The 108790-nt window shown below is 37.8% G+C and overlaps 5 protein-coding genes across 5 annotated transcripts; all 5 read left to right on the top strand.

Moving 5' to 3' along the window:
* The first annotated feature begins 1576 nt into the window (after nucleotides 1-1576).
* Nucleotides 1577-37069, top strand: LOC139138712 (putative gastrointestinal growth factor xP4). The gene is made up of 14 exons (XM_070707218.1): nucleotides 1577-1752; nucleotides 14567-14698; nucleotides 16035-16169; nucleotides 17612-17722; nucleotides 18309-18440; nucleotides 27265-27539; nucleotides 28049-28357; nucleotides 28731-30234; nucleotides 31269-31506; nucleotides 32156-32229; nucleotides 33628-33733; nucleotides 34719-34771; nucleotides 35530-35695; nucleotides 36040-37069. The coding sequence occupies exons 1-6, from the start codon at nucleotides 1674-1676 to the stop codon at nucleotides 27369-27371; spliced, it is 696 nt and encodes a 231-aa protein (XP_070563319.1). The 5' UTR covers nucleotides 1577-1673; the 3' UTR covers nucleotides 27372-27539; nucleotides 28049-28357; nucleotides 28731-30234; nucleotides 31269-31506; nucleotides 32156-32229; nucleotides 33628-33733; nucleotides 34719-34771; nucleotides 35530-35695; nucleotides 36040-37069.
* A 12896-nt stretch (nucleotides 37070-49965) lies between these two features.
* LOC139139547 (uncharacterized) lies at nucleotides 49966-61943 on the top strand. The gene is made up of 6 exons (XM_070708459.1): nucleotides 49966-50045; nucleotides 50522-50653; nucleotides 59208-59482; nucleotides 59956-60264; nucleotides 61489-61559; nucleotides 61839-61943. The coding sequence occupies exons 3-6, from the start codon at nucleotides 59278-59280 to the stop codon at nucleotides 61941-61943; spliced, it is 690 nt and encodes a 229-aa protein (XP_070564560.1). The 5' UTR covers nucleotides 49966-50045; nucleotides 50522-50653; nucleotides 59208-59277.
* A 301-nt stretch (nucleotides 61944-62244) lies between these two features.
* LOC139139545 (receptor-type tyrosine-protein phosphatase epsilon-like) lies at nucleotides 62245-69833 on the top strand. Its single transcript, XM_070708458.1, has 12 exons — nucleotides 62245-62488; nucleotides 63087-63390; nucleotides 65189-65427; nucleotides 66473-66545; nucleotides 66885-66999; nucleotides 67310-67362; nucleotides 67718-68015; nucleotides 68235-68322; nucleotides 68685-68761; nucleotides 69026-69062; nucleotides 69268-69365; nucleotides 69801-69833. Exons 7-12 carry the CDS (start codon nucleotides 67968-67970, stop codon nucleotides 69831-69833), a joined length of 381 nt encoding a protein of 126 aa, XP_070564559.1. The 5' UTR covers nucleotides 62245-62488; nucleotides 63087-63390; nucleotides 65189-65427; nucleotides 66473-66545; nucleotides 66885-66999; nucleotides 67310-67362; nucleotides 67718-67967.
* A 345-nt stretch (nucleotides 69834-70178) lies between these two features.
* On the top strand, nucleotides 70179-72121 carry LOC139138711 (receptor-type tyrosine-protein phosphatase T-like). The gene is made up of 4 exons (XM_070707217.1): nucleotides 70179-70300; nucleotides 70503-70657; nucleotides 71241-71376; nucleotides 71992-72121. The coding sequence occupies exons 1-4, from the start codon at nucleotides 70202-70204 to the stop codon at nucleotides 72067-72069; spliced, it is 468 nt and encodes a 155-aa protein (XP_070563318.1). The 5' UTR covers nucleotides 70179-70201; the 3' UTR covers nucleotides 72070-72121.
* An 8-nt stretch (nucleotides 72122-72129) lies between these two features.
* On the top strand, nucleotides 72130-91626 carry LOC139138710 (receptor-type tyrosine-protein phosphatase epsilon-like). Its single transcript, XM_070707215.1, has 9 exons — nucleotides 72130-72136; nucleotides 72717-72816; nucleotides 75091-75170; nucleotides 75434-75568; nucleotides 75682-75810; nucleotides 76104-76258; nucleotides 77599-77734; nucleotides 78558-86166; nucleotides 87131-91626. The coding sequence occupies exons 2-8, from the start codon at nucleotides 72738-72740 to the stop codon at nucleotides 78633-78635; spliced, it is 792 nt and encodes a 263-aa protein (XP_070563316.1). The 5' UTR covers nucleotides 72130-72136; nucleotides 72717-72737; the 3' UTR covers nucleotides 78636-86166; nucleotides 87131-91626.
* Nucleotides 91627-108790: the final 17164 nt, after the last annotated feature.

Genomic DNA, 108790 nt, shown 5'->3' with positions numbered 1-108790 from the left:
GGAAAGTTTATCCTTTCAACCCGCGGAGGTAAGAGAAGAAAAGTTCTTGCTGACAAGAATATCTTGCCGATATTCTTGATTGCAAAAAATCCTTCAACTTGTTGACAAGCATTCCCCAAAGGGTCTGAGCTTCATAAGATCTTCAATAGAAATACAATTAAAGTGAGTTAGAGTTGTAAGAAGAATATGGCTAGTATAATCAAATCACATAATAAGAGAGTAATCACCGGGGGCCCACGTCAAGATCAGCCAGCTGATTGTAATCGCCGGGACAAGTCTACATGCCCCTTGAAGGGTTACTGTCAAGTCGAAGGTGTGGATTACAAGGCCAAGGTATCGAAGGGGGACAACACGAAGGTCTACATCGGACTCACTAATAACACCTTCACGACGCTCTTCGCTAATGACATGCAATCGTTCCGTGATGAAAAATATCGGCATTTTAACGAGCTCTCCAAGTACGTCTGGTCCCTCATACAAAAGAACCAGGTCTTTGACATTTCGTGGTCAATTATTGACAAAGCATCAAGTTACTCTAACATAAGCAAGCGATGTAATCTTTGTATATCAGAAAAACTACACATTATCAGTGCTGACAAATCTACGCTGTTAAACAAACGCTCGGAGCTGGTTTCAAAATGTCGCCACCAAAACAAATATTATTTATCAAATTTCAACACCACCTACAAATAGAATGGTACGCCCCGATCATACATATATAAGACTGTCGAGCTAAGAATCGTTTAACTACTTCTTCTGTCTGATGATTGCGGGATGCATGAAACTGAAATAATAAGTCGCAGATACCATTACTTTGTACTTGAAGTAATTTTGAGTTATAATTTATAACGCTCTGCTTTAGCATCGAGCACTGTTATTTCCCACGATGACATTTGTATACCTCGATATATATATATATATATATATATATATATATATATATATATATATATATATATATATATATATATATATATATATATAATATGTATATATCGTTCGGTGCTAAAAGAAGAAGGTTATGATATCTGTTACAGAGTCCCTCTCGCTCGATCGCTCTCTCTCTCTCTCTCTCTCTCTCTCTCTCTCTCTCTCTCTCTCTCTCTCTCTCTCTCTCTCTCTCTCTCTCTCTCTCTATATATATAATATATATATATATATATATATATATATATATATATATATATATATATATATATATATATATATTATTTATAACGCTCTGCTTTAGCATTAGACACTTTAATTTCCCGCGAGGACATCTGTATACTTCGATATACAGATCTTTAAAATCGTTCAATTGTAGAGAACTGGCCATGGACGTTAGTACAGCAAGTTTGTTTTATTAGTCAAATGCGTTACGTTACCCTTCAAAACTGCCAGCAAGCTCTTTTTTAAACAGGGAAAGAATGCGAATCCCTCATGCTTGTCGTTACCATTCAGCGCAAAATAATTTAAACTTATAACATAATAACAAACACACTTTACCTGCATCGCCCGTTAAAGCTTGCAAAATTGTCAACAGAACTTCTCGTTTTCAGTTGATAACAAAGCTTGCTGGTACATCTTCATAATTACCAGTGTTCTTCCCGGTCTGCTGATAGCTGGTCACAAATTTGGATTGAATTTTACGATAACTACAAATACTGAATGCCTGCCTCATTTACACTGCAATGATGGTGACTTTTGAAGGCCAGGTACCCAATCTTTTTTCAGTACTGGCTATGAATTTGATTCTTATGACTTGCGGAGGTAAGTGGAGCAGTTTTATCATCTATTATACGATATTGAAAAGGCAAATTTAGCTGAAATAGTATTTTATTTGCGATAGTTATCCCTTGTTGAGCGAAAACGTGATACTTCAAACAAACAAATTTTGCATCATGTGAAAAAGTATTGCCAGGAAATGACCGGTCTGCCTGGCTGTTTATGTATTCACATAAATTGGTGCAAGGGCAAGTAAATTTCAAGGATGGTTTCCCTCAGTTGCTGGCAGGAGCAGTTTATTGAGGTGTCAACTGGTCCTTGTTAATTAGGATTAGCTGATAAACAAAGCCTGTTTTCAGATCGATTACGCTTTTTTGTACACTCGCTTTCCGTGAAGGGAAGACTGGAATACTACTCAGAGATGTGTACATGTAGTGATTTTATCTTGTAGCACGGTTGTTTGGTAGAGTAATCGTGCTTGTAGTAATGCGTATTTCAACAAATAACCCCGATACTCGTTTAAATGTTTTGCCTGTTTTAGATCAATCGGGGTACAAATGCCTCCTACTGATTCTGGCAGTTCTTATGCTGTATTCTCTCAAAGTGGTTTTAGCGTATCGGGCACGATTTCGTTTTATTTTTGCCGATATCTGAACAATCAACCTGATAATCTATCCGATATCCTATAAAAAAGAAACTCGGGTTTCTCAAGTTTTTCATGGTTCGTCCTTATTTTCTTTATCCGTACGTCACTGTCGTTTGTACTGAACAATGTAACAACGCATTGAGTGCAGTCAGTGTTCGCACTTTCAAAGCTTGCTCTATTTGAGTGATTGACACAGTGACCGTCATGCCATTTCCAAAATGTTAATGAGAGATAAATCGGCAGATGCAAAAGAGACGACGTGGAGCAAAGCCACTGTGCAAAGTATTGACAATGCTAGTCCGGCGCGGCACGCTCATTATTAGCTGATCACCAGTATAATTGACTGTTATGGTTACTTATTAAATTTGATAGCAGTTTTTCCGACGTTTTTCACCCTTTGTGAATTGAAATATCTTCCGTAGTGACAATTCCGCCAGGATTAACAAATAATGACGTAAATGAGGTACCACGATCCCTGTCCGATTTCTTCCGCCGTATGATTCGTGTCTATCCGAGCATGAATAATACTAATGACTAATGACCATTGCCGAACATTACCGAAGATCAACCTAGTGACGTTTTCGGTATAATGCAAGGCTTGGTGATCACGGAAAAGAAAATCTGGCGTTGAAAAGGTGTTCGTGCAGCATTGTCGGACTATGCCCCGCTCTTAAGCAAGCGATAGAGTTTCGAGCAAAGGAATTTCATATTCTCTCTTTACTTGAATCATAACGTCGCCATTGTTGCAAATTTTCAATACAATCTTTTCGTCGCTAACCCCACGATCACGTCGTCACACGTGCCCTTCAAATTGAAGCACGGTCCCTCCGTGGAGGGACCGTGATTGAAGAAGCAGGAATTGGCTCATCGAAAGATACAAGTCCCGCAGTCGAAGACTATATCTCGTGCGACTGAATGGTTATGTCGCTTTCAGATAGAGTTATCATGATGGCACCAACCATGCCAAATTACAACTACATCCTACAGGATCTCCAATGACGGTAAATAAAGAATCGGTAGTTCCGATCGCAAATATGTTTGCATGTTTCACTTCCGATGTTTTTTTCGGAAACAGAGTAAACGGTCAAAATCTGACCAAACGGCCCTTTTCAGGGCAATCACCTCCTCCAAAAAGGGAACTACCTCAAACGCACATTTTCATACTTATCACGTTGATTTCCCACCCATAGCGTCAACCAAAACTTTGATGAATAGTCACTAATCTGAAACGGGAGGATTTTTAAATATCCCTAAGTACACTCTTTTTTTTACAAAAGACTGAACATAAATTTTACAAAGCATTGTGAAGTACGAAATAAATTTGAAAATTTTACATTAGCGAATTTAAAAGAATGGATGCATATATGGCTTCGGTTTAGAGGTGTGTTGCTTTTATCTAGCTTAATATATAACCAATTTGTTTTTATATGGATAGAATAAGTAAGGAGAGAAATATTGTGTCAGTGTGGTCCGTCAGATTTGGAACTGCGAATCAGTCGACCAAGCTAATCCATATTGCAGGCGCAATTGTTGAGTACTTGGCATTTTTTCCAGCTTTTTAAATTATATCTGAGGTGTTATAGTCGGAAAGATGTGTGTTTTATGCGTGTCGGCACTTGTGTGCCAGGGCGAATCAGAAATAGACGAGGCGCTGGTAAAAAGATCAGTCAACCTTCCGCCGATCCAGTTGGTGAGGCTGAAGGTGTGAACAACGAACTATTGGGCCATCTTTTGTTTCGATGGACGCTTGTCACTGATACTTGTCTTCTTTCGTCATCGAAGTAAACAGCCACTCACATGAGTGACAGCTTGTTAGTTGCCATATGCATTTAAAGTCAACCACGTTGCGGCAAATCTATGCATAAATGCATATCAAATAAGCTGATTACCCGTGCTTTTCACGGGTTGAAGCATAAACAGTCGAGACTGTCTATGGTTGAAGGGGTCTCTGGCCGGACACTTCCAGGCGGCGTTGCTTGCATGTCGGACTCTTTGTACACGAGAAAAGGAAGATCAGATTGTAATTATCAGACTGATTAGATAACGAAAGTCCAAATATCTATTGACTCAGATATGATGTGTGCTGTTACGCTCACTTCTGCAAATTCCGTGTAAAAATAGCAAAACGACAAGAAAATGCGATAACCAGACTGGAACGGTCACAGCGAAATTACTCACATTTTGAATTAATATTGATATGTTATCTAGGGTCTATTTGAGTTCGTGCAAGGGTATCGAATTTGACATTTCTTCGTTGTTTTCCGCCTTACGGCGGTCACCACTAACCTGCAACGATACTGTATATGAATGGTAGATTCTTTTATGCAGAATACTCGTCAAATTCTCTCTTGCTCCCAATCTCTGTGGATATTACATTTGAAACTGATCATTGTCACGGTTACTTACTTGACTCATGAGCCTTACAGCTCTATGAGTCAGAGAAGGCGTTTTAAGTTAAGGTCGAATTCGTTTGCAATTCTTGGGTTTCGAAGCCTGTGTGCAAAGCATGTCGCACTTTCATTGGTTTTGTTGGCAAAGTAAACTCAAGGTCTAACGACTTATCTTTAGAGAGCATAATATAAAGATGGCAGTGTGTGTCAACCTACAAGATTTTATTTTCCTAACTTCTGTAAGGTACCATATAAAACTTAAATATGTGTGAGGGCAATGACTCGCTCAATAAGTGCAAATGTTTAAATCTTTAGATAAACAGTGTTTTCCGTTGTTTCAATAGGAGCTACCTGTGATAGCTTCCCCCCACACAGATCTAGACCACAGGGTACTGCAGGCATTATTCGTCTGGAAGTTATGAATATGATTAATAATGTCAAGTGTTACACTTTTATCACTAAACAAGTCTTATCTTTGTCGATTGTGTGCCCATTACTTAATCCTCGCTATCTCAGTATAGTATTTAAGTTCAAAGAAAACAGTCCATATCTGTTAATTGCCCTCCCTAATCCCCTTTATTAATTTGTTCTGCCGATCACAAAAACGCAATGCGGCGGCTTATCGCCCTAATCAAATAACCGTAAGCAGCTCATTGCCTTATGAGCTGCTAACGAGTTATTTGGTCAGGGCGATAAGCCCGCATTGGTGATTGGTATAACAAATTAATGAAGGGGATTAGAGAAGGTAATTAGCAGATTGGACTATTTTCTTTGAAATACATGTCCTAGAGACAGAGATAGCGAAGGTCAAGTGATAGGTACATACGAGACACAGGCAGGGCTCATTGTATGAAAAAAGTTCATTTATTGATGGTATTCATAACCTAAAGACGAATAATGACTGCAGTAGTCTAGACATGGCAAGATTGGACTATCAGAGCCCAGAGTCACAACTGACCATGCCTATTAATATTCATAAGTTTACTCTACCTCTCTGCTATCACACTAATGACTCCCGAAAAATCAAAGGTTGGCTCTTACGTTACATTGGTAACCCCACACCTTCAGAGTACAACATTTTCGAAATAAACGAAATGATATTTAATTATCAAAAATACTGACTATCTTTTACGTATAACTAGCAAACTAAATTGCTCTGTGAGCCCGCGTTAAAAGCCAAGAGGTAAACAGCATTTAAACAAAAATTACGACGATCAAGTGAAGCGCTGCTGAAACTGAGAGCAATGGTGCAGAGAGAAATCCAAACTTCGGTCTTTTTAATCAACCTTTCACTAGCACTATGGTTTTCCACCAAACAATGCGACTAGAAAATGACCCTAGAACCCGCTCGAAAAACACAATGCTTCCCAGCAGACACTTGGCTAAGCGACCAAGCCAGCATGGCGATGCCTCCACTGCTCAGACAAACGGAGCCCACGACAGGTAGTCAATAGGTGGTTGTGTAAAATTTGCTCAGCTCATAGGTGTTTATAGCAGCCAGTTTGCCATGGAATCTCAAACGAAATTTTGTCAGTATAACAGCTTTTTTTGAAGTTTAGAAGTCATTTTTGGCAAGAGAGGGCCTAACATTAATACCTGATCACTACACAGGCCCAGTAGTCATTAAAAATTGTTAGAACGGCCACTTTGACCGACCAGGTACAGGTTTCGGAGAAGGTTTCAAAAACAAACAAACAATGGGCTGATCTAAAGTTTGTGGAAAAACATCAAGCATACAAGAATTATTGGATGTGTCCTAACCAGGCCAGTTTCTGTGCCGGGAAAAGTTGTAATGCAAATTTTGGCCTTTGTTGGGAAAGGTAGATCTCCAGCTGTGCAGACATATAATTCGTTGCATCAATGCTGAATGCGTCTGTATATTCGGATCCTTAAGATTTATAAAATTACGTTTTATAAAGTAATTGCAATGCTGGTGAACTAATGTGAAAAAGATGAGATCTGAAAATTACGCAATACAGTGTGATAGAGATTTAGAAAAGCTGTACTCATTTGTCAACCTAATATAGGGCTAAGCCCTTTACGTCATGCCAGAGGTTAAAGGTATACTGTCACCTGTTCCAATTTTGCCACAGCTACCATGGAAAGAGAAAATCTAACCAAAAACAGCGCCCTCGCATGGGCATTTTGAATACCAAGGAACGCCTCTTTCACTATATATGGGCATATTTAGATTACAGTTGACTGTATATCTTTAAGATCGGAAATTGTATTTCTGTCTGAAGATGCACAGTCAACGCTTACATGTTCAAAGACTGCATTGATTCGTGATCAGTAATAAGATTGAATAAAATGAAATTAATTGTTACTTGCTAAGTAGGACCACTATAAGCATCACGTAAACATTAAATTTAAACGCCAAGTTTACCCTTTGATGAAAGCAGTTCACACATGAATTGTCAAACCCCGAGCAGGTATAGCTCTCCAGTTGTAAGCTTACCTGTCAATAATTTGGACCTAAATGGCAATTTTACCATGATGACAACCCATTGTGTTTAAAATGGGACGTATGTTGTGCCAGCATTATCGTTTTAATAGCAACTGCAATGCAAAACGTACACTAGCAAGCTGACAACCATCGTTCAGTATAAAAACTGGCAATTTTTGCATCCGGTATTGACACAGAGGGCGTGCTTCAAATTTACTCCCAACATTCTCGACGTGAGTCCTTGTTCATATGCACGCGACGACGGTTTTCTCCCTTGATCTATTTTTATAGCGTATTGGTAGTGCTATTGTGTATTAATAAGGAGGTTATAGATAATAGCAACTGGCTTTATGGCAACGATATATTTCATTTATGGCGTGTAAAAAGTTATACTTTGCACGTTTCGTATTTGTTTCTTTATTAGCACTCAAAAACACGGTGGTGCCCATGAATTTAACTTGATGAGTCGCAGTGCATATTGAACGCATGCCTGCAGTTAACCGCTGGCGCGATCATTAACGGAACCGATCAACGATTAGAGATAAAAATGTGCAGAGTACTTATTTTACCATTTAGAGAAACTATCAATTTGTTCATGATAATTTGCTGTTTTTGCCAAACGTGAAATTCTCCACTGGTCATTTAAGGGGGGGGGGGGACTTTTCAGATAGTAATCCATTACTTGACATAGTAGGCAAACAGTCTCTAGAAGTCCATGAAGACTGTACAGTTAAATTTCTAATGTATTACGTTTATCTTATGAACCTAATGCAGTAGGGAGTAGCTTAATGTTCTAAATAAGAAAATACTTCTGTCGGTCAGTCTATTGGGGCCCGTAAACACCTTTGTTACTACTTATTTATAAAAAATTGTGCCAACTTCTGTGCAGAGTCACAGTTTACAAGCGCCGCATCTGACTCATTTCGCATCTCTGTCCAGGACACTGATTTTTCATCATGATTATTAGAATGCTTGCCGACTTGTCAACGGATTTTACAGTCTAAGATTGAGCGATAAGGTGATTTTGTTTCCAATCCAGGCCTTAAATTCAAACATTGCTTGGGAATTGGCTGATATTTTCAAGGTTGACGCATTACAAGTACGTAGTAATGCGCACGGCATACGAGTATTAATTTGTTTTGCCAAATAATCAAGTCTGATGGCCTTTACGTCACATCATTCGCCTTGGTGATGCGATCCATTGTGGCTACCAACATTTTCCTTTGATTTACATGGCCATTTTTCTCGCAAATCTCTTTAAATATTTAAATACTGAATACGAATTAGTAGAAGGTTGTATCATAACATGATCCAACATGTTTGCCGCTCGACATTTTCTCACATCTTCGTAAAGTTTTGAACTGCTTCTCACACTTTGAAATCACAGAATTACAAACATGTAACATGTACAAGTATTCACGTCACCTGCTACTGCATTGTATGCCAACATGGACCTAACGTTGAAGTTGTAATTTCAGAGTAGTCCAAATCATCTATATCAACGGCAAATTTACGAAAATTATTAGTGTAATGTCAAAGGTCAACAAATTGAACATTGAACCGATGCGTGTAGGCACCACATCAACAGGTGCGTGTGAATTTACTTTCTGATTTGGTTGCTGGTGATTTTGCGCTTTTGGTTCCTTAAATGTGTGGCGATATTTGATCATGTTAATTGACGATTCCAGTCCATCTGATTCAAGAAGCGAAGTGGTTAGTTGAATTCAAATGACAACAATTGTAGCGAAGTGTAGCCAAGCTAAATGAATGCTTCAATTCAAAGTTTAATAGCGCATTGATATGTTTCGATGTTATTACAGTTCCTCGCCTATTTTTTTATTTTATTTATTTATTCTGCACAAAATTATACATAAAACACCATAAAAAAAACAAAATGTGCATGGCTTACACAGAAAAATCTAAAGACTTATTTCCACTTTGGCCCATAACTAGCCTTCGCTACACTCGCTACATTTTATACGTTACAGAAATGAGTCTATAAAAAGGTTTACACCTTGGACCTTGTAGTGTATAATTCAAGTCTGTTGTTAGTAATTATGAGTATTGTTCGCCGGAGAAGGCGCAAAACACGATCCAGTGCCATAAAGGTTTTATCATACCTTGTAACTTCACTTTGTACATTTATATGAACTTAATATTAAGGTTTGAAAGTTCAAGAAGGAAAATGATATATACGACTAATTCGATCTTTATGGGATATTAAGTAGAGATCTAGAGATACTTTAAACATATTTACGCCTGATATCTACCAAAATACAGTTCAACTGCCACTTAATAAATTTAAGTTCCGGCTTAAATCAAATGTATCAGTATCAATACTGCTATCTATTTATATTAAGGCTGAGTTGATAAGCTCAATCCGACATCATGAAGAAGTATGCCACTGTCGGTGACGGACGTGTTTTCACAACGCTCCGTCCCGTTTCGAGAAAACTGAGCCCGACTGCTAAAGTGATACCTTGAAATCTGTTGAAAATGAAGTGTAACGATTGTGGCACTGAGAAGGATACCCATTTGTGTCAAGGCGACTTAGATTTATGTCTCTGATGTGAAGCAAGACGATTTCCCAGGACAAGTGGAAGACTGTCACAGAACAACAAAGACAAGATGGCAGAAGGCCACGGTGAAATACCAGCATCAAGTGTCGAAGGTAGACTTGCAACTTTATGTCATAAGGTTGATCAGTTATCTTCCGTGACATCCACCCTACGAGAGCTTCAGGAGTCAGTAAATTTCATGAGCACCTGCTTTGAAGATTACCGAAAACAAATGCAAGAAATCACCATGGAAAATACAGCTCTCCGCCAGAAGTTGGAAACAACTGAAAGAAAACTAAAAGTAGCAGAAGACGAGATTGAAAAAATGCAGCAATACATGAGACGTAACAACCTAGAAATACACGGCATACCTGAAACTAACGAAGAAAATACTGACGACATAGTAAAAAGAGTGGCAGAAGCTGCGGGCGTAAAATACATGTACACGGAGAATGACATCGACATTAGCCATCTATTGCCCAAGAGGAGAGATCAACAACCAACTGCAATCATTGTGAGGTTCACAAGACGATCAGTTCGAAACAAAGTTTACAGTGCTACGAAAAAACTACATAAGAAGACAGCATCCGATATTGGTATAACTCATCAAAGGCAGGATAACCATATCATCTACATCAACGAACAATTAACCAGAAATAACAAAAAACTGTTCCACGACGTCAACGTAAAGCGAAAAGCAGTGAACTGGAAATATATCTGGACTCAAAACGGGAAGATATACGTCCGCAAAGATAATGAAACCCCGGCGATAAAGATCACCTCAGAAAGAGCCATTCAGCGCATAAATTAATGTAAATTCTTACTCGTATTTCACGATTTCTCTTGTAATTTTAGATAAATTTTCCATGATGATTGACGACACCACGATCAAATTTGATTGTAGGGCGCACAGCGTCGAACACTTCAGATCGAGCACTGAGATTGTTAAAAACTCATATTCTTTTTTGCACCTGAACGTTCGTTCATTGCCAAAACATTACGATGAGTTTGTATCATTCTTGGATGTCCTACAGTATCATTTTTCATTCTTGGCTCTTTCAGAAACATGGTTGAACTCAAACGACAAAAATATTTCCAATACCCTCATATAATTTGCTTACTTGCAAAAGAGAAGAGCCTCAAGGTGGAGGAGTAGCACTGTACATTCATGACTCGGTTTCTTACACTTGCATTAACACCTCCAAAATTGAGCACTGTCAATCTATCTTCGCTGATAGCCTCATTAATAACAAAAAAGTACTAATAGGTGTTATCTATAGAAAACCAAATACACCCTACAATGAATTTATTGAGAGTTTTGAGGCTAGCCTTCACCAGCTCTCAGCCAAAGGTCAGGATTGTGTTATCCAAGTGATTTGAATATTGATATGTCAGCGGATGCTCCTCCATCTTCTAATTACTTTACACTTGTGAATTCTTATAATTTCTCCCAAATCATCAACACACCAACAAGAGTCACAAACCAAGCCAGTACTATTATCGATCATTTTCTTACCAATATTACAAATTATTTCATTGAATGTGGTCGATTCAGACAGACATTAGCGATCATTATCCAATTTTTGGCGTCCTTAAACTATTTAGTCATGTTTTCAATTCCAACTCACATACTTATAAATATGACTTCAGGAGTTATAACCAGAACGCATTCTTACACGATTTAAATAATGTTTCTTGGCTGCCCGTGTATGATAGCTCCGATCCTAATGAGGCATATGAGATATTTAACAACATTTTTCTCGAAGTCATGAATAAACATGTTCAAATTAGATTAGTTAAGAACAATTCTAAATCTATCTGCAAGCCCTGGCTTTCTTCTGGCCTAATGAAATCAATTAAGACAAAACACAAACTATTCACGAAAGTCAAAAACAACCAACAAAATGTCGAATTAAAGCACAAGTAAAATATATATAGAAACGTTCTTACAAAACTCCTAAAGTCAGCCAAGAAGAAATATTTTGCAATTTCAATGTTCAATGCGGAGGGAACACAAACAAACTTGGGAATGATCAGAGAAATTCTTAACAAAAGTCAGAAAAAAACATTCCCCACTATTTTAAATCCCAACGATCCCGACAAAACGCCCTTTCAAATAGCATTGGCATTGCAGAATAATTTAATGATTATTTTATCAATATCGGTCCAAACCTTGCTGCTAAAATCAAAGCGAATGTTGACTTTCACCACTATTTACATGGACATTATACAAACTCGTATTTCTTTCAGCCTGTCAGTGAACAAGAAATCATCAGCGAAATTGGACGTCTCGACCCAAAAAAATCAATGGGTCATGACAAGATTCACCCCAAAAATTTTCAACATGCTGCACCTGTTATTAGTCATCCACTTGCTCATATTATCAATTGTTCATTTAACCATGGCATTTTTCCTGACCAATTAAAAATAGCGAAAGTGATTCCGGTCTACAAAAACGGTTCTACCTCAGATGCGTGCAACTATCGCCCCATTTCCATTCTACCCACTTCCAGTAAAATCTTTGAGTCAATTGTTAATAAACAGCCCATCAATTACCTTGACAGACATGATATTCTTTCAAAATTTCAATGTGGATTTTGTAAGAAACACAAAACAAAACTTGCTATAGCAGATCTCATCTCTGATATTGCTGAAAAACTAGACAATGGTCTGATAACCTTCGGTATTTTCATTGATCTTCGCAAGGCATTTGACACTTTAAATCACAGCATTCTTCTTCAAAAGCTTGAACACTATGGAATTAGAGGTTTACCACTTCTTTGGTTTAAGAGTTACTTGTCAAATCGTCAGCAAACAGTCTCCATCGGTAACAAGTCATCCTCGTACAAGCCAATCAAATGCGGAGTCCCACAAGGGTCAATTTTAGGGCCTATTCTTTTCTTGTTGTACATAAATGATATTGTGAACTCAACTAGTAACCTTCACTTTAGACTGTTTGCTGATGACACCAACTTATTTAAATATCTCAACAACTCTGTTATAGACATTAATGATATAGATATTGATTTTCAGAAGATTTGCAAGTGGTGCAATACCAATAAGTTAACTATAAACTCAGATAAGACAAATTATATGATAATTAAGTCAGCTAGGAAATCTGTAAATACTGTTGGAAAGTTGAGTGTTGACTGATCCCCAATTCAAGGCGTCTTATCAACCAACTACTTAGGAGTTTCCATAGATCACCACATGACGTGGAAAACACATATTGATAAAGTTAGCAAATCCATCGCGCCCCTTGTAGGTGTTATTTCACAAATTCGTCATTTTGTTCCAAGATCAACTCTCATCCTACTTTGCAACCCAATGATTCTTCGTCGAATTTGCTAATGCGTTGAAATACGGGGAAACACATACTAAACTTTCCCCCAACACATTCTCAATCTACAAAATAAGTTAGTATGGCGTCACACTTTTCCAGATTTCCGTACTCATACTAACCCCCTTTTCCAGAAACTCAACATTCTTGACATCAACAAGCAATGTAAATTAAATACTTGCTTATTAATTTTTGACTTAAAGAAAAATCGCTTTGTTCATGATGAATATCACTACCTCGACAGATTGCCCCACAATTACCCAACACGACTTGCAAGGAACGACAATTTCTACATCCCTAAAGTGAACCTCTCTATAACTCAGCACAGTCTCAAATACGCTGCAACTAAGCATTGGAATTCGCTACCTGACTCATTGAAAAAATTGATAACAGAACCTCATTCAAGTTACAATTGAAGCATATCTTCTTTCTACTTTATCAGTTTTTTCATTCTGTTCTGTCACCTTACTTTCACCATTTTATTATTATTATTATTATTATTATTATTATTAGACTTTATTTAGACTCGATAGACTGTTGAGCCGAAGGCTCTTCTCACACAGTGTCGAGATGCAAGAAATATATTTTGATGTATATTTATTTATTTCGTATTTAAACTTCAATGTCAGCCTGATGCAAATGCAACGCATTTCACGCATAGCTTCGTTTTGGGGCCACAAGCTCGACTAGTTCTAAAGAACTATTTTTATGGCTCCAGCCAGGATCAGGTTCTTTCTTGAGTTGAAAAGCAAACATTGTGAATGTTTTGTTGTTTCTGGCGAATAAAGATTATTATTATTATTATTATTATTATTATTATTATTGTTAAGAAGAATATTCATGGGTAGTGATATACAAGCAACTAATATGAGAGCAATATCCTTGCATGTGCTTATTAGAATCAAATTTACATTTGATCAAACTGTTACTTCTAATCTATGTTTTCATTGTACGCAGTCTTACATCCTATAAAAATACGGTAAGGAAGCCTTTTGCAGTGATGGCTGGAAATAAAAGACATCACAAATCGTCTGAAAGATGTATAAATACTAGTAATGTTATTGTGGTCGGAATGCCCATAATTGAATTCATCAGATTTATTAATTTATCACGTTCCAAAGTTTTGAAATCCACGGTAGAGAAATAAGCCGTGTTCAGGACATCACAATACGATCGAAAACCATGCATTCGAACATAGAATGTCGGAGTGTGATGGCTCGTGACGGATAAATCAGATGGTCCTCCTTTTCGTTACGCTATAAATATCGAATTTTGTGTTTTTATTTACCTCGTTTGACAGACATTACAGATACGTCCAATGACACGACGTTGTGTTGAATATTTGTACTCTGGCATCGCGATGGCATATACAGGACTGAGAAATCCTTGAGATGTCAATTGTAACTATCAATAGAATGAAAAGCAAGTAAAATGGTACTTATTTACTAATATGTTTTTGTTTTTGCTATACACTTACAGATCAAACGTGTGACTTGGTCGATCCACCGAATGATCGGCTTAAATGTAACCACGACGGTGGAGCAGCCGAAGAGTGCGAAAAGATAAAGTGCTGCTTCAAAGAAGAAGGTTCAGTCTGGTGCAGTTTTCCCGGTAAGCGTCCACGTTCAGGCCATAAAACAGTACGTTTTATCCACAGAGTTTTGCCGACTTCAATAGAAATAAGTAGATTAAAAAAAATATAGATGCCAACGGTACATTTTAAACGGGAAGTTGCAGGACTCAGGGCGCACAATAGGGGGATTACTGATGACGCATCCATTTTAATCTTCAAGTTTGAATTCTCATAACATAGCTATGACCGTATGATAAATTTGAATAATCATAATGGGCACTTTCGATATATATGCAAACTTGGGTCGTACAGGGAACACATTTTGAAAGATATGTGTTCTCCGACAAAAAACTAAATCTTTTCACATCAGTTTCGACTCAGGTTTAGTTGCTACTATAGTATATAGTCACAGATAACATATGCAAGATTCAGTGACAATGAACGCCTGAACCATGGCAAAATTATGGGATTGAGGGACCAAACACAGCACGTCCGATTCAAGTAGTAGCGTGGCTTTTTTACATTTGAATAGATTACGACAATCCGGCTCTTATAGGGGAAGTTCCTGTTTTACTACTAGTGTCAGGAATACCTTTGCGAGAAAATTTTAAATTTTGAACAACAAAAATTCCAAATATATAAAAATTACCATTATAACTGCGTCCGAGTGACTAACATATCAATGAAGGAAGAATGTATGTTATAGTCAACGGAATTAATTTGCCATTGCCTCTCCTTGCTTTCTCCTTCCTGTCTGCTTTTCATTGAAATAATTATTTGGCAAGAAATATCAATATCCAATACCTCACAAGGATTCTCCTTTCCTACAGAACCAAATCTTAGGTTTTAATACAGCGGTAATAACTTAAAGTATCATGATAACACGTTCAGGTCATTTTAGAGTATTGATTTGGCGAATGCAATACTCTGCCTGTCGTTTTATCATCGACCAATATGATGCACTTTTGATAAGAGAGATACATATACATTTTAGACTGGTCGTGACAATGTCCTGAAAATCGAATCATGGACAGCAAGTACATGTAATGGTATACAGTAAACACACAATAATACCTATATTAACCCTTAAGAGAATAATTAGGAACGATACCAAGATATTAACTAACGAGAACACCCAATATTAGTTTGGGCGGAAGAAAACATACCTACATCGATGTAAAAAATTGACGTTTAATTATTGTGTGATTCAGAAATCATACACTCTGCCACACAATAATTTCAATTTCTCAATGCGGACAATTTAATTGTCGTTGCAAACGACTGATTCACTTTGCCATAATAAAACAAATTAAGATCGAAGCTTGTATATTAAACAACTTCCCTAACAGTGAACTACTAGTATTTTCCTTACAGAACCATGTTCAATCGCAAAGACAGATCGAATCAGTTGTTATTATTCTGGATCACCGGAAGATTGCCTTGATCGTGGATGTTGTTTTTTCGCCGACAAAGACAACAAGGACGGAGGAGATGAATGCTTTCTATCGAGTAAGACTTTTCTACTCAAACATACTAAACATGCTAAAAAAATTGAGTTTACAAATATTAAGTGATATTATTAATTGCGATAGTATTGATGAAATTGAGCTAGAATCATGGTCATTGATTGGCTAAATAGGCTGTTCCAATATCAATAGTAGCCCTGTATTGTGAATATTCGGTCTTCAACAAAATTACTGAAATACATTTTCACACGTGGGTACAGATGCCCTAGAACTTCTAGAGTAGAAGCATTGTTCCTTTTCTGCCAACAACGATCAAAACGGACTATTACGACCAGAATTCCCTGATCACAGCAAGTTCCATCGGTGACAGCGATCAACACTTGATCTCGTGAAACAGTTAATCAGAGTTTGTCAAAACCAAGACAGCTGCCACAAGTTTTCTAAGATCATAATAAATGCAAAATTGTGTCGACCTTTATTTTGGCATTTTTCTTGATCTCCTTCACCTTGACATATTTTAGATTGACCATAAATCTATCGCAACGAAGACTCGCCCAGTAAAGCTTCATCCAGCGTTGCCCCTGTCGCCGAAGTGATCATAACATGGAGACTCATTCATGAGTGAAACAAGTCTTCTTTTACTGTGATAATTTTAGTACTGAAATTTTAATCTTTTTCTAAATTATTGACTGCTTGGTCACTTTACCCTGTTCATATCTTTGTGCACATAGTGAAGAAGTTATTTTTATCAGTTATTCTTCAAGTCAGCGCGTGCGTATGAATCTCTCCGCACTACCATTACACATAACGCAAGTAGTTAACTTCATACTGTGTGAATTGGTCCAATACGTGATCACCCTCAGATCCCCTACAGAAGATATGTTTTCAACTTTGATTTTTAGTAAAGCATTATTGATATCCTACATGTCCCCTTTCTCCTCGTCCTTTAGTTCATGGGTTACACGAGAGGTGTACAATTACTTGGAACAGAAAATTCCCGATTAGCATCTCAGGATATGCTGCTATTGCAGAGACTGGTGTTGTCCATTGTATCCAATGTCAAGTTGTTTGCACTGGGCAAATCATGCACTATTAATGGACGTGGTGGATTGGCCGAGTTGGCCTAAATGTTGCCGATCCACCACGTCAAAATGAGAATGGGAACATGTTGGAGTGTAGATACCTGTAATTCTTCCGACATTTAGAGATGATTTCCAGATATTATCACTATGCCACAATATCAAAGTATCATCACTAACTGGCCGAAGTGCTTTGAAAGCTCTGGGAAACACCTTAATAGGCTAATAACATTATTTCAATTAGCTTAGGAGGCATTTTCGTCTTTTTCATTTAATTATGTATTTTCAAACATATTCCATTAAGAAAATGAAGAGTGTAGAAGATTTCAGTGATGTATTTTACTTTAATAATTCGATTATAACATCCATTTATTTATTGCCTTTATTCAATCATCGTCGTTCACAGACACGTGTGCTCAAGTTCCCGTCGGTGACCGCATAGATTGTGTTCATACTTCTCCTGCTGACTGTTTGGATGCTGGTTGTTGCTATGATACATCTTGTTTCCTCACAGAAGGTGAGATTTGATTAACTAATCCTGCGGGTTTGTTTTACTTGAAAGGAGCATGATCGCTATTGTATGGTGTTATTTATGTCATTAGCATAAAAAAGAAATTAACATACTGCTGTCCATATTAGATTTTTTGTGCTTTACATATTTTGATGCTGCTTATTATCATACTTATGATGTTTGAGGTAAACACAGGACATCAATGGAGTAATTTTGGAAAAATCAAACATGAATTTCATTAATGTTGACATACGTGATATGATCTAAATGAAACTCTTCTGCTAGTACGGCGAGGTTCGTGTTTTGCAAGGCCGACCGTTCGCACATACACGAACTTTTTTTCACTCTTTACTTTACCTTATGTCTTCTGTGTGCAGGCGGGGACGAAGTCATATTTTGTTGACTCTTCAAGTATGTTCCGCTATGCCAAAACAAGATATGTGATTTCTTATAAACCAAAAGGGGCAAGGATATTGTATACATTGAACTAATGTTGTGAATGTAAGTAAATGATACTTTTCAATTTGTAATTTTGGTAGAAATTTTGAAGCAGTATGGTGTTGTTGCTGTAACACTAAGGTATCTTTCACAGGCTGCGCTGATGATACGTTTTACCGGGATGGTGATTGTCTTCAATGTAACTGCCAATCCGTTTGTGATAAGAACACTGGTAGTTGTGGTACAAGGTGTAACCATGGATTTATCAGTGAAGACTGCCAAGAAGGTATGTCCCCTTGTTATGCAGGCCGTTTTTCTGTGTTCGCCATATGAGGACTGCTGATGTTATTTTCGTTCTATTACTGTTCTCAAAGCCATTTAAATAGACTTATCATGTCTTATTATAAAATTACCTGTATTGGGCATGGCATGCTTCTTTCTATTTCTGGCATTTAATCAGCTATTGCAAGTATCTAAACATTCGATCGATTTTCCATTCCATTTGTGGGTGGGGCCAGTATGCGCACGTGGTAGACACAGGTCGCCAGGTAAAACAGATCAATTTTCCTTTCCATTTGTGGGTAGGAAGAGTATGCGCAATTGATAAACCTAGGTCGATGTACGACAACATAGGACGAATATTGAAAGTTAATTTCTCTGTAACAATGAAACCCTGTATATTGGCCTAAAACCAAACTCTTACCCTTAGAGTTGCCGAGAAAAGTTGAAGTAGGTCAAATGGTATCCGACGTCATCCCACATATCGGAGAAAAATGGGTTCCCCTATAAGTTAATATCATTGAAACAGCAAACCTCTAGTCCCTGCAGTTGATGATATATGCGGATTTAGGTCAAAGGCAATCTGATGCCATCCCAAGCTTTTTAGGAAGGTGTTTTTTTGTCACACAATATACAAAATAAAGCGAACTACTAGTACTTGCAATGAAAGAAAATAAGTCAAATGTAATTTTAGGTCGTCCCAAATTTTAAAAAATGATTTTTGCCTTATTCTGGTTATCAAACAAACAAACATAAACTCAAGGCCTTATAAGACTATGACAGATGAAAGTATCATCCAACAAAATTTTTGGAAAACGTTCTTTTTATTCTAATAAAGAAACGAAAGAAATGAAACTTATGCCCCTTGAAGTTACTGAGATATATGAAAATAGGTCAAATGTTAACTTTTTCTCTTACTGGTCATTATCCAAATAAAAGAAAACCTTAGCTCTTTCTGAGGTACATGAAAGTAGTTAAAAAAATCCGAGATCATCAAAAACGTTTTTGGTTCTTGTTCATTTGAGATGACAAAAAAAATACAAAGACGATTAAAAAGAAAGAGATTTCGTATTTTTTAACAGAACGTTTAATACTAAAATAAAACTCCTGTACAAAAAATACATATAATATCAATTCATTTTGAAAGACAAAAATACAAATATAATATTAGTCTAGCTGTCAAAGAAGATGAGCCAAAAAGACTCTGTTGAAAAAAACTATGAAATAAATGGATAATGAGTAATGAAGGTATTATCTGATGATCAATTATTCATGTGCTGGTAAAGCAAGTGGAAACTTGAGAAAAGTACCTGCAACAACTAAAAAAACTATAAAAGCGTCGGCGCAAAATCAGTGACGATACAGGAAACTGAGGAAAGATGACTGATGGGTAGAGATGACAGCTGGAAATAAAACAGGGTAAATGAGGATGAAGACGAGTGATTTTTGAGTTCTTTTAGCGTTTGTTAACTTAAATACCCTCAATGGTATGCGACAAAAATGGTATTTTTCATACGCCAGAATGGTAAACTCATTATCGCTTTAAACGTACGAGTACTAGGTGCTCTGATTACATGCGTTTTCCCATTTACGTGTTCAATTTAAAAATCTACAAAGCAATGTTTATTCAAAGTTTTTAATGATATAAAGAAGTTGATTGTTCATAATTTGAAATGCTTTGGTCATTTATAAAATGTAAACGCAAATATTCATCTTTTGCCTGAACTCTATGTTATAATAATTTTGAGTGTTCGACAACCGATCATATTGTCTACATAACTCGCAGGTATTTTAGAAGCACATATACGGATATAAATCCTACCAATGATCCATCATATGTCAATTTTCAAATCTGATCGTATAAGTAATTTGTATTTCACTGTTTACGAAGTTTGCAGGGCATTGACGGCGCTTGATTAGTCCCCACGGACGAAGTCGGGGGGACTTATAGATTGGGTCATGTCCTTCCATGCGTCCGTCCGTCTGTGCGTCCGTGCGTCCATACACGCAGATATCTCAGACTAGCCCTAGTCAATTTCTTTCAAACTTTGCACAAGGATAGTACCCTACCCCATACAGATGCACGTCGATTTGTTTCACAATGCGATCAAATTTGGCCGTGTTAGAGGACTTGTTAGTTTACACCTCCATAGACTCCCATGTACGGTATAAGGCAGTTCTCCATAGACTCCCATGTATAAGGCAGTTCTCCATAGACTCCCATGTATAAGTCAGTTCTCCATAGACTCCCATGTATAAGGCCAAGAAAAATAAAAATTTAGTTTCTCATCGTATTCATATTGCAAAAAGGATGCAGTGACAGTTTTTAGTCCCCACGGATGAAGTCCAGGGGGCTAATAGATTGGGTCATGTCCGTCCGTTCGTCCATCCATGAGTCCATCCGTTCACGCAGATATCTCAGATATTTTGACAAAATGTCACGTGACCTTGGTGACCTTTGACCTCAAATATACATATTTGTCCATAGCCCAGTAACCAATAGTGCTACACACTTCATATATGATATGATGGGACACCTTATGACGCCACATATTGTTACTCATTAATTATGCGCATATCTAATTTGAGCGAGCCAATAAAGCTAGAGGTCTAAATTTTGGTATATAGGGATAACTTAGCAATGCAATTTTTTGACAAAATGTCACGTGACCTCAATGACCTTTGACCTCAAATATACATATTTGTCCATAACTCAGTAACCACAAGTGGTACACCCTTCATATTTGGTATGATGGGAGATCTTATGACGCCACATACTGTACCTCATTAATTATGCACATATCTAATTCTGAGCAAGCCAATAGAGCTAGAGGTCTGATTTTTGGTATATAGGGATAACTATAGGATAGAAATCTTTTGACAAATGTCATGTGACCTCGATGACCTTTAACCTAAAATATACGTTTATGTCAATAAATAAGTAACCACAAGTGCTATGTCCTTTATATTTAGAAGGATGAGAAACCTTATGACAACACACGCTTTACCTCATTAATTATGTACATATCTAATTCTGGGCAAGCAAATAGAGCTAGAGACATGATTTTTGGCATATAAGGATAAATATGCAATACAATTTTTTTTTCAAAATGTCACGTGACCTCGATGACCTTTGACCTTGATTATACATATATATGCATAACTCAGTAACCACAAATACCCTCCAATTTTGATAGGATATTAGACCTTAAAGCGCAGTGGTCGTTGGGCTGCGTGTGCGCGATTTTTTTGTTGATAAACATAAATGTTTGTAAACATAAGTTTTCTCAACTTCAATCAGAGTGAGATGGGAGCGGTCCCTCACTTTGTTAACGCCGTTGTATAATTGGACTCAACATCATGCAATAGTAAAATATTAAGATCGGAAACGAACTTCAGTGGTATATTTCTATCTATAAACTCATGTAAGGCTATACGAACATTGAGACACTCAGCACATACGTCGCTGAGTTTACTGCATGCAGTCACAGTGAACAAATGCGTTTGATCGTGCGCGGTCATGCTGTTTGTACACAATGCTATGTACAGCACGGTAAAAATACATCACTAAAATGATCAACATTGTATATATATGTAGACCAGCAAGAAGCACAATGCCTAACACAAAAAATTACACTCAAGACCATGATCGGCAAGCCAGAGCAGGACACGCGAGATGCTGTTGCTTCGATAAAGGACTGGTCAGTTTCTTCGGCCGGGGGGGGGGGGCGGTGGATTATTTTTTGCCGACATCAAAAAGTGGCTGACAGCCTAGACTGAAAGATTCCGTCGCGTGCGGGCGCTCCAGCGCACTGCGACCTACGACCCTTTAAAGGTAAAGGGTAAAGGGTCGTAGGTCGCAGTGCACCAGAGCGCCCGCACGCGACGGAATCTTTCAGTCTACTGACCCCCTATTCCAAATTTTGAAAACAGGGTGACCCCTCCCCCTGCACACGACGACTGTAATATGTAATAATATAATACTGTAATATATATATATATATATATATATATATATATATATATATATATATATATATATATATATTATATATATATATATATATATATATATATATATATATATATGTTATATTTTACGTACGGTTATACTTTAAGTCATTCTGTGTCATTCTAAATTGTTGGCATGTCAGTTTTAAGATAGGAATTTCAAAGTGTCAGTCTTAAAGTTTGAATACAGTACATTTGAATGAGCTATGAATGTATTTCACACTTTCTATGCTTAACCAAATGTCCTGAACTGTTGACAGAAATGGATGTCAATCATTAATATTAAACAGGAAAAAGCAGTAAATCAAAAACTTTGATGTGTGTTAAGACTTGCCATCCATCCAATTAAATCTCCTTAGGAACCATAGAGAGGCATCTTAGCCAAATCTGATGTGTGCAGAGTCTGAGATGACCTTTCCTTGTAACATTGATATTTGTGCATGTTGCTTTCTCATACTGAATTCGCATAGAGAGAACAGAAAAGTATCAGGAATTTGTTATGCTTTTCATATGAAATGCAGATTTCATGATAGTACACTTTCACTTAGCAAACATCAAGATATCTCTGGCATATATCTCTGATTTATTAAAGTATGGCGCCCGAAGGGCGCGGAGAAAAATATGAAACATCCTGATATCTCTGATATTTATGTCTTGTATATTAAAGTAATGCACAGGAAGGGTGTGCTGAAAAATGTCTGATATATATTGAAGTAATGCGCTCGAAGAGCATGCTGAAAAACATTGAACATACATATATCTCTGATATATGTATGCCTGATATGTTAAAGTTGGGCGTGCTGAAAAATATGTCTGATTATTAAAGTTATGCGCCTGAAGGGCGCGCCGAAAATGAAACTGAATGAAATTTGTGGCTGACACGATGCATTTTAGGCAACGATGAGCCTGTGTCGAAATTCAAAAACACACTGACCCCCCCTATTGGGCATTTCAAAAACATGGTGACCCCCCCCCCTATCAACAAAGTCAAACACAGGGTGACCTCCCCCCATGAATCCACCGCCCCCCCCCGGCCAAAGAAACTGACCAGTCCCTAAGGGAGAACGTCACCGCATTGACGTACACGGATATATGAGAGAATCCGGTCCCACAACCAGCTGCACAACGTACCGGCCCCGCGACGACTTGGCCCACGACCCACTGTTGATTACCATTTCTTACTTCTTCTAGTAATACCGGTACATGGCAAGAAATAGTCAAATGACAGGACACAATAGACAAAACTAGCCTGTTTTCGCGGCATTTGGCAGGAAAATTGCACGGCGACACATAGGGACGTAGTAGTCCTGTTTCAAAATGACCTACATTTCACGTCCTACACACATGTACTGCATGCTCTGATTGGTTAATCCGCTTCTCTAAGGTCCACTTTCGGAGCAGTCATTGGAGGGACCTCATGTGTTAGGTCTCATTATTATGAATTATTCAATTTACAGCTTCCTGATTGGTTAATGTATAGGTCCGGTCCTCCAGTGTTCACTGCCTCATTATGGTCGCTGTTCGATCCCAGTTTATGAAGAAAGGTACTCATGCCGAGTATTTGTCAAAATATATCGTTAGATTTGACCTTGTTCGAGAGTTCCTCCGCTATTCATGGCACTTTATGTGATACTGTGAATTATACATGAATTTAATATTGTCAGGAGATATTTTGTCCTTTTCCCTGCACGAGTTGATTGAAATGAGCTACCGACGCCTGAAACCGTTATGTAATTTTTGTTACGTAATGCCTTGAAGCTCTATTGTTTCCTCTTGTCATTCACAGGCCTCACTGTTGTCGATGCGGCCAATGCACCCCGTCAAATCAAAACGAAAATCGTAAACTTTGTACGTAACCAACAATTGGAAAACAAAGAGCCAACATGCCTGTAATGCTAGACTTTGTTCAAGTCGGTGAATTTTTAAAAAAATAAAATCATTTACAATATTTTCTCTTGTGTCTCTCCAATTCAGTACAAAACTATTCGGAATTTGGTAGCCCAGGCCATGTTTTTCCCAGCGATTGAACGCGTTTTACCTTTGAGTCTGCGAAGGATAGTAATTTAGTTTCTGCCGGATTAACCTCCGGGTGAAACTCCCCTGTGTAGCGTTCACCCGACTCATCGCGTCCACTACACTCACGCGCGCATTTCACATGAAAGCAAAATACATATCGTTGCGTTCACTCCACTCAAACATTAACAAATCACAGACTTGAAACGAGTCTGCTGTAATGCATAAAGGGACAGGGATAAGTAAAAACAAGGAAATTTAATGCATGAAGGTTTGTCGGGCATTTTTCGTTGTAACTTCCGGCCGATCCATGAACATCACAATAACGTATTACTTCAGCGGTAGCCAGGAAGCACGTTGGACATTGCATAATGAGGCAGTGAACACTGGAGGACCGGACCTACACATTGACCAATCAGGGAGCTGTAAAGTGAATAATACATAGTAATGAGACCTAACGCATGAGGTCCACCAATCAGCTTAACGCAAATGGACCTTAAATTACAAGATGAACCAATCACTGATGTTTGTACATATGTCATGGACCTGGCTTATGAAACAGGACTAGTGAGAGATCCTGTGCACGGTCATGGCAGAGATCCAACGGCTAGCTAGTGTACGCTTGCTGCGGATCCGTAGCCCTACCACTCCCTTTGCTTGTTGTGTTGGGGGAGTGGGCAGCAAAGGGAGTGGTATGGTAGGGCTACGGATCCGCAGCAAGTGTACGCCTACCGGTGCTACGCAAACTTCGTTGTTGTACCTCCTGATTGCCGGGTAGGTCTGAATCCTCTTTCAAATGAGATAACGCCCACATAACAAGAAGACCTATGAAAGGTCCTTCGCTTGACTTGATACCTGTACTCGGAATTCTCGTTTGCACCCCTAATGGGGTAAACTTCGTAGTGGAGTTGGATTCTCCACAGCCGAGTGAAGCACGCCATATACCCGGTTCTCTTGACACCGACGTTCATGCAGACCACAGAATAGCCCTGCGTACAGGTCTGTGTGTTCCCGGCGTTATACGGCCTCCACCACAGCCCTGCAACGGTCTATGGAGATAACCGGGAACTCTGCGGTCCGGATCCGGACCGCAACGAAAAAACGGTCTTTTTGGCCGAAATTCTGCTCTATCGGGGCAAAATCCTTTCCCTGCCTACCTTTACCTCCTAACCGACCCAAGAAAAGATGCGATTAACTTCTCCTAACGTCCAAAACCGCTCGTTTTCTGAAACATAACGTACTCGACAAGTTGTTTACCCATGGAGATCGCCATTTTGAATCTCGCCAGTTATCTCTATGGACCGTTGCAGGGCTGTGGTGGAGGCCGTATAACGCCCGAAACACACAGACCTGTACGCAGGGCTAACCACGGAACAGATGTTTCTTGCTGCAGCAGGCATTGCTCTACTAGCTGTAGATTTCTGTAGCTTGCGTTTTTGTCAATTGTAGTCCTGTTTGGGCTCTTGAAATGAAAGTTCTCGTCCTTGCTAGCGATGTCGTAGACCAGAGCCCGGTCATTGATAGATAGTCTGTTAACTTAGCATATACACGCGTACAGGTAAGTGTTTAGCTCCATGGCTCGAGCAAGCCCCATTCAACTGATTCAAGAAAATCATGATCAAATGTGATCTCAAGCCAGCGTGTAATTACTGTTCAATATTCAGTAGATATTTAACTCAGATTAATTGACCTTTATTGCGTGTTAGATTTGGCAAGTTGGTATGCTTGTGACAAATCAGCCGCCATATCAGCGGCAATATCCCTAACATAATAATCAACCCGTAACCTCATGCGGCACTCTCGGATATCTTGTCAACAAGGGGGGGACCCCCTCAGGAGCATGCGCAGCGACGACCACTGCGCTTAAAATGTCACATCTTGTACCTCATTTATTACGCGCATATGTATTTCTTGGATGGCCAATACAGCTAGAGGTCTGATCTTTTTTCCCGATTTAGAACCATAACTTAGACATGCCTCATGTGTTTCAAATTGGGAACAACGACATAGACCTATGTGCCCATAGATCTCAACATATACACTCCAGTGATACTTCTTAATGACCACATTTCCCTGCCCCATCAAGACTAATACTCCTATTACAAGTGGGAACTATGTCATTGTCAATGACTTGATTGTACCAAGGCCTGTGGCCAGGCAAAGGATGACATGGTTTGCTAAAGAGGATGAACGATGGAGGAAGACGAGAGCATTCTAAAATTACGTGTAAAGGTCGTCTCTATCAATACAGAAACACAATGATAGGGAATTAGCTATACTCAGAAAAGAACATGGAGAGCCAGTAGCCAGAGTAAAAACCTTGAAGATAACTTCCTCTTTGGAATTGAACTTAGATAACAAAAAGGGGAAGGAAAGGAGAATTCGAACGGAACTGAACAGGGCCTACAACTAGTTGTCTTTTTCCCCTATATCTCTAACTTCTTTGGATATGCACATTTAAACAATACATACTTATCACATCTTGCATCACCACTATATCGAGCGTCGAGTTCGATGCTTTCTTAAGATACATTAATCATCTTTAACCTTACTACATAGTTTTTTGTTTCAATTTGCATTGCATTCGTTTTCAGATGATAGAGAAAATTAATTAACTAGAGAATGAATTCATCTGTGCAACACCATCACTTTACGTATCTGATTTAAAATTCAATTGCCGAGCTTTCTTATTACATATTCGAACGTTTGTGTTTTACGTTTCAAATGCTGTAAAAAATTTCGCATTGGCATGATTTCTTTAAATTGTTTCCACGAAAATCATGTTTGTGTTCGACATTTCATTACAGCCCAAACTCCCATTGTCGATGAATTCAGTCAAAGCAACAAGGAAATTCTGGTCAGCCGTCCACTTTTGTATGCTATGTCACAGCTAACGAAGCAGATATGCAAGTAACAGCAACAACTTCATCCGGGTCCTATCAAGGTCGCGTCACAAGCGGGGATCACCCAGACTACGAATTTGCAAATACCTTTGACGACGTAGTTGTTGAAAAAGACGAAATAGTGACATGTAGACTTACTCCTGGTGATGATAAAAAGCAGATAACAGCTGACGCTTATAGTAAGTCTTCTGTTTGTTAAAGTAGTTATGGCTACGTTCGTCTTAACAAACACACAGTCACTGAATCAAGACTATCGCTATATGACCTATACGGCAAAAAAGATCACATATGTTTTAACAACAACAATTTACAATTGTCAATTTAAATTAGATTCAAATGATCTTTCTCTTGACTTGTACAGGATGTAGTAAAAGTTTTGTTGTCAATAAAATCGTCCAATACAACATTGACTAACAATGTTCATTCCAAACCATGGGCTTAAAAATTGTCTAAAAGTTGAACAAAATGTCATGATAAACGTTAAGGTTAAAGCTATTCGTCGAGATCCGTAAAGTTTTGTAAGAACAAAAGGAAAAGAGAGGTAACTGTTGTGGCTTCAATTTATTTTGAAATTAGGCAAATCAAAACGAATGGTTAAGAGAGTTGTAACAGAATATTACATCATGACGAACTATGTGATTGAAAGTCCACTTCGTTTTTATTTTTCTATACGAACATCATTGTCAAGTCCAACCAGTGTTGACAAATAGCCCGTGGTTAACTGATGTAACGAAGACTCAAATGACGGTTCGTTGGGATGCCTGGGATACTTCTATTGATATTGGAGATGGGCCAATAGAGCTGTATGAGGTCTGGTACAAAGTGACTGGCGAAAATGACTTCACTCGATACGACACCACTGAAGACCAAACGTCTTTGCCTGTCACAGGGCTGACACCGTACACTAGTTACACATTCGCAGTGAAGACATACAGACCAGGTGCTGGCGGCGGGGGTGACCTGAGTCCTAAAGTCACAGACCAAACACTGTGTGATGGTGAGAAGTTTTACTATCTTCAAGCCGAACGAGAAAGTTTGCAATCAAAGACTGCAATGTTGATTTGTTGTGAGATCCATAATTCGACAGAAATACCGATGAATGTAACACTTTTCTGAATGAACGCTTTATCTAATTTTTTGGAAGTTTCTGTTAGCACATTTGAACGTTTAATGATATATGTATAAGACGAAAGTACATCTACCTGTCTACTCTCATCTAGTCAAAACATAATATTGTTGTGGTTGTTTTTGTCTTTAATTCGTAACTATATACTACTAAAATATATTCTGAAATCGGTTTTGGTAATTATGTATAAGAATCACTTGAGTAAATATATAGCAACTAATATTCTTTCTTGGAATTCCTCCAGTTCCGTTGGGACAACCAATCATTGAAGAGGCAAATACTCTCAGCGAGACAGAAATTTCAGTTTCATGGAAGGTAACTAGGTACTCCTTTACTATTTTAAGTTTAAACGCGCGATTTATGAGAGCTGTATATACTGCACTGTTTGTGTCTTTGCAATTATTTTTTATATTTCAATCAAGGACTAAAATGGTTTTAAGGAGATGATTTGTGGCAAGGCCGTCATAAAAGGATTAATTTGATGGTTGACAGACCGATTTAACAATTGATTTTGTATTAATCAACAGAATGACTAACTGATTAACTGACTGTCAGTGATTGATTATTGATTGATTTTTTAAACTTTATAAGATTAATCGGTTGCAAATTTACGTAAGCGTTAAGTGAATACATGTACAGTATACAAATATAACTTTCCTGCTCAGCATTCGACTGCTGTTATTTTGCCCTGATTTACAAACTTTTATGCTCGATTCCTGGGTGACTGGAAAACAAGCCGTATATTATTCATTCGTATGACGATTATCAATAGAGAGGTTTGACATATCACTTGGCTTACCGTAACTTGTTGAAAATCACATGATACCAGATAAATGAACCCGACTTAGAACCACATATTCTTCGATGTGACTCTCTGACGTCATACACGGTACATTATCGAGTGAGTGGAACGTCTTCAGCCTATGAGATGGAACGAATAGACCCGGACAAAACAAGCACAATTATTGATGGGCTAAATCCCTGCACTGAATATGAAATTTCTGTATCTATGGATAATGTTGTTGGACACGGACAATTAAGTAACCCGATTTTCAATGAAACAAGTAAGCGTTAAATAAGACGAAACATTCGTTTCGCGCTACCATTCCAATCGTCGTTTAATATGTATACATGCTTGCATACATATATATACATAAATACATACATACATACATACGTACAGACATACATACATACATACATACACACACGTACGTACGTATATGTTACAAATATGTAATTTATGAATAAAGAAGTAACGTTTATCAATATGTGGAAAGTACATTAATATATAGAACTATTATTCACAGCATGTAAGCAGATAAAGTTAGTCGACACACAAATATACAGACACAAGTACGTACACTGCTGACCTATTTTGTACAAACAAACATTTATGTTGGTATGGTGTGCGTGTGTATGTGTGTGCACGTGTTTATGAACAGTCCCACAGAAGGTTGAAGAGCTATCAGCAGTAGCTATGTCGTCATCGGCGATTAATGTCACCTGGGCAGAGCCAAGTACCGTAGACTGTCCTTTAGAAAGATATGAACTTGCCTTTTATCAAGATTCCCATTACGAATGCGGAGAACTTCAGATATTTGATATTATTTACTTCAACGTGACTGAATTTGAACATGTGGTAAGAGATCTCTATGCGTCTAGCGAGTACAGAGCTACTGTTACTGCCTATACAAATGGTGGAGGAGGACCTCCTGACTCTGTGGTTGAAACAACACATGAAAACTGTGAGTACGTCCAAAACATGTTTGATCTTACAGTCAGTTTTACTCACAATTACAACGATATACTTCTAACACGACATCTATTTTAAATCGCCACTACAGTTCTTCAGGAAACTATTCATTTCAGAATTAAATCATTTGTTCTCTAAACAAGACAGTTATAGTTCTAGGTACATGTAAAGCATGCCTTTTGTGTCGTCCTACAATACAGAAACAACTTGTTAAACAATTACTTGCTACTCCCAGCAGTGCCATCTGTATTATATGTTTTGATGAATACAATAGTTCGTTGCTTTTGTTGAAAAACGTGAAAGGACTACTTACTGCATTCTAGCATTAAAATGAGGAAATGCAACAATCCGATAAGACAACGCTTACTGTTTGCGAATGAAGTAAGTAAAAATTTACCAAAGTGTTATTGTAATTGTGATTTGTTTCTGTTTTTGTTTTTCCCTCTCAGGGGATCAGTGTGTTTTGTACTTTCCTTCGTTTAAAATGGTTTTTTTTTCTCTCCGTGTTTGTAAAATTTAACCGAGCGTTAAAGTCAAAACGGACTGATGGGCAATATGTAATAACTCATTTCCCGATACATTTTCCTTCAAGTAAGAAGCAGGGCACATCCTATGCTGAGCAAACGCTCGGCTTGTGAATACAGCATGTTCATTAATTAAATGTAAATTTATTGTTGGCCCGTTGGCTAAAGAATGTTGCCTGACCTTGTTATCAATGGTGACTTTCTATTCAATGGTTGTGTTTCCTACGGATACATACAACGTAATACTTGCAAAGTCTATGAATGGAATGCGGGTGATTTTTTGACGTCATACACTTTAGGGACAGCACTGACAATGTATCTCCTGAATACATGGAGCAATATTCTGAAATAACAAAAAGTCAGACGTTTTCTTTAAAGGATGTTTGACAGTGGAAATACAATGTTCAAGTAGATTTTCTATACATGAGCAACCATGTAAGATGACTTTCAGTCAATATCACATGGCATTGTACTACATGATAGATTTCATCCGTTCTTACAGTTCCAACTATACCGAGAGATGTAATGGCGCAGGGTATTTCTGACACAAAAATAGAAGTAACCTGGAGTGCCCCAATGTGTCCGAATGGTGCTGTGATTTTATATTTCATTTTGTTCTGGCAGTCTTCCAATCAAATCACTAAAATGTTATTGTAGCACCTCGGGATTGCATAGACTACACAGAAGCGTTCAGCTGTTCAATTGGCGAGCTGCAACCAGAAACCAACTATAGTGCACAAGTAAGTAATAAACAAGATTATGGCAGTGGCGGTGATTGTGGTTGTTACGGATGCAATGTTTCAGCAAATATAGGTAGCTGCAACGGATTAGGACGACGTACAACAAAGATTAGATGAGGGTTGCATGAAGGTCATAATGGCAAGATCGAGTGTATACCTGCCTTCCGAGGGACTGCGGTTTTATTACATCAACATATTCGTCTATCTCTTTCTTTTTGAGAGTGGTTTTCTCTGCAATTATGAGAGACCTGCTTGTATATATATATATATATATATATATATATATATATATATATAATATATATATATATATATATATATATTATATATATTTGTATATAGGCCTATATTGTATTTATATATGTATATATTGTTTTTAGCAATTATTTTTTTCTTGCAGATATTAGTTATTACACGTTTTTTCTCATGCATGAAGGAGGAAAATTCAGTCACATGTAGATATAGATTTTAATCCAGGATTTGCGCTATGACGGGCATCATTCCAAATTCTAAAGCTAATTCAGTGACCAACAGTGTTGACGTACCATAACAGTGAATTCATAAACATCATTTAGAATCCAAACAGTCTAAAGTAGTATACCATCGGCCAACAAGGTACACTTCAATTGTACATTTGTTTATTCGGCAGATATCAGCCAGAAATGGTTGTTGTCTCAGTGCATGGAGTGACATAGCCGAGACAGGAACACTAAGTTTTTCAGCGTAAGTATTTTTGACGTTTTATGAATGTTTGTTTGCGCACATTATAATTCAAGATATCAGTCATGTACAGGGATAGGTTTAGGAAAAGCCAGAATGTTAACAATGAACAATTTATGAGGAGGTCTAGCTTAAAACACAACACCTATGCAACATCATGTATTTGCATGGCCATGGTTTTTAAAGGTCCCTCAGAAAACCAAAATAGCCTTGCGGTATAAATCACAGCTAAGTCACCACGTCGCAAAAATATACTCATGTAAATTTATGAATGTAATCTTTATGGACCAGTACCACCATGCAAAATTCAATTTTAACTACTAAAGCATTTAATTTTCATACAAAGTTTTGTATTGCATAGCTAAAGGTAATGAGGTCTAACGAGGTTCGAATAGCGATTTACAGTCTAGACGTAGTACGTTCCAATAATCGGTATCTGTGTCATCAAGTTTGTTGGGTCTGAACTTATTTTTGTTCCTATGGTCGAGTTCGTCGATGAAATCGAACAACATGGTGGTGGTTCATCTTGTATGATCAAAATTCATTTCTGTCGTACAAAGTTAATTTAAAAATCACTGTAAGTATTACAATCCAACAATACTTTTTAGAATACGACGAAACATTAATAATCCGCATAATGAAAACAAAGAGTGTAACGCCTGTGTCATGAAAAAAGAAATACATGAATCATTTTCAAGGACAACTCTGATCTCAGCTGGTGACACCTCTGTATAAGTTCAATTATAGGATTAACTACGGACTATGGGCTGACTTTGGTAATGTACGCGTTCCTGATTGAACGACACGATAGTGTCCGCGCCGTTCAGATAATTCTGATTTGACTTCTTTGAAAGTAGCGTAATTTGTCTGAGGTCTGAGAATCCCCGTTGTTGAAATTGTGTGTAGCTTCACGGGAGGTACGGCAACCGAGTTATTGTCGTGTAAAAACCCATTTTCGCTGTTTTACATACTTGCTGTCGACACCTCAAAAATGATTGACAAATTGCCAATCGCGTATTGACAACATTGCAAAATTAGTTCAAAGTTTAAAGGCTGAAAGGTATAAAGAATAAGCTTTTTCCAAAAAACTGTAAATTCTTGGCTTCGGTATTTGATATGAACAGAATTTCAAAAAAATTGTTTTTTCATTCATCTTGGACAATACTCGTTTGGCAATGACTATATCACACACATCCTCAAACTGTGATAGTACGTTCATTACGTCACTTGTATTTTCCCTTCGGTAAACGAAGGAAAATAATACACGAGTAAGTATTCAAAGAGCATAACACATTGACTGCTTTGTACACTACCAAACGGGGCAAAAGACAACATCTTCACACCTGACAGTTTCATTTTGACATACATGGAGTCACAGACTGATATTTTATTTCCTTGTAGCGTCCTCTGGATTGTCTGTTGGCGGAATTGTATTTACTTCACTTATTTTGACGCTTGTTATCATACTTGTAGCATTGTTACTTCTTGGTTACCTATACTCAAAACGGTAAGATCTAGAAAAGATTATCTTAGTTTTTTCCTACTATTTAGTTTATTTCGTGTGAGTTACTTATAAATTACAATATAAACAAGATCACGTTTCTGCAAAACATCGTTAATCACAGTATTATAGGGTTATTCACAAAATACGGCCCTGTATGGACTCGGGCTCAATGAGTGACGTATTGGACGAGCCGAAGGCGAGTCCAATACGTCACTTACTGAGCCCGAGTCCATACAGGGCCGTATTTTGTGTATAACCCTATTATTATAAATTTTGAGGGATGCGGCACGCGCGATGAGTGGAACGCGCGCGATCTACTGCTCCGTAGTACAAGTCCCTTGTGTTGGCACGAAGCCAATTAATTTTCAGTGCAGTACAACTGCAAGCAAACTTCGCTGAATGTTTTCAATTTAATTAGTTTTTAAAAATAAATATAAATTTTACTATAACCCAAATGGGATTCGAACCCCACACACTCACGGCAACATCGCCTAGCTGCTAGGCCTCACACAAAACAGACTTAGATGTTTCAATTCTGTGCATAACCGAGCAACACGGTAAATCAATTGCATTTAGACTCAGTTTTGTGTTTAGCGTGTTTTAAACCGTTATACTACGAATACATTTTGGTGGAAGTTGTTATGTCTTTAACTCACCGTAAAATAGTTTGTTTACATCCGATAATCGCTAGGTCAAAGGTCAAACAGGCGCGTCGCGCGTCTCCCGTATTCGGGACTCCGCGTACTATACAAAATACGGAAAGTTATTGGAGGGTCAAACTCCCATAAGTTACGGCAGTAGGTGTATAATAAACTATAATATAAAGCGTTAAAATAAACTTTACCGGACATGTGTCTAATATGACAAAGCAGAGAATTACTATTAATTAATAAATTAATTTATTTATTTGTTTATTTATTTATTTACTTATTAAATTTTCCCTTGTCACTTTATTTCGATATTAAAACGTGAACATGTCTGATTTTAGCACTGGAAAGTCATAGAAAGAAATATTTCATAAAAGTAGCAAGGACATATCAGGTAAGCTGTTCTCGTAAAGCATGTAAGTTAGTCCGCACTGTATGGAGTGTAAGTAACAGCAGACTATATATATATATATATATATATATATATATATATATATATATATATATATATATATATATATATTATATATATATATATATATATATATATATATATATATATATATATATATATATATATATATATATATATATAATATACTCCAGCTGATCTTGACAAAACAAGTGTATATTTCGATCCGGCATTCGTTGAGCACTCTTTAGATCAACATGGAACCTGCAAACCTCGGATACTCTACGAAGAACATACCGACTGCAAACCAGAAAGGCTACCTGAAAATCAGCAGCCTAAACGTTTCAGTCGAACACAGCCAACCGTTGAGTGTAGGCGGATCTGCTGTCTATACGAAACAAAATTTACATTATCCTGATCAACTCAGTTGTATATATATATATATATATATATATATATATATATATATATATATATATATATATATATTATATATATATATATATCTTATATGTGTGTATGTGAATTTGTTTGTTTGTATGTATGTGTATATATATGTATATATATATGTGTATATATATTATATATACATGTATATACATACACACAGAGGCAGACAGAGACAGAGAAACAGGCAGACAGAGACAGAGAGTATATGTTTCTCTATACGTGCAATATTTCATATATTCAAGCAACCATGAGACAAATAAAATAAAACATTTCCGTGTAACTCTCTGCAGATGAACACAAGCAAGGCCACAACACGGATTTCCTGATGACAATGCTCAGTATGCCGATGTAGACGACGTAACACAACGATCGACAGAACTTTCATCCTCTTCAAAACCTCTGAGCAAACAAACAAACAATGAAGAATCATTGTACACTGGTCTCGTAAGGGAAACGGTAAGATTTCTGAGTTTACGGTATAATGTTCAGATTTCGTGAAAACGCCGATCAGCAAGTCATATTGCATGCTTCGGGACATCAAATCGTACCTAGGAATTGATAGCAAGCAAGCCGTATATTTTGTAAATATATTTCACATCCTGGCAGGTAGTGAACATCGCATAGGTCACTATCATGAACAAGTCAATAAAAGACATATGGATTTGTATTACATACGCTAATTAATTGTTCAATTGTTGCGTTAATTCATTCTCATCAATGAACTTTGTAAGAAATCTTTCATTGTATTTAATGTACTCTTTGACTGTAACAACAATGAGCAAATTTTTGCTTCATTACAGCGGAGCGAGTCGGAGTACACATCCTTGAACACTTCTGTGAGTAACACCGACACAATGGAGGCAGTCTAATACCAAGAATGTCTTACAGACTTTGCTGTAGTTTTTACCTCATATCTCTGTTTGCCTATTAAATTAAGAAACAGGATTTTTATTGAACACGAAAGTTTTTTATCACATTTGAACCAACATATGGTTTATCGCATTTGAACCAACATATGGTACTAAATTACTGAGCGAAGATGTCGACACATAAGACATTCCTGCTAGATCGCCTGTTCTAAACGTTTCTTTCATCCAAACCTCATTGAGTTTGTGCTTTTCAGAAAGACTCTTTCCCGTGACGAGGAAATTAGATAACATTGTGAAATGTGAGTCGGCAGGCACCCATCTGTATCGTGTATAATTGATTATATTCTTGACATACACAGGATTTATAGTACTCTTGATCTACACAGGATTTATTAGATATTATTGTCACAGTTATATTTTGTAATAATGATGTCTACTTGTCACTTTATCGTTCACATAAACCGGAAAATGTCTATTAATATGGTTATTCCCCGTTTTATCCTATTTGAGAGTTCAACAACCCTACGAGTGGTCCTAACAGATCACAAGGACATCTACTGTTTTTATGAACTAATTGCTATTTCAAACACTAAAGAAGTTATCAATTCATCATATAGATGCAGGGACAGTGTAAAATGAGTAGTATTCCTTAATGCTTACTTGAACATGTAATGATTGCCGGTAACTTTTACCTAGACCATTACTGGCAGGGTTATCGAAAATGTTCTTCACATCGGAGCTCACAGATAGAGCATATCAATCGTTTGTATTTATTTAAGTGTGCCCTTGATTGGAAACATTTATAATCATCACGATTGGATATCAATTATAATTAGGCCTTTTTGTATACACAGGAGCTCCGTATGTAATTGTGTTATATAAATATGCTTTCGAAAGTTAATTAATTGCAAAATACCACGAGCTTCTTTCATAGGACTTAATAAAAAAAGAATTTCACTGGATTACAGTGTCAGTTATTGATTGTGACATTTATAGATTAAGAGCTATATGAATGTTTATGATTGAATGAATTATTTTATTTTTTTAATTCGTACGTATTAAATGATTCAATGACCGTGTACAGTAAAAGCCCATGCTTCGACAAAGCAAGACAGGACGACAATGGACGATAACCTAACTGTGTACCAAGTCACACCTCAACATGGTAGAAGCCGTCTCTAAGGCGATGGCGTCTATTAAGTATGTCTATTAAGAAATAAAGTCTACATCGTTGACCTACTTAGGGAACCAACACAATTTACGGCAGGGAGTAGGAAGAGAAAATGGGGGGGAGGCACAAAAAACTGGGTGTTTAAGTAGGGGGGTTGAAAATTCCAGGCAACCATGAATTTGCCTCCAATTTTTCATTTAATGCAAATCGTACTGTCATGTCACTCAGAGCGAGGCAAACAAGAATTCTAACTCTAACCCTAAACCAGTTTGTTCTGAGGTTATCCAATGAAACAGCTGTGTTTCAAAAACCGATGATCAAAAACAATCTGTGCTTGTGAACACTATGATGCTAATTGTAAATGTGTGAAAATGAGAAATGGCAACAAGAGGTGATTATCAACGGGTGACTAAAGGATACTCGATGGGCGAGGAAAAAGTACGTTAAGGCAAATTAAGAGATATAGCCTGTTTTAAATTATTTGTTCACATTTCAGGGCAATTTGTATGTATATAAAGTGAAATACTTTGATGACATTTCAATATCATATTTGTCGCACTCCAAAGCACTTCTCATTACCTTATTCTAACGGATTAAGTTTACGCCAGTTGTAAAACATATACAGATGCACTCAGGGAATCAAATTGCCCATAGTTTGTGCCATCAATAGCCATGCATGGTGAAATGAAATTTCTTACTCCCGCATGCCTTCCTATTAACCATATTCCAGTGAGGTAAATTCATGTCAATTGTCAAACAGATATAATTCCACAGATAAAGCTAGTTTTGTATTAGAAAATATTTTTCATAGTTTGAACCATAGACAACCATGAATGATGAAGTGACATTTTTAGGTGAAATTCAAAAATGAAATTTCAGGTATACAAATGCCCTCCTAATTACCATATGCTAATGTAGTACTTTCATATCAATTATCATACATGTGTAAATGCACATTTATAGCTGGTGTTGTATCGAAAAAAGTGTGAATTTTGCTTTGCTCCATAGACCGTCGTGAATAGTGAAATGACAGTTTTAGGTGAAATTCAAAAATCAGATTTCTCCTACACAAAAATTCCTTCCAAATCACCATATTCTACTAAGGCAAATCTATATCAATTCAACTGCGCAGATATAGCCAGGTTGTATTTGACAAACATGTTGTTAGTTTGCGCCACAGAAAATGAGATATATCAACTGAATCTCATATGTGTATATAGCCTTTATTACACGAGAAGATACGGGACTGAGGGTGCACAATATGGGATTACTGAGGGCGCACCATTTGTATGTACTGGGGGGAGTGTTTTACACATGTAATTCTATGCAAACGATGGTTTATCAGGATTCAAGGGGTAACGCTATCTGTTACACACTGGGGGTGGTCGGAGCATTCGGTTATACCACCTTCTGTTTGAATATCACGATCACACTTTGCAAGGGTTGTGTCTCCACTGGTAAAATCGCGGTCACCGCTGTATATGATAATTCCGTGACAGGGAGAACCGTGGTCAGCATTGTCGCGTCTGCCTAACAGTTAGTGAGAACATCGAGTGGACATACAGCTTTCTTAAATATTACAGGATTTTGACAGTTATATTTATAAACAATTTATATGCTATAATGAATGCATGAGTCTCAGACATTTTCGCATGTTGTTTGGCAACATAGTCCTGACAGCTTCCAACAACCTGCAGAGAGTTGTCAGACTAAGCCAAGGTGACCGGATGGCCGACCATAGAAGTGACGACGAGAATCTTGGCCGCGGGATGACGTCATTAACCCTTAATATAATTACCGACCAAGTTCATATTTCACCATAAGGCAAGTTGGTTAAAACTAGTGATGCAAAACACGTCCCATATGGTGCATTTTCACAAAAACTTGGACATTTGAAGGTCCCCGAAGACAGTGATACTGTAAACATAATTTTTTACAGACTAAAGCTGCTATACTATACCAAGTTATGTGGGTGAAAATACATATGGTTTTGGCTCAATACCGCTTTTTACTGACTTGGTAGATGGGGAAGTGATACTTTCTGCTAGGTAAAGGGTTAAGGTGACATGATCATGGATGTTATAACCATGGTGATATGTACATTGTACGATAGCGAGGTCAACTCTGACCTCATACGAAACAGGAAAACATTATAATGTAGACTTTATGAGACTAAAATGCAGAAATAAAACTTGTGTTATTAATGTACTGAAACTTTGAATAAACGTCATACGTTACAGAAGAACAAGTTATTAGACCAAATACAGAACCAAAAGTTGTGTCATTCATGAATAGTGAAACTTTGGATATATTGGAGAAATGGATGACAAACCTACTAAGATAATTTGCTTTTACCTCCCTGTTACGCAAGAAGCCGCGGGTAACCCGAAACCTAGCGGTCAAGAATAAATAATCTCGATCAATGTTTGTCTGATTGTCTGGGATGGTTTGGCCTTCTACATTTATGCTGATCTGGTGGCAAAAATTCGAGGCTGCTCGATGGCATTTTGATGCTGTTATAATGGAAAAGTCAGATGCATATTGTACTCCTCTTATCGGCAATCGCTGGTCACGAATCGACTGGCTGTGATCGACGCAAACAAACAAAATGACTAATGTAGCTAGGGATTTCAATGATCTACCGATTGCTTGGAATATGCGAAAACAGATACATATCAACAACTCGCTTTTGGAGAAAGAAATGCAGCACTAAAACAAGACCGAAGACTCAATCGATTCGATCAATTGTGAAACGCCCGACTTTGATCCATCGACGTCGGCACAGGTATATAACTTACACATTCTTCCTCTGAAATGGAGTAGGTCATTTCCATCACATACGACTGAAAACGTGGGCTTACAGAAAGAAGGGTAATTTTGTCTGAACCTTTTATGGCTGATCCCTCCGCCGGCAGTGTTTTCTCTGCATGTTCATTGAAAGGGGAACTCTTTGCTCCATTCAACAAAATTAGGGACAGATTTGAGATTTTAGGGGGCAGTCACTGTTAATGTTGGTTTTGCTTTCTCAGGAAGCACTTCTCCGGTATCATTACGATCTTCACCCAGTTCAGCTGGGTCGTCTTCATGCAGCACCAGTACTAACATCGACATCAGGTTTGTCAACTGATGTGCTCGGCTGCTCTCCATCTTCTGTCGATTTGTCACCAACAGGTATCATCTACTCAGAATTTTACGTATTTGTTCCCTTTGACGCTATTTGGTCCGATTTTGGAGTTTAAACCCGTTAAAATGTGCGCCGTGTGCCGAGGGCACCGATCAAACGATTATTGTGTTCGAGATCGATCGTTACTGAAGCGTGCCAATATAAGTTTAAAGCTTGAATTTTCAAAACTTCCATCACTGATACAAGTTCTGCTTTTAAACGTAAGCGCTATCAAAACATGAAAATAAAATTGCACTAGTATCCATGGAGACAGAATCTTGTTGGCTGTTCACTCCACGTACACTCCGCGTCATGCATATCATCAAAGCTGTATGACTGGCAACGTTTTATCTTTTAAGAGGTAGTATTACGACTAGGAACAACTGTACAGCAAATTCACCGGTCGCTTGGCCGACCCTAATATGTGGACGTTTTTGCTTCCTTGCTGTGTTTTGTGCGTGATTTCTGCGCTATCAGAAACTTTTTCGGGGCAGACAATGGCTCGAAATGCGCAATTTGCGCAATCGCGCAGTCGAGTGAAAACCCTTCTTCGGTGCGATACATTTGCTTCGATCAGCTGGGGTAAACATTGCTTGGACCGTATGATAAATTTGAATGATCATGATTTGCACTTTCGTGACATTTACAAATAGGATTCAAATAATCGTTTAGAAAACACGCTGTCGAAACATATCCGCTCTCTGACAAAAACAACATATTTTCAACGTATTTTCGACTAACATGTCGTCACTTTATATTCACAGTCATGATATGCACGATTCAGTGACTATGAAGGCCTCGAACATGACAAAATTATGGATTTCTGTGACCAAATACGACACGTCCAATCAGTAGCGTGCACGTGACGTTTTTACATTTACGTAGACTTAAGATATTCCGGCTTTTATATGGGAGGTTCATGTTTAACTCCTGTTGTTGTGTTGAGTAAAAATTCCTCAAACAGAAGGGCCTTTAAAAAAAGTTAAAAATTAGGTATCGTTGCGGGGCCGCTGAAAAAAATGGACGAAATACTTCTGTTTTCACCCCGATCATTAATTTTGCTCGTTCCCTTAACACCTTCCAGTCCGTACATTGATATAGATCCCGATTAACTCTCAATCAGTAAAATGACTGAGCAACTCTCGCCTCTTCTTTTTAATTATGATAATGTACATTTTACCAACACTGCTCATTTTTTCTGTTTACCCTTTGTCGGTCATAATCCTACTCATAATGACTGTATTTCCTTTTTCAGCCATTCTCAATTTCATTGCTAGAATTTTTGTACTTCATAAATACTTCTCAGCCGATTCGCTATGTTTCGATATTTAGTGATACCATACATTTTAGTCAGATTTATTTGATTAGCAAGTGTGAACATTTCCCTTTGCTGGCCATCAATGTTCAGTCATCGGGAAACTTTAAAGTTATAGATAATTAATTAATTACAAAAACAATGATCATTTTCAATATGGAAATAATTCAGTTTTTCATCCTCTTCAATGTCTAGGTTTACAATATCTTTCACAATTATTACAATATCTGTGTTTTTAATGTTGTTATCGTAAATATTCATTGAATTCACATAAGGAATTAGAGTGCTATCGATTTGTCTTAAATTCTTATTTCCCTCTCATTGCAAACTGAGTTTACACAAGGTTTTGCACGTGACTCATTTATAACAACTCCTGTCAAGACTGACATAGATGAAATCCAGTCATTGTTCTTGTCTCGTGCAATGCAAAGTCTAAGTGACACTGTATCACAAAGACATTTTAAACGGGGCAGATATCTGCGAAATGAAGACGCGTTATCAGGAACCTAAATTTAAGTGATAGTGACAATGTATGTTGCTCGTAACTGTCCGTCATTAATGGGCATAATATACACGAAAATAATTAGACCATCCTGCATATGGAGACACCCTTTGCATTTCGTGCGACATACTGCTAGGCTACTCACACAAGAAGAAGCATTTTGTTTGGCCAAATAAATTGTTATTTCCCTTAACCGAATTTTCAGCTTTGAATGAAACTTTCAGTATCATGTGACACAGACGGCCATAATAAAAAATAAGTTGTACTGCTTACTGCTTAGTTTCGACTAAAATGTCGTCACTTTATATTCACAGTCATGATATGCATGATTCAATGACTATAAAGGCCTTAAAAATGACAAAATTATTGATTTATGTGACTTAGGCTACTGACACAAGAAGAAGCATTTTGTTTGGCCAAATAAATATTGTTATTTCCCTTAACCGAATTTTCAGCTTTGAATGAAACTTTCAGTATCATGTGACACAGACGGCCATAATAAAAAATAAGTTGTAAGGGAAAGTAACTGGTTGTAAAACCTGCAGGTAAAATCGGATAGTGTCAGATTATAATTCAGTCTCCACTTGTTCTGAGCGCTGTTCTTGCCCATCGAAAGAGAGAGCTGATTTGAGATATGTTTGTGTATGATTAGATTCAATCTGCTGATTGCTAGGAAAGATGAATGCTAGTAGACTCAAATCCTTAAAATCTTTCTCTTGTCGGTAAGTTGCCATCAGCTCTAGTACTAGGAATTATTTTGTTCATCGACGGTAATGAATTACCCTTCAAAATCGCTCAACGACCATCAACAGCGCTGTTTGTTTAAAACGGTTACGGGTACGCCCCCACATACTCGTCAGGTACCAAAAGGTTAAAATACAGTTGTAGTTCTAACGAAATGATGTTATAGCCAACACTGTGCGTACGTTGCCAGGTAGATTTCGAAAGCTAATCGGCAGAAGTTCTTGTTATCAGTTGATAAGAAACTAGGTGCCTTGTACATACATGGGAGTACTACCACTTGTTCCTGGTCATGTGATAACGAAGCTGGTTACAGATTTCAGACAAAACACAGACAAGAACACATACTGCACAGTCAGCTCGTTGACACAGCAATGGTGACTTGTAACGTTCAGGTTTCTACCCTATTAGTACTGGTCGGGAATTTGATCCTCACGACTTGTGGAGGTAAGTGAATCCCTGTGATTGTTCTCCTCTTATTCTCAAGTTATCAGACACTGGGCAGGGAGTCCTTCATGGAGAATAACACAACATGTATGGCAGCATATTCTACCTTTGCAACCTTTGCTTTTGCTCATTGCAAGTCATATCCCAGTAATTCGCATCATCCGATCACACAGTTTAATGTTTATTCTAGTTGGTAAATAACCAACCCGCGTTTATGACAACCATACCTCGTTTCCTTTAAAATTGACGTACATATTTTTTTTCACTTAAGTAGAACGTAAACAACATTGGGGACCTCCTAACAAGAGATAAAGGTTACATATCAGAAGGAAATAAATATCATGGGGCGTCGTTAAGAGCAATGGAATGATTATACCATTTAATCATGGTAATCTAAAAACCTGTGAGCGATAAACTAGACTTAACACTATTAAACTCTTCGAACAAGGAAATTACGTAGGCTGTTCTGACATGGAAACGAGAACATAACAATATTCTTGAACTTTGATCCTATGGTAGGAATTAAGAATTTCTCTTTGAAATAATCTACATCACATCAGTACCATTTAAACATGAGTCAAAATTAACTTCATCCTTCAATAAACGCAATGAGCGCACTGCATAATGACAAATAACATGACAGTGGTCGAATTAATGGACTCTTAATTGTTGGTATCGTGCACACGGCGCATGTCAGGTTTTGCATCAGCACACACCAGCTGCTTAGTGCCTGCGCATCGGCAGGTAATATCGATAGTTTACCAAAAAGATATTATTTTAAGTCATCTATTCCAAGTCCCCTCATGCGAGGCCTTTTCTTGAGTCAGACAGTTTGGCCCATTTCATGATAGAAAATGTTACTTGAGGCTAGGCATGCTAACACAGCACCATTTTTCATGACACTTCTTGTGACACGTGGCTTCATACTTATTCACCCTCTGTCACTGTGTTTTGTAACTTATAATTTTCAGATCTAATATTCAGTTAGTCAGTCAGTCAATCAACTTATTTTGATTTGAAATAGCAATGAAAGGATGTATACTTTGCTAGTTAAAACGACCAAATGCAATACATAATTCAACATTTTCCGGAGAGTAAGGATCAGAATATATGCTGTATTATTGTATACGTGCACAGTGCACTTTCAAAGTATAGGCGGCTAAAAGTGATATTTATGGAATAGTCTACACCATTTGACTCTTTTAAGCGACAATATAATTTCTAATTATATTTAAACCATCGATAAGGAAACGATATATAGTTTTTACTACAAGATATCTATGAACCCTAATTGGATGTTATGACATCAAGTATTTATGAGGAAACAACCTTTCTATCAGCATTACTTTGATAATTGTAGACGTTCACTTCTCCATAATTCCATGTAAGCGCATAAATGAAAATTGATCCCTTGCGGAACGGGAACGGGTCACACATTTTTCACAGCGTTCATGACATGGTATATACATCTCGCGAATTATCTTAACAGCTGAAATACATATCACTAGAGTGGTGCAATTTACCAAAATATGGTCTCGCCAACTATCTATTGTCGGATCCCAAGTGTAATTTTAATAGCTTTGTCGATAATGATTAATACTTACCAACATCTAGTTCTAAGCGTATCAATGCAAAATTACCCTAAGGAGGATATTCAAGTAATCAAAAGGGTAAAATTCTACGCTTTTTGTCACACTCAATGTACATTGATACTATAAGCCGATCGACCTGTCAACTGAGCAGTAACCTCCACCGCAGGCGGGTATAGACGAGATGTTGGTACAATTTGCGACATTTAGCACGAGCCAATAGGCGAGTACAATATGGAGAACTTTTGTCAATGAACGCCTCACTTCAATTTTTTCAATACCATATACATATATATATCGATTTTAAGAGCTTCTTAATATTAAATGAAAAATGGCCTCTAACTGAAAGATTTGCGATAAATTTATACGAAATTAAGATTATTTCACAGTTTCTGTATTCATGACAAATCAAATACGCCTATTATCATGTTTAAAACATAAAATGATTGTTGCTGTGTGATTGTAAACGCTGAAAATAGAAACAAACCACTGGTGCAGGTACACATAATGTAAAAAGCCTTTTTGTATGTGTGTGTACACATATTCTTCACTGGGTTTAGCTAGGTTCATGTCAAATAAAAACTAAACATGGAAAATAGAGGAACTCTAAGAGTCGTGTGTTAGATTAATACTGTTCATGTAAAGTTATTGATAAATGTACTTGAGGTATTTAATACTTTGAAATAGGTAATATTGCTATCAATATCAGATCCACAACAGTGTTTTCAAATTATACGTGCAAAGACATTTTTACTTTTTTGATGCCTTGCACTGTTATGGATGTCTTAATAGCTCAATATTTATGATTATTGGTTTATCTCTGACATTATCTGTAGCTACGTCTTTCAGTATAATTTGACTTAATGTAAGTCCTGACTTAAACTCAAGTTTGTCAGTATCGATACAGCTCATTCATATGCAGGCTTTGTTTGGTAAGCCTAACATTTAGATTCTTGAAGAAGATTATACAGCCTAGGTGATACGTGATCAATATATCTGTGAGTTCACAATATTGCAGTATCTACTCCCCCTGCCTCAGATTGAATATGAATCAATTCTTTCGGATATCATCTCGTATCCAACAGAAACTGTTCAGGAGCATTTTAGGATGATGAATGAAACGAAATAACTGATATTCACATTCGTCCAATTTCCTTTACATAAAGAAAAATCCACAATTACGATGAATAGCCACGTGTTTTTCCAAGCTCAGGGAAGTGTATGTTATAGCTACACGACAGACATACCTAACCGCCCTCACGTCCTCATCATAATAACTGCACAGGTATCTTCAATAACCTCGCACCACTTATAACTATATATTTCCGATGGCACGTCGTTAGTGTCGTGTGTATCTGTTTTGATGGTGATCTAATTATCAGCAATTCTTTCAACGCCATAGCATATACACGACTTGGATATCTATTTGAAATCATTTATAATACCAATTGCAATGAACGAAAAGCCAGCCTGTCTAGATGTTTGAATTTCTTTTCTCTTTAGCCTATACATATATAGAGCAAACATGTGACGTGGTCGACCTACCGGATCGCGTTGACTGTAACAAAGATGGTGGAGGACAGCCAGTGTGCGAAGGTTTAAAGTGCTGCTTCGTACAAGAAAAGCCATACTACTGCAGTTTTCCCGGTAAGCTTCGACTTTACGGCCATAAAATTGTACGTTCTATCCACAGGGTGTTGCCAACTTCAATCGACATAGGCAGACTCATAGATGTTGTCATGAACATCTTTGTACAGAAAGTACAAATTTTTATAATGTAAGTTCCAAAATTCCATTATATACTGTGACCGAGCGACTGACGTAACAAGGAAGGACGAATGCATGTCATAGTCTACAGGATATGTTTGCTATTGTCTCTCAGTGCTTTCGTTTTCCTTTCCGCTTAAATTGAAAGAATTATTGGCAAACAACAGCAGTATTCAGTACCTCATGATGGTTCTCTTTTTCTACAGAACCCAATCTTTGGTTTAACATACCGTTAATAATGCCATTTTATCATCGATCAATGTGATGCATCTTACCTAAGAGAGCTACACATACATTTCCTGTTCGTTGTGGCAGTTTCAATAACAATTTCAATCCCATATAATGCGAACGATGTAATCTGAGTTACAAAAGACGTGTGATGTAAGATTGATTCACTTTGCAATAATATATTGAATTTATATTTAAGCTCGTGTAGTATTAAAGAACTTCCGTGACATTGAACTATTTTCCTTACAGAATCATGTTCAATCGAAAAAACGGATCGACTTAATTGTGATTATTCCGGGACATCGACAGATTGCCTTGATCGTGGATGTTGTTTCTTCGCCGATAAAGACAGAGAAGAAGGAGGGAATGAGTGCTTTTTATCAAGTAAGATTTTGCCCACTCATAAAAATACTCAACATACAATGCTAAAAAATTTCGTTTACGAATGTATAGTGATATTATTGCGAATACTTTATCTTTACCATGTATGCACTGACTTAAATACTTGTAATTCGTTCAACAATTAGTTGTGATTGCCAGATATTATCAGATATTATCAGATATTATGCCACGATATAACGTATCATCACTAACTGGCCGAAATGCCTTGAAGTTATGGGAAACGCCTGAATCGGCTACTAACATTATTTCAATTAGCCTAAGAGGTATTTTCTTCTTCTTTTCATTTAATTATATATTTTCACACATATATATTTAGTCTTCTTAGAAATTGAAGGGCGTAGAAGATCTAAATGACGTACTACACATAAGTAATTTGATTGTGTATGTCTCACTGTAAAACTACCGTTTTGCCCAAAATTACTTGAAGTATCATACTTAGAGTATGATGGTTGACTAACTGTTATCGTAAATACCGGATTTTAAGCTCACGTTTTCATACACGTGGGCTAATGTTATAGCGATGTCTGTCTGTCTGCCCGTGTGTGTGTGTCTGTCTGTCTGTCTGTCTGTCTGTTTCCTACATGATAACGCAAAAAAGACTGAACAAATTCAAGTCAGATTTGGTAGACAGGTACCATATGCTACTTGCAAGAACTGACTGGATTTTGGTTAGTGTGGCTTGCATATTAATGAAGTTATGCTATATTATTTTTTCTCATGTAATGGTTTCCCGATGGGTACAGTAATGACAGTGTCGAGATATATCAAGAAATACTGCAAAAAAATTCATTAAACTTTTCACAGATGGCAATCTCAGAACATTATGATGGTACTGTGAGTGTCATGTCAAGTATCTGCTCACTTGCATATTTAATGAATTTTTTTATAAAGTGACAAGCCTGCATTAAGTGAAATGCCTGCACTAAATTTGATGATACGTGCAACAAATATTGATCTGATATCTATCTAATTGTACTGGAGAAGTATTGGGCAGTGTCAAGTAAAAATATAGCCCATTTACATATTTTATAAAGTTTTGTAATGAGTCGTAACTCTGAGGTAACTGCGCCAAATTTAATGAAATCTGTTGCAGATAGTGATTCGACAGATATCTAACTGTGGTGTAAAGCATTCAGTTGTTTGAAATTAATTAAGGGTCCATTTGCATATTTAATGAACTTTGTAATTAGGTATATAACTCTGAAATTACGGCACACAAGTCAGTGAAACCTGCTACAGATATTGATCTGATAAATATCTAATTGTTCTGAGAAGTATTGGTCAGTGTCAGACAAATAAATGGTACATTTGTATATTTTATTAAGTGTTGTAATTAGTCATATAACTCCGAAATAACTGCACCAAATTTGATGAAATCTGCTGCAGATACTGATCCGACAGATATCTAACTGTGGTGTAAAGCATTTAGTAGTGTGAAGTTAATTATAGGTTCATTTACATATTTAATGAACTTTGTAATTAGGTATATAACTCTAAAATTACGGCACCCAATTCGGTGAAACCTGCTACAGATATTGATCTGATAAATATCTAATTGTGCTATAAAACATTGCGCAGTATCAAGTAAATCAAGGGTTCATTTGCATATTAATTGAACCTTGTGATTAGTGATATTACTCCAAAATTATAGCATTAAATTTGATGAAACGTGCTACAGATTTTGACCTGGTTATATTTCATTGTAATAAGAAGCATTGAGCAGTGTCAAGTTAATCAATAGTTCATTACTATTTTATGAAGTTTTGTAATGAGTCATATAATTTTGGAATAAATACACAAAATGTGATAAAATCTGTTGCAGATACTGACCCAACAGATATCTGACTATGTTGTAAAGCATTTAGTAGTGTGAAGTTAATTAAGGGTTCACTTACATATTTAATACACTTTGTTATTAGGTATATAACTGTGAAATCATTGCCACCAAATTTGGTGATACCTGCTACAGATATTGATCTGATAAATATCTAATTGTGCTATGAAACTTTGCGCAGTATCAAGTTAATTAAGGATTCATTTGCATATTCAATGAACTTTGTAGTCAGTGATATTACTTTTAAATTACATTATTAAATGTAACGAAACGTGCTGCAAGTGTTGATCTGTTAGATATTGTCCCATGAAGCATTGAGCAGTGTCACGTTAATAAACAGCTTATTTGCATATTAGATTTTGTAATTAGTGATTTAACTCTGAGAGCACTGTGCGAAAGTTGATTAAACCTGCTACATATATTGATATAACCGATACCTTATTGTTCTATTAAGCGTACTACTATTAATGAAACTGTTGTAAAACACGTGAGCACATTCAGTTCACATCTGGTTTACTTATACAGAAGATCGGCGTCTTCTGGTATTACTGACATGCATTGTATAAAATTTTCGTACTGCCTTAACTTGGTCTTATAACTTTCGCTTGGTTGTTGAGTACTTTATATATTTAGTTTATTGACTTTATTCAATCATTGTCGTTCACAGAGAAGTGTGCGAATGTTCCCTTCGACGACCGCATAGATTGTGCTCATACTTCTCCTGCTGACTGTTTGAGTGCTGATTGTTGCTTTGATTCATCTTGTTTCCGCACAGAAGGTGAGCTTTGATGAATTAACTCTGCGTTTTTTACTTGAAAACAGCTATCGCATGTACTTTTTTGTAATGGAGTAATTTTGGAAAATCAAACATGAATTTCACTAATGTTGAACATGCATGATGGATGTACATGAAACTGTTCTGCTCAGTACGGCGGGGTTTGCGTTTTGCAAGGGCAACCGTTAGCTCATTCCTGTATATTTCCAGTACATGCTCGAACTTACTTCTCTCTTTGCTATACTTTATAGCTACTGTGTGTAGCGGGGACGAAGTCATATTTTCTTGATCATATTCAAATTATGTTCCACCGTGCCAAAAATAGGATGTGATTTCTTATAAAACCAAAATAGACAAGGATATTGTATACAGTGAGCTACTTTGTCAATGGAAGATATGCTACTTTCAATTTTAAAATTTTGGTAGAAATTCTGAAGCAGTATGGTGTTTTCGCTTTAAAACTAAGGTATCTTTCACAGGCTGCGTTGATAATACGTTTTACCGTGATGGTGGTTGTCGTCCATGTAACTGCAAATCAATTTGTGATAAGAATACCGGTAGTTGTGGTACACGATGTAACCACGGATTTATCAGTGAAGACTGTCAAAAAGGTATGTCCCCTTGTTATGCAGGATGTTTCGCTGTGTTCGCCGTATGAGAACAGACACTGCTGATTTCATTTTTGTTCTATTACTGCTCTCAAATTCATTTTATCTGTGTTATCATAACTTATCATAAAACTATCCGTATAAGAATTCATTTTTTTCAAGGTATTTAATTAACTGTTGCAAGTCTTGAAACCTTCGATCAATTGCCCGTTGAATTTGTGGATATAGCAAGTATATGCCCTAGTTGGTAGACACAGGTTTTTAAACAAAAAAGACGGTATATTAAAACGAAATTTCTCTACAATAATGTTTGCCTAGAACCGAATCGAACAAACATGTGGAAATAGGTCAAAGGTTATCCGATGCTCTTCTATCAGTCAATATCATAAAACACCAAATCTCTAGTCCTTGCAGTTGATGATATATACGGAAGTAGGTCAAAGGTCATATGACGTCATCCAAAGCTTTTAAAGGAAACTGTTGGTCGCAAACGGGGCAATATACAAAATAAACCTATGTCCTAGCACTTGCAGTACAAGAAAACAGATCAAGGTAGTTTTGGGTCGTCCCAATTTTGGAAAATAATATTTGTCTCAAACTGGTTTATCACCAAACAAAAGCCAAAACTTTAGCCCTAATAGCTACCAGGATATATGAAAGTTGGTCAAAAACTATCAGAGGTAATCAAATAATTTGGAAAGTTTTCTTTTCATTCTGGTCAAGGTACAAATGAAATGAAACTCCTACCCCTTGAAGTTTCTGAGATACATCAAATAGGTCAAAGTTCAACGTTTTTCTTTTACGGGGCATTATCCAAAATCAAAACTACAGGCCTTATAATTACCGAGATACGTGACAGTGGGCCAAAGGTAATCTAAGATCATCCAAAACTTTCGGGTCATACTTGTCAGCTTGAGATGACAAAAAATCAGAGAGAAGAATAAAGGAGAAAGACAACCTTTTGATTTTTAACAAATATTTAATGCTAAATTCAAACTCCTGTACACAAAACAAATGTCAAATCAATTCATTTTTGAACACAAAAAGCAAATATGATATCAGACATAAAAGGTGTAAGAAAGAGGTGAACAAGAATGACTGTTGAACTTGAAAAACGATAAAGCAAACTGATAATAAGAAATAGGCAGTATTATTTGATGGTGTACTCTGGAAAAGCAAGTGAAAACAGGAGAAAAGTACCAGCATAAATTTGAAAAAATGTAAAAGCGATGACACAAAATCAGTGACGATACAAATAACTGATGAATAGAGATGACAGTTGGAAATACCGCAGGAAAAATGATAGTGAATACGACCGATTTTTGAGTTCTTGTGGAGTTCTCAACGTAATTACCCTCAATTATATGCGACATATATGATCTTTTACCACGCGAGAAAGGTAAAGCTCATTATCGCTTTAAACGTACGGGTAAGCGCTCAATTACATGGCATTAGATTGTTCTATTTAGGTATCGATATAAAGATCTACAATGCGCTGTTTATGCGAAGTTTTTAAATGCTATCAAAAAATCGATTGTTCATAATATGAAACGCTATTGTTCACATCTTTCCCTGAACCCGATGTTATAATGATTTTAGTGTTCGATAACCGATTACATTGCTTGCATTATTCGCATGTTTTAAGAGCTCATACTATACGAATTTAAATTTTACCAATGATCGATCATGTCAAGTTTCAAATCTCATAGCACAAGTAATTTATATTTCACAATTGACGAAGTATATAATTTGTAAGGCACTGACGACGGTTAATTGTATCAAGGCCTGTGGCCTAGAAAAGAATAACACGGTTTTCTAAAGTGAATGCACGATGGAGGAAGACGAGATCATTCTCAAATTTAGTCCCTAGCATTGCGGAAACACAATTTGGGATGAGCTGTACCAAGACTGAAACATGAAGAGCCAGTAGCCAAACACCATTGAAGATCACCATCTTTTCTGGAATTGACTGATATAACAAAATGTGAGGGGAAGAAGGACGAAACTGAAAAGGGGCCCACTCCCAGTTGCCTTTTGCCCGTAAAAACTCGTACTTTCTTGGATAATGCACACTTAAACAATACATACTGTCACATCTTGTGTGACCATTATATCGAGCTTCAAGAGTTTAATGTTTTTGAAGCTTGTTACGTGCAGAGAAAACGAACAAAAGGGTGAACTCAGCAGTTAACGTTTAAACAAATTTATTACGAAAAAAAAACTAATTGCTAAGTCAGGGATAGAGTACAAGCTTTAAAAGTGTACAGACTACTTATCTCAGCTGGGACGGCAAAGCTCCAGTCTCAGAGTTGTAACAGTCAGTTGAATGAATGAACAGTCCTTGCAGGCTTGCAGCTGCACAAAGTCCACAGTATAAATCCAGCGTTGACAGTGAAGGTCTTGAAAAGTCTTGAGAATGACTACTGCTGGAGTTTATAGTAACACACAAGAGACACGATCCCAAAAGTCTGACTGGAAGCTGTGCACGTCCCTTTTATAAAGGCATATAAGAACAATCTAGAACTTTTATTGACATGCTAATTACTGTTCTAAAATTATCTCCCTTACACAACTAATCAACTTTCCAGAACATTCCAAACATGACTAATTGAATTCAAGGTTGTGAGGTCATCAAGGGCAGTGACCTTGAGAATGTTCTAGACTAATTGAACTCAGGTCATGATGAGTGTGGGGGAAATGACCTACATAACACACCCCCTCTTCAAAAAAGAAAATTTTTCAATGAAAAATCTTTCTTTTACAAATGTAATCTTAAAAGTGTGAACAACAATAAGTTCTAAATACGAGAGAGACAGTCTGCAATTAAATTGTCTCTGCCTTTGATATGTCTAATATCAAGATTAAACTCCTGTAACATTAAACTCCATCTTAGCAATCTCTGATTTTTGCCTTTAAATTTCTGCAGAAAAACAAGAGGGTTGTGATCAATATAAACCACTATTGGCTGATTTGAAGAAGTAACATAAACTTCAAAATGCTGTAAAGCTAATATCAAAGATAAACACTCTTTTTCAATTGTAGAGTAGTTTCTCTGGGATTTGTTAAATTTGCGTGAAAAATAGCAAACAGGATGATCTACACCATGACTATCCTCTTGCAATAAAACAGCACCAGCAGCCGTATCACTAGCATCTACAGCTAATTTGAATGGCAAAGTGAAATCTGGTGCAGACAATACTGGGGCACTTTGCAGTATGGCTTTAAGTGTATCAAATGCCTGTTGGCATTGCTCTGACCAAACAAACTTTACTTTCTTTTTAAGTAAGTTAGTCAAAGGCTCAGTAATTGTGGAGAAATTTGGACAGAATTTTCTGTAGTAACCAGCCATACCGAGAAAGCGCATCAGTTGTCGTTTGCAGTTTGGTATGGGAAAACTTGAAATGGCACTGATTTTGGCATCAACAGGTTTTACCTCACCCTGTCCTACAGTATGTCCGAGGTAAGTTACCCTTGCCCATACAAACTCAGATTTGGCAAGGTTGACAGTCAACATTGCTTTACTCAGTCTCTCAAAGAACTTCCGCATGAGCTTGATGTGTTCCTCCCAGGTGTCACTATACAGAATGACGTCGTCAACGTAAGCTGCACACCCGTCTAGCCCGGATATGACGTCGTTGATCATCCGTTGGAACGTTGCCGGAGAGTTCTTCATTCCAAATGGCATCACCTTGTACTGGAACAATCCGTCTGGCGTAACAAAGGCGGATATTTCACGAGCACGATCTGTCAGAGGGACTTGCCAAAATCCCTTCAGTAGGTCAAATTTCGTCACATACTTGGCTTTTCCCACTCGGTCGATGCAGTCATCAATCCTCGGGATTGGGAAAGTGTCTGTCTTTGTTAAAGTGTTGACCTTCCTAAAGTCCGTGCACATACGATAACTGTGATCTGGTTTGGGAACAAGTATGCACGGCGAACTCCAGTTACTTTTACTGGGTTCAATAAAGTCATTGTCCAGCAGGTATTTGACTTCTTCCTGGAGATATTTTGCTTTTGTTGGATTCAGTCTGTATGGATGTTGTTTTACAGGCTTACTGTCCCCAACATCAACGTCGTGATAGATGACGTTTGTCCTCGTTGGAACATCTTGAAACAGGTGTTTATATTCGTGGAGCAGTTCTTTCACCTGTTGTTGTTGTTCTGGCTGGAGGTGTGCCAACTTTGTAGACTCCAGCTTCTCCAGGATTTCTGAGTTCTGAAGCTTGACCGAGCCCAGCTTTGAGTTTAGAGTATTTTCACTCAAGTCAGTTTCAGTATCACTATCTTCATAATGGCCAGAACTGACGGTACTGACAGGCTGAGTTATAGTAGGATTATCCCTATCCAAATATGGCTTAAGCATATTTATGTGACATAGCTGTTTTTGTTTTCGCCTGTCAGGTGTTATTATGATGTAATTTAAATCACTCAATTTCTTATCAATTAGGTATGGCCCAAAGTAACGAGCATGGAGTGGTTTGCCAGGAATTGGAAGTAGAACAAGAACTTTTTGACCTGGTTCAAACTTCCGTTTTGAGGTGCTTTTATCATATTTGGTTTTCATTGACTGCTGAGATGACTCAAGATTTTCTCTGGCTAATTCACATGCTTTAGAGAGTTTTGTACGAAAATCTGACACATATTGCAAAATATTCAGACAATCATCATCGTCTGATAGGAATTTCTCTTTAACGAGCTTAAGTGGGCCACGGACTGTATGTCCAAATACAAGCTCAAATGGGCTAAAACCAAGAGACTCCTGAATTGACTCTCTAACAGCAAAGAGCAAAAATGAATTCCTTCATCCCACTGCTTCTCTGTGTCAAAACAGTAGGTCCTAATCATGTTTTTCAAAGTTTGATGAAATCGCTCAAGAGCACCCTGACTTTCTGGATGATAGGCGGATGACCTATACTGTTTAATGCCTAGCTGATCCATTACTTGTTGAAAAATACCAGACATAAAGTTGGAGCCTTGATCGGACTGGACACATTTAGGGAGGCCGAATAAAGTGAAAAATTTGACTAAAGCTCTCACTATAGTCTTTGTCTTTATATTTCTCAGTGGTATGGCTTCTGGGAACCGAGTTGATGTACACATAATTGTCAGCATGTACTCATTTCCTGATCTTGTTTTTGGTAGGGGCCCAACACAGTCTATTAGTATCCTACTAAATGGTTCTTGAAATGCAGGAATTGGCTGTAAAGGGGCCTTTGGAATGGTCTGATTTGGCTTTCCTACCATTTGACATGTGTGACAGGTTTTACAGAAATGTGCTACATCCTGCCTGAGATTAGGCCAATAAAAGTGACTGAGAATTTTGTGATAAGTTTCCTTACTCCCAAATGACCAGCCCAGGGGGTTTCATGGGCTAGGCGCAATATTTCAGCACGATAGGGCTTTGGAACAACAATTTGATGTTTTATAGCCCAATCGTCATCAACCAAGACATCTGGAGGTCTCCATTTACGCATGAGAATACCAGATTTTGTATAATAGGAAACAGAGCTATCTGAAGTTTTACCTTCATCATCTACCCTGTCAAACAAAGACAAAATATCTGGGTCTTTGTGTTGTTCTGCAATGAGATTTGATCTAGAAAATGTCTGACTTTGGTCAGCAGAAGTTTTACTGGAAGTTTCAAATCCACGAGGGATAACGGAATGATCCGTGTCAAACACCTGACTGAGAAAGGTGTCATTTAAGTCAACATCTGTGACATTATTTTTGAGAGTATTTGATTCTCGGAAGTTTTCTTTGACATGGCTCGAGTAATGGCACATGAAGGAAATAAATCGGGTATCTCTTGTTCAATTGGCTCTGGATCCTGATCTAAACTAGGATTATCAGTCACAAGTGGATTAGTAATGACCTTGTCCCCAGCAAGGTCGTTTCCAAGAAGAAGGTGAATCCCTTCAAAAGGCAAAAAAGGCCTAATACCTAAAGCCACAGGTCCAGAAACAAAGTCCGAAGACAAATAGACATTATGGAGAGGAACAGGAATGTAGTCATTACAATCTACCCCCTTAATAAGAACTTTAGAACCTGAAAATGACTTTTCAGAAAACGGCAGGGTATCTGCCAACAAAAGAGACTGGGAAGCCCCGGTATCTCTTAAAATTTTGACAGGGGTAGCGGAAGAGAAATCACTAGAAAGTGATATAAAACCATTATGAATAAATGGCTCGAAAATACCCATAATGCTATCTTGAGAAGAATTGACCTTGACCTCATTAATTGGGGATGAGAGGGGTTTAACCTCAGAAAATGTGTTGCACACATTATTAGACTCTAATTGAGTTGATGAAGAAATAAAGCCGGTTGGCTTAGATCCACTTTGACCACTTTGACCTTCACGTTTTCTTTTCTTTCAATTTGAAACACTCTGACATTAAATGGCCGTCTTTCTTACAATAATTACAAGAAAGTGTACCAACTGTTTGTCAGAAGGAGATTGAGACTTGGGATCTGATGATGTGGGAGTGTTACTTGAACTCTGTGAACTGTTGTCATTTGATTTTCTACTCTCCTTTGAAAAATTCTTGGATGAAAAGGAGGAGTTAAATTTACCTGCATTGTTTCTGTATGAAAAGGACTGGGATGGTTTGCTGAGAAATGAAGATTTGTGGGTCAATGAATAATCATCGGCCAAACGTGCAGCAACCTCCAATGTATCTGCCTTTTGTTCATTGATAAACGTCTTGATGTCACTCCGAATGCACCTCTTAAATTCTTCAATCAAAACAAGCTGTCGTAATTTGTCATAATTCTGACTGACCTTTTCAGAAGAACACCAAGCGATCAAACAGTTGTTCTTTTGTTCGAGCAAATTCAACATAAGTTTGATCCTTCACCTTCTCACAATCCCTAAATTTCTGACGGTAAGCTTCAGGCACCAACTCATAGCCCTTGAGAATTAATTCCTTCACAGAATCATAATTTGAAGCCTGCTCTACTGACAACTGAATGTAAATTTCTCTGGCTTTACCCACCAAAGCACTCTGCAAAAGCATAGACCAGGACTCCTTAGGCCAATTCAGACTCTGAGCAATTTTCTCAAAATGAAGGAAATATTTATCAACATCCTTTTCTTGGAAAGGGGGAACTAACCTGAAATGCTTAGTGATGTCAAACTTGTCTGAAGGGAAGAATTTTCCTGATTGTCCAAGCTCTAAACGTCTCATTTCTAACTGTAGTCGATGTTCTTCCAATTCTCTCTCCTTTTCTCTCTGTCTTTCTTCCATTTGTAATTCTTTGTCTTTCATTTGTAATTCTTTGTCTTTCATTTGTAATTTTTCCTGCCTTTCCCTTTCTTCCATTTGCAATTTTTCCTTTTCTAATTCCAATTTCTTAGCTCCAAATCTGCCTGTATTTCTAATTCTAATTTTTTGAGTTCGAAGGAAGACTCAGGCTCATAATCTTTTAAGGCAGACTCCTCAAAATGGCCAGAATTAACTAAATGTTTTGCAATCTTGAACTGAATTTCTCGCTTGCGCATAGATCTTTTGACATCTACTTTAAGGAAATTTGCCAGTGCTATGAGGTTGTCTTTTCTGAGGGAATTAAATGTGTTCCTGATCAAGGTCATCCATAAATTCGTCTGGCTTGAATTCCGCCATGATTGAATTTCGCTGAGTTCACAGTATACAGTAGTTTTGAAAAGGCTGTCAAAATGTTTCAAACGGCTCAAAATATTCGTCTCCCGGACGAGCCCCCAATTTGTTACGTGCAGAGAAAACGAACAAAAGGGTGAACTCAGCAGTTAACGTTTAAACAAAATTTATTACGAAAAAAAACTAATTGCTAAGTCAGGGATAGAGTACAAGCTTTAAAAGTGTACAGACTACTTATCTCAGCTGGGACGGCAAAGCTCCAGTCTCAGAGTTGTAACAGTCAGTTGAATGAATGAACAGTCCTTGCAGGCTTGCAGCTGCACAAAGTCCACAGTATAAATCCAGCGTTGACAGTGAAGGTCTTGAAAAGTCTTGAGAATGACTACTGCTGGAGTTTATAGTAACACACAAGAGACACGATCCCAAAAGTCTGACTGGAAGCTGTGCACGTCCCTTTTATAAAGGCATATAAGAACAATCTAGAACTTTTATTGACATGCTAATTACTGTTCTAAAATTATCTCCCTTACACAACTAATCAACTTTCCAGAACATTCCAAACATGACTAATTGAATTCAAGGTTGTGAGGTCATCAAGGGCAGTGACCTTGAGAATGTTCTAGACTAATTGAACTCAGGTCATGATGAGTGTGGGGGAAATGACCTACATAACAAGCTAGATTGATCATCTTAAACTTTACCACACAGATTTCTTGTTTCAATTTGCCTTACAATCGTTTTCCGTCGATACAGAAAATTCGTTGGCTGAAAATTAATTCATCTGTGCAACACGATCACTTTAGTTTGTAGTTATCGGATTGAAAAAATATTCCAAGCTTGCTTATTACGAATTTGAACGTTTGTGGTTTAAAATGTTTCGCATTGGCATGATTCTATATATTCTTTCCACACAAATCGTGTTTGTGTTCGACATTTCTTTACAGTCCAAACTCCAACTGTCGATAAATTCACTCAGGAAAACAAGGGAAATTCTGGTCAGCCAGCTAGTTTTGTATGCTCTGTCACAGCCAACGAAGCAGATATGCAAATAACAGTAACAACTTTATCCGGGTCATATCAGGTGACGACACAAGCGGGAATCATCCAGACTACGAATTTTCAAATACCTTTGACGACGTAGTTGTTGAAAAGGACGAAATAGTGACATGTAGACTAACTCCTGGTGATGATGAAATCAAGATAACAGCTGAAGCCTGTCGTAAGTTTTCTCTTTGTTTAAAGTGGCGTTGGCCACATTTTTCTGAATAAATACATAGTCACTGAACAAAGAATATCAATATAGTATGACCCATGAATTTTTAACAAACCTCTGTCACTTTGAAATATGTTACTTTACTCCTTAGCTTCAAATGAACGTTCTATCGACTTGTACAGGATGTGCTTGTATAGTTTTGTTGTTGTACATGATGAAACCGTACAATACCACATTGATTAACAATGATAATACATAACCATGGATTATTTATCGAATACGTCGTCAATGAAGTAAATAGTTTAAAGCAATTCGTCAACATCCGCTAAAAGTTGACTTTAGTCATCTCAATTTAATTTGAATTGGTGAAATCAAAGTAAATGTTCCAGCCATAAATGACACAGCATCACATTATGACGACCAAAGTGATTGTAATTCCACTTACTTTTTTAAATTTCTATACAAACATAAATGTCAAGTCCAACCTGTGTTGACAAATAGCCCGTGGTTAACTGATATATCTAAGAGTGAAATGACGGTTCATTGGGATGCTTGGGATAGTTCTGTTGATGTTGGAGATGAGCCAGTAGAAATGTATGAGGTCTGGTACAAAGTGTCTGGCGAAAATGACTTCACTCCATACGACACAACAGAAGACCAAACGTCCTTGCCTGTAACAGCGCTGACACCCTACACAAGTTACACATTCGCTGTGAAGACATACAGACCAGGTGCGGGCGGCGGGGGTGACCTAAGTCCAGAAGTCACAGACCAAACACTTTGCGATGGTGAGAACGTTTAACAGCCTTAAGCCAAACAAACTTTACTATCAAGGACTGCACCGTTTGTTTGTCGAGAGATCCACAATTCGACTGAAGTACTTATAAATGTAACACTTCTATCAATGAACTCTTTATCCGATTCAATCCGTTTCTCCGGGCACATTTGGACATCAACCCATACAGAACATGGGTGTACTTTTCTGCACTAATCTAGTCCAAAATTGGCACTGTCGTGATTTGTGCCTTTAATTGGTACCTGTAGATTAGTAAAATGTATTCTGAAAATGGTTTTGACATGATTAAAAAAGAATAACTTATTAAAGAGGCACTCTCACTTGGTAACATTTTTAAAACACATTTTTTTTAATGCCAACGGTTGATATTTGACGTGGCGACTGCGCGCGGATAGCGAGATATCGATAAAAACATGTCATTTCCGAGCGTATTTTTCACACCCGAAGTTTTACGATCGTTTCTGATTTTGACCCGAAATCCCCTGATGTTCTAGGGAGTTTACAACAAGTTCGAACGACGCAATTAATTTACTTCCCACTGCAAAGACTTTATATACAGCATTATGCCTTTACCTCAGGTAATTTTTTTTAAAATTCCTTAGTTTTTGTTGTTTTCATTATTCTGGAACAGTTGTGTTATATTTTTAACCAATACCACATAACAACACTTTTTACATGTTAAATATTAGCCGCCTCCGATGACTACATTTTGTCGTCTGCCACACAGTACGTGTGGTTCGCCGCGCGCGTGGTATGCGTCTATGCATACCACGCGGCGGCCGCTATGTATCAACCGCACGTAACTGTGCTAGTCACCTATGCGAATTCTGGTGGAATCAGCAAAAATTGTTTTTCGTTTTTTCGCCAAGTCAGTAAGACTCAGCTTTCTCCCACGGGGCATGACCGATCACCGACGCGAGTGGTACTGTGGCGTACAGCAGCGTCAGCGTAGACTCGTACTCCATAGTTTAGTTGACAATGGCCCCAGTGCCGAACGTTCGATGTTCGGGCGGAAGCTGAATTTAAGTGGGCCAAAGAGATTATTCAAACTTTTACTTTTTTGAAGACATGTTTTTATCGATATCTCGCTATCCGCGCGCAGTCGCCACGTCAAATATCGACCGTTGGCATTAAAAAATGTGCTTTAAAAATGTTACCAAGTGGGAGTGCCACTTTAATATATCAAAAGTAACATTCTTTCTTATAATTACTCCAGTTCCGTTGGGACAACCAATCATAGAAGAGGCTAACACTCTCAGCGACACAGAAATTTCAGTTTCATGGAAGGTACCTAGGTACTCCGTTATCTTTTTTAGTTTAAGTACGATTTATGTGAGATTTATGTAATATTAAAAATTTACATAAGCGAGTAATATTTTTTGGGTAGTAAATATATACGACATACAAATATACAGTGGTTGCTTTGAAGCATTGGCATTACGCGAAGTGGACATATTTTCTAAATTGAGGTGTTGCCAATACTGTCAGGTGTAATAGTCAGCTAAGCAGTAATTCCAGTCACCGCAGAGAAATCAACTGTGCCAAAGTTGAAACATTGTCTTGCAGGAGGCCAGACGTAGTCAAAACAACTTCACCAGAAAGCAAGTGATAGACTTGGACAGTTCTTGGACATATGTGGTGTTGTTCAGACTACGTCTTACAGTCTGCTAGACAATGTTTCAATTATTGCAGAGTTGATTTTTTATGATCGACTCATGTTACCGCTTAGCTCGACATTCGGTTGGAAACATCTCGATTTAGACAATATGTCTAGTTCGTCTAATGCCAATGCTTCAAAGCAAACCACTATAACGTTTCTGAAGAGTATTCGGCTGCCGTTATTTTGCCCGGATTCAATGTGTCACATATCTTTATACTCGAAGTAGGCCGCATAGTTTCAACCTTGTGACGAGTATAAATGGACTAGTATACCACTTTGCTAACGTATTACTTGTTAAAATCATAATACCAGATAAACGAAGCCGACTTAGAACCAGAGATTCTTCGATGTGACTCTCTGACGTCATACACAGTACATTATCGAGTTAGTAATACGTCTTCAGCCTATGAGACGGAACGAACAGACCCAGACAAAACAAGCACAATTATTGGTGGGCTAGATCCCTGCACTGAATATGAAATTTATGTATCTATGGATAATGATGTCGGACATGGAAAATTAAGTAGTCCTACTTTCAATACAACTATGTCGACAAGTAAGTGTTAAATTAGACTAAACATACGTTCCGCCTACCATTCTAATCGTTGTTAAACGTTTATTCATCACACATACATACATACATACATAAATACATACATATGCCGAATGAATTATGAATTAATGTAGATCTCAATGTACATAGTATATAAATATCTTGTACTTCATGCAGTAAGCAATCATCCTGATTATTGATTAGCGCATGAAACCGTCTGTAGAGTGACATCTATAAGTTCCTAGATTATCAGTATATATATATATATATATATATATATATATATAATATATATATATATATATAATATATATATATATATATATATATTATATATATATATATATATATATATATATATATATATATATATATATGCTCGATGCGGAGAGCGGAGCGTTATGAATAATCAAACAAAACTTCAAACGCAAAGTAATAATATCTGTTACTTAAGTTGTAAACTATACACACATATATATATAATATATATATATATATATATATATATATATATATATATATATATATATATATATATATATATATATATATATATATATATATATATATATATATATAATGCGCGTGTGTTTGTGAACAGCCCCGCAGATGGTTGAGGAGCTATTAGCAGTAGCAATATCGTCATCAGAGATTAAAGTTTCCTGGGCAAAGCCGTATAACGTATGAATGCCCTTTGGACAGATATGGACTTGACTTTTATCAAGATTCTTATTACGAATGTGGAGAACTTCAGAGCTTTGAAGTCATTTACTTCAATGCGACCGAATGTGATCACGTGGTAACAGATCTATATGCATCTACCGAGTACAGAGCTATCGTTACTGCCTATACAATCAGTGGGGGAGGACCTCCTGACTCTGTGATTGAAAAAACACATGAAAACGGTGAGTGCGCCCAGATGTCTTCGTAGAGTTCGCAAAAAAAACACGTACATCAACATGATGCCATCTAAAACTTTATCATGGATGGCTCATTTTAGTAGAAACTTTATAGGTGTATAGTTAAAAATGGTCGAATATTTAAATCAACGAGTAAAGATGTGCTTGTCGTAAGGTTCACAAAGAGATGCATGTATATTAAAGCAAGTGTTAAATTGTGAATGACAAAACTGAACAATACTAGATTCATACGGAATTTTACATATAAATGTACTGTTAATCGTTTCAATTTTTAGCATCACTAGTAAAACCCCCTTCGATGCTCGATTGTTTCCATTTGAAATGGCGCCAGTGTTCTTTTCAAATGCGCCCTTTCAATTGTTACTTCAAATATCAAAAGACTATATACATTCCGTTTCATTTCAACAATTACTATAGTTTGCTGTTTTCGTTTAAAAATATGAAAAGAAGTACTTAATGCACAAAACACAAGGAACGATGGTAATACATAACAATGTTGTAATGCAAGGTCAGGTTTTTATCTATGAAGTAAACACACTTTAGTTGATAATTCTCTAGCCATTCATTTAGTCTTTGAAGGTTATTGAAATTAAAACTCATATATATAATACAATAATTGTGTCATCCCGAATGAACATTTCTTTGAGTAAAACTTACGTGTCTAGTATAATTTGTTCCGTTATATGGCCTAAATGTATAAGGTAGAGGCTGAGCCATGATATCTCTCATAGGTAAGAGTAAACACTTCTCATATTTTTTTTAATAAAATTTTTTTTTATTGTGTAATAAATGTATTATCGTAGATAGATCTTACTTCCGTACAGATCCACAATAAAGTAAAAATAACGCTAGTTGAATCAAGTACCGTATGCAGATTTTGTGTGTTGATATATGGCCCATGTGTGAAGTATATACAAATTGTCTCATAGCGTACACCCAACTTCAACCGTAGCATGCCAAGAACCTCCCATTGCCTCTCTGCTGGTAAAAGCTGCCGCAAGACAAGCCTATATAGACTTGCCAAGACAAAAAGTGAATAATATAGAAAACACATATACTTATAATCCGACCACACAGTACTGACTTATGAGAATGAAAACACACGGACAACCACCTTCTTTTCTGACATGATGTTTTTGCACCCTGAAACTGTTTTTTGTCAGAATAAAATATTCTTTTTTGAAAAGCAATTGACATGCCTCTGTGCTGTTTGAAAAAAGCATGACTCCCCGTTTCAGTTTTCCAAATTCACACCCCTTCTTGGATTTGTCTATCCATCCCGGCCATAATAATTCCTTGGGTTAATATTTATTGTTGACCGTTGACCAATGAATGCTCATTGTTCATGTCTACAATGGTACGCGCCTATACATTATGATATGTAATTTAAACTACATAGATCATGTCACAGAATGAATAGCTGAATCAATATGCTTAACATAAAATATTTCAAATAAAATTTCACCAATGGTAATTTAAGGTAGCTACATACCTTGACTATGTACTGCGCACGGTTGGATTTCCCAATATCAGGGCTTTTTGAAAATATATACTTCATTGCGGTTTTGGACTTCTATAACTGAGAAAAAATAAAAATCTGAAAGTGTCTATAGGGTATCCAGCTATTTTATACTCCCTCAGATTACACTGCCTCAAAGTGATAGTAAAATGTTAAGATTTCGTTTTTATAACAGTTGCCAACCATGTAGGTACATGACATATAGTCAACATGATTCAATTTTGTGAACACTAACAATAAATTCCTTTTATCTGCCTGTTACAGTTCCCACTGAACCAAGAGACGTTTTGGCCAACGGTATTTCAGACACCGAAATAAATGTAACCTGGAGTGCTCCAATGTGCCCAAATGGTACTGTGATTTCGTATAAGATTCTTTATTGGCAGTCTACATATGGGAACATTACTGACGCTATCGTGGCACCACAAGATTGCATAGATTACACAGAAGATTTTAGCTGTTCGATTGGCGAGTTACAACCAGAAACTAACTATAGTGTACAAGTAAGTGACGCACTTGGTGATGGTTATCATGACGGTGATGGTGCCGCGGTGGCTTGATGGTGGTGGTGGTGGTGATGGTAATGGTTGCGGTGGTTGCAGTCATAATGGTGATTGTGATCATATATGCAATAATCACAATCGCAGTCAGGTATAAACAAGGCTTGGGTACCAAGAGCGACATAAAACTGCACAAGCCACTAGACGAGTTCTTCATCTGACAAAACATATTGACAAAACTTACCTTTTTGGTGGTCAGATTTTTCGATTTTGAATGAAACATCTTACCTCTCAAAGAACGACGCAAGATCATTGTGTTTTCAAATCGACAATATCAATAAGCGTTCTTCAAACGATTTTGAAATTTAAGCAGTAAATGTTGGGGCAAAGGGTTTGAATATAAAATCAACCTCTAATTATATTTGTCACATAGTCACTCAGACCTGTTTCTATTGTCTTTAATTTTGAATTTTAAAGACTCGATCAAGATTACATTAAGTTTTTCATACTGTTATGAACTCATAATTTCAAGCTGTAAATACCAAAGATGTCCGTACTTTATTGAATACCAAATAGCTAGACAATTTTTCATTGTAAGTCCATGAAAGTCACCACGCAGTTGTTATTGTCACTAATGTCACTTGTTTCGGTTATGGTTTCCACATTGTTATCAAGCAATAGGGACATGCTGTCTTGAACGTTTATAGAAACTAAGATTTTTGTCGTACAGCTTGGTTGTGGAAAATTAGACTCGTCGATTCATCTAATATTAACTGATAATGTGTACGTGACAGTGTGAGATAAACTAGTCACAGATATTAAGATGATTCTTGACACTTCTGCTCTAATCCGAAGCCCGAACACCGTTTGAAAAGAGCAGAATTATGTAGTAGATTATTAATACCCAAGGCAGAGTCATTTTATATCAGGTTGCAGGTACATTACAGCATTTAGAGGTATTTACCTACTTATTGCTAATGTTCACGCTTTGTCGAATTTATAAAGGTAGGTGAGAACTTCTGTTCAACTTCCATTATTTTTTCACCAGGTTTCAGCAGAAAACGGTTGTTGTTTCAGTGCATGGAGTGACACAGCTGAGGCAGGTACACTAGGCGTTGAGGGTAAGCAGAGTTACTGGTTTATAAATGTCTGTTAACGCAGACTGAGAATTGCATGATGTCAGTTTAGAGGCAGTACAGTAGAAACACATACACATTGCTTTGATCTACATAGAGCAGCAATGCGAAGCAGAATGTATACCGCTGAGAAACCCGGAGCTTTTCGTCAGAGTGCCTAAGGTTCAAACAAGAAACAGTACACCAGATATCTGGCTACCTAGGATAAAATGAACATTCATTGATTACTATCAAGTACAAACAAATTATCAAACAAAGTGAGTACGACAAGTGGTATTTTTTTGCATGTATGTAGTCACAGCTGAGCATGTTATTTACTTGCAGTGTCTTCTCCAATGTCGGGATCTTCTGCTGGCGCAATTGTATTCACTTCAATTATTTTGACGCTTGTTGTCATACTCGTAATCTTGTTCCTTCTCGGTTACCTATACACAAAACGGTAAGACGCAGAATTGATCATATAGTTGTCTGTCTGTTTTCGCGTTCGAGTTTCACAAAACCATATATTCGTCTTCCTATTTACAAAAAATAAATATCATCTGCAACGTCCATATGTTTATCGAAGTCGCCATCGCATCAGACGAATTTGACATTATAACGCTTACAATAATTTATCAATTTATTTGTTTTTTATTTCTTTATTTATTTATTTATTTATTTATTCATTTATTTATTTATTAATCTTTATTATTATTTGTTTTTTGCTTGTTTTATTTTATTTCATTATTATTATTTTTATGATTTTTTAGCACTGGAAAATCGTGGAAAGACATGTTTTCGAAAAGTAACGAGGACTTATCAGGTAAGCTTGCCTATTAAGGATATAACTATTAATTTGACCATGTAATTGTACATACCTTGTGATTTTATATGTATGGATAAACGAATGGTTTACGATATTTGTATAAGTATAAAAAGCTTGCAATGGTATTGAAATCGACATAAGTCATCGTTAATAAAGTTTCGTGTATGCTTCGCTACATGAAATCCAAAAAGTTTAACGGCTTAAAAAAACTGCAATTTTCTTGATCTTCTTTATGGCCAGATCACTGTGCCGATTGCGTGCCATATGTTATCAAGGACAATAGACTTGACGGACAGAGGTCAAATTATATGACATTTTTGTTTGGTTAACTTTGAGTTTCACATATTGACAGATCTTACAAATACAGAGGTCCAATCAACCAACGATTATCTGTATGCCAACGAAGAAATGCTGAATCCACATGCACGACCCAACCAAGCAGCGAAGCCAGTAGCAAGCGACGAAAGCACTACCAAAGCGATTCCAGTGCTCGCACCTAAGCCGATACCGAAAACTGATGATAAGAAAAAACAGAATATAAAACTGAAAAGAATGATAAGTTTAAGCCAATCAGAGTGGAGGATTTGGCTGATTATATAAGAATGAAGAAATCGACAGGTGGAGGAAACGGATTGAAGGCAGAATACAAGGTGATAGAGAATGAATTAGGATAAAGAGGAAAATGTTGAAATCATTATTTTCTCTTTGTACTCGCTAGTCTAGAGAGAATTGATTAAATGACTTAAGTTTTCCTTATTAAATTATCTGTTACAATAGTTGCATTCATTTTTTATTGTTTTTTTCAAGATCCAATACGACATAATTTCAATTTTCTTTTATTGACGATTTTACACTGTTTATCATTACAGCTTTTACCAGGAGAGCAAGTCGGATCTGGTGAAGTCTCTCTGACAGATATCAATAGGCAAAAGAATAGATTCAAAAATATCGTTGCATGTAAGCTTTTCACGTTTCTCGATGTTCGTAATTTAATCAATAATATGTATTTCTAGAAAATTTCCAATTTTTGAGTATAGCAAGGCATTTTGTAGATCAGTACTAACATCGAGAAGTACACTAACTTAAAAAATGAAGCATGCAGTTGAAATGTTCCATTTCTTGAAAGTCTTGAATACATTTGTATGACAAAATACAGTGATTGAAGAACAGGAGAATGCGTTCAACCCATTAGCATTTTGCCTTGAAAACTCTGTTTACTTACAGTGACATTTTATCGCTCTCGTGTACTGTTTATTGTTGATCACTGAAACCTGAATTCAATGATCAGTTAACCTAACGACTTTCATTCCTTGTTGCAGACAATCATTCTCGAGTGGTTTTGCAGCCGTTAGATGACGATCCCAATTCAGACTACATCAACGCATCTTACATCAATGTAGGTTTTATTCACTTGTTATTCATTTCATTAAAAATCATGGCGTGATAACGCATATGTTCAGCTTGATTTGTTCTTGAGAGGTTTGATGACTTGATAACCGTAAAATGTTATGTGCGATACATATACAAAGCGTTCACAAAAGTCTTGCATATTCAGGTAGATTTTGATTGAATAAAGTTGAAAATTCCATAAACACAGCTCTACTAGCTTTCAACTGTTGTCAACATATTATCAATAATTTTCGTATTTTGTTTCGTACAGGGTTATACGAAGAAAAAGGCATATATTGCAACTCAAGGTAAGTACACTATAAAATCTGTGACGTAAATCTATGGAGAATCTATGCCGTCACTTTAGTCTTCGAATGTTGTTATAGTTGATAGAACGAGATATCCTTTTCCATCAAATGAGCTCCAGGGATTTCGTTTTCCATCACGTGGGCTCCAGGGATGATATAAACAAATGAATTGACTATGCACATTTTAAATTGCTCCATAACTAAGGTCCAAAAACTACAACGGTAAATGACCTCTGGAGAATGATTTGGCAAGAACGGTCTACTTCCATACTGATGGCGACGAACTTGAAAGAAAACAACAAGGTAAGGGAAGTTCACTTTTGTATTTACCGAAGAAATGAGCAAAAATTGCTGTCTTTTAATGTTGTTCTGTCATTTTGCGCATTTCGGTTGCAACTTTCGGCACCCTGAAACTTGATCACGAAAGAGTGGTTTGCACACAGAATAATAAAGAGAACTTCACACAAAAAATCAGTAACCGATATCGTAGCCTATAATACACGTTATTACTCGTGTAAATACGCGAATCTGCACGCAAGGCGAGGCGTACACCATACAGGTACGATTAGGATTAATTGGGTCAAGAATTGGTTCTTGAAATACACTTTTATATCACAGAAACACCTAAATCGTTGCTCGGCGCCCTAAAATAAACATATTAGTAACCATTTATGTTATCTGTATCGTGCTAGTTTCTGTTCCGTTCACACCAAAGAGTTCCGTACTTTGTTTGAACAGGTCGTGTTAGGTTCACCATCCTTCCATTCGTAGCCCGGTAACAAGAATTATTGACAAAGCATTTGTGTCCCATTTATCGCTCATTTTACCGTATCAGGTTCTCTATCAAGCATATAGCAACACCGAATTCTAATTATTTTAGGTGAACTGATGATGATTTCTGGGCAGCACAGACATGTCAACATAAGAACTGATCAAAACCATAGAGAGTAGGCTGTTGCTGTCTGTGTAACAACATACGTAACTTTAAAATCGTCTTGACAAACCGAGTGCTGGGCATTTCTACATAGTGTAACAGTACAGTCAGGGCACTTATGAGCACACTACATGTAAAAATAAATAATGAAATTTAACGCTTTTTATTGTATTATTAGGAAAAGTGTGCTAAGTATTGGCCAGATATGGGCGAGGGGGAAATCTATTATGGCAAAATCTGTGTGAAAAATGTGAATGAAGAACTCTTCGCTGACTCAGTCATCAGGACCTTCTTTGTCAAGAAGGTAACAAATATCTTTTGTTCTTTACTCTGGAAGGTTTTGCATCGAGAGAAGCAACTGACATGCTATGTCATTTTGATTCGCTTTCCCACCAAACATTGTGGAGTCTTAAAATAAGCAGAAAACCGAACAATCATCGACCAAAAACCTGCCTGTAAAGTGCTGCCTGATTTAACCCATGTATTTTACTTCCTTGTCAAATTAGAAAGGCGACGCCAGGGCACGAGAAGTCAAACATTTCCATTTTACAGTTTGGCCAGACATGGGAGTGCCTCAGTATCCATCTAGTGTGTTAGCATTCCTGCAACGATTCAAATATTACACTCTACCGAATGCCGGCCCTATCATCGTGCATTGTAGGTCAGTGGGACGGTTCAACTCTGATATTATAACGTGTGCACACACAGAATGTGTGTGTGTGTGCTCTGACCTTTACAACGGATATTACTTTTATGTTGTTCGAGAACAGCGTAATGTTTATATCGCGCTGATTCAAAAAAAGCTATGGCAAGAAGGCCTGCGCCATTTCCTAATATCCAATGCAACTATCAAGAATGTTATACAGGACATCAGACTCAAACTAACTCGAAGAGGGGTTTTATGTGATCAGTAAGCCATGAGAAGCCAAGAAACTTTTTCATGTCTTATAAATCCCCAAAACACATGCCTTGATGAGCAGTTTGTTCATAATCGTCTCGTCATGACCGAAGGTTGTTAACTGATATGTAGTAAGTATATTAGCACCTTGCACCAACATCGAGAATATGTTACAACTTCACACTTTCATACCAATTTTAATTGTTGTTCACTGAGACTGTACACGTTTCTGTCGAAAATAGAAAGTAAACAGCTTTATTATGATGATCCATTCATCAGAATTTACTGCGCGTGAAAGGGATAAAAGTATTTTGATCTAACCAAGTTTGCTTGGTCCGTATAATAGTGCTGGAGTTGGACGCACTGGGACTTTTATAACGATTGATTCAATGCTGGAGATGGCTGAAGCGGAGGAACAGGTTGATATATTCAATTTTGTGAGAAGAGCAAGGCACGACAGGATGCACTTCGTTCAAGTTCCGGTGAGTTTAGTTCTTTGCTTTCCAATAGCGTTATCAGAAATCGCACCTAAGTGCGTATACTATGCTCAAGTAAGCTGAATCTGTCAATTCGTCATTCAGCCTACACTATCAGGCATTGATAATCCTCACAATTTTGATTGAGCTCACTAAACTTTTCCCCATGGAGGTCAAACAAACTAATTAAAATTTGATTTAAAATTTAATACTTGGCTAATGTTTATATTGATAATTGCCTTCCAACTATGACCATTACTCACAAATTGGATCCTTGAATGTCAGCCGATTTTGACAGATTGCCGATCTTTGCTGTAATGGGAAGTAGTACTGCTGCAAAACAGAGATAAATTGCGATCAAATTGGTTGTGCCTCTTTATGGTAATTTAGTTCTCCCTCACTCGTGCGACACATGAAAGTTTATGGATGCAAATTTTATTCAAATACAATTTTTGATATCGTGTCAAAAGTCAAAGTTAACGTAATTTTATTATCCACACCTATTGAAAGTTTGATGTTATTCTTCACAGTCACATTCCCATAGGACTTTTGCCAAAATGAATTCTGATTTGTCACATGTCTGAGACACAGTTAAAACGGTTTTCGATATTTATTTGACAGGAACAATACGAGTTCATCTACACGGCTATCTTGGAGGCTACCGTGTGCGGAGATACACAAATATCGGCAGCCGATTGAGGATAAGACTTCAGAAACTCAAAGCAGACGACGGAAGCGGAAAATCTGGCATCGAAAAGAATTTGAGGTGAGCGTTGGTACCCTCTATCGATGAAGCTGTAGATTTATGTTGTGATCTACGCCAAACACAATTTTACCTGTATTATAGTAATCTTAACTCGTCAACTTATAAATATATTTAGTAAATGACTGTCACGAACTGTGACTTTGAAAATTTACAAATACGTCCCTTTCTAGTAGTTTTAATGATTGGAATATTATATTATATTATATTATATTATATTATATTATATTATATTATTATTTATATTATATTATATCATATTTTTGTTATTTTATATTATATTATATTATATTATATTATTATATTATATTATATTATATTATATTATATATATTACATTACATTACATTATACTATATTATATATGATATTATATTATATCATATTATAATACTCCTTACCTTTCTTGAGAGGTATCATAGATTTTGGTTAACATGGAAAATTATCTACAGTAAGTGAAAACTCTACACACCTTTAATTTCTACTCCCGAAATCTAACGATGCATCCTTGAGGTGTATACCTTGCATCCGTGATATGAGTGTACAATTTACCCACATTATTTTCCTTTCTCCTGGAAAACAGTCCTTATCCAAGGTATGCTATATGCCTTCTGCTGGCGATTGCGAAGGAGGGCAAAGGGAAGAAAACTTAAACAAGAACAGAAACGGGGACATTATTCCGAGTAAGTTACAAAAGAACAAGAAATATATGTAAATTCACAATATATAATTAAGTGATTTGTTGTTCCGATTCGATCTCGCTAAGGGACTGGACACAAATTACAGGGGGGGTGGGCGGTGTTTTTTGGGGGTGGGTCGCCATTTTTCGCGCAAGCATTTTTGAAGGGTCAAAAATTTTGTGCAAGCCTATGGGGGAGGGTCACCTTTTTTCATGCATCAAAGCTGAAATTGTATGTGCACGTTATGGAATACTGAAAAAAGAAAAAATACCTCCTGGCACTTTCATTTTCTGCCATTACCATTTTCGGCGCGCCCTTCGGGCGCAAATTTCAGGTATAATAAACAATGTGTTGATGGTCCAAGCAGCCACATTGATTTAAGTTGTCATGATTTCTACTTATTCAACACTATTGTGCATAACTGTCCCCTATAATGACTCTTTCAATAACAATTTGGGAAATTACTTATTTGACATCATTCTCCCATTGACAATACATTGGGTATAGGTCGGTGTCAAACGTTCATGTCGCTGTATGTACATTTTTTTATTTTTTGAGGACATTGACAGAATACAAACTGTTCAGAATAGTGCATAGTGTCATCAATAACAACTGGAAGCTTCAGGTCAAACAACTTTTGAATAACAATTTAGGATCAGATAACCTATGAGTTATTTGTAGTTTCCTCATAGCCTACAATGTATAGTGAATCAACATTTTGGTGAAATTCCAAAATCAAATTTCTTGCACACCCATTGACTTGAAACCACTCTAGTCTAATCATGAATATTAATACTCATGATTAGGTGTACATAAATGCACAGGTTTACCAAGTTTCGTATTGGAAAAAAATTATTCATAGTTTCATCATAGACTGCCATGTATAGTGAATGGACATTTCAGTGAAATTCCAAAATCAAATTTCTTGCACACCCATAGACTACAATGTATAATGGATCCACATTTCATGCGAAATTCCAAAAACAAAGTTATTGTACACAGATGCACGTGTTACCACCCTCTTCTAATCAAGCACAATTATGTCAATTATTCAGGGTCATATATACACAAATAGTGCATATTTTTGATTCTGAAATTGTTTTTACAGTTTTGTCATAGACTCCCATGTATAGTGGATCAACATTTTATGCGAAATTCCAAAAACAAAGTTATTGTACACAGATGCACATTTTACCACCTTCTTCTAATCAAGCACAATTATGTCAATTATTCAGGGTCCATATATGCACAAATAGTGCAAATTTTTAATTCTGAAATTTTTTGACAGTTTTGTCATAGACTCCCATGTATAGTTTTGTCATAGACTCCCATGTATAGTGGATCAACATTTTGAGAGAAATTCCAAAATCAAATATCTTGTTCACATGTGCACTTGTAAACAACCCATGCTAATCAAGTATATCTATATCAGTTTTTAAACATCTGTATATGAACAGATATAGCTAGTTTTATACTGGAAAATACACGTTCGTAGTTTTCGTATAGTCGACTACATGTATAGTGAATCAACATTATCGATAAAATCTAAAAATTACATTTTTTGTACAGGCATGCACTTTTTACCTGCCACTTCAAGCAAAGTACATTTACATGAATTATCACACACATATGATTTGATATTTTTTGGACAACGCGTTATATCGGCCACATTTTGCCTTCCTTCGGGAGGGCGACTTAAAAAGTATAGCAAGTCAGAAGGGGGTCTTTAACACATTGCGGGTTTTTTGGGGTGGTATTGAGTAACAGGGGAGGGTCACTTATTTTCATGCACGGATAAGGGGGAGGGTCACTAATTTTTGTGCATGAACTTTTGAAGGGCCACTATTTTTTACGCAGCGGTTTTTTGAAAAAACACCGCCCCCCCCCCCTGTAATTTATGTCCAGTCCCTAACGTAACCTATTTTGTGTTGCTCTGATACAATTGCTTGCTACCCATCAAAATTCAACTGCAACGCGTTTATTTCGGATTACGTTTTTGTCCCATATAGACCATACAATTTACTGGTTAGCCTTCATCATAGGGCGAACAACTTGAAAACGTGCAGGGAGATTGTGATACCTTGCGTTTTAAACGCATCAGTATGTCAAAGAATAATTATCGTGCTCATCTTGTTATAATGTAAAAGTAGTCCTATCTCACGCAGTTAAATAGTGGCGTTATTTCGTCAATGTCAAAGTTACTTTGTCATGGTCATTTCCTTCAACCTGTTCGATGAGCACTAATAACAGACTGAAGGAAACTGTTTCTCTTCTAAGTTGATCGATTCAGGCCCTACTTGATGACTCCAGGCGAGGGTGGCGATGCTACAAACTATATCAATGCATCGTTCCTGACGGTAAGCAAGCTTTCATCATTACTTCAGGAAAATATTAATTATCGATTCAGAATTTAAGTCGTTCGATATGCAATAGAGTTAATATCTCTTCAGACAACCTGCGATATTAAAACATGTTTTGTGTATGTGACCGGAAATTTGATAAACAACGGCGAGACACATTTATGAAACATATATTTTTTTTAACCCTTTAATGACCCATCTTACTAAACTGAATCCCAGTTTATTATTACAATTTCCTTCTGTCTTCGTCTCTCTGAAAGGCATACACACGAAAGGATGCTTTCATAGCCACACAGATGCCGATGGAACACACTATCGTGGATTTCTTGAGGATGGTGTATGATTACAAGACAAACACGATCGTCATGTTGAATGACATGGAAACAGATGAAATGGTAAGCATTTCTTGTTTAATAATTAAGTCTTCTTAATATGAAATCAATGTGACGAATGTTCTTTAAGCAGTTGACGCAAGATTTTACAAATTTTTTAAAACATTCTCCGACAGAAAAGCGGGAAATATTGGTGTGAAGATGAGCCCATCAGATTCGGTCCGTTCGTCGTTAAAGTCAGTGCGACTGAGAGTTACAATGGTATAACAGAACGCATCTTTCGGTTGACGTACACCCCAAAGGCGGTGAGTGAATGACTTCATATGTAGGTATTCATAGATGTAATTATCATATTATTATCACGTATATTTTCATTTTCGCTAATAGTGGCCAAGATTACTTGAACAGTCGATGTGTGGAAATTTTAATCACTTGAATAGTCCACGGATAGCTTGTTGCTGCGGGATTTTTTTTGGTATTTGAAATGACAGTTTATTTGCAATGACACATTAGCTAGTGAATCGATTTATCGTTTTTCGAACTTTATTGGCCGCTGCATGTACGTCTATATCAGATGTGTAAGTGTTGTTTCCCCCAGGGTAAGGAGGCACCACGCACAATCACACAGTTGCAAGTTGACTGGCCGGCCAGAAAGGAAGTACCCTCATCTGACTCAGTAATGGTTGATCTAATCAGTTTAGTAGAACGAGCTCAACAGCAATCAGGAGACAACGCTATTACCGTTCACTGCAGGTATGCTGTTTGATATTTGGAAGATTGTGTAAATATAAAATGCCAGAGGTTTGCTCGGGCATCAAAAAACAAGCATTAAATACCGGTTGATTATCGCTTATCTTGGTAATTTTGTAAGCTGTGACTTTGATACCTTGGCATTTGCTGGTACGTTCAATGGGAACTGTTAAACTCACGCTTTAGTGAGATCATCAATATTATTTTCTGTTGGACTACTGTACGAATGATTCGCAGGGCAAATTTGAAAGACTATGAAACACTTTATAACTTTGATCAGCTGTGATGCTGTTTTCGAAACCGCCGACTGACTAAACCCTAGATCGCTTCCCTGCTAGGAAGTGACACGAGGCAGCACCTGCCTGATTAAGGACCTCAGTAAATGCGGTAAACACGACTTGGAGAATTTGAGTTGAGTAGTCACGAGTAAGATAAGATCTCAGTAAATACGATCTGAGTAATCAAAAGTAAGATAAGACCTTTATAAAGAGTGTCCTCATCATAGGCTAGTTTCGACAGAGACCGGCTTTCATTTCCCTACCATCAAGATAAGATGTCGATAACCTTTGTAATTATAAACCACGGTCAGAACTTCCGAATGTACATTTTGCCGTCATCCTCGAAAAGACCATGGAACGTCGTCTAATAACGTTTGAAGTCGGTTGACGTCATCTATTAGCAATATACAACACAAAAAGTCCGTGGTGAACGCGCAGGAGATTTAGATACAATGAGCGATTAATAAAGTATGACCCAAATAACCCCTCCGAGGTCTTTGGCAGAGATTTTGCATACAGTGGGCATGGAAGAGAATGGTAAATCTTTGCTGGTCGATATTAAAGCTGAATGAAATAATCTATATATTACTATCTGTGACTATAATCAAAGAGCGCTTTGACAATTTTCCACAACAGGTTTCTTCAACTCTGCCCAATAGAAATCAAATCAGATCCCATTATCGTTATCATTCAAGGTAACTTAGAAATTTACCAGGTAAAAGGAACACATCGAAAATGACAAAGGCGATGGGGTCATCTTGAACCACAAAATAGTGGTGGTACCAGGTGTCCGGAATTGGTAAGCGTACCCTGCCAGCTAGCCACACCCATCAAGATTGACCCAAAGCGACAAATCATTGTAATTTGGTAAATTCACAAATTACTTTTGTGAGTCAAAATTTGGTATGCTGTCACTCATCAGTTGAGTAGCAGACAGGTCATATTTTGATACAACATCTCCGTATCTACCGTAACTTCTTAAATGATTTTAATAGTCTACTTTAAGAAGTGCATTCTTTGATGCCGTAACTGTCAAAAACACTTCTAAATCTCTTACAATTCTAGGAATGGTATCGGGAGAAGTGGTGTCTTCTGCGCAATCGTCGCGGTTTGTGAGAAAATTAAAGTGGAGCAGATGGTCGACGTGTTACAAGCCGTGAAAACGTTGAGAAATAATCGGCCTGGCATGGTGGAAACGCTGGTATGTTTGTTTATCAATTCAATCCACGCTGGCGTTGATGTGTTCGCGTCGAATCCAAACGCCAGTGCGTTCTCATTATTGTCTAATTTTTCCTTCTACTGTTAATTTTGCCAAGCCTTCACACTGAATCTTTTTGAAAATTTGCCATAACAAGGGAAACTCGTCATTTAATTTTTCCTGCACTAAGCTCATTCTGTCAGCTTAATAAGCAAATGTGCGCTCTGTATTTCACCCGGACCAAATAACCAGAAGTCGATGTTATCGAAATAAAAGACTTCGAAAGAAAAAAACGCTAAACCAGTAGCATCTACATCTACTTACACGGGTGTCACAAGGTCAGCATAAAAACACAAAACAAGAACCGCCTCTTTTTAAAATAACCTCTCCAAATTTTCATCGCTAGGGAAGTATCGGTATTAACGCTATCGTGTTTACAAACCTTTCATTTCCTGACACATATTGACTTTTTGACTTTGTCATCATAAATCAGCCAAGGAGTCTATCCTAATACTCATGCGCCCCCACGAAAAAACCTACTCGAATATTATACTGCTTTTGCATTACAATGCTGACTGCTTAAAATCGCTAGCGGCAAAATGATCCTGCTAGATTCCTCTGATTACCTTTATTTGTTAGTTGTGTCAGCGTCTAAATACAGTTTTGCAATAAAATGCGATTCAAACGAAATTCCATGAAAATGAAATGATGCAACATTGACAATACACGTATATGCGCTTTTTAGTCAAGGTCACTACATCCCTTATCTATCGCCATGTCATCCTGTTCTCTCGATTAACCTTTTCTATATCTTCTGCACTTCCAGATTCAATACCAGTACTGCTACGATGCTGTTCTCAGCTACCTGGATTCGTTTTCCGCTTACTCAAATTTTCAATGTTAGCCAGCTTGCGAGGAATGCAACTTTGATATGGACTAAAAAAAATAATATCAGTTACAGTGAATGTGCCATCGACCATCCTAGTGAGAATTTCGATGTACGAGCCATAATCTGCCCCAAAGTGAAAGCCTTAAATAACAGTCGGGAGTCACTGTGCAAAATTTGTACCAGACAAGCCAAGTATCAGACATTTACCGATATTTAAAATTCATGATGGCCGCCTTTCTTTCGTGAACTTTTATCATTTTTATGGCTAGAAATTTCTGTTTTTTTTCCAAAAAAACTAAAACTTATACTAAAACTAATACTTTAAGTGCTGCAAAATAACCCACCACAAGTGAAATGGTTATTCAGGAAGGGGTTGTAAAACTTTATGCATCTGAATATCTGTCCCCTAAGTGTGTTCTACCCCAATGTATATTTTCACTATAAATTTTATGTTCTATTTTTCAGTGCTGATCTGAGTAGGGACTTAATAGAAAAAATTAGCAACATATTTATATAACGATTGCAATTTCAAAGGAAAGCAAAAGACAGAAACACCTCAAAAATCTTCTCAGTTAATTCCGATCCAGGGCCTTTTCGATCCGGGGTGTAACACTATCAGATCTTGCGATGTCCGATCATTATCCCCGCAGTATTCTTCTTCGCCGTTATTACGTTATCAATGAACATGATAGATTAACGAAAGACCCAAGCAAATTATAAGTTTAACTTGCATATGAATTTGAAAAAGTAGAATTCATATTATTAATATTCATCTGCGAATTTCCTAAAAGTTGTATGTAATGTTCATTCTGTATACATGAGATTTTTATGTACATTTTAAGCACACTTTTACCAAATCTGTAGTTTATTAATAAATAGTAACTACTTCTCCAATTTTTAATTTGAACTATCTGATTTCCGGATATGTTCATGAGTTTTTCGTTCTATGTTATTATTGGATGCTCAGTGTTTCACCAAGGGTAAATTAAAGGATGGTTCCTCAAAATTTCCTACATACTTTTGACTATTTTACTTAATCTTATTTCGAAATGCCGTTTTTAAAAAGCTTATTTAACCAAGAACAGATGTTACTGTGTGTTCTTGTATTTACACAAAGTGAGCTCGTATTCTTGTAGAACCCTTCGCAGCATCCTTAATAAAATGTTGGGAATTCGAGAACTACGAATTTGCTATAATTGTGTCATGTAATTAGTTATGTTAGCAATTATGGAACATTCGTTTGTTTACAAGTATATACCTTTATAAAGAATATCAGTATTAATATCTACATGTCTTAGGTGATCTTCGATGTTTTCATCAGGTATTTTTTCTTCGATTTAATAGCACGATTGTTATTGTAGAATGCGAAGAATTGCTTAAATCGTTGCCCAGGTGGAAACAACGTACATGTAGGAATGTTAGGTGACAGAACACAAACGTGAAACACAACGAGACATGTAACGTGTGAGTCATAATGCAATGGAATGAGACTGACTTGCAATGACGTATAGGCAGCTGTTAAAAAGTGTTTGAGTGTGCACCAAGCGAGTCCAGATGGCAAAACGCAGACATGGAACAGAGGGGTCCTGGGGGACAGGTAAACTGTACGAGCCCAGGGGGAAACATGATGAAACAAAGACGGGTTCTCGCACCCAAGGGATCACCGCGGTGGTGATACGGCTTGGGGGAGGGGGTCCCGGGGGACAGGTAAACTGTGCGAGCCCGGGTGGAAACATGGAATGAAGACGAGGTTCTCGCGCCCAAGGGATCACCGTGGTGATGATACGGCTTGGGGGGAGGGGGTCCTGGGGGACAGGGTAGACTGTACGAGCCCAGGTGGAAACGTGGATGGAACAAGACAGGGTTCTCGCACCCAAGGGATCACCGCGGTGGTGATACGGCTTGGGGGAGGGGGTCCCGGGGACAGGTAAACTGTGCGAGCCCGGGTGGAAACATGGAACGAAGACGAGGTTCTCGCGCCCAAGGGATCACCGTGGTGATGATACGGCTTGGGGGGAGGGGGTCCCGGGGGACAGGTAAACTGTGCGAGCCCGGGTGGAAACATGGAACGAAGACAAGGTTCTCGCGCCCAAGGGATCACCGTGGTGATGATACGGCTTGGGGGGAGGGGGTCCTGGGGGACAGGTAAACTGTGCGAGCCCAGGTGGAAACAATGTACATGTAGGAACGTTAGGTGACAGAACACAGACGTGAAACACGACGAGACATGTAACGTTTGAGTCTTAATGCATGGAATGAGACTGACTTGCAATGACGTATAGGCAGCTGTTAAAAAGTGTTTGAGTGAGCACCAAGCGAGTCCAGATGGCAAAACGCAGACATGAAACACAACAAGACGTAAATGTGTGAGTCTGTTGATGCGGTGAAATAAGGCCGACTTGAAGTGACGGCATAGACCGCAGTAGATAAGTGTTTGAGTGTTCACACAGTAAGGAGGCTAGCCGTTGAAAAGCGTGACGCAAATTTTGATGTTCTGATGTACATGTAAGTCGTTAGCAGCTGCTAGACCATCTACCTAAAAGGTGGTCTGGGATTTCCATGTGGAGCAGCAATGAACGGATCAGGCAAGGTGGAACGTCGCTGTTAACTAGGAAAAATGTCTGAGTATGCAAAGCAAGCCTCTTCAATGGCCTGTTGCTGGTCGAACGAAGTGTGCAGTCCATGACAGTGTTAAATGTCAGTTCTTTCGAAACAGCAATGAAAGGCATGATATGAGGAAACTGATGTGTGGTCCTTTGCTTTGAAAATGAAAGTGTTCTGAGAGAAAGCATGTTCCTCCAGTCACACTGATGTGACTGTACAATCCACAAAGTCAACGTGCTGATGTAATGCCATGATGCGGTTCGTGGTAAGGTATCCATGGGTCTGCTGACCGAAATGTTTTATGGACAGAGAGTTTGCTAATACGTAGACGTCGGGCTAAACAGACTCCATGATACAGTTTCAGGCACTGGCTTATTGCAGGGGCCCTGGTACAAAATGCCCGATGGGTTACAGACGCTAGCAAATGTTTTTGTTTTCGTATGTTTTCGTAGGGATGCTTGTGAGATTGCCGACAAGTGCAGCTGCAGGATTCGGCTTCCTGGGAGTGGCACAGTAGTTTGAAACAGTGCATCTAAAATGGAAGGAAAAAGAAATGTGAAAGACATCGCTAAGCTGTATGAAGAGCAAATTGCGTGGGGCCGCATTTAAGGCCAGACTGCGCAATACATGCAAAGCTGGGAAAACGCTTGTGCAGGATGGCCAAATCAACATGCTAAAAAAAGGGGGGCACGATAATGCATGCAAAACGAAGAGAGCCAGGTAACATGAGCTGCAAACGGGTAAATAAACGAGTGACAAGTAGGCGAATGCTAGCAAAACTGAACTCCTAAAAAGTAGTAATTTCAACGCAAAAGGTAAGTCATGGCCTTATCGTAGCATGAAAACAAAAAAGGAGAAGGCAAGATTCATTGCCAAGTCAACCCTAGCAGACAGAACATGCCAACGTGATGGCAAACATCGGTCTGAGAGGCGATATAGGACGACCGGTCGTTCTCGATCTCCAGCTGTAGTTTGTTGGTTCTTTCTTGTGGCACCGCAGCGTAATCCACGGAGAGATCATCGGGTGACATCCAGCAGCTGCGCTTGGTGACACATTAACTGACAGGTGTAACTGGTCTGTAACATTCAATAGGCAGCTGGGAGCTGGTTACGTCCGATTGGTGAGACAACTGTTAAGTAGGCCGCCGATAGGATGCTTTACAGCGAGTTAGCTTCAGCTTCCGCATATGTATGCTCTGAATTTATTTGCTTGTCTGACTTGATTGTCCGCAAACGCAGGAGTGTCATGTTGATACGCATCTAACTCTTCGCTTAACAGTCTGAAAGTTCATCACGTAGGGGTAGCCTTGAGCTGCCGCATATTTACATGCTCGGAGAAATTGCTAGTCATTGTTGGTTGACCGCGTAAACAGAGTCTTGACTCGAAACTGTACCTTGTTTCGCTTTCACTCAGTCAAACAGGAAATGAGGCCGTGTGTAGATCGTTGTGAACTGCTGGTCGGAAGGACTCGTTGGTTACATGCTTGAAATCATGCAGATGTTACTTAAATGGTCGCCTGTGATCTTTGTTCGACATAAAAGTGAGTGACAACTTGACACCATGGGCGCCGCCATCTTTGGTCCTTAGACTGAGTTTGTTTTGACGTCACAGGGTCAAGGTCCGTTGTTTTTCCCTGTGCAGCTAGCTGTCCTATGACGGGCTACGCACGACTAATTACTGTTCTGAATCGGAAACTGATACAGTCGTCGGTCAGTCAACTGATCCTCTTGTCGATTCTTGCTGAACATTGGTGTAGCGTGATACGATGTACATGATAGGAACTGATGACATCAGGTTCGATAAGGTTTCTGGGCCCGCCACCAAAACAGGCAGGTCGACCGAGCAGTGGAGTCAATGTGGTCACTTTACGGCGTCTGGCTGTTGTGTCCTGTTGATCGCAGTCATGTAAATAATGCTTATGAAGTTCTTGCAGGGCTGGCGCTGGATGGGTACGAGGGATTTAGAGGTCGGACAACATAGGCCAGGAAAATGATCTAGCGGTTTATGGCCAAGCAAAGTCAGTTACTCCATCATCCATGGAGGTAGCTGCATGGTTACTCGTAGTCAGCCTGCAACTGTCCAACGCACAGACGTGCTAGAAATTGTCGGAAATTAGGCAGAGCAAATTTAAGAGTCCGATGCCTTATGGTTGAACTTGAAGATGTGCCGAAGTCCCACGTCTGTGGATGTGGATAACGATGAGGAGGGGGATGACATCGACGTTGATAGAACGTAGGGCGCCGCCATCTTGGATTGTGTTGTTTACGTTCTGGAAGGGAACTTCGGGAAGTGACGTCAGACAGTTCATAGGTGACTTAGTGGCCGCTGGTCGAAGTTGCTGATGCAGGATATTGAATAGCGTGTTGACCAAGTCTGCAGCTGCGTAAACATGGCAGTTGTTACATAACTATCTTCTTAGTAATGTTGGCTTGGGATCCCGGACGCTGCCCGCCGAAATGCTGGCAAAGGAACCATTGCAGACAACGGAACTTCAGAAGGAGACCTGGTTCCGAACTCGGTTTGAATGCCAGGACCTGAGGCCGATCAGAAGGATTGTGAGTAATACTACGTTAGTACCGCGGACGTGCTCCGTATTCGCAGCTAGAATATCCAACGTGCAGTTGCAGCGGAGCGGGACATGGATCAATGCCGGCCTTGTGTAGGGCTGAGCGCGGGGTCTCGAAGCAGGCTGAGCATTCGGACACTGAGATTTCTTGGCTGTCTTTGGACGTCCTTTGGCTGGCATGGTTGTTCGAAGGAAGGGATCGTAAACGATTCCGGACGTAGAGTAATAGGCTGAGCTGGTATGGCATGAACCCAGCGGCTGAATGAATGAATGAATGAATGAATGGGAGCGATGAGACAAAGGCTTGGTATGTAGTGTCGTGTGCAAACGTGGCTGATTGGCTGGGAAGGAGGATTGATAACAGTCATGGGTAGAAGAGCCGATTGGCTAAGGGGACGACAGTGAAGATGTACGGAAGGCAGATAGCTAGGTGTAATCACAAAACACATCTGTGATAAAACACAGATTCCACTTAAATCGTTGACGCTAAATATCTACATTCACTTTTATTTTGTCGGTCAGAATACCCTAGGCTACATGTACCTCATTAAAGGCCCGTGAGCTGTAACTTTTAACATTTTATTTACCCTAAAATAACCCTCAAACGTCTCGAATGTTGATTTAATTCTGGCAATTAAGCGATATACCCTTCAACTAACATACTAGGACAGTCACAAACGACACAGAACGCAAGGAAATTCTCGCGATATCGCCTCATTTTAAATGTACCGCCATTTCGCAAAAGCAGTCACGTGACAAAGAACACAGCAAATGCAACGTCACACGGAGGACGAGAGCGGGATCTTACTGTGTGATACTGCGCGATGTGGGAGCGTGACCCCATTCGCAACTCGACAACAATGGAGTCTACACACATGAGGTAATGTAACTTAGCTTATGTCTATTTTGTAAACAAACTCACGTGTTTTCTGCCCCCTCAAACCTAGTATTTAATGCTGATTGTTCTCCAGTTCGATGTTTCATTTGAACAAAGAGGGTGTTACAACAGTTGTAGGCATAAACGATGCGATTGAAATGACAAGGAACTAGAGCTTGTTTGTGAATTTGGCCCGGCCAGGCGGTCGCGGTCCGGTAAAGCGTACGGGTAGCTGCCCATCGCGTACGCTAGAGTCTCGTTGTGGTTCGTTGTTTCGCATGGATTTCCAGAACTAGTAATTCGTTTTGAATCTGGATTTACCCAGAATGGTTTTTAGTTAGCGATACGCCGTTCGGGTTTTGTAATTACGAACGTATAATACGGTATTCGATAATATTTGGCTTGAGTGAGCCATGCGCATGATGCGTGAACCATGAGCGGCATTGACCAAATGCAGTCGATTTTATTTCTGAACACTGTCAATTTCCGAGTCATTTTGCAAACGGTTACTTACTTCACATAGATTCGGAATTATTGTGTGAATAACCTTGAGTTTAACAATGCCTTTCGTGTGTTTTTAGTCAGCTCTAATCGAACTGTTGAGACATACGGCCCCGATCCCACTTCTATGTTTGAGAGGACGAGTTTAGCAAGCTTCGTGATGATTACGGTAGCATTACAACCATGGAGGTAGAAAGAAAGGTACAAGGCGGCTGTGTGATGTGTAGTACAGCTGTAAACTTATGCCAACTCGTTTAGAAATTTTCTTTTCAAAGCGATGAACTTTAAGCATGGAGAAAACGGCGTTGTTCGCACTTGTGACTATTACGTTGCTATGGTGATACAAAAACAAGGACAAACAGCTGTTTTATTGTGATTTGTATTTTCGCCATGGCTTTTGATTGAAGTACAATTTGCTGGGAAATTTGAAGGGTAAACAACACATTTTCAGTGGATTTCTCTAGGGTCTATGATACAACATAAATGACAAAGGTGGTCCTTTTATGCAGTGGCTTTGAAAATGTCAAAATATATGTTATGCATCAAAAGCATATTTCCTTCCAAATTTTAGTCTGACTTTACACATCTTAATTTCCACCAAGAGTTAACCCACAGTTTACTTGCCATGTTATGGTCAAGAATTAAAGTAAAGTGTCGACTACTTACTTGGCTTTGTTTAGAAGAGAAGATGGTAACAAAGAAAAACTCAACACTGATCAGTGACCGGCAGAGTGCAGTATATCTACATTTGAATCTCCTTGTAATTTTTCTGATTCTTTCATTTTGCAGACATCACTGACCGATTCTACTGATAGTTCTGTAATAACTGAATCCCAAGCAAGAAGAGGGAGACAGGGGTAGAGGGAGAGGCACAGGGAGAGGGTGAGGACAGGGATGCAGAGGTTGGGGCAGAGGAAGAGGGGCTAGATGGGGAAGGCTTGTGACAAGAGCAGATGAGGCATTGCGAGATGTGCAGCAACGGAAAAATACTCTTCATGTAAGTAAAATTTTTGCTTTGTATACACACCGTGATAATGGGGCATACAGATTGACATCAGCATATAGCCATCGCAATAATATCATCTTCTTTTCAGGAGATGCTGCAGAAAATGACACCAGAACAGAAGCATGATCTTCTGTTGCAGGTGGTTGAGAGGGACATAAGTTTAATATTTGACTTTGCAGTCCTATCTGAACAGGCTGGAGGATCCCATCCTGGACCTTCACAAAGCAGTCAAGATTGATGTGTCCGTCAAAACTGTCGGCAGATGCCAACCCTTGCTGAGAGAAAATGTTGTGGGGAGGTGCCTGGGCTCTGTATCTCCAGATTGCTAGTCAGTATGTTTATGAACTGAATGCAAACAAGCAGACATTTGCCATGAAATTTTTCTAAGAAAATCATCATACAAGTTATTAAGGAATTCCTACTTTAACCATATTGTCTCCTACCCATGATCATTTATGGGCTGAATTGTTAATTTAATGCAATAAATCCAATCAACTGCAAGTCATCCTTTGCGTTTAGATCAGATCTGGTAAACAGTCTTGATGCATATGTAATAATTGTTCTAAATGTGATGAATACCAACTGACTGAGATGGAAAACCATGTGTACTGGGCAAATTATTTATGTAATGACTTTTGGATACGTAATGCTCTTGAGTGTTGAGAATGCACTGGCATGGTCACAGAAGAATTCTAAAATGTAAGACGAGACTGTTACATGTGTACATAAAAATCCTCATTTTGGTATTTCAAAGGAAGAACACCTCTCAAAAGATCAGCATAGATACTGTAACAGTGTTACTATTCTTTCAAAAATATTTTTGAGACAAGCAAACTAGTACCAAACTCAGAACTTTGGGAAAGGAAGTAGAGATCAATGAGATTTATCCAATAATGGCAAATATACTCAAAAGCAATACATATTGAAACAAATATCATATTTTTCATGATTTCAGAGTTATCTGCCTTGACAAAGGAGTCCTTGCAGTTGCTAGAGCCTATCGGGTGGATATGATGGCCACCAATGACTTTGATGACTACCACAAGTGCAACAGGCATGCTGCATACCAGCAATTTATTTTGTGGGAGCATGGGAAACCTGGCGCAGGAAACTAGAGTGATACCAGGTTGCTGTGTTTGGGCAATAAGAGATAAATATCCTGATCAGTTTGGTCAATATTACAGGGTTCATTCCAACACGTTTTGCATAAAGAGAATTGCAGGCATCATTTTACAAGTGATATAGCCACTAACTGATGACGTCAAAACTGCCATACATGATACACAGTGCCATAACTTTCAGGGCGTCTGTGTCTTGTGTACAGTGATTTGATGTAATCAGTTTGTGGCTATACCACTTGTAAAATGGTGCTGAATTGCATAATTGTGACAAAATGATAACAAGATTTTTGCTCATTTAACCCAAACACAGCAGCTTGGTTACCTCCCATTTGGCACAGTACTTGATATTTCCTATACATGTTAATCATGATTTATACACTCAGAGACTCTTCAGTGAAATCTACAAAGTCTCCCCTGTGTACACAAATTCACAGACTGTTTCTTTAATTCTGAAAATGTACTTTTAAGGACACCATTCTTCTAAATTGCCATTTTAAATGACTCAGAAAATTATGCTTGATTGAGAGAGGAGATAGTATTTTCATAAATTTCCACTGATTGTGTCCTCAGCCATACAGAATGTGATTGAAAGTAGGGAGACTAGTTGCACCTGTTTCATGATACAAAAGGATATTGTTTCCCCATCCACCAGAAAGACAAAAGAAATTTACATGCTGACTTTTCTATCTAAGAGAATGACCTCTTCAGTTTGTCATAAATTGCTCACCTAAAGTATGGCATTTGTCTAGAGGGTTTGCCTTATTGCTTTCAGGCAGAACTGAAAAAGTTACAAAAATTCTGTCGTGTGTAGAAATCAAACCAAATTGTGGGAATTTATTGTGTGGTGTATGTATATATACCAGGGGGAAGTCTCATGAACTGTACTGTTTTAATTTGTTGACCTCAACATATCATGTTTACCGTACCATCCATTGTATTGGTAACTGTTGTGTGTCAAGTAGTTGTGGAGTACAGTTGGCTTTGGCCAAACAACTGTATCACCCTTTCATGGTGATGTGTATTGGTGTGCCACATTTCTCATTTCATGTACAAATTTGAATATCTGCTTCCATCAAATTCATCAATGGCTATCTTCATGTCTACGGAGCAACTGATGTGAATTTTTCACGCAAAGTTTATATGTAACACAATTGGAACTATTTTGTGATTATAAGATCTTGAGCATTTTGTTGTAATCTATTCAAAAATCACGAATCTAACAGTGTTTTTGTGTGTAGACGAGGGCAAATTTTATAAATTATTGATAATTGCACAATCATCAAATACACCTATAACAAATTTTACATTTTTGTCTAGCTTTTCGCACTCTCAGGAAAGGAGAACCCATTAAATGTAACTGATTTGTCAATTTTGTTTAGGTTTAAGTGAAAATACAAATTTCCTTTCCAAGGCTGATTTGTAGGCATTTGCTTTTCTCACCGAACGATGCATGATAAAATTTTAAATTTTCGATGGTAAAATGGCCTTCTACCTCTACCCAAATCAGTTCTGCTGTAGTGTATGTTTTTTTGGTGATCTCTCTTTGAAATGATTTGGTAGATGTTAAGAAAATGACTTGTACATTTATTTATTTCATATACAAGGAAATGAGACCTGGTAAATTTGATAAAACTACCCTTTTCTTGTGCTTGTGCTAATTAATGCTGGAAAATTTTTAAAAATCACTGAACTATTTCAGCCCTTCTATTAAAAATGAACTCTTTTTGGTAGATTCTAAGAAATGTAATCAATATCATCTGTCTGTTGAAACCTTAAAATATTAACGGCAAAAACCAACAGTTTTTGTCTGGAATCTTTAGGGACTGTGCAGAGATGTCTTTGCAGCTTTCAGGGACCACTCCGAGGAGACCATAATGCTTTTAGAGACCACACTGACATGACCTTGAAACTTTTAGGGACCACCCAGATGTGACCCTGAATCTTTCAAGGACTATCATGATGTGACCTTAAAACTTTCAGGGACCACCCAAGTGAGTCCTTGAAACTTTCAGGGACCACACAGATGAGTCCTTGAAACTCTAAAGGACCACCCAGATGTGACCCTGAATCTTTCAAGGACTATCCTGGTGTGACCTCGAAACTTTCAAGGACCACCCAGATGTGACCCTGAATCGTTCAAGGACTATCCTGGTGTGACCTCGAAACTTTCAGGGACCACCCAGATGAGACCCTGAACCTTTCAAGGACTATCCTGATGTGACCTTCGCTCGTCAGCTTGTGCATTCACAAGCATTACTTGGTAAAGCTGACATGCAGACGAATCACTGAAAAGATTTGGTCCAACTTCCTGCACATACAGCGTCAATATTCATGACGGTCGAAGCTAAGATTATGTAATGGCTTAACACAGCGTCCTCATCGCTCCCATGTGTGACTGGTCGGCCGGCTCAAAAACACGTCTTTGCATATTAATTACGCGACGAGATCTACAAGGCATGTTCTTCCTGGCATAAATGTGATAAACTGGGCAGTGGCTGAACCTTCAGTCGACTTAGACGAGCAAGCCTTGACGATTAATGGTAATTTACTTGCTGGTTGAAGTATGCTGTTACTGGCCGACGCGCCGCTGGTCTGAACAGTAAACAATTAATTATTCGCAAACAATCAGTTCATAATGGCACATTCCATTTTAACCTACAGGGGCATCTAGGATTGTGCGATTGTGTAAGGTCCCGGGTAAGGTACATGTTGCTCTTTTATGCTGTAAAGTTTCCCCACCATTTAAAATACTATGGTTGTATGTTACAGTCTTCATGATTAATTTGGAGATATAGTCAATGATACTTTTCTCATTAAGTGACACACTGAATCGTACACCAACTAATATGGTCCTTGCTAATTTACATAGTAAAGGTCACGGGTCACATTGTTGTGAGGCTCTGCATTGTTTCAAGTCGAGTGTGTAAACAGCGTGATGTTCGAATGGATTTTGACTACTGCACTAATTCCGAGCGGGAAAGGTTGCCGATTCTGAATGTAGGACGTCCATTACCCCAATTATTTAATGACAGGACTACATGGAAAGCAACGGAATACTGGATATCTCCGACGAATTTGATGTCTGTTACCACGGTCCTTTGTGGAGTGACACTGACAGTAATGTTCCCGATCTCGACAATGATGTCAGCGACTGTGATTGTAGCGTGAACATGACTAAGACTATGAGTCCTTGAAACTTTCAGACACCAACCTGAGGTGTCCCTGAATCTTTCAAGGACTATCCTAATTTGACCTTGAATCTTTCAAAAACCGCCATTGCAAGACGAGTCTTTGAAACATTCAAGGACCCCCTGATGTGTCCCTGGATCATTTAGAGACCCCTCGGATGTGACCTTGAAACTTTCACGGACCACCCGAATAAGTCCTTGAAACTTTCAGGAACCAATCTGGGGTGCCCCTGAATCTGTCAAAGACTATCCTAATGTGACCTTGAAACTTTCAAGGACCACCCAGATGAGTCCTTGTAACTTTCTCGGAACACCCTGATGTGTCCCTTAATCGTTTTAAGGGACCACTTAGATATGACCCCTAAACATTTTTTTTAAGGACTGGCCTTGAGAGGCACTTGAAATAGTAAAGAACCAATCACATATGATCCCGAAACCTGTTAATGCATCCAGGTCCTCTAAACAATACAGTAATCATCACGTTTTGACCTTTTATCTTGACATTTTCAAAAATGTGTATCAATGAGATGGATTATCCTTAAAAAATTGTCAAAAAATAAATTTACAATTTTTGAAAAGCAGATGGCTTTAAAGACTACAATTTTTTTAGACTACTTTAACATTTAATTCGATAATTACAGTTTTGATATTTTCACTAGAAAAATTGATAATTACTAAATGCTTTGAGTAAACCCTCTCTTACAGAGCACATTCTGTGACTTTTACTGTCATCTTATAATCACAAAATAGTTCCAATTGTGTTATGTACACTTATTGTTGTACACGTTTATTTGCATACAGTCATGTATTTACAGAGACACTCGTCCAATAACCAGGATTTTGCCAGTCCTGGGGACAGACATTCCTCAATGTGACAAGACATTCAGTGCAATCATTGTCCTAATTTTTTTATTTATTTCCTGCCTGATGAGTTCCCAGTAAAGTACCCAAATTCAGCCTATAAATAGGGGTTAGACCTGAAAGGGATTTACCCTAATTGTACATGAATTTTTTCTTATTTTGAATGTTTTATCTTGCATGCTTACTGTCTCATTTACTGTAAAAAAAGGTGAAAGCTTTTTTTAAGATTGAAAACAGTGACGATGTGTTGAATAAAAGGTAACGTTTTAAAATGTATACAATTGTCATGCTTTTTAAGAAAGTTTACATCTCTAATAGAAGGGAAGATGGTAAATGTATACATATAGAGTACTTTCTGTACATCACAACTTGGGCAGCTACAGCATACTGAAGACACCATTCAATTCACAACATTGCACGGTAGTTTGCAAAACCTGAAACTGAAAGGAATAAAATGTTAGCAGACTTGTGTGATGAAATTGAAGAAAAAGGCTGAACAATCTAAACATCTGGCATTATCAGTTTTTTGCTTGTCACCATGACCGAATGGCTGAAGTAAGTCTACAATCATGTGGTTTGAGTGTCCATGGATAAACAGAAACACAGTAAGTGAGGCTACCCACAATTCTCCATGATCTGTACACACAGAGATCACTCACTGAACTGAAGAAATTTCTTCTGTACACAGAACAACTCAGTCCATATTTTAAAATTCTGGCAACATAGTTCTGATAATCATAATTTCTGATTTCTCCCTCTGAATAATGAGAAGATCAACCCCTTTTCCGCGCAGGGGAGAGCAATTTTGTAATGTTGACATAGATTTTTGACAGTCATACACAATATTTTCAAGGAAACTAGGGAATAAGTTGCATCTGTGTTGGTAAAAGAAAGGATATTGATTTTTTATAATGTTCGTAACAAAGGAAATTTGCATGTCTGACAGGTGGTATGATGAGACCATCTTAGTTGCTGATAACTTTATCTTGACAAGCGTGCAATTTTTAGCACCTCCAAACATCGACTTCTCATTCAATTTATTCTTGAATTTTAAACATAATCAATAATTTTGGAACATAGTTTTAACAAATAATCCTGAACTTAAATTGCAAGTTAAAAATTGTTAAGAAACTGATAAAATTGAAAAAGCCTTTAGCAAAAAAATATCTGAGTGAACAAATCAAGGGGAATTGTGGGTAGCCTCACTTACTGTGAGAAAGTGGTTACTTTACAAATATGTTTACATTATATTTTGGCTCAAGACAGATACACTTGTAAAGCAAATGGAATTTTTTACTTTGCTGGATCGATAGTTACACCTTAATTGAATCATGTTGAATACAAATCTTAAATCGTCACTTAGTGTCTGTGCTACTACTAACAAGTATTTTCTGACTCATTAAGCAAAGATATATCCATAGTTCGGACAATTTATACACAAAGGTTACACAACAGGATAATTTATTTCCCATGACCAGATGAAACTGATGATGTGCACGAAATTTCTTGCTGTACTGGCTCAACACAGGTGCAGCCAATTAACAATGCACTTTTAAAGGGGTCATTACTATGACAAGATATATTGTGCATTACAAGTAATGTGAACTGACTAATTTTAAGTCATGAGAGTAATTAATTAGTTGTTCATAATTTGCCCTGTCACTGAAAATTTTTCGACTTGCTCTCCCGCACTCAAACTTCATTTTTACCCTCTCCCCACTTATTTTTGCCTGTTTCCCCTCCCCACTGTCAATTTTTGAAGCTCCCCTGCCCTGTGGCGGAAAAACTTGCCTATTTCCCCTGCCCTGCAAAAAATTCCCCCCTAAATTTCGTCATTCCATTTCCCCTGCAGACATGGAGCTACCCTACCCTGTGATGAAAAACCTGTTGATTTTCCCCAGCCCTGTGAAAAAAATTCCCCTTAAAACATAATGGCTCAACTTCCCGTCCCCGTTTTAAAAGTAGCTCCCCCTCTCCTCGTTTTTCGCAAAGCCGTGTCCCCGGGACAACCAACCGATATCTGCCCTGCCCGACAATAAAAATAAAATTTGCTCCCCTGCCAGCTAAAAATATGTCCCCTACCCAAGCAAAATTAATAGTTCCCCTGCCCTCAAATATTGCTGTAGCTCCGTTAGCTGCACCTGTCACCACATGTTACGAGAGCCGATGTTTGCCAACTCGTAACATGCGCTTAGAACTGGCGGTATTAAAAACAGTAGCAATAGCAGTCGCTTGGTCCGGGGAGGACAGTGACTGTTTACTTCGATTCTTGTTGTAACTGCGACAAGATGTGTGAAACGATTCAGTACGTAACTCACTGTGTTGTAAAAGCTTACCGTACGCGAGTATGAGATTTTGTTGTGATTTCTATTCAAGCTATGGTGTTTCCTAGCATTTGGAGAGTCAAAAGTTGATCTTTCAAAGGCTAAAACGTGACCTTCTTTGAATATTAATACATGTATAGTGAATTTATCAAGGCATCGTTGCACAACCCATGGTGCGTCAAGCACTCGCACGCACTATTCGACACGGTATATTGTGTACAGTCACTCGCTGTCCGGTCCTATACTTACCAATCAATTAACTCCTCCGCCAAATCGGGATTTGCAAGCCCTGTTTTTTCCTCTAACTGAAGCCATCTCCCGATCTGGTTTTCGATGTCTAGTTTGCTAAGGCGTTTAGACGCATTACTGCGCTGTTGTCTCCATTCCTTGTCAGAATCCGATATGACCGGGCGTACGTTTCCCCTGTGAGTGTGAGACGCCATTTTCTTGTGAGGAATCTAATGCGCATGCGCAGCACTCACACTTTATGTGTACTCTGCGAACTCAAGCCATGGGCGCCGCCATAATCTGGTGCGGCACCGTTTTATTATTTGACTCGTTCAAAGTTACACGTGCGATTTGAGTACGTGGCCAATAACACGTCTTTGCACACCCTTCAGTAAGTTAATACACATGAACTAATTCTAATTTGAATGTAAAATCATGGAAATAACGCAAAAAGTTACAGCTCATGTGCCTTTAAAGGTAATATATTTTGTTGATTATTGACAAATTTTGAGTGCTAATTTTAATTTCTGTCAACTATGATTCGGTATCTGATTTTTTTCTTTTATTGACATGCTCAACAATAAATTTATTTATATCTATATTCATTGTAGCACCAATAGTTGCAACGCTTGGCATTATTTTCATTATTTTACATTAAACTACAAATTTCATGTTGATAAACATACCTTTGTTCATGACTGTACGCTTAAATATGAAAAAAATAATTATTAAGCGGGTGCCACACTCGTTTATTACCAAATCGTTATTGTTGCGCTGGCCTGTTTGAAACAAGCACGAAAACCCCAAGTTCGAATTCGTAACGTCACGCTTGAAAAGAGGACAAAATTGACAGAGATGTGAGTCGCGGTTGAGGCGTATTGTACTAAGGAAGGTCATCTATAGCAGTGAGTTGACACAGCTGAGTGTAGCGAGAAGTTGCCCGTTTACTTCGCATTAAACTTTAACTTTTTAGTGGCTTTCCCTTAATGTTCCTAATCATCCTCGCGATGGGTTTTCCTGAATCCCAACCACAGCTGGGGAAGTGTCCGTCTTCGATGATGGCGCTCTTGACTCTGCGGTAGTCAACGTTAATAACTTCTGAAAGACATCTGAACATTTCACGGACATCAAACCCACTATCGGACAAAGCCGCTTTGTGCCTTCATTGGCGGTGTGGAAGAACTTGCAAATCTATGCCCCAAATGGGCGGGATCGCCTGGTCGTAGACTCTCGATTAATTGATGTTAAGTTACGTTATTTTCACGGTAAAACTGTCAATGTTTCTCTCGAAAATTGACTTTGGTAGGCCACGCTGCAATTTCGGTCTCTGTTCATTGAAAAAAGTAGAAGCACATCTGCACAGAGCAATTTTCAGGTAAAAGCATAAGCCAAGACATTCTTAAATTAAATCACTTTCAAGAATCACGTGACTAAGGGACTGGACAGAAATTACGGGAGGGAACACGTGTTTTTATGGGAGTGGGGAACAATTTTTGTCGCAAGCATTTTTTAAAGCTCATGAAATTTTCGTGCTTGGCTTTAGGGTCACCATTTTTGCGCAACCATGAGAAGACATGATGTGGCCAATATCGTGCATCACCCAAAAATATACCATCATAATGCATGGGAGTATATTTGGCAATAAATTTACAATCTCCCCTACAAAACAAACTATATCTGTACATTATTATGATACTTGATGGTATTGCTCTCTGCTTGAAGTAGGAGATAAAAAGTGCATGTGTGTGCAAGAAATAGGATTTTTGGATTTAAAAATTAAAAAATGTTTATTCACTGTTCCGGGCAGCTTATGCGAGAACTGTAGAGTATTTTATCCCTATATAAATCAGCCCTTGGTGTTGCGGCAAGGGTTTTAAGATTAAAAATTTTGACAGACGCTCAGTGGACGCTTACGTGATCAATAGTACTGTCGATTCATGATTAGTGTAAGAAGAAGAAAGTAGAATTAATTTTCACTTTTTTATACATTAGTAAGACCACCACACATTGGGTAAACAATAAATATACTTCGTCACTCACTGATGTGCACAGTTCGCTTTTTCAGAGACCAGGGCAGGTGTAGATTATCTGTTTAATTTGTCAAAAAGTTAGACATAAATGACAATTTTATACATAAGATTTTGCATTTATCATGATAACAATCCACTTTGTTTAATAAGGGACGTATTATGCCGTCATTATTTTTGCCATAGCAACTGTACTTTCCAACGTCGACTATAACAAGCTAAAAAACCTTTTTTTCTGAAAACTGGCAATTATGCATCTAGTTATTGACACTGAGGGCGCTTTTCTAAATATGTGTTCAATGCAGCATTCTCAGCATGAGTACTCGTTCATGTGCAAGGCAATTTTATCTTTTCTTTTTTTTCCAATCGTGATGATAATGATATCTTGTAGTAATGAAAAGGGGAAGATAGTATTTACTGGGTAATGGTAGCAATGTTTTATTGATGGCCAGTGGAAAAATCGAACTTTGCCATTTTGTATTTGTTTCTTTCTATTTTGTTACAATCATTCAAAAAACATTGCGGCGCCCATGAATTTAGCTTGGTACACGTTCGGTTACTCGCATAGTATATATTGAACCTGCGTATGCGTGATCAGTTAGCCGCTGGAGAGACTATAAATGTACTTGATAATAATAAGGTGGTTAAAAATACAAATGTGTATGAGATATTTGGCATTTCTATGAAAACGCTGATTCAATATGCATGGTATTCTATAAGAAACTATGAATTTGTTTCATAGTACAAAACTAGCTAAATGTTTTACAGGCAAAAAGGAAAGCATGGCACGCTTTTGCCCCCGAACCGCAAATCTCATACAACATGTCGTTGACGGTCGAATAAAGGGTAGACGTAAGTTGTTATACATCTCCTACCTAAGTTCAAAACGTGAACCAATATGTAGTCACTATGTCAGCTATGTAAAATAGAAATTTGTTTCGCTAAATCACAGATGGCTTTTGTCAAACTTGGACACCAGATATTTATCTACAGAAGGAAGGTTGCTATTCAGCCGTATGCAATAATACCCTTCGAATTTTTATTTCCTTTTTGGCCCTGAAGGACAAAAAATACCACTGAATATGGTAATCAACTGTGTGGTACCAAAGAACCTGGAATGAATTAGCTGGGTGGGGGCACTATTTTTCATGTAAGTGGCCACCGGGGAGGGGCCTTACACAATTTATGCAAGCATTAGGAGATTAACTACCTTTTGTGGAATGATTCTTGTATGAAATATGACCCGAGTGTCCAAAATATGCATTTTACATCCATGTATACAAATAATAAAAAAATTAGTAGCACTAGTCTTTGTGTTGACAAGACATCATCAAGATGATCCAATCCATTAATGTCCGTCAGTCACCATCATTGCCAAAATATACTGTCTAGGTGCATTATACACATGTCGAACCGTTCATGCCACCTTCTTATGTCTGCACTAAACGATGATGATTACATCTTATTTCAGAGTATATTTTTTCATTTAAAAAATTAACAAAAACAAAGTAACACAAAATAACACATTTTATATGTCAGCAATTAAACCATTATACAGACATTTAAATAGGAAAATCGCTACATATACTGCCGTCCATCGGTCATATGGTTTAAAGCAGTATAATTATTTGATACAATGCTTTACCTTCTACTGTTTTCAATGTTCACAAAATATTTTTATAGACATTTTCCGTTTATATCATGAACAAAGCAGGACTTGTGTTACGTGCAGAGAAAACGAACAAAAAGGGTGAACTCAGCAGTTAACGTTTAAACAAAATTTATTACGAAAATAAAACTAATTGCTAAGTCAGGGATAGAGTACAGGCTTTAAAAGTGTACAGACTACTTATCTCAGCTGGGACGGCAAAGCTCCAGTCTCAGAGTTGTAACAGTCAGTTGGATGAATGAACAGTCCTTGCAGGCTTGAAGATGCATAAAGTCCACAGTATAAATCCAGCGTTGGCAGTGAAGGTCTTGAAAAGTCTTGAGAATGACTACTGCTGGAGTTTAGTAACACACAAGAGACACGATCCCAAAAGTCTGACTGGAAGCTGTGCACGTCCCTTTTATACACATGCATATAAGAACAATCTAGAACTTTTATTGACATGCTAATTACTGTTCTAAAATTATCTCCCTTACACAACTAATTAACTTTCCAGAACATTCCAAACATGACTAATTGAATTCAAGGTTGTGAGGTCATCAAGGGCAGTGACCTTGAGAATGTTCTAGACTAATTGAACTCAGGTCATGATGAGTGTGGGGGAAAATGACCTACATAACACACCCCCTCTTCAAAAAAGAAAATTTTTCAAAGAAAAATCTTTCTTTTGCAAATGTAATCTTGAAAAAGATTTAAGTACTCAAATTTTTTTTTTTTTTTTTTTTTTTTTTTTACTCTAAAGTTAAACTTCTTGAAAGTGAACAACAATAAACTCTAAATACGAGAGAGACAGTCTGCAATTAAATTGTCTCTGCCTTTGATATGTCTAATATCAAGATTAAACTCCTGTAACATTAAACTCCATCTTAGCAATCTCTGATTTTTGCCTTTAAATTTCTGCAGAAAAACAAGAGGGTTGTGATCAATATAAACCACTATTGGCTGATTTGAAGAAGTAACATAAACTTCAAAATGCTGTAAAGCTAATATCAAAGATAAACACTCTTTTCAATTGTAGAGTAGTTTCTCTGGGATTTGTTAAATTTGCGTGAAAAATAGCAAACAGGATGATCTACACCATGACTATCCTCTTGCAATAAAACAGCACCAGCAGCCGTATCACTAGCATCTACAGCTAATTTGAATGGCAAAGTGAAATCTGGTGCAGACAACACTGGGGCACTTTGCAGTATGGCTTTAAGTGTATCAAATTGCCTGTTGGCATTGCTCTGACCAAACAAACTTTACTTTCTTTTTAAGTAAGTTAGTCAAAGGCTCAGTAATTGTGGAGAAATTTGGACAGAATTTTCTGTAGTAACCAGCCATACCGAGAAAGCGCATCAGTTGTCGTTTGCAGTTTGGTATGGGAAAACTTGAAATGGCACTGATTTTGGCATCAACAGGTTTTACCTCACCCTGTCCTACAGTATGTCCGAGGTAAGTTACCCTGCCCAACCAAACTCAGATTTGGCAAGGTTGACAGTCAACATTGCTTTGCTCAGTCTCTCAAAGAACTTCCGCATGAGCTTGATGTGTTCCTCCCAGGTGTCACTATACAGGACGACGTCGTCAACGTAAGCTGCACACCCGTCTAGCCCGGATATGACGTCGTTGATCATCCGTTGGAACGTTGCCGGAGAGTTCTTCATTCCGAATGGCATCACCTTGTACTGGAACAATCCGTCTGGTGTAACAAAGGCGGATATTTCACGAGCACGATCCGTCAGAGGGACTTGCCAAAATCCCTTCAGTAGGTCAAATTTCGTCACATACTTGGCTTTTCCCACTCGGTCGATGCAGTCATCAATCCTCGGGATTGGGAAAGTGTCTGTCTTTGTTAAAGTGTTGACCTTCCTAAAGTCCGTGCACATACGATAACTGTGGTCTGATTTGGGAACAAGTATGCATGGCGACTCCAGTTACTTTTACTGGGTCAATAAAGTCATTGTCCAGCAGGTATTTGACTTCTTCCTGGAGATATTTCGCTTTTGTTGGATTCAGTCTGTATGGATGTTGTTTTACAGGCTTACTGTCCCCAACATCAACGTCGTGATAGATGACGTTTGTCCTCGTTGGAACATCTTGAAACAGGTGTTTATATTCATGAAGCAGTTCTTTCACCTGTTGTTGTTGTTCTGGCTGGAGGTGTGCCAACTTTGTAGACTCCAGCTTCTCCAGGATTTCTGAGTTCTGAAGCTTGACCGAGCCCAGCTTTGAATTTAGAGTATTTTCACTCAAGTCAGTTTCAGTATCACTATCTTCATAATGGTTTGAACTGACTGCACTGACAGGCTGAGTTTTAGTAGGATTATCCCTATGCAAATATGGCTTAAGCATATTTATGTGACATAGCTGTTTTTGTTTTCGCCTGTCAGGTGTTATTATGATGTAATTTAAATCACTCAATTTCTTATCAATTAGGTATGGCCCAAAGTAACGAGCATGGAGTGGTTTGCCAGGAACCGGAAGTAGAACAAGAACTTTTTGACCTGGTTCAAACTTCCGTTTTGAGGTGCTTTATCATATTTGGTTTTCATTGACTGCTGAGATGACTCAAGATTTTCTCTGGCTAATTCACATGCTTTAGAGAGTTTCGTACAAAATCTGACACATATTGCAAAATATTCAGACAATCATCATCGTCTGATAGGAATCTCTCTTTAACTAGCTTAAGTGGGCCACGGACTGTATGTCCAAATACAAGCTCAAATGGGCTAAAACCAAGAGACTCTTGAATTGACTCTCTAACAGCAAAGAGCAGAAAATGAATTCCTTCATCCCACTGCTTCTCTGTGTCAAAACAGTAGGTCCTAATCATGTTTTTCAAAGTTTGATGAAATCGCTCAAGAGCACCCTGACTTTCTGGATGATAGGCGGATGACCTATACTGTTTAATGCCTAGCTGATCCATTACTTGTTGAAAAATTCCAGACATAAAGTTGGAGCCTTGATCGACTGGACACATTTAGGGAGGCCAATAAGTGAAAAATTTGACTAAAGCTTTCACTATAGTCTTTGTCTTTATATTTCTCAGTGGTATGGCTTCTGGGAACCGAGTTGATGTACACATAATTGTCAACATGTACTCATTTCCTGATCTTGTTTTTGGTAGGGCCCAACACAGTCTATTAGTATCCTACTAAATGGTTCTTGAAATGCAGGAATTGGCTGTAAAGGGGCCTTTGGAATGGTTTGATTGGCTTTCCTACCATTGACATGTGTGACAAGTTTTACAGAAATGTGCTACATCCTGCCTGAGATTAGGCCAATAAAAGTGACTGAGAATTTTATGATAAGTTTTCCTGACTCCTAAGTGACCAGCCCAGGGGGTTTCATGGGCCAGGCGCAATATTTCAGCATGGTAGGGCTTTGGAACCACAATTTGATGTTTTATAGCCAATCGTCATCAACCAAAACATCTGGAGGTCTCCATTTACGCATGAGAATACCAGATTTTGTATAATAGGAAACAGAGCTATCTGAAGTTTTATCTTCATCATCTACCCTGTCAAACAAAGACAAAATATATGGGTCTTTGTGTTGTTCTGCAATGAGATTTGATCTAGAAAATGTCTGACTTTGGTCAGCAGAAGTTTTACTGGAAGTTTCAAATCCACGAGGGATAACGGAATGATCCGTGTCAAACACCTGACTGAGAAAGGTGTCATTTAAGTCAACATCTGTGACATTATTTCTGAGAGTATTTTGATTCTCGGAAGTTTTCTTTGACATGGCTCGAGTAATGGCACATGAAGGAAATAAATCGGGTATCTCTTGTTCAATTGGCTCTGGATCCTGATCTAAACAGGATTATCAGTCACAAGTGGATTAGTAATGACCTTGTCCCCAGCAAGGTCGTTTCCAAGAAGAAGGTGAATCCCTTCAAAGGCAAAAAAGGCCTAATACCTAAAGCCACAGGTCCAGAAACAAAGTCCGAAGACAAATAGACATTATGGAGAGGAACAGGAATGTAGTCATTACAATCTACCCCCTTAATAAGAACTTTAGAACCTGAAAATGACTTTTCAGAAAACGGCAGGGTATCTGCCAACAAAAGAGACTGGGAAGCCCCGGTATCTCTTAAAATTTTGACAGGGGTAGCGGAAGAGAAATCACTAGAAAGTGATATAAAACCATCATGAATAAATGGTTCGAAAATACCCATAATGCTATCTTGAGAAGAATTGACCTTGACCTCATTAATTGGGGAAGAGAGGGTTTAACCTCAGAAAATGTGTTGCACACATTATTAGACTCTAATTGAGTTGATGAAGAAATAAAGCCGGTGGGCTTAGATCCACTTTGACCACTTTGACCTTCACGTTTTCTTTTCAATTTGAAACACTCTGACATTAAATGGCCGTCTTTCTTACAATAATTACAAGAAAGTGTACCAAACTGTTTGTCAGAAGGAGATTGAGACTTGGGATTTGATGATGTGGAAGTGTTACTTGGATTTTGTGAACTGTTGTCATTTGATTTTCTATTGTCCTTTGAAAAATTCTTGGATGAAAAGGAGGAGTTAAATTTACCTGCATTGTTTCTGTAGGAAAAGGACTGGGATGGTTTGCTGAGAAATGAAGATTTGTGAGTCAATGAATAATCATCGGCCAAACGTGCAGCAACCTCTAATGTATCTGCCTTTTGTTCATTGATAAACGTCTTGATGTCACTCCGAATGCACCTCTTAAATTCTTCAATCAAAACAAGCTGTCGTAATTTGTCATAATTCTGACTGACCTTTTCAGAAGAACACCAACGATCAAACAGTTGTTCTTTTGTTCGAGCAAATTCAACATAAGTTTGATCTTTCACCTTCTCACAATCCCTAAATTTCTGACGGTAAGCTTCAGGCACCAACTCATAGCCCTTGAGAATTAATTCCTTCACAGAATCATAATTTGAAGCCTGCTCTACTGACAACTGAATGTAAATTTCTCTGGCTTTTACCCACCAAAGCACTCTGCAAAAGCATAGACCAGGACTCCTTAGGCCAATCCAGACTCTGAGCAATTTTCTCAAAATGAAGGAAATATTTATCAACATCCTTTTCTTGGAAAGGGGGAACTAACCTGAAATGCTTAGTGATGTCAAAATTGTCTGAAGGGAAGAATTTTCCTGACTTTCTAAGCTCTAAACGTCTCATTTCTAACTGCAGTCGGTGTTCTGCTAATTCTCTTTCCTTTTCTTTTTCCTCTCTTTCTTTCTCCCTTTGTCTTTCTTCCATTTGCAATTCTTTTTCTTTCATTTCCAATTCCCTCTCTTTCTGTCTTTCTTCCATTTCTAATCTTTCCTGCCTATCTTTCTCTCTCTGTCTTTCTTCCATTTGTAATTCTTTCTCTCTCATTTGTAATTCTAGTTTCTTGATCTCCAAATTTGTCTGCATTTCTAATTCTAATTTTCTGAGTTCAGAGGTAGACTCGGGCTCATAATCTTTTAAGGCAGACTCCTCAAAATGGCCTGATTTACTAAATGTTTTGCAATCTTGAACTGTATTTCTCGCTTGCGCATAGATCGTTTAACTTCTACCTTAAGGAAATTGGCCAGTGTTATGAGGTCGTCTTTTCTGAGGGAATCAATGTGTCCTGATCAAGGTCATCCATTTCCTCTGGTTTAAATTCCGCCATGATTAAATTTCGCTGAGTTCACAGTATATAGTAGTTTTGAAAAGCTGTCAAAATGTTGTCAAACGGCTCAAAATATTCGTATCCCGGACAAGCCCCCAATTTTGTTACGTGCAGAGAAAACGAACAAAAGGGTGAACTCAGCAGTTAACGTTTAAACAAATTTATTACGAAAATAAAACTAATTGCTAAGTCAGGGATAGAGTACAAGCTTTAAAAGTGTACAGACTACTTATCTCAGCTGGGACGGCAAAGCTCCAGTCTCAGAGTTGTAACAGTCAGTTGGATGAATGAACAGTCCTTGCAGGCTTGAAGATGCATAAAGTCCACAGTATAAATCCAGCGTTGGCAGTGAAGGTCTTGAAAAGTCTTGAGAATGACTACTGCTGGAGTTTAGTAACACACAAGAGACACGATCCCAAAAGTCTGACTGGAAGCTGTGCACGTCCCTTTTATAACATGCATATAAGAACAATCTAGAACTTTTATTGACATGCTAATTACTGTTCTAAAATTATCTCCCTTACACAACTAATCAACTTTCCAGAACATTCCAAACATGACTAATTGAATTCAAGGTTGTGAGGTCATCAAGGGCAGTGACCTTGAGAATGTTCTAGACTAATTGAACTCAGGTCATGATGAGTGTGGGGAAAATGACCTACATAACAAAAGCAATTTTGTCTGTGGTAACCTTTTATGGGCAAAAAGGTAAGATACTTTACTCTTAGGCTAATCGTTTTTGTTAGACACTTGGCCTATAAATTCTGAAACTGCACCCAAATTGTCACCAAATGACTCAATTTTGATAACTAAATTTTTAAACTTTTCTACAGGATGGAGACATCTCCCTTTTGACCTCCCCCTTATGACCATTGCACATGGGAATTGCATCACTTTTGTCACAAAGTAAAATATCCCTCTTCTATCTGTTTTGCAGACAATTTCATGCTGTAATTTAACATCCTTCGCAAGCACATTCACAAAATTCACCAAAACTGCCATGGCAAATGATACTTTGTGAGTTGAATTTTCAAAAAGTTTCTATATCAGGACGGGAGCATCCCTCCCGACCTCGACCAACATGAATACTGCATGGCTGCATTGCACCACTAATAGCTATAACATATCCTCCTTTTTCAGTCGATATTGTAATTTAATAATTTTATCGCTGGCATATGTAAAAACATTCACCTAAACTGCCATAAAATGACACTATTCCATTGGTTACATTTCCAGGGTTCTACAATAGAAGGGGTAACACCCTCCTGACCTCCTTCATATGACAACTATGGTTGCCTTGCACGAATCCAAGTAAAAAGGTATCCTTTCATGTGTGCGGAAAAGTTGATATCTTAATTTCATATTCTGGTTTAAACTTATAAGTTCACAGTACCGTACTATGTAAGTCTTTCATAATTAATGAATAAGTTATTCATAATTGTCAGCAGAAACAAATAATTAATCACTTCTAGCATTAAAATGGAGACGGGGACATGATTTTGGGGGAGGTCACAACTTATGCAAAAGTTTGGGAAAGGGTCACCATTTTCCAAATATGCAGTCTTTAAATCGTACCAACCCCACTCCAGCACGCCCCACCCCCGTTATTTGTGTCTAGGCCCTAACCAGCCACTAAGGCGAATATACCCATTGGTTGCTCGTACCGGAGAGCGCCACCATTCAAAACTCATTGACTTGATAATTAAGCGTACTTATAACCACCGCCGATATGCTGGTCTTGTAAGGTCAGCCAAGCTCCGTAACTTGGGTATAGAATTAAAAGAGTTGGACCCCACGGCAGCTTCCGACCAAGGTGTGTGACATGGCGAGGATATGTTTGCCAAAGTTTGGGTTATTTCTAGTGATGTATGTGTTCCCTTTAGGTTTGGTCAAAGGTAAGTATGATTTAATTTATGCTTGAATCTCATTACATATTTCAATAACTTCTGAAATCTTCCAAAAGTAGTCAATATGTGGCACAATTTGTCGACGGAGCACATGAAGGACATTGGACTTTGACCACGACAGTATTCAAGTATAAAGAATTACAGAAGGCTGACCTATGGTACTCTAGTCTAACAGTAAGTTATGCAGTAACTATATTTAGCTAACTATTGATCTGCTGTCTGTAATTGCGCCACTAGCATTTACCACCGTTGCCACAAGATTGAATTGTTGGCAAGTGAATTATCAAAGTCTGAAGTGAATTATCAAAGATTTCCGCACTTTGATCAACATATGTGTCACGAAATCCTAAAAAACTGAGAATAATGTTGAAACTGTATAAATCCAAGTTAATATGGCTATATTAAAACATGGATGCCTTATTCGGTCACATTAGTCAGAACACTGAAATCAGTACACTATACATTAACAGTGAGTCAATCTTTTTGAAATTGGGGATTTGGCCGAGCGGTTTGTTTGTGGCTTCTCCACTAGGCGACTTGGTGCCGTACGTTGTGAGTTCGAACCCGTTTGAAACCAACGTATACATTAACATCAGTAGTAGCTTAAAAACGGCGCATTTCGGTGGGAATTGAACAAAAGTATCGGCTTTATCAGGCACTTGCCTGCATACGTATTTTAATCACCTCTTCTGTACCAAAAGAAAGTATATTGGTACTTACTGGTATCTACATCCTGTTGATAGCGTGATTATCTCATAAACAGTGGGGCTCCACACTGAACTTTGTAAATGCTTAGAGACACAAACATGTTTGGAATTAATTTTTTGTGTTGTGCAGCTTGATGAATCTGCTGGTGAAGAGCTTTTAAAAGAAGCGGCGCGTGATCAGACAACAACGGCAGCTATTTTTTTCCATTTCTTAATTTCTTAAGGGGCTTTTAAATTAAAATCTTCAAGTTTGATTATTTTAAATGATGTATTGTGCTGCCATATTATAGGGAATGTAGTGAGCGCGCATGTTGTAGTACTGACATGTTCAGGTACATTTTTTGCGTTGATAAAGCCTCATAAAGTACTTTGAAATCTATTCCTAATTCATAAAAGATCAAGAAACACAAAATGTTTTTGTCTCTCCGATTGAATTTGCTCTGTAAAATTTAGCCTACATGGTTAACATTGCTTCTGGCTATGCTGCGTTATGTATTCATGTACTTCTAAATCTTAGTGAAGTTTGTAATTTGTGTCCAGGTATATTTATTTTATTATTCCATTTGCTTTCATGTGTACAACTAGCTGTAACAATAACAATATAGGGGCAACGAGTAAATATTAGAGTAGTTCAAGAAACTGGATTCACACGAGTTCTTTGCCTAGGCCTAATAGTGGATAATTTAAATTTTTTGATATTTTCAGTCTCTCTCTCTCTCTCTCTCTCTCTCTCTCTCTCTCTCTCTCTCTCTCTCTCTCTCTCTCTCTCTCTCTCTCTCTCTCTCTCTCTCTCTCTCATAACCTCCTAAGTGACTGCGAAAAAACACTGTGTATAAATAAATATATTATAAATTGTCATGCGTTTAGCAAATATGCTTTTTAAAAAATATTATGAATACACAGTGTTAGGATTTAGGATTTGTTGCAAAAGGACGGTGAATTTACGGAAAATAAATTTACGGAAAATCACAAATACAGGTTTTGAGCATTTTGAGGAGGCCTTATACCCCTTTTAATTTTAATATGGTAACAGCGAAGACGTTTGTACATGTCCTATGGTTAAATCATCACAAATACATCAGTTTTTCTAAAATTTACAGTGTCCCTATCTCAGTTCTCTCCCAAAACAAGTACAAAGTAACTCTGTATATAAATTTGTTCTTTGTTTCTTTACAGGTGATGTTCCAACAAATGTAGCATATGCTTGCCCTAATTTGAACTGCACTGTGACCTGGGATCCACCTGCTGATGCAAGTGACAATGACATTGTATATTACACATTATTACATCAAGAGTAAGTTATCAAATCACCTATGTAACAGACGGAGACTCATTTATAGGGACTAGTGACATTTCACTTAACTGTTGGTTGAAGTTGAGGGTAAATTCCAAATAGCTAAACTGCTACACCAGCACAATTATTAGTTCAGCAGTTACAAAAGCTTAGTTACATCTGTTACTTTCAGAGGTTGTGGTGAAACAGAGAAGTACGTGGTATTATAATTACACTTTTATAGGTTCTACAAACTCACATCTGCATTGTGTGAAGGATAATAAAACGTTGTGGCTAAATGCAAGTCAAAATATGATAGCTCTTTTAATGTTAGTGCATGGAAGAGTACATGATTGTTTATTTATGTTTCTTACAGCTGCACAAAGTGGTTTAACCCCCTACAAATACCCGAATGCACTAACACAACTAAGAGAAAGTGCAACCTGGGTAACGAAACTGTGCCTTATAAATATTGGTGTGTACATGTAGGAAGTCATAGTAAAGAACATGGATTAAGCATTGATCCGATTCCAGATCCCCACTGTATTTCGAAGCAATAAATTCAGGTAAGCTTAGCGCTAAAGTTTATTTTGTAATGCTTGCTGTATTTTTGGCTTTCAGACTCTCGGAGTCAGTGCATCTTCCTAATACATGACGCAAATTCCAAATCTACGAACAAATTATTCATATTCTGCCAGTTTGGAGCAGACTTGGATAGTGTTATCGACATTTGGGTTATCAGAGTTAAGGCTGCTACGGAGGGCCGTCAAGACAATGATTCGTTCGAATTCACAATGTCGGTCAATATTAAGATAGTAAGCAGTATCTCTGTGTGTGTTTAACATATCTGTCTAATTGACAATCCATATAGATATTTCTGGCCTAAACGAAAACTGAGTTAAACATTGAAAATCAGTGTCACACATGAAGTATTTAAATAAATATAAACTTTACATACCAGGTATTGATATTTTCTCCAGACTTGCTGTACCTATATATATTTTAAAAATGCCTACAGTATGAACCTTTTCAGAATAAATACTCATTGCAATTGTTATATCATTAAAAATACCATAACGTTTGGTGCAATTGTTGTACAGTGGTATATAATTTACTGTCAACTATATCATTTCCACTAACATGACCTTATTATTTATGACTATGCTGTTTTATTTTGTCATAATTTCGGGATTAAATATGTAATTGTTAAAATGAGTGGAAATTTAAAATAAAATACCAATAATGCAGATATTGTCATGCTAATTAACACGTTTTATATATGCTCACAAATGCTTTACAAATATCAAACCTCTCTGCTGTGAAATGCAAGTGGCAGATAAGACAATTCACCACAAGGGGTAGTAGTTAACACAATATGGATACTTTTATCAAGTATTCGGTATATATCTCTGTGATTAATGTGCATTTGGATTCTATGTTGTACTAAGAACCTCTGTTTGTTCAGCATTTAATTGATATTTTGCGATCTTTTTTCAAGTTTTTAATCCATACCATTAGTAGAATGCAATTTTGGGACAGATATTCGGACTCACAATTGTGTGTATATATTAGTTTTCTGATTTGCCACTTCGGCGGCCTCTCATTTTGAACCACTATAACGTTTCATTACCTCAGATTTTTGAAATCTAAACCAACGTTCTTCCCATAGAGTCAACACAGTAA

This window comes from Ptychodera flava, chromosome 8, assembly GCF_041260155.1.
Source record: "Ptychodera flava strain L36383 chromosome 8, AS_Pfla_20210202, whole genome shotgun sequence".
Classification (NCBI taxonomy): domain Eukaryota; kingdom Metazoa; phylum Hemichordata; class Enteropneusta; family Ptychoderidae; genus Ptychodera; species Ptychodera flava.
Note: the sequence above shows the minus strand (reverse complement) of the source record. Positions and strands in the feature narration are given on the sequence as shown.

Coding starts and splice junctions, on each gene's coding strand:
- LOC139138712 (XM_070707218.1), top strand. CDS start 1,674: ATGATGGTGACTTTTGAAGGCCAGGTACCCAATCTTTTTTCAGTACTG. Junction 14,699..16,034: donor AGTCTGGTGCAGTTTTCCCG/GTAAGCGTCCAC, acceptor TTTTCCTTACAG/AACCATGTTCAATCGCAAAG. Junction 16,170..17,611: donor AGATGAATGCTTTCTATCGA/GTAAGACTTTTC, acceptor CGTCGTTCACAG/ACACGTGTGCTCAAGTTCCC.
- LOC139139547 (XM_070708459.1), top strand. CDS start 59,278: ATGCTCTGTCACAGCCAACGAAGCAGATATGCAAATAACAGTAACAAC. Junction 59,483..59,955: donor GATAACAGCTGAAGCCTGTC/GTAAGTTTTCTC, acceptor ATAAATGTCAAG/TCCAACCTGTGTTGACAAAT. Junction 61,560..61,838: donor AAATTTCAGTTTCATGGAAG/GTACCTAGGTAC, acceptor ATTGTCTTGCAG/GAGGCCAGACGTAGTCAAAA.
- LOC139139545 (XM_070708458.1), top strand. CDS start 67,968: ATGAAGAAATCGACAGGTGGAGGAAACGGATTGAAGGCAGAATACAAG. Junction 69,063..69,267: donor GGCATATATTGCAACTCAAG/GTAAGTACACTA, acceptor TCCATAACTAAG/GTCCAAAAACTACAACGGTA. Junction 69,366..69,800: donor ACTTGAAAGAAAACAACAAG/GTAAGGGAAGTT, acceptor TTGTTTGAACAG/GTCGTGTTAGGTTCACCATC.
- LOC139138711 (XM_070707217.1), top strand. CDS start 70,202: ATGGGCGAGGGGGAAATCTATTATGGCAAAATCTGTGTGAAAAATGTG. Junction 70,658..71,240: donor CCTATCATCGTGCATTGTAG/GTCAGTGGGACG, acceptor TCCGTATAATAG/TGCTGGAGTTGGACGCACTG. Junction 71,377..71,991: donor TGCACTTCGTTCAAGTTCCG/GTGAGTTTAGTT, acceptor TTTATTTGACAG/GAACAATACGAGTTCATCTA.
- LOC139138710 (XM_070707215.1), top strand. CDS start 72,738: ATGCCTTCTGCTGGCGATTGCGAAGGAGGGCAAAGGGAAGAAAACTTA. Junction 75,811..76,103: donor TGACGTACACCCCAAAGGCG/GTGAGTGAATGA, acceptor TGTTTCCCCCAG/GGTAAGGAGGCACCACGCAC. Junction 76,259..77,598: donor GCTATTACCGTTCACTGCAG/GTATGCTGTTTG, acceptor TTACAATTCTAG/GAATGGTATCGGGAGAAGTG.